The sequence below is a fragment of the Canis lupus genome, chromosome 31 (assembly GCF_048164855.1).
Source record: "Canis lupus baileyi chromosome 31, mCanLup2.hap1, whole genome shotgun sequence".
Classification (NCBI taxonomy): domain Eukaryota; kingdom Metazoa; phylum Chordata; class Mammalia; order Carnivora; family Canidae; genus Canis; species Canis lupus.
The window spans coordinates 14353581-14480604 of NC_132868.1; the positions used below are offsets into that span (position 1 = coordinate 14353581).

At 38.2% G+C, this 127024-nt stretch overlaps 2 protein-coding genes and 1 long non-coding RNA gene across 5 annotated transcripts; 2 read left to right on the top strand and 1 right to left on the bottom strand.

Moving 5' to 3' along the window:
* The first annotated feature begins 1043 nt into the window (after window positions 1–1043).
* MFN1 (mitofusin 1) lies at window positions 1044–33070 on the top strand. 3 transcript variants are annotated; one of them, XM_072807472.1, is made up of 19 exons: window positions 1101–1183; window positions 1890–2151; window positions 2649–2765; window positions 3742–3877; window positions 5244–5406; window positions 7800–7924; window positions 9286–9394; window positions 10889–10996; window positions 13243–13396; window positions 13503–13570; window positions 20552–20673; window positions 22023–22149; window positions 22412–22516; window positions 22998–23100; window positions 23235–23464; window positions 25437–25589; window positions 26445–26641; window positions 28891–29025; window positions 31032–33070. In XM_072807472.1, exons 3-19 carry the CDS (start codon window positions 2654–2656, stop codon window positions 31111–31113), a joined length of 2229 nt encoding a protein of 742 aa, XP_072663573.1. In that variant the 5' UTR covers window positions 1101–1183; window positions 1890–2151; window positions 2649–2653; the 3' UTR covers window positions 31114–33070. The 3 variants fall into 3 exon arrangements, with proteins under 3 accessions (XP_072663571.1, XP_072663573.1, XP_072663574.1); XM_072807470.1 differs by lacking the exon at window positions 1890–2151 and having other exon boundaries at window positions 1044–1183; XM_072807473.1 differs by lacking the exons at window positions 1101–1183; window positions 1890–2151 and adding an exon at window positions 1482–1500.
* Window positions 33071–36084: 3014 nt separating this feature from the next.
* Window positions 36085–92254, bottom strand: GNB4 (G protein subunit beta 4). Its single transcript, XM_072807474.1, has 10 exons — window positions 92117–92254; window positions 64735–64832; window positions 57470–57508; window positions 56713–56819; window positions 55497–55560; window positions 53408–53570; window positions 52192–52258; window positions 51887–52088; window positions 39519–39735; window positions 36085–37536 (listed from the first exon to the last, which is right to left on the bottom strand). The coding sequence occupies exons 2-10, from the start codon at window positions 64789–64791 to the stop codon at window positions 37430–37432; spliced, it is 1023 nt and encodes a 340-aa protein (XP_072663575.1). The 5' UTR covers window positions 64792–64832; window positions 92117–92254; the 3' UTR covers window positions 36085–37429.
* Window positions 92255–92444: 190 nt separating this feature from the next.
* On the top strand, window positions 92445–95631 carry LOC140622404 (uncharacterized). The gene is made up of 2 exons (XR_012022175.1): window positions 92445–92598; window positions 92714–95631. It is a non-coding gene; the product is annotated as an uncharacterized lncRNA (long non-coding RNA).
* The last annotated feature ends 31393 nt before the right edge of the window (window positions 95632–127024 follow it).

Here is a 127024-nt window from a genome sequence, read left to right on the forward strand (position 1 = left end):
TTCCTGTTCCGTCTGTGTTGGGCATTCTTCCTCCACATAGTCCAAGGATTGGCTTCCTGAGAAAAATCAAAGAAATATCTCCCCAGAAAAGATCACCCTATGTGGTTCAGTTCTCATTTTTCTTCAGATAGTCTGTCCCCATTGTCATTTTTTCCTTTTTAGAGTACAAAGCACATGCGAAACGATCTCTTATTTCTTTTGTTTTCTTGATATTCATCGATTCTAATAGAAAGAACATCAGTATTTCTTTAATGTAGCTCTAACTGTATACCCAACAGTGTTATAAGCACTTCACACGCTATTGACCCATTTAATTTTCACAACAACCCATAACGTAGGTATCATTAGAATGCCAGTTTGATAGATGAAGGGCCTGAGGGTCAGAAAGATGAAGTGACTTCTCTTGCTAAACTGTATCGCACTTATGAGCTCTGGAATGAAATCTCCAGACTCTCTATTAATTAAGCCACGTACAGAACAGCAGCAGCAGCAGCTCTTCAAGGATGCTAGAAATGCACGCTCTCAGGCCTCATCTCCGACCCAAAGAATCAGAATGCGCAGGTTAGCAAGATTCACAGGTCCTAGAAGTATAAAGTTCGAAGAACACTCAACAATGTATCATTTTCCTAAATCTCGCTCTAAAGTAATTCAACGAGCGCACACGCGCGCACACACAGGGCTGTACTCCAATCCCAGGAAGCCAATCGCACAACAGAAGATAGTGGAGCGGCCAAAAGGTTCTCCTTTACTGGGGATCGTGGGGCAAACAGAAATCCCTTTTGTCTGGCAGCCCTAACCCCACCTCATCCCACTTCACCCCACCTCCTTTTAAGATCTCTCTCACTAAAGTGGGAGCTAACTATGCCTAAACCAGGCAAACGTCTGGAGACTGTGATGGGCGAAGAGACTGCAGGCAGACGTAAGCGATGGACGCAACCGCATCCCAGTAGCTTTCCCGAGAGTCAACCGGCCTCCTGCCCTTAAGAAAAATGGAGGTCGGCGTAGACGCACTTCCGGCCACGGAGCCAAACAAGCTCGGGGCGGAGAAGAAACCGGAAGTGACCGCCCCCTTGGCGCTCCTCCCACCTCCTCCCTGCTTCCCAGCGTCTCCCGGGAGGATGAGGAGGCCAGAAGGCTGAGGCTGGCCTGCGGTTGCCGGGTGACGGGTCGGAGCCGGGACAGTGTGAGTGCTCGCTGCGTCGGCCGCGGGCCGGTTCGCTTCGCTCGGGGTGACCTTCGTGCGGCCGGGGGCGGGGGCGGGGGGGCAGTCGTGCGCAGGAGTTCTGTGACGAGGCGCCGCCGCGGCGCTCCGGGAAAGGAGCTCCGAGCGGGTGTGCGAGCCCGGCCGGCGGCGGGGTCGAGCCCGCGGAGCCCGCGAGGCCGGAGCCCCGAGGCTGAGGAGCCTGTGCGGCGGGGCTGGCGCAGCCGGGGCGGCGGTGGGTCGGGTCCCTGGCTCTGCGGGGGGGCTCCGGCGCCGGGCGGCGGAGGCCTGTCCCCAAGGTGGGTAGGTGCCCACACGCGGTCCAGCCGGGCCCTTGCCCTCACCCTGCTCTTCCCACCCGGCTCGTTCACCGAGTCCTTTCCTGACACTCCGAAAGGCTCGGCCTTTTTTAATGACCGCTCCGCTCCATGCCACATGCGTACGCACCGGGTGTAGACTGGCGTGTAATCGTTTTTTTTTTTTTGGGGGGGGGGGTGTCTTTTCCATGAGAAGTTGCCAGAAAATAATTTTTTCCCCCTAAACTTAACATTCTTTAAAGTTCTTGGCACTTTGGCTGGAAGCGTTAATTCTCGCCTCAAGCCTTGTCTGCTTATTTGTTCGGATGAGAACTACTTTCCTTTTTAAACTTCGGTATTAACATGATGATCCTGGAACTTTATTTCCTCAGTCTCTGTATGCACCTCCACCCACTAGAGCTCCAGGTTGAGAAACTTCTTGGCGAACTTGCTTCTGCTCGCTGACCCAGTTCTTAAGCGTCCTGTGCTGTCGCAGTTTGCCACGATGAGTTTCATCTTCACCAAAGGAAGATAAAGTAGAAATTGCAAACAGGATTTTGTCCAATAGAGTTGACTTATTTTAATGGAGTACCACCGGAAAAGTTGTCTTTAATTGCCCGTCTAAAACACTTCTCAAAAAACAATTATCTGAAAGTATGTTGGCCGTTTAAGTTTATTTCACTGGGGAGTTAATTTGGCAGGCAGCTGTCATTAATTTGCATGTCTTTATCATACAGTCTAACTTGTGCTTTTCTTTTTTCAACTTTTTTTTTTTTTAATTTTAAGGGCAGGGAGAGGAAGAATCTTTTTTTTTTTTTTTCTTTTTAAGATTTTATTTATTCATGGGAGACACAGAGACACAGGCAGAAGAAGCAGGCTCCATGCAGGGAGCCCGACGTGGGACTCCACCCTGGGTCTCCAGGATCACGCCCTGGGCGGAAGGCGGCGCTAAACCGCTCAGCCACCTGGGCTGCCCCCAAGAGGAAGAATCTTAAGCAGATTTCCCCCTGAGCATGGAGCCTGACTCCGGGCTGGATTTCAGGACCCTGAAATCAGAACCTGAGTGGGAACCAAGAGTCAGATGCCCAACCATCTGTGCCACCCAGGCACCCCTAATTCGTGCTTTTCTAACTTTAATTTTCTTCCCCCAGTAACAATGGCAGAATCTGCTTCTCCACTGAAGCACTTTGTGCTGGCTAAGAGGGCAATTACTGCAATCTTTGACCAGTTACTGGAGTTTGTTACTGAAGGATCCCATTTTGTTGAAGGTTAGTTTCTCCAAGTCTTAAAAATAATAAGGTTGAAAATATATGCAGGGGCTTTATCCTTTCACCCGTAGTTACTGAACTTATGCATTCAGTGTAACGCGTTCAGTATATAAGGCATTGCAGTATATTCCAGGAGAGATGCCCTAACAAATAAAACCCATTTCTGCCTTCCGACGGAGGAAGACTAAATGGTATTAATAACCTAAGAAATAAATGGTTGTATGAACGATAGCACTAAGCACTTCGTTAATTATGCATGTAATCCTCATATCCACGCTGGGACAGATTTTAATTGCAGTTATTTTAAAGGTGAAACCAAGGCACAGAAAATTTAAGCATCATGCTTGTGATCAGTTAATGCCCGGACTAAAAAATCAGGCAGCCCACATTTAAGCCATTATACATTATCTCCTCCCCGAGTCAGCAGTCAGCTTAGATCGCAGACCTATCTTATCTTCTCAAATGAGGCTGGAATGTGGTGGGGAAAGGGCAAAAGGGAGTGTAACTGCTCAGACTGTGTTGGTGAGGAATATCTTACTGGGGAAATACTACTTTGGAGGCAACTTGAAATCTTTTCTGGTTCTTAATATCACATGACTATTAATGGTACAGTGAAAAGGGAGGGATTCTGTAAACTTCTAAAGTGACAGTGGGGAAACATTCGGTAGGTTAGTAGAGTCAAACATTTTTTCTTGTCCTTCCTAACCGTACCTCACCAGATTTTTAGCTTGAGGATAGCCCCTGTAATTTTTTAATAATTTTGAAATTTTGGGGGCAGGATTCTTACGACCCCCTTATGGAACAAGGCATTCACCTTTTACCAAATATTCAGATAACTGTGGCATTTTTACTTTTCAAATGGCCATGTGAATATAGAGCAAAGCCAAAATACGTGCATAGTCTTAGATATTCTATTGTATAATCAATTTAATACTCATTTTTTATCACTTTTTCTAACACCATTTTAATTTTGTAGCAACATACAGGAATCCAGAACTTGATCAAATAGCTACTGAAGATGATTTGATAGAAATACAGGGTTATAAAAACAAGCTTTCCATCATTGGTGAGGTGCTGTCTCGGAGACATATGAAAGTGGCATTTTTTGGCAGGTAATCCTTTTTTATTTCTCTTAAGGGTAGTTTCCAGTAATCAGCTTTCCTGTCATATCCCCCAACTTTTGTTTCTGATTTTTCAGCAAGTGATGGTCCTCCCCCTCTGCCCCAAGAGTTTCTCCCTTTCTTAAATGCTAAAGCTATTAGCATGAAAAGCATTTGTTCATTTTAGCTCTAGGTATAAAATGAAGGTTTCTAAAGGTCACCCATATTTATACTTTTGAAAGATGCTCATCTCTAAGAATTGGTTTCTTAGCCAGTTCTAAGACTTGAAATATAGATAAATGATATGCATAATTTGTGATTTTTTCAGTTTCTCTTAATTATCAGGTGTCCCTTCCAAAAGGATTCTCAGCCCTGTGATTTCTAGAGGGAGAATAGGAAGTGCCATTTGTTAACATAACTGTCTGGAGTGGTAGAGTGATCTCTGCTACAGCTCATATATTCATTTAAGAATCAATTGTTAACTTCCTGTGTACTCTACACTCTGGTGGGCCCTAGGGATGCAAAGACAGATGACTAGGTCCATGCCTGTTTGCTCAAATATCATGTGCTGTGTATCAACGGAAGCATTTACTTACTAAACTAACGTTATAGGCCTTTTAAGCCCTTCTTATGGGTTTTTTTTTTTTTAGCACTTGCAATTTCCTATATTTAGAATTTCCTTTATCTTGTTTTATCTATGTCTGGTTCTTTTTCACTCTTCAGATCTCATTCTAAATGTTAACAATCTCATTAACCTTCCCTGACTGCTTTGTCTAAAGTATTCTTTCTCAGTTACTTTATTCTAAAGTGCCCTGTTTATACCCTTAATTTTTTCCACAAAGCTGGGTGTCATAGGGGTTTTTTTTGGTCTACTTCTCCTGCTTGACCTTACAGGGCCTTACAGAGTCTAGTATGAGGTAGGTGCATAAATAGGCCCTAATAAGATTAGGGTGGAGTGGGAATGAGAAGGAAGAGGCCTCCTGGTGAGATGATGACTCAGTTGTCCTATTTGATAAGGAGAAATAGGTAATTGCTTTGAATGTGAAAAAGATGGAATTCAGATTTAAGGACATGAGGACAGTAGACCACATCTCATCATGGGAAAAATCTGCGGCTGTGATTTCAAATTGCCACAAGAAGCAAGAAAGATAAAAAAGGCAAGAATAGCTTTATGGGGAGGTAGGATTTGTTTTCCTCTATTTTTCAGAAATGTGTACATTCCTGATATTTGTGTAAACCAAGTTGGCAACTTTTGTAAAAAGTGCAATCTGATGAAATGTAAACAAAGTTTGAATTCTAAGAAAGTTGTCCTTAGACCCAGTGAAAGAACAAGGTTTTTACTGTTTTGTCTTTATGATTTTATATATTCATTCTTTAGGACAAGCAGTGGGAAGAGCTCTGTTATCAATGCAATGTTGTGGGATAAAGTTCTTCCTAGTGGGATTGGCCATACAACCAATTGCTTCCTGAGTGTTGAAGGAACTGATGGAGATAAAGCCTATCTTATGACAGAAGGATCAGATGAAAAAAAGAGTGTGAAGGTATAATCTTTGTTAGCCTCATAATGTTCTTGAAATAATGTCCTTGTTCCTTTTAAAAAAGAATTCTGTCAGATGTTTGTATTGCTAGAAGTAGAAGAACCATTAATGTTTCTATTTGTAGCTTTAAAGCCATCACTAATATTTTGAATACTCTAAATTTTTTTTGCTTCAGAGCTAAATTATTAGGATATACTTTAAAGCATACCTTCTTAGAAGGATAAAACTTGTCCTTAGAGTTAAAAGTTTATTACATTTATTTTTATTTTTTTAAAGTTTTTTTTATTTATTCATAGAGATACACAGAGAGAGAGACAGAGGCAGAGGGAGAAGCGGGGTCCATGTAGGGAGCCCGACATGGAACTCAATCCCAGGTCTCCAGGATCACTCCCTGGGCTGCAGGCGGCGCTAAACCGCTGTGCCACTGGGGCTGCCCAGTTTATTACATTTAAAAAATAATGTCCCCAGTGAAAATAACATTGAAGTGCTATTAAACATTGAGTGTTTAATCTCAAATCTAATTTCATTTTTTGAAAGAAAACTTCGCTTAAAAAATTGGGCCCTGGAATGTTTTTGACTTACGTCTGTGCCTTTAGAAACTATTTTATTTTTGGAATATTTAGTGAGGACGTTTTATGAATAAATGAAATAGTTTTATCAGATAAAGGCCAATGACAATTCCCTACCTTTCAAAAATTTCTTTTTTCCTTTCAAAAATTTCTTAAATTTAGTGCCACTAGGTTCCTTTAGCCAAAAGAGGGAAAAAAGGTGTTTCTCAATATCTTCACTTTCTCTTGTCTTTTTTCCCCCACTTTCTCTTAAAATCTCTCCCACAAATGGAAAAATTCGGTGTTTAAATATCCATGCCATTTTAGTTTTTGCAAAACAGTTGAATCCACGAGTCTAATTCCTGTTCTCTGAGTTTGCTGTTTGATTTAGCTCAGGTAACTCAATCTGTAGTAATATCCTTCAGATTAGTTATGAGGAACTAATAAAGGAGATGATGTTTCAAACTACCTGTGGCTTTAGATCCTCAAAGTAAAATGTACTATGATATTTTAAAGTATTCTCTCCTTTTTCTTGGTCGGTGATCTCTACTTCCAGTCCTCTTCCTTCGTGCCTTTTCACTCCTCTCCCCTACTCCAAAATTTAAATTGTTGACCTCAAGTAGTAGTCTGCTTTAAGGTACGGACTTTGAGTCTCGTGCTACACTAGTTTACTTAGTAAAAGAACTGCAACATTAACAGCTAATATTTCATTGTACGCTTTCTAAGTACCAGGCAGTATTCTAAGTGCCTGTAGTAACTCAAACCTCACCACAACTCTGTCAGATAGGTGCTTTTATTACCTTAATGTTATAGACCAGACATCAAGATTTTAGTACAAATTTATAATTCTATCAAAAAGTTTATGAAAGCAAGCAAAAATAAAATCTAGCTAACAGTGTCACTATGGAGATTCACTTCAACCTTAATCAGGACTATCATGCCCATTTGAAAATGGATGTTGCCCTTTAAAAATTGATACCTCTACAGTTCATTTGTATGTGTACTGGTGTCCTTTCCTTGAATATTACTTTTATATTAAGCACTTTGTATTTACTGTATATATAACACATATGTGAAGGTATTAAAGTAATATGTTAATAAATTAGCATATGTCAGAAATTATCTGGAGAAATAGAAATATTTTAGTGAATTCAAATAGAAAGAGAAGGCATAGTCCTTGATGTCTGACAGGCTTATGTGAGTAACTACCTACTGAGAAAAATCTTATTAAAAGAATACGCATTGAGCTCTTCTTGTATTGTTTTCATCTTATTAGTCTGGTATTTTAAAACCTATTTTAGTAAGTGTTTCTTCTGTTTTCACCCCTTACTAAGCGGTAGATTTTAGAAGGAACAGAAAATACAAATGGGCAAAAAGAAACTCCAAATTCACATGCTTCCTAAAACTAGTGGAAACCCTTGTGGTATAGAGTTAAATGTATGTTTCTCTGTATTTTGTAAACAAAATGGCTTCACACGTGCAATTTGATTACCTTCTTTCTCCTAATATAAATTTGTTCTCATACGTACAATATCAATTTCAGGTGTTACTTTGGATTCCATTGCCAGAGTTTATTGGGCATTTAGAATGTTACCAGCTCTGATTATTTTTGCAGAATGGATGAGTAAACTGTTTTAAGGTCCGCCCCCCCCCCCCCCCCCACACACACACTTGGTTTCTAAAACTCAGCTTTTCAAGATTGCTGAGATGGTTTTATTTCAAATTATTTAAAGTTCTGTTTTTTTGTACATGTTTTGCAAAAATAAATGTATTAAATCATAGATTTTTTAATTTTTTACTGAGTTTTAATACAAGCAGAGTTTGTTTTTTCTTTCCCTTCCACTTTAGACAGTCAATCAGCTGGCCCATGCCCTTCATATGGACAAAGACTTGAAAGCTGGCTGCCTTGTACATGTATTTTGGCCAAAGGCAAAATGTGCCCTCTTGAGAGATGACCTGGTTTTAGTAGACAGGTAAAATTACATATGAATTGTATTTTCTCCTCATAAAGGTTTATTTGATAGAATAATACTGCGTGCTTTAGCATATAATACGTAACAGTTGCTGCTTTGTTCTCATTTGCTAGATTAAGGAACAAAAAAGTGTAGGTTTTTGTTTTTTACACTATTACATAAAGTACCAGTTTCTTAGTCTAATTATATTAGAAAAGAACTTTTTTTCCCTCCTCTAGATTGACTGTAGTTTAGATAAATAGGTGTGCCTTGGAGATTGTCTAATTCTAGATAACTAGATAGGTAACACTGATTAGGTAAATTTTTTTAACTAGTGATAAATTTTTTTTTTTTTAAGATTTTATTTGCTAGTGCACAAGTGCACAGGGAGAGGGAGAAAATCTCAAGCCAACTTGGCATTGAATATGGAGTCTGATGGAGGGTTTAAGATCACAACCTGAGCTGAGTCCAACCGAGTCCAACGCTTAATTGACTGAGCCTCCCAGGCTCCCTACTAATAAATTTATGTTTGAGACCAAATTTCCCAAAGTAACTTTACTGGGCAATTTACATAGCCTTTCATTGTTCAAGAATTAATTGGATATTTATTATTACATGTTTTTTTACTACATCAGTGCTAAGTAAAATGATAATGCTAAGCAATGTCCTTAACTAAAAAAGGTAGTTAAATGATTTTTCAAAATTTTGGTATGCTCTTTTGTTTTCTTCAGTTAAAATTTCAGTGTTTTGTGGAAACCATTTTGGTTTTGGTGATGGGCTTTTAATTTTGCTTTATTTCATGGCCAGACTATGTCCTTGACCCTTGCCTCTCATCTTGCCACGTTATCATGGGGTACATTAAGCCAGTGTGTAGACAGCTGCACTATAATTTTATAGTAAGATGGTATATTAAACCTAGGTCTTAGCATAGGGTATTTTATTATTTATGCTCATGAGTACTTAAATATTTTGAGTTGTACTGGACATAGCTGCTTGCACTTTTGATTTTGGTTATATATTTTCACCCTTCCAAAGCATAAAGATTTAAAAGATCAAATATTGACCATTTCCTTATCAAACATCACAAGATTATTTGTTTTTAGTAAATAAACTTTTTTAGCATTTGTTTTCAAATGGATAGGCTCTGGGAGTTCTTTGTCAGCAGAATAAATATAGAAGTATGTAAAACAGACTCAGCTTGACACAAGTACTCTTATAGGTGAGAAGATAAATCTCATAGGCTTTGTGCTGAAAACCAGTAGAAATCCTGTCCTTTAGACTTCAGTTCATAAAAGTTACACATTTTTTCTACAATGAAAATTTTAAAAAACTATTATAAAATACATTTTAAAAAAAATATAATTTTATCTTATTTCCATTAGTCCAGGTACAGATGTCACTACAGAGCTGGATAGCTGGATTGACAAGTTTTGCTTAGATGCTGATGTCTTCGTTTTGGTTGCAAACTCTGAATCAACACTAATGAACACGGTAGGATTTAATCATATTGTTATGTTTGGTAGGAAATGAGATAGTGTCTGTTAACTCTGAAAAGTGAGGAAAGTCCAAATCATGGATTAGAAAGAACCTCTAATATCAAGGGTGAACAAAGGAGTTTGTGTTTCAGTCGGACCAGAAGAGCTGATTCTGGTGTCTTAAGTATCATTGGGAATCTAGGGTTTGATGGCTCTAGCTTCTAGTGAATCTTTAACTTCAGGGTGTGATACGTGTGTGTTGTTGACATTGATTGTGGTTATTTGCCAGTTTCAGAAGGAATGGGCACCAGAATTGTTAGGATGATGATTTAAGTCTTTTGAATAAAGTTTAACACTCCCCCCCTCCTACCCTTCCCCTACCCCTCACATCTGGCAGACAAAGCTTTTCATACTTCTAGTTTTGTCAACCTTTCCCAGCTTTACTTTTGTACATTCTAGGTTCCACCTTACTTGTGTGCATTCTAAGCTGCTGTCAAACTTAATAGATTAGATTTATGTGTCTAGAGCCAGACTCATCCTAAATAAACTCCAGAATTTATAGATCTCCAATATGCAAAACTATGGTATGATTTTTTAAAGTTGTTATCCCTCATAAACATATAAATGGCTAAACACCATTATAACCTAGGTGTTACCAGCAAGAGCTCTGTTTTGTCACTGTGTTACTAGTTTTTGTACAGTAAGATCTATATCACATGGACCAGGCTGCTGCAACAACAGACAGTTGTTTATGTCAGATTATACAAGAAACATAAATGTTTAAAATCTTAAGAAAAAAAAATCTTTGTTAGAATAATGCCCATTATTTTGATAATGATAAACAAGCTTTGATGTACATTCTGATTTCTGAGTCTTTGTTGATGCTATTCTTTGCCCACAATTCTTCCCTCACTCCCAACTTCTCATCTTTCAGAAGGCCATTACCAGTACTTTTAAGCATATCTTTATCACCACTTCTTTCTTTTTTTTTTTTTTTTTTTTAAATCACCACTTCTTTCTTTATGGAGCTTTTCCTAATTCCAAATAGATACAGTGTCTCTTTCCTTTGAATAAGCACAGCATGTATCTATAGCATTTAGGGCACATAGCTTTCTCTGTTATTATGATATATATAGGTCTTACATTGTTATTAATTTACTTAGTCTAAATCTTAAAGATTTGAGGTAGCTTTTTGAAAATATGGACTACTGTCATATCCAGTAGTATCTATTGTGTTCTGCCAAAAGTAGAGACATAAATATTTGTTAAACTGAATTTCAGAAAAAACTCATGGCAGGATCAGGAAAATCTTCAGTTTTGCCTTCTTGTAATTTAATTTTCACATCTTTGAGAAGCCAAATGTTCAGAGTGCTTTGGGATTCTTTATCAATGGGGATTAATCACTATTGTCTAAATGGTTCAGACTTTTAGGTTAGATCTTCAATTATAAATGTAAATATAAAATAGCTGTTTAAAGTGAACATACTCTTGGGTATTTGATGTTTTTTAGGAAAAGCAGTTTTTTCACAAGGTAAATGAGCGACTTTCCAAGCCTAATATTTTCATTTTGAATAATCGTTGGGATGCCTCTGCATCAGAGCCAGAATATATGGAAGACGTAAGTTATTATTTTTTTTCTTTTAAGTTGTGAAAGAGTCATGTACATTGTTATCTGAGAAAACAGTGTATCTTATGGAACGTCACAAGTAGCTGTTCTTTTACTTTGGAAAAGACTAATTAAAACCTGAAGTGGGGGATCCCTGGGTGGCGCAGCGGTTTAGCGCCTGCCTTTGGCCCAGGGCGTGATCCTGGAGACCGGGGATCGAATCCCACGTCGGGCTCCCGGTGCATGGAGCCTGCTTCTCCCTCTGCCTGTGTCTCTGCCTCTCTCACTCTCTCTCTCTCTGACTATCATAAAAAAACAAACAAACAAACAAAAAAAAACCTGAAGTGGATATGTGATAGAGACTAGAATATTAAGCTGCTTCGGAAAATGGTTACAGATGTGCTATCTAATCATTTATTTATTTAATCATTTAGATCTTGAAACTGTTGTAATTTTTTATTGAAGTATAACAGGAAGTGTGCAAATCATAAGTGTGAGTTTTACAAACTGAACGAACCTCTGTTAAGATCCAGTCAAGAAGCAGAACATTCCCAGCTCCCCGTTCCAGTCTGTCCTCCCTCACGGGGATGAGCGCTTACCATGACTTCTAACACCCTTGATTAATTTTTTGGTTGTTCAACTTTATGTAATGGAATCCTGTAGTATCTACTTTTATGTCAGATTTCTTTTGCTCAACGTTACATTTGTGATATGCATCCATACCCTTGTGCATTGTTGAAGTGCGTTGTCATTACTGTGTAGTATTTTAGCTTATATGAGTAAGTATATTTCACTTATTCATTCTGCCAGTGTTGGGCATTTGGGTAAACTTCCTATATTTAGCTGTTATTCAGGTGCTGCTGTACATATTCTTACATATGTCTCTTTGGTGCACATGGGTATGTATTTCTGTTGGGTGTGGTGTATATCAGTGGTTTTTCAACATGAGGGATTGGGCAGATTTGATCCCCAGGAGTATTTGGCAATGTCTGAAGATACTTTTAGTCATCACAACTCTTAAGAGTATGCCGCTGGCATCTGTTGGGTAGAGGCTAGGGGTGCTATTAAAAGTCCCATAACACAGAACATCCCTCCCAACCAAAGATTTATCTGACTCAAAATGTCAGTACTGCAGAGATCAGTAATCTGTGAGTATATATCTAGCAGTAGAATTGCTGGATTATAGGTAAAGAATATGTTGTTTTAGTAAACACAGCCAAAGAGTTTCTAAAGTGCTTGTACCAGTTTATACTCCCAAACAGATTGAGATTATCCTCTTTCAAATTGAAGTCTCATTTAATCATCAGAATTAGGAAATATCATCCACAGATTGTTTTATTTTCCATTCCTGCTTAGCTTAAATATTTTTTTTTTTTTTTTTTTTAGTTTTTTATTTATTCATGAGAGACACACACAAGCAGAGGGAGAAGCAGGCTCCCTGCAGTAAGCCTGATGCGGGACTTGATCCTAGGTCCCCGGGATAACACCCTGAACTGAAGGCACTCAGTCACTGAGCCACTAAGGTGTCCCCAGCTTAATTTTTTATTAAGTCTTAAGATAAAGATCTCACCACAGCCACAATGCTAAAGTCTAGTACTAAACCCTAACTAGTTTCTAATGCTTAGTCCTAATTTTCTTTTTAATTTTTATTTTTTTTAAAGTTTTATTTAATCTCTATACCCACGTGGGGCTTGGACTCACAACCCTGAGATTAAGAGTCACATACCCCCCTGAGCCAGCCAGGCTCCCCTCTTTTTTTTTTTAATTATTTTTTTAGGCTCCCCTCTTAGTCCTAACATTAATACCAAAGTGCTGATCTTAAACCTAACGTTGCAACTCTAATCCCAAATCAGGATTAAGCCCTAATCAGGGCATGATCCTGGGGTCCCGAGATTGAGTCTCACATCAGGTTTCCTGCATGGAGCCTGCTTCTCCCTCTGCCTATGTCTTTGCCTCTCTCTCTGTGTCTCTCATGAATGAATGAATGAATAAATGAATAAATAAATAATTTGGTAAATAAGCATAAGGAAATGCCACCCAGTCTGATTGTTACTTGCATGCTACCTTTTTGGTCAAATAGTCATGTAAGTCAGTATCCTGTCAACAAGTATCAGACTTCATTTATTAGAATTTTTGGACTTAAGTATATGGAAACTACTACTTATGATATCACTATAAATGGCGTTTAGTATAAGTCTGTAGCTATCAGTTATAATTGTTTAATTACTAGAATTATTTCAGTACACTGTTTTCTCTAGGTACGCAGACAGCACATGGAGAGATGTCTGCATTTCTTGGTGGAGGAACTTAAAGTTGTGGATCCGTTAGAGGCACAGAATCGTATTTTCTTTGTTTCAGCAAAGGAAGTTCTTAGTGCTAGAAAGCAGAAAGCACAGGGGATGCCAGAAGGTGGTATGTATTATTATAGATTGGATTGTCTTTTGAAATACAAGTACAATTGTAGAAATAATGTGCTAGAAATCTTATCTTGTATAAACTCTTGACCTAAATATTACAGGTGGGGCACTTGCCGAAGGATTCCAGGCAAGATTACAGGAGTTTCAGAATTTTGAACAAATCTTTGAGGTAGGAATTTTGTGAATGCATTGAGTAATATAAAACCCTAGCATTGGTTGGAGAATGATGATAATCTTCTGTTTCCATTATTTCTTTTGTCAAATAACCTTTGCTTGCTGTTATTTAGTGTAGTTACTGCCACAGCAAGTGAAACAAGTTTGAAGAAAGGAAGTCCCTGCAAAATGGATGATCTGTAAGAATTGAGAATTAAAGATTGTAATTTCTTATTTTTTCTTACGTAGTTGTATTTAAATGAGAAACTATTTTCTAATATTGCATGTGTTGTGCAATGAGTGGAATTCTCTTCAGTAATATGAGGTAAGATTAAATAAATGTAATTGCTATTAGAATGGGTAATAAATTGCTTCTCTGCCTTTTGGCTAAGATCAAGTGTAGATTTGGGTAATAGAGCAAAGTGAAGATGATTGTCTTTTTCTTTTGTACCATACTATTTATAGATATGGAATGTAGTTAATGTCATTTGACAGAAGTTTATTACATTTTAAACTGTATTGTCACCTGTTTATTCTCTACATTTTATGTCAAATATCCTAAACAAATGAATACAAAAGTAATTAGGATATAGGGTATCCTGTGCTTTAGGAATCCCGTAGGTACTGTTAGGGCACATAAATAGCTCATGTATTTGCAGCATTGGGAAGGAAGCATACTTCCTTATATTTTGGTGTAGGTATTTCATTCAGAGACATTAAAACTCATCCTATGTTTGAAGAGTTCTTTATATGTTAATTTACAAACTCTTATTTAGCCCAGTTTAATCTAGCTCTGCTTATATTGCATATTCCCTCTTCACCCATGAATGAACACGAAGACTTCAAAACTGAAAACATTTCTTTCTGTAATTATTCTTCCTTAGAAGTCAGAATAGCTTTAGTAATAAGGACATAAATGTTGAATGTACTTGGCAGAATTTTTTAAATTAAACATTTGCTCACTATCCCCTATCTTTAATTTGGAGAGTTGGAGATAGACTATTAAGTAGGTGATGACAAAGTATTTAAAGAAGGGAAGCCCGTTAGAGGCTATCTTGGTAAGATCACTCTAAAGTCAGAGGCCCCTGGGATATTAGCATATGCTGTCCCAAGCTAAACCATAGATTACGTGAAGTGCCAGTCAGACTATTGTTTATATTCTTTCCCTTTTGCCTATACAAAGAGATGCAGTGCCCTCCTCATTCTTTATCAATTATTTCATCCATGGAGAAAATATTGGGAGAGGATCTATTGTTCTGTCTCCCTTTGTCTTATTTATTGACCTTTTCTTTCTTTCGTTCTTTCTATGTGTGTGTTTAGATATTTGTCATTGATTTCTCCTACCAAATCATACTGTTCTGTTACACATTTATAACCTGTTTCATATTGGTTCCTGCTACCCAGACAGAATATCTCCTTGAAGAAGTGGGAATGAGAAGAAATAGAAGCTGTGCTATAGAGCACTGGCTCCTAAACCTTGGCTGATCATGAGAATCACATGAGGTGCTTTAGAGAACTGCAGACTACTGAATTATCCCAGAGACTGATCCAATGGGGCTAGATTGAACCTAGCAATCCGTATATACGTGTATATATACAAAGCTCCCCATGTGATTGCACTAATCAGATCTAGGAATTACTGTTTTTAATGTTTTTAGAAGAAACTTGGCAGTTTTTTATTGTAATAGTTCTTTGGGAGTCTAAAAATTATGTATGGAAAAAACTGTGCAAGAGCTTTTACATAAAGTTATGGAGAATGTCAGACTTTATATAGAGTTTGAAATTTTGAATTAAAAGTATGATAGATTTAATAAGAGAATCAGCTAGAAATTAATTTGAACTTACCTAAAGATGTAATCAGATAGGCAAAAAAAAAAGCCTTGTCTTGGTTGCCAAAGCATTTTTTGATGATTACATTGACAACTCTATTCAGCTTTTTTCCAGAGCTGAAATTTGTTACTTCTTAAATCAATTTCGATAATTTATGACTTCCTGTAATTTTGTTGGATAAAACTGTTCATTTTTATTTTATGTATTTTTTTTAAAGATTTTCATTTATTTATTCATCAGACAGAGAGAAGCAGAGACATAGGCAGAAGGAAAAGCAGGCTCCATGCAGGGAGCCCGATGTGGGACTCGATCCCGGGACTCTAGGATCATACCCTGAGCCAAAGGCATACGCTTATCTCCTGAGCCACCCAGGCATCCCCAAACTGTTCATTTTTTAAAGTTCTATATTCTTTTTCACTTCTATATAAACATACACTCTTATATATATATACACATTTAATTTCTGTTCTTATTTGGATTTGCCAGTGATTTAACTGCTCTGCTTTATCCTCCAAACATGTAGCTCTAGCCCTTGGTTACTTTTTCCATTCATAAATAGCATTTTTTAGTTTTTAATTTTTTTTATTTATTTTTATTTTATTTTATTTATGATAGGCACACAGTGAGAGAGAGAGGCAGAGACACAGGCAGAGGGAGAAGCAGGCTCCATGCACCGGGAGCCCGACGTGGGATTTGATCCCGGGTCTCCAGGATCGCGCCCTGGGCCAAAGGCAGGCGCTAAACCGCTGCGCCACCCAGGGATCCCCAATTTTTTAGTTTTTATTCACTAAAATCTATGTTAATCTTTAAACATAGTTTCTTTTGCTTTTTGTATTCCTTTTTTTTTTTTTTTTTTTTTAAGTGGAATTGTGTTTTGCTTTTTATTCTTTTGGAAAAAAATTAGGGCTGTGAATTTGTGATGTAACTTTGGACATATTCCAGGGTTCCGGTATCCAGTTTGGTTTTTATTGTTTAATAGTTTTTAATTATAGTTGTTGGCATATCCTATTCAATATAGGAGTTGTTAAGAATCAGGTGTTTTGATTCTCTTCATCTAACTTTTGGTTATTTCTTGGTTTCTTTGTATTGTGATCAGAGAATGTGCCCTTTATAAACATTTTGTCTTTGTTATTAGAATTCATCTTTTTTTGAGTCTTAGAAAATGATTTTTGTGAAAAGTTGTACCAAGGTTAGCATTTTAGTAGTCTACTCTTTGCCATAAACTTTGAGATTCATTTGGTTCCAAAGGAACAAAACACTGTGAGAACATTTGGAGTACCAAGTTAAATAAGGCTTCAAAATTAAATCTTAAAATCAATCAAGAAAATCAGCGTTAATCCTGTCAATATGTTTCTTAATGTTTTAAATCTGTATTTGAACAAGTGTATAATGTAAAGATAATTTAGAAATCTAAATTTCTTTGCTCAAATATTTGGCCATTAGCTATTCTTAATCGTTTTGGTTATAAGATGAAAAAAGAGGTAAAATAATTCTCTAAAATGTCAGTGAATTTGTTGTAAAGGACATTCTGGGACAACTGGTAAAATTTGAAAATGGATTGTATGTTACATTAATAGTATTGCTCCAGTGAATGCAGTAATTTTTTTTTTATTGGATAGGAAAATGACCCCATTTCTAGGGACCCACATTAATATATTTATTAGTACAGTTGTGATGGTGGCAAAGAATGTCAAATTGTTCAGGAAAAAAATATGTATAAAAATATATGTACATTTCTAAATATAGACATACGTGTATGGCAAGGGAGAAGGAAAGGTAAACAAATGGGGAAGTTCTATTGTACGTTAATGGGTTTTTTTGCACTTGTCCTGTCAGTTTAAAATCTATCAAAATAATAAGTTAGGAATGATGAATATCATGTTATTGGGTGTTTGAGGTCTGTTAAGAGGATTTGACAAAGCCATTTTATGTCTTAATTACACATAAATGCTAGTATCTATAAATCTATAACTATAATTAACTACCAGCAGGCTTCTTTAGATATTATTAGTAAGTTAGAAAACTATCTTAACTGAGATGTGATTATTGCTTTGGTTCTACATCCTTAATAAGTTTTAAGATAGTTTATAGGATATTCTGGCAAGATGACATTTAAATTGATTTGGCATAGTACTTTAACCTCCTTGGAAAATTAGAGGGTTGTTTTTTTTTTTTTTTTTTTCTATTTTTTCCCCAAAGATTGTATTTATTCATGAAATATTCATGAAAGAGAGAGAGGCAGACACACAAGCAGAGAGAGAAGCAAGAAGCAGGCTCCATGCAGGGAGCCTGATGTGGGACTCCATCCCAGGACCACGGAATCATGCTCAGGCCAAAGGCAGGCACTTAAATAAAAACAAATGAAAAGAGACGCCTGGTGGCTCAGTGGTTAAGTGCCTGCATAATACTTTTTTTATAATTTGCCAGCATATAACACCCAGTGCTCGTCCTATCAAGTGCCTTCCTCAGTGCCCATCACCCAACCCCCACTCCTACCTCCCCTTCCACAACCCTTTGTTGTTTCCCAGAGTTAGGAGTCTCACGGTTTGTCTCCCTAAGGAAAATTAGAGTTCTGATAAAGTAAGTCTGGAAACTGCTGCTCACTATTTTGTTCATAAACATTAATATTAGTGTAGTAAGGGTTCTGAGAAATAATTCAGTTTTAAAAACCTGTATTTAAATTAAAGTTTCCCACGCTTCAGAATTGAGTATTTCTTTTATAGGTTGACTTGATATTTTTTGACCAGTGGGAACATCAGTGTGGGATACTTCTTGACTAGAAGATTGCTTATTTTCTTTATATTTATTCATGATAGTATATTTTTAAATCAAGGAATAACTCCTACATTGCCTAATAACTTGTGAAAATATTTTCTTTCTGGTCTAGCTCTAATACTGTGCTATTATCTACAAATTTTGGGTCTTCATTGCTGATACCTAGATCTGCTTCATCGAGGAACATAGAATTTCTTTTACCTCTTTTCTTTTAAAAATATTTTTATGCTTTTATTATTGTTTTTATGGAGATTAATTTGTCAGTTTATGAGATAAAGTTATTTAAAGAAAATCAGAGCTTGCTTTTGGTTAAAAATAAGCAGTTTATACTTTAATATTGTGTAGTTATTGGTGGTTTTTTTGTAGGCAAATACAGAACAGGGAATTACTGTATTTTTCTACAACTGATCTTTTCAGGATTATTGATGTTGAGTGATGTATAAATAAGTTTAACCATGAAAAAAAGTTAAGCTACACAGTGAAAGAAAATAATGGGCTAAAGTTAAGGCTTTATGAACTGTTGACTAAATGAATTACTCTCATAATGTCCTATAGCTAAAGAAGCAAACCTGCTTTATTTTTTATACCTCAAAGTACTGCAGAGGACAGCTAAAATGGCAAAAGAAATTTTAAAAGTTTTTTTCTAACTTAACTAAATTGAACAGATAATCATTTTAGAGTTGTGAAGGCTAAGCATAGGTTATATATAAGTAGTGTATTGAATATGTAACATACTAACGATTTCAAGATAATAAATACTATAGTATTAAATGAATACCTTTTAAAGTTTGAAAGCCATTTATTGTGACAAAGGATAGTTACCACAGTTTATACTGGTTACAGTGAAAAGAGGTTCAAGAAGATAAATTCATGGAAATCATGGAAAGTTGGGATACATCCCTAATTTTTTTTTTTAATTTTTATTTATTTATTTATGATAGGCACACAGTGCGAGAGAGAGAGGCAGAGACATAGGCAGAGGGAGAAGCAGGCTCCATGCACCGGGAGCCCAATGTGGGATTCGATCCTGGGTCTCCAGGATCGCGCCCTGGGCCAAAGGCAGGAGCTAAACCGCTGCGCCACCCAGGGATCCCTACCATCCCTAATTTTTAAAAATTCATCACAGGGAATAAATGTGGCTTCCTACAAAACACCTCTTATAGTTATTGCTGCTGTGGCCCAGAGAAGCATTTTTTGATTGTTCAAAGACCAGATAGCCCTTCCTGTTTATGAACACTTGTACTTGTTTTTAGATGTCATATCAGTGCAGAATTTAACTTAATACAAAGAGGGAAAGGACAGTTTTATTTATTTATTTATTTTTGAAAGGACAGTTTTAATGTAATAATTCTGTGAACTTTCAGCTATGAATTCACAGTCTATTTTATTTTATTTTTTTAACTTTTATTTATTTATGATAGTCATACAGAGAGAGAGAGAGGCAGAGACAGAGGCAGAGGGAGAAGCAGGCTCCATGCACTGGGAGCCCGACGTGGGACTCGATCCCGGGTCTCCAGGATCGTGCCCTGGGCCAAAGGCAGGCGCTAAACCGCTGTGCCACCCAGGGATCCCCACAGTCAATATTTTAAATAAGTTGTATGGACATGTATTGAAACAAATAATTTATAAATATCCATTACTATATGTGATGCATTATAATGTATTCTTTTGTATTAAAAACACTGGTTATGAAACTGATTTGTACAGCTGTGAATGGTTTATGAGCTACAATTAGCTTGAAGGTGAAACAAATGAGATAGGGCATCATTCAGACCTGTATGCAGACTGTAGACCAAGGACCAATAACAGGATTATCTTTTAAATAGCTGTAGATATTTTTCTAAACTAAAATATTATTTAGGTTGTTCATTGCTAAAGAGTGTTTTTCAAGTTCAAGTTTTAACTTGTACAAGTCTTTAACCTTATGTGAATCCTATCATTCAGCTAATTTCTTAAAACTGGGATTCTAATGTATAACTCAGTCAAGAACTTCATTAGGTTATCTGTTTTGTAAGCATGAGAAAAATCAAGACAGACCAGAAGTAACTTAAAGGCAGTCCAGATAAAATTAGTAATTTTAGCAGAGAAACCTTTAACATGAAAACAGTACCCTCTGTATCTATTTGTTTTTAAAAATAATAGTCAAACAACCATTGCACATTACTGTGTAAAATTACACAAAAGATACGAACTTGCTGTTAAGGCCCTTTTTACTTTTGATTTCTTGTAGTTTTTTTTGTTGACCTTTATTTTAAGTTGTGTTTATCATGCATTTATTTTCTGTCCTTATTTATGTTTTGGTTATCATTACAAACAGCAAGTTTTTGTGTTTAAATTCCTGAAAATGTTGGATGGAATTACAGTAATGTGTTATGGCTTGGGCCCCTCGCAGGAGTGTATCTCGCAGTCAGCAGTGAAAACAAAGTTTGAACAGCACACTATCAGAGCTAAACAGATACTAGATACTGTGAAAAGCATAATGGATTCAATAAACGTGGCAGCAGCAGAGAAAAGGTATGAATTCATTTTATTGCAAAATAAAAATGTCAGTTTGTGTCAGTATAAATTCCTTAGACTAAGGTTTTAAATTGTTATTTTTAAAATACTTTCACACTAAAGTCAACAACCTTGCGTGTTTTTAAGTGACTATTTGAAATTATAAATCTTTATTCTACAACCTTAAATACATCATTTACATTCCTTGGATCTCAGTATTCTGAGCTGTGATTTTAATATGTTTTGTAGTTTTAAAATATCTTTAAAGCAGTGGAAGGACCATTTCTTCAAGTGGAATTTTTTTGAAGAGGTCTGAAAAAGAGGTGACCCTCTTTTTTGTTCAATTTAACCTATGACCCATTTTTCATATATTTATACATTGATACCTTAAAATCTCTCTTTGATGCCAGTTGTATTTGTTTTTTGTCAACTGGTAAACAAACAAGGTGGTATTACCTGCAAGTTAGAAAGTCAGTTTGGTAAGCACTATCCCATGTGTCATTGTCCTGCACTCTTATTCCATTTATTGCCTTATAAAGATGAAAATAAATACATGAATTTGCTAACGTTGAAGAAAAGGGTAGTTTTCACAGATTTGGTACACTTAAAGATGAGAATGTTACTAGATATGACACATGTAATGATGTTAAGCCTTAATTGAACTGTTAGTGGGCTTAAGCCAATCAAGGGAAAGATATAAAGCATCAGAGATTGAGCTTAAGAGGACATTAAATTGGAAATTTTAAATGCATTAAAATCTTACTGGGAACAAATACCTAAATCTGTGGGCAACAAAATTAGGCAATTTTGATACTTTTGCTGGAATGCATCATATACAAAATGAGAACATTTCCAATATATGAAACACAAGAGTGATAACTCAGTCTGATCTCAGGCCCAATCCACTATTTCTGTATGAGATTGTGTTGTCATTTATACCTCCTCCAGTTCAGTTGCTTTATTATAGTAGCCAAAGTGAGTTTTTGGTCCACCCATTGACCTTAATATTACTGAATTTAAAAATACGGGACATTGGAACTAAACACAGCACAAAGAAGATGTGATAAATGAAGCCAATATTTTTATTGTGACAATTCATATCTGTGTTTGGAGAATCCTTTTAATTCTTTGGGGGATTCAGAGTCACATGGGCAGAGAGACAAAGTAGTTTATATCTGATCATCTATGAAATATTTTATAAAAGAAATATTATTTGAATACTTTTAGATGTTGAAATACAAGATTCATTTTTTTCTTTTCCCTGTATCATGCTAACAGATGATTCAATACATAAGTGAGTGCCCTAGCTTAATTGCTTTGGGACTTTAATATATCCTGAGAATTAATTCCTCTGCATACTACAATAGGGTTTATTCATTGGAAGAGAGGGAAGATCAAATTGATAGACTGGACTTTATCCGAAACCAGATGAACCTTTTAACACTGGATGTTAAGAAAAAAATCAGGGCGGTTACAGAAGAGGTGGCAAACAAGGTGGGTTGGTGACCGTATGATTAAAATTTCTGGGAATTGAGGGGCTGGCTCGGTCAGAGCATGCCACTCCTGATCTTGGGTTGTGAATTGAGCCCCACATTGGGTGTAGAATTACTGAAAAATAAAATCTTTAAATAAATTTCTGAGAATGAAAATATTTTTCATAATCCTAAAAATGTCATCCCTGTTACCCACATTTTGTTAAGTTTTTTACAATTTGGTTGAGTAGTAATCTTAATTTTTTTTGACTTCATATTTTCAGGTTTCATGTGCAATGACAGATGAAATTTGTCGACTGTCTGTTTTGGTTGATGAATTTTGTTCTGAGTTTCATCCCACTCCAAGCGTATTGAAAGTATATAAAAATGTAAGTTAAATTGTCATTAAAAGTGACTCAGATAGTTTCCTCACTTTTTCTACATTTTTATTTAGTGATTTAGCCATTTTAGTGTCTTCATGGCAACCAGTACATGATTGAACTGTTAAATCTCCTATGCACTCTTGTGATAAATGTAAATTATCTTGTATGTAAAGTACACAGAAAAGTGATCCTCTTAGAATAAGGTTTTATTTTTTATTTTTTTTTAAGATTTTATTTATTCATGAGAGACAGGCAGAGACAGAGACACAGGCAGAGGGAGAAGCAGGCTGCCTGCAGGGAGCTCAATGCAGGACTTGATCCCAGAACCCCGGGATCACACCTTGAGCCACAGGCAGATGCTCAACCACTTGAGCCACCCAGGCATCCCAGAATAAGATCGTTTAGTGTTTACTACATTTTTAAAGTTTTCATAAAATTTGTACATGTTCTAGAGAAAAAGTAATGGATACATGTACCATGTTAACAGGAATTAAATAAGCATATAGAAGATGGTATGGGAAGAAATTTGGCTGATCGGTGCACCAATGAAGTCAACGCTTCAATGCTTCAATCCCAGCAAGAAATCATTGGTAATGTTTATGCCTACCAGTTCATGTGTAGTTTCTTATTTATTTCCTTGGGAAATGATTTATTTTCCTTTAGGTGTTTTATAAAATGTAAAATATTTACTGTTTCTTAACTATCATAATTTCGTTTTGTTTAGAAAATTTGAAGCCATTACTTCCAACTGGTATACAAAATAAGCTACATACACTGATTCCTTGCAAGAAATTTGATCTCAGCTATGACCTAAATTGTCACAAGTTATGTTCAGATTTTCAAGAGGATATTGTATTTCGCTTTTCCTTGGGCTGGTCTTCCCTTGTTCATCGTTTCTTAGGCCCAACGAATGCTCAGAGGGTGCTGCTAGGATTATCAGAGCCTATCTTCCAGGTATTTTTTTTTTTTTTTTTTTTGGAATAAGCTTTTTATTTTGATACTAGTATTGCTCTACTGCTCAGTTATGCATCTTTGATTCTACCAGTTGAGATTCTTTTTATCTTGCTTATTAGGTGATTTCTCTAATAGAACTAGTTGTGTCCAATTTGCATATATATGAGCTAAAACCTATTGAGGAGAGCCATTTCTGAATTAGGTATAAATGCAAAGGGAAAGGTAATCCCAGTGTTTTCATTTAGTACTGTCTCTGTAGGTGGTTCTACATTCAGTTTTGAACCTTTTTTTTTTTCTTAAAAGTTTTTTTTTTTTAATATTTTACTTATTCATGAGAGAGAGAGGCAGAGACCTAGGCAGAGGGAGAAGCAGGTTCCCTGCAGGGAGCCTGAAGTGTAGGACTCAATCCCAGGACCCTGGGATCATACCCTGAGCCAAAGGCAGACACTCAACCACTGAGCCACCCAGGTGTTCCATTTCCTTAAAAGCTTTTGTTTTCAAATAAAATTGAAGTTTTGACTCTAGAGGAAATGTAAGCATTTAGAAAAAACTTGAATTTCTCAAATCAGCAATTTTTCAGAAAATCTATGGAGTTATAAAGCCATCACCACAATCCAGTTAGAACCTGTCACCCCAAAATGGTACCCTTGTGGCCATTTGCAGTCAATCATCATTCTACCTCCAGCCCTCTGCTGGTCAGCTTTCTGTAACTGCCATATTTTGCCCTTTTTGGACTTTTCCTATAAAAGGAATAGTAAAAATATGTGGCCTTTTGTGACTGGCGTCTTTCACTTAGCATAGTATGTTCAAGGTTCATCATCATGGTACATGAATGTTGTAATATATATCAATACTCCCATTTTTGATAGGTGAATAATATTCCATTATAGATATCATACATTTTATTCATCAGTTGATGGACACTGGAGTTATTTTTACTCTTTGGCTATTATGAATAATGCTGCTATTTTCTTTTCTTTTTAAAGATTTTATTTATTCATAGAGACACGAGAAAGAGAGAGGCAGAGACACAGGCAGAGGGAGAAGCAGGCACCATGCAGAGAGCCTGATGTGGGACTCGATTCAGGGTCTCCAGGAGCACGCCCAGGCAGTGCTAAACTGCTGCGCCACCGGGGCTGCCCTGCTATGAACTCATGTACTATTTTTATGTGGACGTCTGTTTTAATTTCTCTTGAGTATATGCCTAGGAATGAAATTGCTGGCCCACACTATAACTACATGTTAACTTTCTGAGGAACTGCCAAACTGTTTTCCAAAGCAGCTACCTCATTTTACATTCCCACCAGCAGTATATTAAGGTTCTGTTTCTCAACATTCTCATCAAGACTTGTTTTTGTCCTTTTTATTTAGTGGACGTGATGAGCTACCTCATATAGTTTCAATTTGTGTTTCCCTAATGACTAATGATTTTGAACATCTTTACATGTGCTTGTATTGGCCATTTATGTATTTTATGAAATGTCTTCAGATCATTTGCCCATTTTTTAATTGGGTATTTGGCTTCTTATTGTAGGAGTTCTTTATGTATTCTCTAGATACAAATCCTTTGTCAGATACATGATTTCCAGATATGTTTTCTAGTTTATGGCTTGTCTCAATTTTCTTATAGTGTATTTAGAAGTGTAGATTTTAATTTTTAATTTAAAAAAATTTTGTAAGGATGTGTCTGAGATTTTTAAGATACAGTTTCAATTGCTCTTGAGAGTTGAGGGCCTACAGTTATAGGTGGAATCATATAGTATGAAAATTCATTATTCATCATATCACTGGTCTAGTATTGTAGAAAATAATTTTCAGACCGTTTTTTTTTTCATATATTTATGGTAAACTCATTGGAGTCATTCTTATGGATTTACTACTGTAATTATAGAAGAAATACAATAGAACTTTATAAATGTAACTATTCCATTTGTAGTTTAATTGTAATAATATTTTCCCCCAACCTTATCAGCTCCCCAGATCTTTAGCCTCTACTCCCACTGCTCCGACCAATCCAGCAACACCAGACAGTGCCTCACAGGAAGAACTCATGGTTACCTTAATAACAGGATTGGCTTCTCTCACATCTAGAACTTCTATGGGCATCATTGTTGTTGGAGGAGTGGTAAGAAGTCCTTCTTAGTATAATTAAAATTGGAATTTTTGCAAAGCTGTCTGCTAGATCATGAAAAGAAAGGTGTATTTTACTTTTATATCCAGGATAGTCTGTAAAATGACATGAAAAGTTGTTGGTTAAAATTAGTGAATAAAGATGAGTTGCACCGGTCTAATCTTAAGCTTTTAAAAATATAAATTTATTTTAAAATTGAAATATAATTGACATAACGTTGTATTAGTTCCAGGCATGCAAGATAATGATTTGATATACGTATATTGCAAAGTGATTGCCATAGTATAAATTTTTAACGAATGCTTTAGAAAAAAAAAATACCACCAATTAGCTACACCTTAAAACAATGTTCCCTTCTTTCACTTCACAGCCTATAAAGAAATGATATTTGTACTTTGGAGTAACAAGGATGATTCAAGTCCCTTATCTAGCCTTCTCTGAATACAAAGGGATCTGCCTTAAAACATTAAAGATTATTTTTTAGTAGTAGTTCTTTTTAACTGCTAATTTTTTTTGTTTTCACCTCATTAACAACGTAGGGTTATCTAGTTTGGTTTTTAAAATCTCTGACCTAAAAAAAAAATTCACATCTCTTTTTGAGATATATCAACTTAGCAAATGTCTGGCAGGTTATGAAAGTTCCTGCCTGATATTTATGTACTCCTTTTTCATCTTGGTTGATTTCTAGTAACTTCACATTTTCTCATGGAGAAAGAATATCTTTTTTAAAAAAAAAATGGATTTGACTCAGATCTGTAGGGAGCTGATAAGTTTGTTAAAATGCCTTAACATACAATCTCCCTAGTGGTGTTATTCTTTCTTGAAGTAACCTGTGAATTTATCTTACAGATCTGGAAAACTGTAGGGTGGAAACTCATATCTGTTTCATTAAGTATGTATGGAGCTCTGTATCTTTATGAGAGGCTGACCTGGACCACACGTGCTAAAGAGAGAGCCTTTAAACAGCAGTTTGTGAACTATGCAACTGAGAAACTGCAGATGATTGTTAGCTTCACAAGTGCAAATTGTAGCCATCAAGTACAACAGTAAGTTGAAAGATGTGTCTTTGTTGATTTTTTTTAAGCATTATTGAAGTATGACATATATGTAAAAAAATGCACAAATGAGCATAGCTCAAAAGAATTATCACAATATTCTTGTGATATGAACACATTTTGTGATCACCACCAAGGTGAAAAAAGAGTAAAACCAAACAAGGCTCAAAAATGCATCATGGCAAGTGTAGTTTATTTTTACTGTCACAGCCCAGATTTACAAGCCTAAGGCTTTTTTTGTTTTTGAGAGCGAGAGCAGTAGCAGAGAGGCCTAGAGGTAGAGGGTGAAACAGACTCCTTCCTGAGCAGGGAGCCTGATGCAGGGCTAAATCCTAGGACCCTGGGATCATGACCTGAGCTGAATGCAGATGCTTAACCAACTGAGCCACCCAGGTGCTCCCACCACATTTACAAGTTTAAAGGCATAATTATTTTAGAACTTAAGAGGATTTTATTATAATGAATACTGGAGTACACTAGTTTCTTTAATGTATCTTAAAATTTGTTTCATTAATAAAAATATTAGATTTCAGTTAAGGCAATGCATAATAATCTATATTTGGTTGCTGCTGAGAGCTGAATTTAAAAAGTTTCCTGAGCTGAAGATGATTGTTGTGATTTAATGGAAGAGATAACATGTACATAATTACAATAAAAGGTGAAGAGTGGATGCGCCTGGGTGGCTCAATGGTTGAGCATCCTGCCTTTGTCTCAGGTCATGATCCTGGGGTCCTGGGATTGAGTCCCACATCGGGCTCTCTATGTCTCTGCCTCTCTCTCTCTCTCTCATGAATAAATCTTAAGTGAAAAGAAGTAATATAAGTGGTAAGTAAGCCTCATAACATGAAGCTCTAGAATCTTAAATCATGAAAGATAGTGGGTCAAAAAAAAGATTTCTTCCAAGGAAGAGTAGCCGAATGGGTTTTGAGTGTGCAGAATTTGAAGATGTAGGCAGAGAAAACACACCAAAAGAAGGGAAGTAGGGGGGAAAAGAAATGTGTTCAGAAATAGAGAATTTCAGTGTGGCAGATTTGTATATTGGGTGTGGGGGGGTAAATTAAAATATAAACCTAAAACTAAGACAGGACCTTGGATGATGGGGAGTCCTGCTCTAGAACAAATAACTGCAGTGGTGTAGTGTATAGGATGGTTTAGGCTAAGGAGACAAGAATTGCAGGGAGATTCAGCTTTCAGTCACAAGATCAACATGGTTAGAGTTGTAGGGAATGGAAACAATGAGGGCACAGATTGGAGAATATTTGCCAAATACTTATTAAGCTCCTGCCTTAAATAGTTTTCATTTATTTATGTTAAGAAAGATGTTTTCTCTAATGGAGGTACCTAGACATCCCAAAGAAATCAGCTGAGGTCACATAGGTAAAACAAGGTTAATGAAGCTTTGCATTCATTTGATTATTTGTTAACTGTCTACCATTTGCCAATAACTATGCTAGAGATGATTGTAGGAAACTAAAAATAGATAATGAGATCTCTTTCTTAGAGGACTTTACATCCTAATGGCAGCAGCCTAAATTATTGCTCAGTTAAAATAATAGCTAAATATTGATTTAATGAAATACGAAAATAATAAAAGATGCTTAATTTGTGTAATACTGATATTTGGTGGAATGGGTTGAGCGTGGAAAGAAAAAGAGACCATGGGAAAGATGAGTATGCACAGGAGAATAGTTACAAAAAAAATTTCAGTTAATCATAAATATTCCAGAGGTAAACATCTATATCAGGCATGCTCCCAGTTGCAAAAATAAAATGTTGACCAAAGCAAATATATTAACTGGCACACAAATTGGTTTGGTTGTAGAAACATGGTTCAGTATTACTATGATTTAAAGTATTTTTTGTCTGAGTCACATAAGCTCATGAAGTTTTCTCACCTGTTCTCAGTAATTGTTATTTCTATAGGCAAGGGACACGTAAGGCTTACTGTGCTTCTGAAGAAATATTCCCAACTTCTGCCTTTTTATAGCTTAGTCATATTCACAACCATATTCTAGAGGTTGATACTGCCTGTTGAGCATTTGTCTTAAGGCCAGATGAAATTAAGCCCAAAGTGATGTTAAGCCTACAAGTGCCGTACCCTCCTTAATAGTAATATTCTTTGATATCTTGTTTTAGGTATACTTTAAACTTGCAGTCTTTCTATATAAGCTTTAAATTAAAGCTTCATTTATTTTAAAAGACATTCATGACTGCTGAAAAAAATAATTTTTTATTTTAAGGGAAATGGCAACCACTTTCGCTCGCCTGTGCCAACAAGTTGATATTACACAAAGACATCTGGAAGAAGAAATTGCTAGATTATCCAAAGAAATAGATCAACTGGAGAAAATACAAAACAATTCAAAGTTCTTAAGGTATTTGAACCTTTTTTCTCAATAATATGAATATTTATTGGTCTCATTACCTGAATATAATTATGTAACATTACTTGTGAATTTGTATTAAAACTTTCTGCATCAGCTTAATTATTTTTCGTATTTAATTCTGAATGTTTTTCATTTTCAATGAAAGCTAATTTCAACAAATAAAAGCAAATCTAAAAGAGTAAAAGGAATCTTTCAGATCTTTATCTAAAACTCTATTAAGCCATATTAGTTCCTTTTCAGAGCAGAAGTTTTTAATTAAAAGTGTGAGGTTTTTTTTTTTGTTTTTTTTTTTTGTTTTTTTTTTAGATTTATTTTAGAGGGCATGCGTTTGCACACTTATGTGAGTTGAGGAAAGGGCAGAGAGCAAGAATCTTCAAGCAGAGTCCACCGAGCACAGAGCCTGATGTGGGGCTCAGTCCCAGGACCCAGGAGGTCACCTGAGTCAAAACCAAGAGTCAGACACTCAACCAACTGAGCCACTTTTGGGGGCAAAAGTGCAAGTTTTTAGTCCCCTGAATTCAAGACCCTTAACTTCCATTTTCACTGAGGGACTGTTGGGTATGCTTATATTTAAAGCAATGCAAGTAAAACAAGATATCCTAATACATGCAGTTCTGGTATAGTAGAATTTATCATGGATTCTGTGGGGTCTAAGTAAAGTTTGCCTTTGGGGACCTGACCAGAAGTGTCACCATGACGTGACTACTTCGGTAGGTCCTAACTCAGCTTTTGCCCCATTAGCTGGCTCACCTACCAGTACCATTAAGCATCATTTAATTCCTGCTGCTACTTACCCCAGGGTATGTGCTACATGCAGTTGCCCATGTGAGAGCAGCTTGCAGTGTCTTCAAATTGTAGAGGCTATCCTTGTGAGCTGAATTTGGGGACATCTAAAACAACTGAAGTGGTGTCTACCATGGTATCTTAATCTGATCTGCAGTGACATTGTCATCACTCCTCAATTTCATAATGTCTGGAAAAGACGACTGCCTGTTGTTTAGACCCCGACTTCCTTATCCATACAAACACACCCAAGTAAATTTCACTTATTCTATCATGTTTTAAGTTAAATCATCTCAAATACAGCCTTTCAAATATATTGAAATTATACCTAGTAGAATTATTTACTTAGATTGTTTTTAGTAGTGTTTTGTCTTGTTGGAGTAAAATGTAAATGATATTATTGGCACTTTAGCCTTTTGATTTTGGCAGGACTGACTTGAGTATGAATAGTTTTGAGCTGCTAATCCTTTGTCTAACAGGAATAATAAATACCATAATTTTTAGAAACTCCATTGTTAACTAGATTAGGCTCAGCAATTCAGGTAAAACACTTACTTAATCCTTCAGGAGAGTTGCCTGAAGAAGCATACAGAGGAGTCTGTATGTACATTAACTTATATGACCCCTGCCATGTGTACCCAGCAACAGTACAAGACCAAGAGAAAAGAGAGAAGCTCATTCAAGTATGTGTGTGTACCCTGGCATGGTAGGAGAATGGGAGACATGATCTTTGTTCCTGTTTTCCTCTTGTTAGGGTATTTGGCTTTGTCAAGTATTCTGGTGTTAAAAAACTCTTGGAATACCATGGTCCTTTGACATCTGACAGCTGCTTTATATATACACAAAACCAGTTGTTCTATACTTTATGCTTAAACTTAAAAGGGAATTCAAGGACAATTATGACTGTGTGTGACATAGGATATAACTCCCAAGAAGGTAATAGGATTCCATTGTCTGTTACGATTTTCATTTTTAAGGTTTTGGTTTTATCCCCATGTACCTTTTTAAAGTTCTGGACATTGGGTTCTGTGTTTACAGCAGAGTATAATAGCATATATACATATTCTTAGAAGGTTGATAATAGCTTAATCTCATTTCAAATAAATGCAGCACCAGCTGACTAATGATTTTAAGATTGGATGGAATGCATTTTTTTTCTGATTGGCCTTTATGATAATCAGATTGGTATTTTATTCATTTTTTTAAATTAGAAATAAAGCCGTTCAACTTGAAAATGAGCTGGAGAATTTTACTAAGCAGTTTCTACATTCAAGCAATGAAGAAAAATCTTAACAGAGATTGCTTTGGTGATCATCATAGGAGAAAATGGAACTTGGAAGACTGGGACAGTTTTTGTCTTTTTTTTTTTTTTCATGAAATGACTTTAAATGTGAATTATACTAACTGTATCTAAATAGCAAATCCTTGTATAGATTCTGGTAATGATCTATCTCAGGGTGTTTGCATTTCTGAAGAGTGTTATGATATCTTCTTAGTTTTAAATTTGGGCAAAGGCTAAATTGTGTTAAAAATGATGAATTAGTTAAAAGCAACAGAACCAACTATGTGACCCCTGAGGGGTGGGGCCTCGTTCTTAATTAGGGCTCTCTTTGTTTTTGATTCTGAAAAACTCTGCTTCCTGGCATCCAGGAGTTAGAGAATGCTTTCATCTTTTTCTCAAAACTAATTTTTGATGCCTACCTTAATGGGTATAGTCATTTGTTTTTGTTTCATAAACTTCATTTGCTCTATCGAGGAGTGTGGTGGAATGTTCTTGAGCGTATTGTTTATGCAAGTTGCAATCACTTTTGCCATCCTGGCTGGTAAGTAAACCACTAATTAATATACTGTTTTTACTCCCTCTTTTTTCCCATTAAAACTGATGTAAAAGTAGTGTAAGGATTTGTTATTATAAAGTCTCTTATAAAAAAGTATCTGGGTCTGAATAAATAGTTGCTTGATCTGTTTCTAAAGAAACATTTTCTGCTTCAGCAATGATTACAGCAAGGAAACCTTTCTAGCTCAGTTTTAGGAATAAAGTTTGAACTGACAAAAATAGCCAAAGATATGGGTGCTCTGAATTGTTGGTGGTTATGGTCTTGTACAAATGCTATTCTTCAGAAGATATTCGCCAAGGATACTGCTGGATTGTCCCCCCAGGTGGCTTTTACTTTTATGTAATTGTATGAATTTGCCAGGGCACTGTTAATATTGTATTTCTTAACTTAATGAAATGTTCATGAGTTCAAGTACTGTGTCTGTTTCTGTGTAAAAACTAATTGAAATATATATGGAAACACCAAAAAATGGCATTCTAGAGCTTTGCTACACAAAATGTAGTCTTGAGGATCACCAGAGTAACAGCATCTAGGTGGTTGTTAGATGCATGACAACAGTGCATTTGGCCAAGCATAGTGTCTGCTTTTCCATAGAGGGATAATACGTTAGGCTCTTTTATCCTTAATACTGTTTCCTTTTTTTGTGCCTTAATTTAAGGCTACTGGATGCTACTCAGTCTTTTCACAGCAGGTGCAGCACTTTTTTCAGGATATTTTGAGAAAACATTTAAGTCACAGAAGCCTTTCAAAAATATATTTTTATGCAGATCAGATACTAGGATGCAGTATCAAAATCCATCTACTAGTTTGTAGCTTTTGTTGCTTTATAACCAAAATATAGTGCAAGCTGCCAACAACCGGGATTAGGTAGCAACTGCCACGTGAAACTAATGTCTGAGACTGGGTACTGCTAACTTAGAAGTTCAAGACCTTAATCTTTACATGAAAGCACTTGAACTTTTGAAATAGTGGTTTGGTATCACCTCATTAGTAATAGTACAGTGGCTGTCAAAGTCTGGTCCCTGGATTAACTGTACATCACTTGTGAACTTCTGACAAGTGCATATTGCAGGTTCTTACCAAGACCCACTGCATCCAGGAGTGTCTGGGAACCAACCATCTGAATTTAACAAGCCCTCCAGGTGATCCTCATGCTTGCTAAAGTGTGGACTGCTGGAATAGTGGTTCCTAGTAAATCTCTAGGAAGTTTTTTCCATCACCAGTTGAATGCAGTTCCACCACCTTGATCAAGTTTGAAAATGCATGAATGTTGAACACTAAAATAAGGACACCCAGCCTTGATGCCTGGAGATTAAGTTTGCAGGACTATAACTTTGTATAACCTTTTTACAAAACTACGTTTTTATAAGTATGCAAGGTGAAAATAAAATGTTTGCCTGATAGTTGATAAATGTAGCATTTATACTGACAGTGAGTTTTAATATTTGTGGTAGGTATCTTGGGTAGACTGGCTGACACATCTGGCCAAGAGAAGTTTCCTCATTCTCCAAGGATGTGGTGATGAAACGAAAGCAGTAAATAATGTTGTAGCCTTTTAACAGTAGATAGCATTCACAGGGGTAAAGAATATGTTTACTTCTGAGGCTTAATTTTTAATGTGATTTTAAAAATTAAAGCCTGCTACATGAAATCTGGTTAAAAGCACTTTATTGATTACAATATCAATTCACAGCAACATTTCACAGAGCTACTGTACAAATAGAGGAATGAATCATTGTGCAAGAAAGAACCAATACTATTAAGTCACGGTACAAGTCCATAGTTTGCTTTAAAGCTTTTATAAGAGCTTTAATCTATGTTCACCTTTCCCATAGTCACACTACTGACATTCAGAGTCAATTGGCTACAAGTTTATAGAAACCACTGTAGGTGAAGAAAAACATTTTAATCAGCTTTAAAAACCCACTTCTGTGAATGCTTTTGGATAAGAATATGCAAATCTAAGTGTTCAGATGCTTCTTCGAAAACAACAGAATAGAGCACCATTGTATAAAAGACAAAAGGCTTGAAATATCTACCAAGTATCACTGAAGTTCCATTAATTAAAAAATAAATATGTAAGATTTTGTTGAACACTTAACACCAGTTGAAACACGAAACCAATTTTTTCATGATGCTGCATTATTAACTTTTATAGGATCAGTAATTGGATTTAAGAAAAAAGACTCAGGAAATTTTATCATCATGCAAACAAATCTGCTAAATACAAGGTGTACCATCAATCTGTGACCAAAATGTTTTAAAAGTACACTGCTAGCTTAGACATTTAGCTACAAACCATTTTAAGGAGTGCCTATTATAACCAATATTTTTAGAATATACCACAAAATTTAAGGCAACCCTAACAGGAAGAAAAACTAGTAAATTTGAAACAATTCACCTACTTAATCTAATTTAAAATGCCAGTTTTCTTCACTGTGCTACTCTTTCTCACGAGAAAGATGGTCTAACCTTGAGGGTGTTTAAAAACTTTAACAGGTAAGAGTTTAAAATTTTGCTTTTCATAAGGGCAAAAGGGAAATTTGAAGCTGAATATAGTACTTGATTTAAAAGCAACTATTTTTAAGCATGACTTCTACCCTAAAGATTCTAGAGAATATTGTGAAAATGATAGGCCCATTTAGAAGATTGCTTAATCAGTTTCCTTAAGTTTAAACATCAACTGCCTTGTAATTTAAAATGTGAAACATTCAACAGTAATCAAAGCATAAAATTTCCCTGAATGTTTTCACTTTAAAAAGGTTAAAGTTATTAAATCTAAGACCGCAACAGTGTTGGAGAAAGTCAGTTATAATATTGGCACAGTATGTTGTAGCAATAAAAATTCCATTGTCACCTGGAGAAGTCAAGATCCATTTCTCTTAACAGATTAATTAACACATTCCAGAAGCACCTACATCTATATGTCTAGACTAGTTTACTATCCCTCGTGCAGTATCCGTTTAGCTGAGTCTACATTAAAATAAGGAAAATGGCCTATTAGACTCTTGAAATAGTAAACCCAAATTTTTGCCTCTGTGAAGATGGAACTCAATGTGGTGCTAGGAACCATGGCATCACAACTAGAAAAATCTGAGTAGGTAGGGAGGGACCTTCGATATTCAGTCTAACCCTTAATACAGCTGCCAAAAATGAGGCCTGCCTCAAGGTGGAGAGGTCCTTGCTATCAGCTTTTGGGATGAAGAGCTGAACCACATGGCAGTCACTACCACTTTTTAGAGAAGAATATGTTCTCTTATTCTTGCCAGATCTGGGAAAAGGAAAAACCACCCCACTCTTTATGAAGTGACTGATGAATCTATAAACAAACATGCTGAGGCATATAGTATGTTTAAATGTTTCTTATAAGGTAAAAGCAAATAGGCACCAGATAAATGCAACAATCTTGATACACATTCTTTAAAACTAGTACTACTACATTACTCTTACTGGTTACAAGTCTTATGCACAATACTTAAGACTATCAGCTGAACTCAAACAGCAATAAATATATTTAGCAATTGGAGCCTGTTATTACTAGAGAGCAAAGGTTTAGCTAGTAAGTTAATGTGGTAATGAGGTCACCATTTGGTCATAATGTGTCAACAGCCACCATAGTGGTTGGTTCATAGTTGTCCAGTCCATACTGAATTACAGGAACTGCTCTGAAACTTCTCTATAAAGACTTTTAACATTAACTCATTCTATCAACATGCTGAAGACCAGAGAATTCCTGTAGTCCCAGCCTCTCAAAAGTATCTTGTGATTAGGTAACTTTCAAAGCAGAGGAGATATTCTCATACAGTGTGTGTGTGTGTGTGTGTACACACACACACACATATATATATGGCTGTTTTGCACATGGCAGAGGTGCTGCTTCAACAGGACTGTGGAACTGTGGAAGGAACTACTGAACTATACGGCAAACCCTCACCTTTTTGGGAAATGAATACTTTGAATTTAATGAATATTAAAGTTTCTTTAAAATAGTCTTGCCTTACCTCAAAGAGCTCTTCTTTATGACAGTCCACAAACATTAATTGCAAAAAAAAGTTCATAGAAATCTTATGTGTTTATAAATATACATTCATGCCTGCCATCTATAATAGTCTTTTTTTTTTTTTTTGGTCCTTTATCTTAGTATTCGTTTATTATCAGCTGATCTTAAAAACGGGTACAGAGTTCATTATAGTTGATGCACTTACTAGCACATTCACAATATAAAAATGAAAATTCACAAGTAAAATCTGGGGAGTATTTAGAGTTATATGTGATCAAAAGTTGAGACCTATCTCAACAGTAACAGACACAGTTCACTAAATTACAAAAACAATGCACTTCTATATATGAGAGTAACCAATGACTTCATCATCAAGCAAGACTAACAATCTTCTATTGTCAATCATTTAGCTTTAGTTAACAGGAGAAAATCCAACAGGAAAAGTATCTTTATTTGGGGGGAGGGGCATTCTAGTAATAGATACATTATTATCACTGACAAACAGGAATTGCTTAGTATTTTCCTCTGACTCCTTCGAGGACTGCTCCTGGAATTTTTCTTTTGGCTTTAAAGAGGAATCACTTGGATCTAAGCATTCTTTGAGGCAAAATCACTTAGAAATCATATTATGCCAAGGGAAGAAACATTACAGAAAAACACAAAGTCTGAATGCTTCCTTTTTAAAATTTAAGTTGCAGATAATACAAAATGTGAACTGATGTAAACTATGAACAAATTCATAAAGCTACCTTGCTACACAATTATAACTAGTCAAGTCTAGTGACTGGTTAGATTTTACCCTTCTTTCAACAGCATAATGGCATCACCATTATATTTCCTATCTACATGTATATCGAGAACACTGGAGAAAATTCTTCAGATGCAAGGATAATCCAAATGTTAATGTGAAATAATGAGTGGACCCTGTGAACTCATGTCTAGAACATGAAATCACTAGGAAAGCTTATCATTTACAGAGAGCTACTCAAAGCGTCACTTGATCATAACCACATTTTCTGAATGTCAACCATTTTTATGCAATTACTGCTAACAATACAAGAGTTTCTTATCTAGGTCTAAAATTTCAGAATGAAATCTCGATTCCCTAGCCTTCAGATTAGCTCTTCCTCCAAGGACTGAAAACGAGCACTTATTTAAATTCATAGGATGGCAAAGGATACACCAGAAACTAAGGATACTCAACAGGGGACTCCCCTCAGAGGTACTGAGGCCTGCTAGCATTCTTAAACATTGACCAGCCAGAAGCTCTTTTAGATTTTTAAAAGGAAGATCAGAAATCAAGGAGACTTTCTTCAAACGGAAGTACACACACATAAAGGATCACTTCCATCTATTACTGTGCTTACTTCCTCCATTACAAAACTGAAAAATGTTATTTCTTATGTATAGAAAGTTAAAAATGTAGTTCTTAAAAAATGCAAACACAATCAAACATGATAACCGGCTATAATGTGTACATTCTGTCCTATACAAAGAAAATAAAGAATTTGAGTACAAGCAAGAATTTATCAAGGTTAAATTAGCTCAATTCCTCAAATTAATGCACTGGTCCTTTTGATGTCAGCAAGCACCCCTTGCTGCCACGCCCCCCTCCCCAATTTTGTAGTTTACTGAAATCTTTTTGTATATAATAATCTCAATAGAAAAATCTTCACCTGCAAATATAAGGTAGAATTTTCTTCTCACAGCAATAGGCTGTAGCACTGATTTCTCCAGATAGCAATGGAGAACAGAAAACCTGCATGTACTATTAATTCCAGATTCTAAGAAAACTGTCCCAAGAGCCTGTTGCCACAGCCATGCCATCATCTGTTACACCTAAACAGCTGACACGGTTGTCATGACCAGCAAGAACACCTGAAAAACAAAAGTTTAGGAAAAAGAAAAAGTTAACAGCAGGCAACTTTCAGAATTGAATAGTTATAGGCATAAAAGATCTAGAAGAGTATTTAAAACCTAAAAAGGGAAACTGGGTTCCAGGGGTAAGCTGGATGTGTGCACAAATACAATTATTTGCATTACATGAATCACTGACATGGACATCAGCTCATGCTTATCACTTGAAATATTTTATAGTCATCTTATATCTAGGAAAACAGATGCATGTATACTTTATATAAGTTCATGATCCACCAGATGTTGCCATTGTGCTCTATGCTGTTTTCAAAACAAAATTTCGAGTGATAAGTAGCCTTTCATCACAACAATAAGAATGTAGGAATGAAGTTGCCTGATATCACTACTTGCCTTGCAGAAATACCAACATAACTTACGTGCTTTGTTAAACTGCAAATACTAAATGTTTTGGATTTAACTTATGAAACCATCCAACTCATCTAGTTTTAGTTTTGTATATTAAATTCGTTTGATATTCAGATCACTACACGGGATAAAAACGAGCATTCCCAAATAATTGCAAGGAAAATGAGAAATGTAAAGATGTACAAGAAAAATATATCAAATTCAAGAATTTTTTCTTTAATAAACTGTGTCTGAGTTTTCAGTAGCTGTACATAATGAAGCAAAATCATTTTCACCCAACCTCAGAAATAAAAGTTCATCGTGTCTAAAACTATTAATATTCTCTGTAGTGTCTCCAGCACAGCAATGTTTGGCAATAGGCAAATGTACAATTACGGGTTGAAATAAAAAATGAGCACTGTGACTAAATACTCTAAGTCACACTGGAAAGGAAAGTGAATTAGCAATTCACAAAGTCGTCATTCAATTTTACTGTGAAACTATCAAGTTGAGCCAACTTGAAACCAAGCAGCTGTAGGGAGAGCAAAACTAACTCAAGCACATGCTAAAATATGGAAAACAAACACATTTTGTTATGGATGCTAAGTGATTCAATCCAGGCAAAACACCTAATACTGATTTTAAAAAGTCTTAATTATGTAAACACTGACTGAGTTCTAAATAAAATCCGCTCCACATGGGAGACATTAAAAGATAGGAAGGATGTGGCTGTGGTGGGAAGACAGATGTTAAAGCTGAGCCCTCAAAAGAGAACGCCAAGAAGTAAAAAATAATAATAAAATTTTAAAAAATGACTCATTCGAATTGTTTTAAAACTAGGCATTCTCTGTTGAGGGTTCAGCTTTAACACCACTCCTCCCAGAGCACCCCAGTGTGAATACTAAAAACCGTGTTGGAGTGTGCATACGTGCATGTATGTGTGCGTGCATACACACACACACACACACACACACACACAAATCAAGCAACAGCAACACAGGGTATTATTTAAAGATACGGAATAAATACTTAGGAGCTACCTTTGGGCACAGAAAACATGAGCTGGGGCCAGAGGACTGCTGTTTTGGTACAAGCCATGTACCTGTTTGATTCTCATATGTATAATATTGATTCTAACAATACTTAAAATGACTGTATGTAAGTTGCTATTGATGGCAGTAACCAGTGTGACTTGATGCATTCACTAACATTCTGGAAGCTACACGGGAGAACTGAGCTTGGCTCTGAGGCGACCGTGGGTCTACAGACCGTCCAGGCAAGATCTCCAGAAGGAAGAGGATTCACAGCAATTACAGTGTTTCTGGTCAGGTTAGAAGAAACTGTAACTTGGAAAAGACCACGCTGAATTTGATTCACTGTTCGTCTTTAGAGCAAAACTTACCAAACACGAGGACACGACAGAGCTTGAGGTTACTGTTTGCAAAGTGGGGAAGTCCACAGGGAGCATGAAGGAGCCCGGCCAGGGTGCTGGGCCCACAGCGCTAAGGCCCCGGAGGCCACACGCTGCCAGAACCTCCTCCTGCTTGCCCCCCAGCGCACCCCCACGCAGTGCACCCACGGCCGACTTCCTCACCGACCTGCACGATCTCCCTTCAGCGTGTCCCACACGTTACAGTTGAAGTCGTCGTAGCCAGCCAGGAGCAGGCGGCCGCTTTTGGAGAAAGCTACGGACGTGATCCCGCAGATGATGTTGTCGTGGGAGTAGAGCAGCAGCTCCTGGTCGGCGCGGAGGTCGAAGAGGCGGCACGTGGCATCGTCGGAGCCGGTGGCGAAGGCATATCCGTTGGGGAAAAACTGGAAAGCAAAGGCGCGGGCCGTGACCACCGGGGCGCACGGGCCGTGGGCGGGCGCGAGGACAGGGCAGGCTCGGGCAGGGCAGGGCAGGGCAGGGCAGGGCAGGGCAGGGCAGGGCAGGGCGCCAGCGAGCGGGTGGGACCCGGCCGGGCCCGGGCTCAGGCGCTGCTTAGGAGGGACGCGCAGCTGCAGGCTCCACGGCTCGGCCCGCTCCCCCACACGGTTCATCAGCGGGTTTAAATCAAACATTACCCTTTACAGAATTTCTAGATGTGCGGTCTTAAACCCCCCAGAACCCCATCATGAGAAATAAAGATTCTACAAAAGAGCATGAGCCACCCCAGGCAGGCTCGTGGTAAAGCACGCCGCAGTGGTGGGCAGTCGCCTTCTCTCAGAATCTGCCACTACTACTCAACGGGGATTTTTTAAAACACTTTTTGTCCCCCTTGTACCTACTGGCCATCTGTATTTTGTGAAGTTATTCTTCGTGACCTTTATTGATTTTTTACTATGCTGTTAGTACTTGATTTGTAGAAATAAGAGGACTATAAAAATTTTTTTTTCAAATTTTACTGTTTTTGTTTCCTTTTTAAAAAATATAAAGCAGTATGTCATTTTATGTAATCAAATTTATCTTTCATTTGAGATTTCTTCCATTGTTTTTATGAATAAAGTCCTTTCTCAAGCTTATTGACTGATGCTCAATATCTTTTTCTAATTTCATTTTTTATGTCTTAATTTTTATCTATCTGGGATATATTTGATATACAGCATTCAGTATAAAGATCTAACTTAATTTTCTTAGTAGTCAACAGCTGTCCCAGCTGTTGATCAAATAATCATTTTACAGATTTTGTCGTTAAATCTTTAATTCACTAAACTCTTGTATGCACAAAAATGTTTTGTCTATCCTTTCTTGTACCTGTACCACACTTTTTAAAAATCACAACCTGATAGTAAATTTTTTCTATCTCACATGGCAAAACACTCATGGTACGCGGATTCAGATCAATCTGTTTTCTCCTCCCCCACTCAGACCCCCGCTTGAATTTCACAGACATCTGATCAAGTTTCTTCATATTCTTGTCTCAAAAAAAAAACAAAAAACAAAAAAAACACAAAAATTTAAATAATCCACTTTTTTTTTTGAGGGAGAGAATCCCAGCAGATTCTCTGCAGATGCACGGTTCCATCTCACGACTCTGAGATCACAACCTGAGCCAAAACCAAGAGTTGGGGACGCTGAATGGACTATGCCACCCAGCTACCCATCCATTTGGGTTTTGATTAAAATTTGTATTAATCCTAAAAATTAGGGACGCCTGGGTGGCTCAGTGGTTGAACATCGGCCTTCAGCTCAGGTCGTGATCCCAAGGTCCTGGGATCAAGTTCCACATTGGGCTTCCCGCAGGGAGCCTGCTTCTCCCTCTGCCTGTGTCTCTGCCTCTCTCTGTGTCTCTCATGAATAAATAAACAAAACCTTTTTTTCTATTTGTTTTCATTTAAGTTTGATTTGACAATTAAATAAAACCATTAAAAAAAAGCCTAAAAATTCACCTGAGGATAAATGTATTGGCTTATAATATGCAGTCTTCTCATTCAGCACTGTAGTATTTTTTTAAAGATTTTATTTATTTTTTAATTTAGAGAAAGAGAGTGCAAGAGTTGGGGGGTAGAAGGAAGAGAATCTATGCCCAACAAGGAGCCGAGGTGGGGGGCTCCATTTCATGACCCATGCTGAAATCAAGAGTTGACACTTATCTGACTAAACCACCCAGGTATCCCAAGATTATCTTTAAGTCATCTCTACACCCAACATAGGGCTTGAACTCACAATCCCGAAACCAAGAAGTGTCATGCTCCACTGACTGAGCCAGCCAGGTGCCTCAGGTATACGGAATTTAAAAAATGTTTCAACAAAAATTTTTTTAATTTATTTATTCATGAGACACAGAGGGGTGGGGAGCACAGAGACACAGGCAGAGGGAGAAGCAGGCTCCACGCAGGGAGCCCAATGCGGGACTTGATCCAGGGTCTCCAGGATCAGGCTCTGGGCCAAAGGCGGTGCTACAGTGCTGAGACACCTGGGCTGCCCTCGAAACAATTTTTTATAAAGAGTCTGTGTGTTTCTTGCTAAATGTATTCCTTGTCTCTTTCCTAATTTCTGTTGCTATTTCCAAGAGGATTTTCTTCCTGTTTTCTACCTGGTTATTATTGGTGTATATAAGAGAGTTATTGATTTTAAAGTAATTTCTGTAACCCAGAAAATACACCAAACTCTTTATGGTATCTAGATAGCCAGATTATATCACCTGCAAGTAATATTTTTTCTACTTTCTAATTCAGCTTTTATTTCAGTTTTGGGTCCAACTATACCAGCTGAAGTTTCACAACAATTTAAACAATGGTAATGGTATTATCATCTCGTTACCTAAATAATGAGAATGCCTCCAGTGTTTTCACTGTTAAGAAGTGCCCCTACACTCAGGATGATAGTGGAGGGAGGCAGTGATAACAGGCTAACAGGTTCTCAGAGATACAGGTACTTTAATGCTTTTAGGGATGGTTCAAGCCCAGTGGAGATGCTTTTTCCGCATCAAAAACAAGGAACTGCTTTTCCTTTTCAAATTCCCAAAGGAAATAGGGAACTTCTATCCATAATTTCCTTTATCTACCAAGCATCCAATCATTGGTCATCCCAGGCTACAGTAAAGTTTGTAAAGGTGGCCCTTCTCTTAAGCAAGTGAGAGGCTTCACCAAACCCTCACTGACTACTTAGAGACTACTGATTCTGACCAAGATCCTCCATTCTAACAGCCAGCAAGATACTCCGCTGTTTATTTGCAGGAAGTCCAGCAATACCGTTTACATACTCTATCAGCATGTGTGGGTTAAACCTGTTCTCTAACATGGACCGAAACAGAACTGTGCAGTAAAGGACTCCCAGCTCAGAACACCCAATCATCAAGAGCACCCCTTTTGCTCACTCTACGGGGCATGGCATGCCAACAGTCTATGTTCAAGAGACAGGAAGACCAGACCTCCCATTTTGCATAGGATCCTCCCCGTTTATGCCCTTCTCCTTGGCAAAATTAGTAACAGCATTCTTTCACTCTCAAAGTTTCACATTTCCTAGTTTGTATGATATATGCTCAGTTTATCCATATGATGAACCAGTTTTAATTGCCTGGGAGCTTAAGATGGCCCCCAGAACTAGAGGAAATATTTAAATGCATCTGGCAGATTTAACATACAAAGGAAAGTGTGTGTGATGTTGGCAGTTGATTTAAGTTGCATTTCTTTTTAATAACAGAGAAGAGCTTTCTAGTACCAAAAATTTTTCATTTTTTAAAAATGGTTGTTTGCTTTTTATCAGATATCTTTTAGTATCCAAAATACTGACAAAATGATTTGGTAAAATTTATTAATAGATTTCCTAATATTAAATCATTCTTCCATTCCTAGAATTTTTACTTGATTTTTTTTTACTTTGATACGTTGTTGATTTGATTTGTAATTAGTCCAAAGATGTTTTTAAAAGATTTTTTAAAAATTTTTATTTATTTTAAAAGATTTTATTTATTCATGAGACACACAGAAAGAAAGGCAGAGACACAGGCAGAGGGAGAAGCAGGCTCCCTGCAAGGAGCCCGATGCAGGACTTGATCCCAGGACCACAACCTGAGCCAAAGGTAGACACTCAACCACTGAACCAACCAGGGGCCCTATAAGATGCTTTTATCTAGTTTGGAGAGAGACCCTTTCTTGTTTTTTGGTGTAACGGTTAATGCTAGTTTGAGACACTAAACTGGGCAACTCTTAATCTTTTCCTTTGTTCAGGAACAGTTTTAATAGTGCTGAAATTTCTGTTCCTTCAAAGTAGTAGTTATTTGCCAATAAACTATATAATTCTGAAATTTTAATTAAAAAATAGTTTTAAAAAAACTATCAAGCTATTCAAGTTTTCACTTACTGAATCAGTTTTGGAAAACTGAGAATTGCCATAAGTTACATATTTCTTATGATTTTTTAAATCTTTAATAAAAATCTTTTGTAAGTAATATAACCCCTACTCTTAATTTTGTGTATCTACAACATTTATCCTTCTTAAGTTTACCGGAGATTTAATCAAGTCTCAGAAAATTTAAAAATTCAAGTACTCTAATAGTTCTCTATTATAAAATCTATATTTGTTCACTAAACAAATATTCATTAAGCACCTACTGTATCTATCATGCACAGTTCTAAATGCTGGTCTGGTTATACAACAGAAGTCAACAAAACTGACAAAAATTCTTGTCTCCATGGAGCTTATATTCTTGTGAAGCAGACCATAAACATGAAAAGCAAAGAAAAAATAAGCATGTTAGATCATGGTAAGTACTAAGGAGAGGAAAAAAAAATAAGTCTGGTAAAAGGGCAAAGGGAGCATGGGTAAAAGCTCAGGGTGTCCAGGGAAGGCTTCACAGACAAGTAGTTACTAAAGAACACTCCCCCACACCCCTTCCCTGCCACCCTGGAAGTGAAGCAATGGGCTTCTGGGGGGTGGGGAGGGGCAGTAAGGGTGATAGCTTCCTTGGTAGAAAACGTGCCATTGGGGGGGTGGCCAAGGAGGCCAATGTGACTGAGGTGGAGTGAGGACTGGGGAGATCAGAGAAAGAGGCAGCGTGGATCATGGGTGACCACAGGTCCACAGTCCCCAAGAGGCCAATATGAACCCTTCAGAATTGTGGTTTTTCAGAACTTACAGTCATTCAGATTTTAGAAAAGGAATATGCTGTGTGTTAACTACAACTCCACTGGGCCTGGAGCGGCATGCTGTGATAAACACAGCAGTGCAAGGTCAGTGACAGTCATACCAAGTGGGCTAAGTAAGGACTACAAACAGCTCCCTGCCACAGAGTATGTCTATGCTATTCTTAGGGGAGAAGACGTTTTTCACAACTTACTGGATGTCAGAACTGCAGCTCAAGAGCTGGACAGACTACAGGTAAGGGGCAGAAGGTAGATGGTAGAGGACCTGCTGGTTCAGGTAAAGGCTCTCACTTCAATCCATATTTCTGCTTTGCTCCTTACCAGCTCCCTCCTCTCTCTCCCAGTGTGAACTGTTCTTTCCTCCAAAGTCCTGAGCTATTCACTTCAGATTAATGATTTCTTTTTTTTTTTTTTTTTAGATTAATGATTTCTTTAGTGGCCTGCTGTGCAATTGGTTTTTATGTTTCAGAACATTTGTACAGTGCAGAATGCAATGTTTATTCCATCAACATCATTAAACTACATTTTTCAAATCCTTAATCTTTTTTCTTGCCTACTTAGGATATCAATACCTCAAAGGTGTATATGAAAGTCTCCTCCTTGATGGCTTTTGGTACTTCGTCTCATAGAAATATAGTAATATTACTATAGATTTCTTTTAGTTTATCGTTTGCCCATTCTTTCATTTTTACTGTTAGCTTTCCTGGGCCATTTAGTTTGAGATGAAGCTCTTGTAAACAACATACAGTTTGACTAATGGTGTAACTTTTAATAGTGGCGACCATTTACATTTATTGTCTTGAGTTATTATATGTGGTCTTAATCTCTTATCCTATGTTATACTTACTGGAATTTTCCCTCCCCATCAAAAAATATGACCTCTGATAATTAAAATTCTTGGGTCACAGTATTTCTCCCTCAACACTAAGTGGGTATTGTTCAGAAGCTTTCCAGCCCTGTCTATTATGCAAAAGTGTGAGGCTAGCCTTTTTTTTTTAATCTTTTGTATCTAGGTAACCTACTTTTCATTTTGAATATTTCTAGAATTGTTTTTCCTTATGTTTTGATATCTTAAATTCAAAAGGATGTCTGTTGGTCTTCTTAAATTACTTTTAAATACTGGGGAAGCAAAAAAAAAAAAATACTGGGGAAGCCCTTTTGTTTTCACTCTTCAGTTCTTTTTAAAAAAATTATTTCTTTGATATCCTTCTGCTTTCAGCCAAAAGGGAGTAAACAGTGATTACATTTACCCCATGCTGATAAATTAATTAATTAGATAAAATATCTGAAACATGGTTCTAAAGACACCGGATATCAATCAAAGGAGACTGGTCCCTGAGAGACAAGGCACAAATGAGGTAAACCGCGTAACTGCCACCACCTTCCTGCCTGGACCTTTACAGGTCACGGTGCTGGGAAGGGCAACCCAGATGGAATCCATTGGTATCTCAGAGTTGAGGAGACAGCTAAGAATCCAGGGAGTCCAAGGCAGCTAGAGTTCACCAGAGAGCACCAGAGAGGACAACACTTAGTAGACAGAAAAGTCAGGAGATGATAAGGGGCCAGTCAAGTATTCAGATGAGTACTGATCACAGGTGTTTAAGGAAACTATTCAAGCAGAATAATTTCCCATTAAAGATAACAGGAAACAAACCTGATGTTCACCCAGGGCCAGGAATAATGCCTGTGCCTTGTGGCAAGGAGGAGAACCTCACAATTCACTGGGAAGAGAGATCATAAGGTTTTCCCTCACTGGTGGGACAAATTTAAGCATACACAAAGTGCTGCTCTGGTCCCACCTAACAAAATTGAAATGTGGGCAGCCCGAGTGGCTCAGTGGTTTAGCGCCACCTTCAGTCCAGGGCATGATCCTGGAGACCGGGGATCAAGTCCCACATCAGACTCCCTGCCTGGAGCCTGCTTCTCCCTCTGCCTGTATCTCTCTCTCACGCTCTCACTCTCACTCTGTGTCTCTCATGAATAAATAAATAAAACCTTAAAAAAAAAAACTGAAATGTAAGACCTGATAGGATCAAATTATTTCCAAATAACTATGCCCTAGAACAAAGCTAAATAGTATTTATCTAAATACAAAATTATCCAGCACCCAACAAGGTAAAATTTACAATGTCTGGCATCACATCTAATGAAAATCAGACATGCAAAAGCAAGAAAATATGACCCATAATTAGGTGGGAAAAAAAAAATCACTCACCTGACACAAACCCCAGCAATGTCACAGATAACAGAATTAACAGAAGAAAAACAGCAATGTCTGAGATTAAAAAGTACACTCTATGGGTTTAATGGTAGATCAGACATTGCAGAAGAAGTGTAGTGAGCTGGAAGACATATCAACAGAAACTACCTAGAGTGAAATACAGTGAGAAAACAAAACTGGAAAATAAAATGAACACAGCATGAGTGAACTGTGGGAACACTTCAAGCATCTTAATATACATGCATTTGGAATACCCACAAGAGAACAGACACAAATATACTTTACTGATAATGGCTGAAAATTTTCCAAATGGGATGAAAGCTATAATCCACAGATCCAGACACAAGAAATATGAAGAAAATTATACAAAGATATCATAATCAAGTTGCTTAAAAACAAAGAGAGCACCTGGGTGGCTCAGTCAGTTCAGCTGCCCCTCTCAATTTCAGCTCAGATCATTGTCTTGGGGTTGTGGGATCGAGCCCCACATCAGGCTCTGCACCCAGCCCAGAGTCTGCTTGAGATTCTCTCCCTCCCTCTCTGCTCCTCTCCCATCCCCCTGGGTCAACCTGTATTCTCTCTGAAATAAATGAATAAGATCTTTAAGAAAAAAAAAAGGAGGAGGAGGAAATCTGAGCATTCCTTTTAAAAACAAACAACAAAAAAAAAACAGAAAATATTTAAAGTAGCCAGAGGAAAACAAAGGGCCTACTGTATAGAGAACAAATATAAGCATGACAGCACATTTCCCATCAGTACCAACATAAAGCAGAAGACATTGGAATAACATCTTTAAAGTATCAACAGAAGAAAAAGAAGTGAACATTTTTTTCAAAACTGAAGGCAAAATTTTCAAAATTTTGCATACAGAAAAGCTGAAGGACCTTAACAGATTTGCACTCTAAGAAACACTAAAGGAAGCCCTTCAAGAAGAAAAATGGATGAAAATCTGAATCTATAAACAAAAGAATGAGAAGCACAGAAAATGGTAACTATGTTAGTAAACAAAAAGACTTTATTTTTTAAATCTCCCTAAAAGGCATCAGCTCCTTTTTAAAAAAATTTTGAGAGAGAGAAAGAATGAACCAGCAGGAGGGGTGGAGAAAGAATACTTCCTACTGAGCAGGGAGCAACCCATGGAGCTTGATCCCAGGACCTTGGGATCATGACCTGAGCCAGAGGCAGATGCTTAACTGACTAAGCCAGCCAGGCATCCCAGAGCATCCGCTCTTGAAAGCAAAAATAATACCAATGTGTTGTAGGGTTTAAGACATATAAAAGTAAAACGTATGACAATAATTGCCTAAAGGCTGGGACAGGAGAAATGGGAGAATCCAGGTAAAAGGTCTTATATATACGTAAAACTGGTATAAGATCACTTAAAAGTAGACTGCCATAAACTATAGATGTATACTACAAATTCTCTGCAACCACAAACAAAACAAACCCCCAAAACCAACAAAAATCGTGCTAAAAACTAAGAAGGAAATTAAAAAATTCTTTTTATTTTTATTTTTTTTAAAGATTTTATTTATTTATTCATGAGAAACACAGAGAGATAGAGAGAGGCAGAGACACAGACAGAGGGAGAAGCAGGCTCCACACAGGGAGCCTGATGTGGGACTCGATCCCAGGATGCTGGGATCACACCCTGAGCCAAAGGCAGATGCTCAACCACTGAGCCACTCAGGCATCCCCCTTTTTATTTATTTTTTTTAAACTCAAAAGAAGGCATAAAAAGAAAAACAAAGAACAGGACAAAAGGCAAAGAGCGAGATGGTAGATTTAAACCTAATCATGTCAATACAATAATCACATAAAATGTAAATGATCTAAACAAAAAGCAGAAATAGGATTCTATTTATTTAAGATTTATTTGTTTGAGAGAGTGAGTGAGGGGCAGCCTGGGTGGCTCAGCAGTTTAGTGCTGCCTTCAGCCCAGGGCATGATCCTGGAGACCCAGGATCGAGTCCCACATAGGGCTCTCTGCATGGAGCCTGCTTCTCCCTCGGCCTGTATCTCTGCCTCTATCTCTTATGAATAAATAAATAAAATCTTTAAAAAAAAGAGAGTGAGCAAGCAAGCACATGCCAGAGGGGTGGGGGCAGAGGGTGAAACAGACTCTGCAGAGCAGGGAGCCTGACCTGAGCCCAACACAGATGCTTAACTGACCAAGCCACAGAAGTGCCCTGAAATAGGATTCTTTAGACCCAACTACTGCTCTATAAGAAAATCACTTTGAATATAAAAATATAAATAGCAAGTAAAAGCAAGGAAAAAGAGAACACCCATGCTTAGACTAATGAAAGAAAACTGGGGTAGTTCTATCAATATCAGACAAAAATTTCAGAGCAAATACCAGCGATAAAGAGGGACATTTTGTAATGATAATGAAATCAACTGACCATGAGAACAGAACAATCCTAAAGGTTTATGCTTTCAAATACTCACTGAGGCAAAAACTAATAAATTGCAAGGAAAACTGCACTACACAATTAGAGATTTCAAAAGCCCTTTCTCAAGAACAGAACTGACAAGTATCAGTAAGGATCCAGAAGAGCTGAATAATACTATTAACCAACCTGAGATAACTGTTATCTGTGGAACTCTCCATCCAGTAACAGCAGAATAGATTCTTTTCAAGTGCAGAAAATGACCAGGTCAGACTGTATTATGGACCATAAAACAAGTCTCAAGAACTTTAGAATCCTATAAATCATACAAAGTATATCCTTGGACCATAATAAAATGAAATTAAAAACTAATAAAAATAAAAATATCTAGAAAATCTCCAAATATCTGAGAACTATATAACACCCTTCTAAAAAAAACACAAGGGCAGCCTGGGTGGCTCAGCGGTCTGGCACCGCCTTCAGCCCAGGGTGTGATCCTGGAGACCCAGGATCGAGTCCCGCGTCGGACTCCCCGCATGGAGCCCGCTTCTCCCTCTGCCTGTGTCTCTGCCTCTCTCTCTGTGTCTCTCATGAATAAATTAAGAAAATCTTTAAAAAATAAATAAATAATAATAATAATAATAAAATAAACTCAAGGGTCAAAGAGATAAAAAAATATTATTTTTTAAAAGATTTTATTTATTCATGAGAAATAGAGAAAGAGAGAGAGAGGCAGAGACACAGGCAGAGGGAGAAGCAGGCTCCACGCGGGGAGCCCAACGTGGGACTCGATTCTGGGTCTCCAGGATCACACCCTGGGCTGAAGGCGGTGCCAAACCGCTGAGCAACCCAGGCTGCCCAAGATCAAAAATATTTTTAAAGAATTTTTAACTAAATGAAAATGAAAACACAGTGCATTCAAATCTGTGGAATGCACCAAAAGCAATGTTTAGAAATGAATCACTTTAAGCTTCAATATTAAAAAAGAAAAAAATTGTTTTCAAATCAGTGGGATCAACTTCTGCCTTCCATACCTAGAAAAAGAAAATGAGGGGATCCCTGGGTGGCTCAGCGGTTTGGCACCTGCCTTTAGCACAGGGTGCGATCCTGGAGTCCCAGGATCGAGTTCCACGTCGGGCTCCTGGCATGGAGCCTGCTTCTCCCTCTGCCTGTGTCTCTGCCTCTCTCTCTCTCTGTCTATCATGAATGAATAAATAAATAAATCTTTTAAAAAAATAAAAAAAACAACTGAAGTTATTTGTTCATCATGAGAAGATGAACAACTATTAAAAAAAAAAGAAAAAAAAGAAAATGAAACCAAACTACACAGCAAAGAAATAATCGCAGTAAAAAATCAACTAAATAAAACAGAAAAATAGAGCAAATTGTCCCAACCAAAAGATGGTTGAGAAGATAAACAGATAAACCTCTACCAAATGTAAATGCCATCTATCTAACAAAGCACCACAAACTGGATGGTTTACACAGCAGAGATTTAAGGTCACACAATTCTGGAGGCTGGAAGCTTGAAGTCAAGGTGTCTAAGAGCTGTATATATCAGTCTTCTCCCTGTGACTCTTCACACTGCTTACCTCCTCTGCCTGTTGGTTTGTAGATATCCCCCTTTTCTAAGGATACTAGTCATATGACGGATCTCCAATCTGGGTATGACACAGCTGATGACATCTCCAACGATCCTATTTTCAAATAAGGTCACATGCTGACATAGTGGGGGGTTAGGACTCAATGGATAATCTAAACAGGCCTATATCTAAATAAGACATTAAATCTGTAGATAAATCTCTTCTCACAAAGAAAACTCCTTGGCTAAAGAGCTTTCACAGAGAAGTCCAACCAAACATTTAAGGAAGAAATAATACCAATCCTACACAAACTGTCCCAGAAAACAGAAGAGGAGGGATGCTCCCCAACTTTGCCTACAAGGCCAGCATTGGTCTAAATAACAAACCAGAAAAATCATTTCAAGAAAGGAAAAATAAAAAAAATAAAAAAAATAAAAAAAATAAAAAAAGAAAGGAAAAATATAACAACTTTTATGAACACGGTTGCAAAACTTTTATAAATCAAATGAACTAATATTTACAAACAATTATGCAAGATGACCAAGTGTGGTTTGTCCCAGAAATACAGGGTTGGGGTAATATTTGGGGAAAAAGAAATCAATGTGAATTCACCATTTAACAGACTAAAAAAACAAATCACATGATCATCTCAATAGATGAAGAGAAAAAAGCATTTAACTCCACTCATCCCTGACAAAATGTAAGCAAATTAGGAAAAGAGAATACCACCAACCTGATAAAGGTGATAAAATGAGAGATGGAAAAGACAAGGTTAACCTGCTTTAAATCTCTATTCTTCTAACCAGGCTGGTCTGATAATAGGCGGGGGCAGGCGGTAACAGTATTTACTTTCTCAGATGTTCAACAAAATTATAAAAAATGGCTTTCAATATGTGAATAAAGAGTAACCAATTTTTTCCTCAAACACACTTCTCACAAAATTAGGAGTGTCTGATACACATAAGCACTTGCATTCACAGTACTTTTGGAAATCCTAGTTGTTCCTGTACAGTTTAGCACTTGATCTACATGGGACAATTATACTTCATACAACCAGTTCATTCTCATATACGCTGAGTACTTACTTGGCTTAATCTATTTGCGGTTACCTGTTTGGAGTTTTTGGGGTTAAAATCAGGTTATAGATCTCAACAGTTTGTATGCATAATAAATTTTCCTTAGAAATGCGATTTACTTACACTGACAGCATTAATATCTGACACGTGTCCAGTGAAAGACTGTCTGCACATTCCATCTCGAATATCCCATAATTTTGAAGAGGCATCACAAGCACCAGAAACAAATGTCCTCATGTCAGGACTCAGAGAGAGACTCATCACATCTCCAGAATGCCCAGTGAATGTGGTGGTCTGCTGGGCAGTTTCGATGTCCCATAAAGCACTATAATTAAACATATATTAAAATGATGACTGTATCGTCTTTTATGTTAGTTCCTACTACCACCCTCAATCCCCAAATCAGTGTTCCTGTGGGCCACACTTACCAAGTTGTGTCTCCTGAACTGGTAACAATTTGGCTGTCATCTAAAAAACGACAGCAGGACAAGTAGCCTGCAGCACAGAGCAACACATTTTAGGTTATCACTGACTGAGTACCTCCATTACCATGTGAAATAGTAATATGCATTTTTAACAGCACAATACGTGGCAACAAAGTTTTGTTACTATAACGTCTAGCTCTACTTCTAATTACTTCAAGTTCTATGCTGTCTGCAACTAAATTTTATCAACTCTCAGGTATTTACTGTCAACGGTGTCGTGTTGGACACCCTGAAAATGACAAACTTAAGACACAGTCCCTTCTACCTGCTACAGGTAGCAGGACCTGAAACAGATTCCATTACACAAATCTCTATCATCTATGGCAGACTGGGCTCAGTACACTGGGAATCCTTTAATAATACTGTGAGAAATTACAACCACCTTGGTGAAGGCTTCATAGAAAAGGTGTTCCCTGAAAGCTCAGAATTCACCAGTGTCTCAAAATACGGAAATGGCAGGACAAGGACATTAGAGATTTTTGTAAAAAAGCATGATCAAATAGTACTACCAAGAATTCAGAGAGTTAGAAACTTGATGAGTGGCAATAAATTCCTTACTAACACTGCCAACCAAATACTATACTATTGTGTACACACTATGGTGGCATACTGGCAAATCAAGCAATGCACTACCACATTTATGAAGTGTTTCCTACTATGAACCTAATACATACTTTCAATTACTAAGTACAGATGCCAAAATCCCATATTGTTATACGGTTACAGAGAAAACAGAAAATTCTATTTGCTTTCTTTTTAAAGTAGGCTTCATGCTGGGCATGGAGCCCAACATGGGGCCTGAACTCATGATCCCAAGATAGAGACCTGAACTGAAATCAAGAGTCAGACACTTAACTGACTGAGCCACCCAGGTGCTTCTGTATTTGCTTTTTAAAATTATTATTATTGTTTGAATATTTTGTAATCAATCTGTCATTTTTTTTTACAAAACAGTGCTATTTTTTAAATAAAAATAAAGTTACAGTCATCATTTGTAGAACTACAAAGTTGGTGCATCCCAGATTCATAGCCATTTCTACTCACTTGATTAATATTCAAGCTTTAACAGTTGAGCACAGTTCATCCCTTGCTCTCATTGGTTGGCTCACTCAGGAGTCCTCATATTTAGTTAGAAAGGACAGTATTTTGTGGAGCTCACCTGTGTGACCTGGTAACTCCCGACTCACTCTCACGTTTCCCTCTCTGGTTTTTAAGTTATATATAGAGCAGATGTTGTCCAGCCCTCCACATGCCACGTAATTACCGGAGGGAGCATAGGCACAGGTCATTACCCAGGAAGACCTCAAAGGAATAGCATGCATCTGTACAACAAATAACATGCAAAAACTATTACTAATATTGTAAAAAACAGTCCATTTTTCAAATCTTTTTTTTCATTTTTCAAATCGATTTACAATGAAGCAAGCATTACTAAAAATTAAATGCATCTAACTAAAAATAAGCTAAATTAAAAATGCAACGGTTTGGGATCCCTGGGTGGCGCAGCGGTTTAGCGCCTGCCTTTGGCCCAGGGCGCAATCCTGGAGACCCGGGATCGAATCCCACGTCAGGCTCCCGGTGCATGGAGCCTGCTTCTCCCTCTGCCTCTCTCTCTCTCTGTGACTATCATAAATAAATAAAAATTTAAAAAAAATTTAAAAAAAAATGCAACGGTTTAAGTGAACAATGAAAAATAAAATACTTATAATTACACAGAAAAAATAATAGGCATGTTAGCATGTGTCACCAATTCATTTGGATTTAAGTTTTCCTTTTCAGAAATTATTTTAGGAGAAGGATGTAGGATGTTTCAATGCTAATATATCCATTCAAAATATTAAGTGCAAAATGTTTAAGAATTTAATAAAATCCTTTGTTTTGGTAATAGCACTCAAAGGAGGAATTTCCTCTAATACCAAACAAGGCAAGTGTCAGAGCCAATTAAAATGGTTCTTCCATAAAAATAAAAAAATAAAATGGTTCTTCCATGAAGAGATGGCACTGTGTCCCTCTAATAGGATATATACTCTGCACTCAAATTTTAAAAATGGTCATAGTTTGTGCTGATCTGCCCACACCACTCTGTGCCTTACTCAATACCAATCAATACCAATCATTTGCTAGTAGGTAGAAAAGTCAAGGCTGAATGGTCCAGAGAATCAACATATACGTTGTTACTATTATGCTCTCACTTAAACCTAAAATATATTTTTTGAAGATTTTATTTATTTATTCATGAGAGACACAGAGAGAGAGGCAGAGACATAGGCAGAGAGAGAAGCAGGCTCCATGCAGGGAGCCCGATGTGGGACTCGATCCCCGGACTGGGATCACACCCTGAGCCAAAGGTGGAGGATCAACTGCTGAGCCACTCAAGTGTCCCTAAACCTAAAATATTTTTAAAACTATTTTTGTTCTAGGAAAATATGTTTGAAAACCAATTAATATAAAAACTGTTATAAATAAATCTCAACCAGGTTGAAGTTATTGTTTAATTCACAAAACAGTACTTTTAAATCTTTAATAAAAAGTGATATAAGTACACACAGAACCTAAAAGGTATTTGATGTGTGTAAGTTTTCTTGAAGCTTTTCTGCTACCACTCAACACCTTTACATCAAGGATTCTTTGCAGTAGACACATTAGGAGAACCCAATGGGTTTCTCCAAGAGATGGGGAAAAAGCTGGAATTTGCCTCCAATCTACTGCATCTCCTAAGCAATCCAGAAACCCAAATCAATGCCTAGAGTGGACCAGAGAAAAGCCTTAGAGAAGCTTTCAGGCTTAGTTACAACAGAAATAAAAATCTCAGGGTTGCTGCCACATTAGCACATGGGAAATTTAAGAAAAGTCATTTATAGGGGCGCCTTGCTGACTCAGTCAGAAGAGCATGTGACTCATGATCTCAAGATCATGAGTTGGAGCCCCACATTGAGTGTAGAAATTAAATAAAACTTTAAAAAATAATAAATCATGAGTATGTAAAACTGGTGCACTTTTCTAATATTAGAATACAATATATAAGACAACTAAAACACACTGAATAATAGTCCTACATCTGTTCTTGAGAACATAAAAGGGGTTAATATTAAAAGCAAACACTAAGCCCTAAGAGACAATCTAGATTAAAATAAATGGAATCAGTTTATCTGTGAAGGAAATTAAAGTTTGAAATAATAGAATAAAGGAAAGAACTGTTGGACCCTAGACCAAATAAAAGGTTAAGGAGAAAAATTAAGAAATCCTACCTTATTTGTTGTATAGCTATCCCAAATAATTAATTTTCCATCTTGGGAAGCACTGACTAGTAGCCTAGAAGAACAAACACAAAAATAATTTGACAGAGGAAAAAAGTAGCTTCAATTAGTCATGCACTGCATTAATGTAGAACAGTTCCAAAAATATAATTTTCCTAATTAAAAACTTAACACCAGAAAATATCCTCCCAATTTAATAAAATTTATTCTGCATGCCAAAGTTTCCAATAGGACACAGAGTTTAGCAAAATTCCAACATTTTACTAAAAATGCTTCTGGTTATGATTCAACTTTTTAAAGGATTCAACTTTTTTATGGTGACAACATTCTTATTCAAGATTCTGATAGATTATTATTTATTGACTTGTCCAACAATCATATTTCACTCCATCTAAATCGAGAGCCTGTGAATGCAAGGCCGTGTGATGGGTATGACGCAGGACACGCCTCCTGCCTCTGAGGCCTCTACCATCAGGCAGAGAGAAGGTATTCACACGTTTACAAGATGTTAGATAAGTGAAAACTGTCAGGAGGGGGGGTATAAAATCAATGTCACAGGAAAGTAATAGGGGAAAGATACCTGTTTGTTGAGTGAATCAGTCTTCCCAAAAAGAATGCATATTGAAAAATGGAATTCTGTAAGCTAAAGGTAAAGAGAAGTCTATTCTGTGAGGAAGGTATGTTCATTGACAAGGGGAGGAAAAACACAGTGAGTGTATCAGGAACTGTGAATTTTCCAGTTGCATCAAGTGTGTGAGAAATGGGCATAATGGCTGAGTAAACCGGACTGGGCTTGAACAGCAGAAAGCTTGGTTTGCTGGCTAAATGGGAACTCCTAACTAAACAACTATTAGTTACTGAACTTTGTTTCGCTTTGGACATTTTCACTATCGTATGAAATTCGAAAGATACAAAAAAAGCTACCTGGGGGGAAAAGTCACCTTCCTGTCCCTGTCACCAAGCTGCGCAGATCCCTTCCCTGCAGGTAAATGACATTAGCAGGGATTCAGGTAGCAGTTGTCCCCAACTTTTTATGAAAGGAAAAGTTAACAGTAAGGTATGTGGCAGAACCTGAATTTCTTTTTTTTTTTTTAAGTAGACTCCACACCTGCTTGAACTCACAACCCTGAGATCAAAGTCAGATGCTTAACTGACTGAGCCACCCAGGGGCCTCTGAAATAAATTCTTTAAATAGGCAGGTACAAACCTTGAATCGTATCCCCAATGCATAGCGTAGATCTTAGCTAGATGACCCCTCAGCGTCCGTCTCGTTCTCATTTGTATTCGGCCCACGGAATCCATATTTGATGTGATCTTCAGAAAGCACCAAGAATGTTATTCTTTACCTTAGACATAGCTCAGACAATAAAGTAGAAACAACAGGCATAAAACAGAAGACAAATTTACAGCAACTGAAGGTAGTTTAAATAATTCCAGAGCCATTATAGGATCAGTAAGTTGAAGAAAAGGTATGATTTAAAATGATCCTATTTGCACTTTCCATTGAGAATATCTATTACAGATTAACTTTTAAGAGACATATCTCCCAACTTTAGTTTTCAAAAAGCTACAAGTAAAAATCAAAAAGTAGATGATCAAAGAGTAAAAGCTTTCATTCAGCGCATAAAATTTTCCTTAATAAAAATTATCAATATTAAACTAATGCAATCTAAGAGTTTAAGGAAAAAAAGCATAATTGGCACATATCAAAAAGAATCAGAAGTTACTTAAAAATACATATGAATCTACATATTTTTACAGTATTTGCTTTTCCACAGGCTTCTATTTTAACAAGTATGCTTTAAAAAGCACATGTACAGCATCTGGCAAAGTGTTTTTAAATACAGATCTCACTTTCAATTAAATACTAATAAAAACCATCTGAATGTCATTTGCATCCGTGTCAAGCTCTTTCATGTGACTTACTAAAATGGATTAAAAAAAAAAAAACAAAACCACTTTACCTGAATAAGGGTTGCATCGTTACACGCTTTCCTAGCATCCTGAAGTAAAGAAAGATGATTATAATACATTTAAACATGGAAATCTCTGTATAGGACCTAAAATACTATTTTTGTTGAAAATGTGGACTTACAAATATATCTTTCACTGGGCCACACAATCTATTTAAAATTTTAGTGGTTAGTACATTTACAACACTGTACAACTACCACCACCAATTTCAGAACATTTATCATTAAGAAAAAAAAGAAGAAGAAGAAACAAAAACAAACAAAAAATAATCCCCATGCCTCCCAACTTCCTCATTCCTTGGTAATCACTAGGTTATTTTCTATCTCTATGGGTTTACCCATTCTGGACATTTCATATAAATAGAATCTTATAATACAACCTTTTGTCTCTGGCTTCTTTCACTTAATGTAGGTTTTCAGGGACCATCCATGTTATAGCATGTGTCAGTACTCTTATTTCTTTTTATGGCTGAGTAATATTCCACTATATGGATAGATCAGACTGTTTACCTATTAACTGATGGACATTAAGTTGTTTCCAATTTTTGTTTTTCTGTGAATAATGAGGCTGTGAACCTCATGTGTAAGTTGTGTATACATTTCTTCAATTCTCCTGGGTATATACCTAGGAGTGGTGGGTGATGTGGTAACTGATTAATTTTTTTTAATTAAGTGTCAAATTGTTTTCTTCATAGCAGCTGTACCATTTTACATTCCCATCAGCAATGTATTATGAACTTTCCAACTTCTTTGCATCCTCACTCATACTGTTGTCCTTTTTAAAATTATTACTATAGCCACTTTAATGGTTATGAAGTAGTATCTCATTATAGTTTTCATTTGCATTTCCCTAACGATTAGCGATGGTGAGCATCTTTTTCATGTGGAGTATCTGTACATGTGCTTATTGGCCATCTGTACCTCTTCTTTGGAGATAGGTCTATTCAAATCTTTTGCCCATTTTAAATTGCATTATTGTTGAATTGTGGGGGCTCTTTATATATTCTGGCCACTAGATCCTTACCAGTTGTATGACTTGCAAATATTTTCTCCCATTTTGTAGACTGTCTCTTCATTTTCTTGACCAGTGTCCTTACACAAGTTTTTAATTTTAATGTAGTCTGATTTATCTATTCTGTTGTTTGGGCTTTCAGTGTCATATTGAACTGCCACCTAATCCAAGGTCACAAAGATTAACAGCTTATGTTTAGTTCTAAAATTTTTACACTTTTAGCATTTATATTTAGGTACCACTTTCAGTTAATTTTTATAAATGGTATGAGCTGGGAGTACAAATTCATTCTTTTGCGTGTGGATATCCAGTTGTCCTAGCAGCATCTGTTGAAAAAAATCTTTCTTTCCCTCTTAAATGGTCTTGTTATCCTTGATGAAAAATCAATCGGCCCTAGATATATGGGTTCATTTAGGGACTCTCAATTCTATTCCATTGTGTAAATATATTTCTGGTTTATGATTAAAAAATTTTTAATTGCATCCTCATGAGTAAAAATGAACTAGGTTGATTTAATAAGACCATGGTATTCAGAGTTATATTTGTTACTAAGCTTCAGCAAAAATGTTCAGAGTTCCCTTTTGGTTTGTTCTGGTATACAGAAGTTGAGATGATAGGAAGGATATTTATAGCATACTCAGGTCATTTCAGAAAACTTTTAAAAATACATAGCACTGGGATTCCTGGGTGGCTCAGTGGTTCAGCATCTGCCTTCAGCTCAGGTTGTGATCCCAGTGTCCTGGGATCGAGTCCCGCATCAGGCTCCCTATAGGGACCCTGCTTCTCCCTCTGCCTGTGTCTCTGCCTCTGTGTCTCTCATGAGTAAATAAATGAAATCTTTAAAAAACAAAACAACAAAACAAAACAAAACAAAAAAGGTCAGGGTAGTATCCTCTTCAACTTATTCCCTACTGTTTTTAACATACTCCTGTGCAAAGAGGAAGCACACAGTATTTGTTGAATAAATGCCCCAAATGGACAACTTGTCCCAGTCAGCCAAGGGAAAAATGCCTGCCTCTGCTCGTAGCAGAGACTAGATGGAACACACAACCTTTTTAGCTGCGCTTTCCACCTATTTATAACACTTAGAATATTTCTATGTAAGGATGTTCATAAGTAGTTACACAAACATATGATTTGATTCTTTAATTCTCAGTCAAATTGTGGGTTGAGAAACCTCATTTGGCAAGGAATAATTTAAGTCCACCTTTCCTACAATGAAAAGAATTTCCAGAAAGGATAGTGATAGCCTGAGCCAGGTTCCAAAAATGGTAGAGTTAAAGACTAAATTCTAAAAACAGGGTTTTCTGGTTTTAAACTTTATGAATATGAACTATCATTGTTTAGGTCATCTTATTTATTTATTTATTTTTTTTTTTTTTTTTTAGGTCATCTTATTTAATTCAATCACTCAATTAAAAAAAAATCTGTTGAACACTGTGTCAGGTACTAATCTGGGCACCACAGTTTAACAGCAGACAAACCAGAAATCCCAGCCCTCATAGAGGGCTTGTAATATTAACAGTGTAATTAAACTGTAAGTGAAAATTACTATTGCAAATAGGTAAAAATTTAAAACACTGGAATATAAGCATTCTACTAATAGCAGTTACTTGTAAGTCATGCAAAGATTCTACTCACATTCAGAAGAATTTACCCTTATGAACACTCATCCATTATAAAACTGAATAAAAAATTATTTCCAATTAAAGGTTCAACTCCACATTGTCCACCATAATACAAGACATCTTTGTGCAAGAGAAAAGTGACATATTTTTCACTCCAAGAAACAATTACAAAAGATAAATACGGTTTTCTCTATTGCTGTTTTTTTAATTTAAAATAAATCATATTGGGATGACTGGGTAGCTCATCAATTGAGCATCTGACTTTCACTGAGGGCGTGGTCCCGGGGTCCCAGGTCCTGGGATCAAGTCCCAGATCCGGCTCTCTGCAGGGAGCCTGCTTCTCCGTCTGCTTGTGCCTCTGCCTCTCTGTCTCTACCTTTAAAAAAATAAATCATATTGCATACATTTCTATTATGTCATGTGTTTATACCAGTGACATATACAGTTAGGTTAAATTCTAGGGGACAGCCCTGGTGGCTCAGCGGTTTAGCACAGCCTTCAGACCAGGGTGGGATCCTGGAGACCTGGGATTGAGTCCCACATCGGGCTCCCTGCATGGAGCCTGCTTCTCCCTCTGCCTGTGCCTGTTCCTCTCTCTCTCTCTCTCTCTCTCTGTCTCTCATGAATAAATAAATAAGATCTTAAAAAAAAAAAAGAGCAAATTCAAGAAGTGAGGGGGAAAGAGAGGGTCTTTAAATATAGCATGACATGATTAAACTGAGAAGTACATGGCACCTTACATACAGATGCAAGCTCTATCAAAATTCAAATGGCATGGGCAACCCGGGTGACTCAGCGGTTTAGCACTGCCGTCAGCCCAGGGTGGGATCCTGGAGACCTGGGATTGAGTCCCACATCGGGCTCCCTCTAGGGAGCCTGCTTCTCCCTCTGCCTGTCTCTCTCTCTCTCTCATGAATACATTAAAAAAAAAACAACAACAAATGGCATTTTTCACAAAAAAACAAGTAATCCTAAAATCTGTATGAAACCACCAAAGATCCTGCATAGCCAAAGAAGTTGAGACTAAAGAACAAAACAGGAGGCATCATGTTCTCTGATTTCAAACTACATTACAAAGTCATAGTAATCAACCAGTATGGTATTAGCATAAAAATGGGACATATGGATCAATGGAACAGAGAAGCCAGAATGTTCCTATGCATATATGGTCAATTAATTTATGACAATAAGGGAAAAACAGTCTCTTCAACAAATGGTGTTGGGAAAACTGGAGAGCCACAAGCAAAAGAATGAAACTGGGCCACTATCTTACACCATACACAAAAATAAACGCAAGATGGATTAATGCCTTGAATCTAACACCTGAAACCATAATACTCCTAGAAGAAAACATAAGTGGTAAATCCCGACATCTGTCTTGGTGATTATTTTCTGGATTTGACACCAAAAGACAATGAAAGAATAAGCAAGAATAACCAACTAAAAAGCTTCTGCACAGCAAAGGAAATAAACCATCAAGAAGATGAAAAAGCAACTATTTAATGGGAGAGAATATTTGTAAACTGTATCTGATAGGGAGAATATCCAAAATAAAGAACTCAGACAACTCAAAAGCAAAACAATTTAAAAAAACAGAAAATATGCCATGCCCATGGATTGAAAGAATACTATTAAAATGTACCCCCTTACCCAAAGCAATCTACAGATTCATTGCAATCTCTATCAAAACACCAAGTATTTGACACAGAATCAGAATAATCCTAAAACTTGCATGGAACCAAAAAAGACGCTGAATAGCCAAATCAATCTGAGAAAGAAGAACACAGCTGGAGGTATCAAAATTCCAGATTTCAAGATATACTGCAAAGCCATAATAATCAAAACAGTATGGAACTGACACAAAGACAGACACATAGATCAATGGAACAGTATAGAGCCCAGAAATAAATTCATGTATAAACCTGACCAATTAATCAAAAGATGCAATGGTGGGGGAAAAAAGACAGTCCTTCAATAAATGGTATTGGGAAAACTGGACATCTAACATTCTAAAGAATGACACTGGACCATTTTCTTATACCACACAAAAACTCAAAACAGAGTAAAGACCTAAATGTGAAGACCTTAAACCATAAAACTCCGACAAAAAACATAGGCAATAACCTCTTGGATGTCAGCCTTAGCAACATATTTATGGATAGGTCTCCTCAGGCGAGGGAAACAAAAGCAAAATACTACTGAGACTACACCAAAATAAAAAGCTTTTGCAAAGAAACCAACGAAACAGGAACACAACCTACTAACAAAGAGAAGATATTTGCAAAAGATTTATCCCTTAAGGGGTTAATGTTCAATATATATAAAAAATTCAAATAACTCAACAACACCTGAAAAACAATCTGATCAAAAAATTTCAGTCAAAGGATGTGAACAGACATTTTTCCAGAGAAGACATACGGAGGGCCAACAGACACATGAAAAGACACTCAACATCACTCAGTATCAGGGAAGCAAATCAAAACCCCGATGAGAGGGAAGCCTGGGTGGCTGAGTTGGTTCAGCATCTGCCTTCAGCTCTGGTCATGATCCCGGAGTCCTGGGATTGAGCCCCAAACCAGGCTCCCTGCTCAGTGGAGAACCTACTTCTCCCTCTCTTTCTTCTGCTTGTATTCTTTTGTGTGCATGTGTGCGCGCTCTCGCTCTCTCAAATAAAGTCTTTAAAAAAATAATAAAATAAAACAACCCCAATGAGATATCACCTCACACCTGGTAGAATGGCTATAACCAAGAAGACAAGAAATTACAAGTGTTAGCGAGGATGTGGAGAAAAAGGAGCCCTCCTACACTGCTGGTAGGAATGTAAACTGGTGCAGCCACTGCAGAAATCAATACGGAGGTTCCTCAAAAAATTATGAAATTACTATGTCATCCAGCAATTCCATTTCTCAATATTTATTAGAAGAAAACAAAAATACTCACTCAAAAAGATATATGCACACTTACTGTCATTGCAGCACTATTTAAATGGCTAAGCTATGGAAGCAACCTAAGTGTCCACCAATAGATGAATGAAGACAATGTGGTATGTACACATGCACAGGATTATTATTCAGCCATTAAAAAAAAACCCAAGATCTTGCTATTAAAGACAACATGGATGGACCTTGTGGGCATTAAAAGAAGTCAAAAACAAATACTGTATGATCTCATTTCTGTATAATTTAAAAAAAAAAAAAGCCAAGCTCATAGTTACAAAGACCAATTCTTTTCTTTTCTTTTCTTTTTTTTTTTTAAGACCAATTCTTTTTCAATGACACCACCACGTGGCCATGTGCTTGGCCAATCAGCCTGTCCTGTTTAGCTTCTGGAGCAAGTGACACAACATGGAGATCACAGAGAATCCAACCTGGTGTTGGTGAAGCATCTACTTCGGAGATTGTTTTAGGAAGCCTTCTTCATCCCAGGCAAAACATATCCCTCCTTCATTCTGACAGCTTGGTTCAGACACCTAAACTATCCAACCCAGAGCTCCTATGCACATCTACATCATTCACTTCCTTGAATTCCTGGTAGTGAGATTTGGTTAGGGTTTCAATCCAATCAGAATCAACAGTTCCTTGGTGTTCTTCAGCCGTCCCTGTTCTCGCTCCTCTCCTCTCTGCCTGTAGTAATGCCCTCGTATAGATCCTGTGCCTCATCCTTTCTTCTTCTTCTTCACTTACCGCATCAGAGGGGTTCCGAAACAGCTACTGCAGGAGGGGGAGGGGGAAGGGAGGGACAGGCAGTGTTGCAAGCTACTAGGGCTCCTCCTGGCTTTCTGCTGAAGTTCTCCAATTGTATCTCTTACTAGTTCAGCCCTTGCTGTCCCTGCAGTAAGCAGCCAGAGCCAGGCTACAGCTCAGTCTCTTTCCTCTACCCTGTGCACCAAAGAGGCTCCCTAAGCATAAAGGTTTACAGACGTGCCATCTTTCATCTCTACCTTCCTTGATATTCCTCCATCCAGGGAAACTTCTGTTTCCACCGTTTCAGAGGATTACTGGTATTTTTGCGGAGGGAATGCTACCCACTTTGCAGAAACCCTCCCTCTGAGCCTTTCCATACCCTGATGCATCACTCTGATTCTGGGTGTGAAGTTCTAAATGTCTTTTAATTTTGTTGCCAGATGGAACTTGTATTTACTTCTTAAGATCTTTGCTGTTTTGAGTTGATTTCCAAGAGCAAAAGATGACAGACATGTCTTTATTATGCCATTAATAATTTTTAATGCTTTTCTGCAATCTAATATTTTAGAGATTCATATTTTTTTCTAGTGTTTTACAATGTGATAATATCTGCCTCATTACATTGCACCAAACACCTACAATTCCAGGTGTCTGGGTGACTAAGAGAATTATGTTTGTCTTTCAGCAGGAATTACATCTAGAATATTAACTTCTTAGGGACACAGAGCCTATAAGCACACACACAGATTTCTTAGGAATGATTTTTAGAGAGGACCCTAGAGGTACGATAAAAACAAACTGACCATTTCAAGACTTATAAATTTAATATATGTAAACTGGTCCAAAAATGAACACGTTTTATTCATTGGTGGTACTAAAAAAAAAAAAAAGAAAAAAAGTGTTAAATTTAAAAACGAGAAACTTTGCTCTTACCTGGATCTGATTCCGCAGCTGTTCGGCTTCCTGCCTCAACTGCTCCAGTTCACTCATCTTTTAACTTGTTTGCCTTCGAAATTAGCAAGTGAAAGCAACTGTCAAAACAAAAATAAAAACAAAACAAGCTGGTTTCAGTTCTCCATTTATGTATTAATCTATGTTTTAAACTACTGACAGAACTTTTTGATCCTTCTGAAACTCAAGTGAGCTAGCAATTCCAAGTTGTAGATCTAGATTACTCACCAAAGAGTCTAATAGAGAACATAACTGGAGGATGGAAGAGAAATCTTGAGTTGTAGTATTCAAGACTCAATTATAGACTGTTAGTACTAGAACACAGTCCACAGTGAGAAATACTTTACCATACTTTAGAGAGCACCCATAATACCTATTTATCTCCACTTAGATGTCTAATAGGCACCTGAGAGTTCATACTTCAAAGGTGAACCCCCCCCCCCATTCTTGTCTGGGTATATGGAAATTCAGTCCTGTCAACCCTTTAAGCCAGGATACCTGGGAGTCATCCTTGTTTCTTTGCACCCTACATGTACTCCCATCAGCAAAACATGCCAGTTCTTCCTTCAGAAAAAATACCTAGGATCTGATCAATTCTGATCACTTTGCCACTTTGCCTACCTTGGTCTAAGCCACCACCTTCTCTCACCTGTCTCCTTTCTAATGCCCTGAACCACAGCCCCATCTATCCTAAATTTAGCAATGGAGTCATCCTTTTAAAACCCCAGTCTTTCTTCTGCTTTAAATCCTACAAGGTTTTCCACTCAGAGGAAAACATAACCCTTTATCTTGACCTATAGAGCCTACCCAATCTCTTACACACACCCTTCTCTGACCTTATCAATCACGCTGTCCCTCACTCTGCTCCAGCCATTTCTTGAAGTCCTTTGAACACACTAAGTAGGATCTAGCCCCAGTGTCTTTATACTTGCTCTTTCCTCAGCCTGAAATGCTTTTACTCCTGATATTTTCATTGCTTGCTGACTTTTGCTCAAATGTTACATCCTCAGCAGGACCTTTGCTGATAGCACACAGGCATCGGCCTTATCCTGTAAGGCCACTAGACATTTCAACACCATCTGGCATATTTTTGTTTATTTGTTGTCAGTTTCCTCCTGGAAGAATGTAAGCTCCTTGAGGGAGGGGCTCTGTTCAATTTACTTTTGTTACATCCCTAGCACTGAAGACACTTCAGTAAATAATCTGAAATAGCTTAATAAATAAAGGAAATTTTTTCCCTGAGGATTTAGGATGAATCACAGAACCAAAAGGCAGGAATATTACTACTTCAGGAAGAAACTAGAGGCTGAAAACTGGTAGTATTCTTTCTCTACCTGTCCCATTTTTCTCTTCCTATTTATTTTTCTTCTACAAAATAACTTTCTCTTTCTCTAAGCAGAAGACTCGGTTTGTATTTCCTCAGGTCAAAATTAGAGACCCGAATGCTTACCACAACTAAGAATCCCCATGAAACACTTTGATTCCCTGAAGAATTTGTTTCTGGTGTCTACCCTTCATTCACTTCAACTGCAGTACAAGTATCTTTTTATTCTTTCAGTTAACTTTGAATTTATTTTGTCAAATTAACACATCAATCTATTGGGGTTGCTTGCAATGGCATTAAGCTATAAAATAAGAACTGACATCATTCTAATATTCCATGTCCCAAAAAAAACAACATTCCATGTCCAACTTACTGTTATAATACAGCTCTCCACTTATCTGAATTTTCAGCAATTTTTGATAATTTTCTTTAAAAGGCTTAACCATTTCTTGATGAAGTTCTATTTAACAAATTATGTTCCTCAGAGAGTACCAGGCTGGTTAGATTACAGCCAATCTGGAATAACACTCCACCTAACTGAAGATAGTAGCATTTAGGTTCTGTATTTTTATTTATTCTTTTTTTTTTTTTTTTTTAGATTTATTTATTCATAAGAGACACACAGAGAGAGACGCAGAGACATAGGCAAAGGGAGAAGCAGGCTCCTCACAGAGAGCCTGATGCGGGACTCAATCCCCAGACCCAGGATCACACCCTGAGCCACAGACAGACACTCAACCACTGAGCCACCAAGGTGTCCCTATTTTAATTTTTTGTAAAGATTTTATTTATTCATGAGACACACAGAGAGAGGCAGAGACACAGACAGAGGGAGAAGCAGGTTCACCGCAGAGAGCCTGATGCAGGACTCAATCCCAAGACCCCGGGATCACGACCTGAGCCAAAGGCAGACACTCAACCACTGACCTACCCGGGTGCCCCAGATTCAATTCAGGTCCTTTATATTCACAACCTTAATTACCCTTGCTGGACTGTACTGAAGACATCACTGTTCCCACATCCTAAGAACTCTGGTTCTGATGCTTCCTTTTCTGAGTTCCAAAAAAATCCTAAGTAAAACTGGTATAAACCTCTGAGTTGCTAATGTACTAAAAAGGAGTATCAAGGGGCCCTAACAGACCTTATTAGTTTCAGGGTGTTCAAAACCACCATTTACCTACCCACTACTGCCTTTCCACCCTATGAACCACCCACGTAACAACTGACTCTCTAAAGTGGAGCTGATCTGCAGCTGTAAGCAGAAAGAATAAGGGGTCCCCCCAAAAGACCAACAGACATAGCTTTCTTAAAAAGTTGTTTTAGGTCCCCAGACATCTTGTGAAAGAATGTGAGAACAAACAGCCACTATCAGGCCAGCTGACTGACCAGACCCACACTCTTGAGTTATCTTTGCAGGATCTAAATCCCTTTGAGCGCTCAGATACCAGTCCAACTAGAGCCAGAGAACTGATGATGCTGACCTCTGCTTTTGCCAATCCTCGCTCCTTGTGACTTTGACCTGGACTCCATCACCTCAAGAGGACTTTTGCCTCAACTCCATGCTGCATTCCACACTGCCCAAGCCCTTTCGTCAACATGTACCCTTAGCTTAGAAAGTTCCCAATTTTATCCTTCTGGGAGCCAATGCTCTGGGGAAGGAAAAAACAAAAAAACAGTATTCTCCTTTACTTGCTGGAAGTAAAACCTTTCCATTTTCCTTTTCTTTGGCTTGGTCGTTGTCTTTTGGCTCAACACTCACCAAGAGGCAAATCCAGTTTCAGGCAACACGGCTACTCAGGATATATACTATGATCTGTACCAAATGGAGGAGATTTTCCAGCCTGGCTGCCCAAAAGGATTGAGTACCATGAATAGAAATGGCAAACAAAAAGCAGTTCCTTCATCACCACCACTCTATGAATCAGTTACTTTTGGGAGAGGCCATGGGCCCTGAATATCACTATATTTTTCCTGGGCGTGTCAAAATAGAAGGCCCTAATCACTTTCACTTTTCACTCAGGGGTGCATGTGGAGCAAGCAACCCTGAGGGATGAGACAATGTCTCCCCTCTAAGACGGAGCAGGCTTGCTCCCACTTACTATAAAAGTGGTAAATTCCCCAAGCTCAGTGTTTCTGGGTTGTGACACAAATTTAATGTGCGTGTGGTATCTATCTAGGCCCACCTGTGTTCACCCCATAGGAATTGAGGAACATGAGGGAATTAACACAAACCAACATCAGGAGAGGTTACTCGCTGTGCTGTAAGGAATAAACTCCTTGTTCTCTGACCAGGGAGTCTCAGGTCAATTTTGAGCATCCGTGAGCCAGTAACAGGCTGACTTACCTGGCTGGTAAGTAGTTAAAATCCCAGACATTTTGAAGTCCTTGAGGGAGAAGGTTCATAAGAGATATGAGGAGTTCAACGTGAAATGTAGTGAGTTTGTGGTACCTTTCTTCTTTCTTTTTATGGAGATATAACTGACATAGAACATTGGGTAAATTATTGTATAAGTTTTAGTTACAGAATGTGATTTGACATTTATGTTGCAATATGATTACCAAAGAGTTAACTATCCTATCACATAATTACTGTTCTTTGTAGAGACAACATTTAAGCTCTAGTCTTTTTTGCAACTTTGAAGTATATAATACAGTGTGGTTGACTACAGTCACTGTGCTGTACATTAGATCTCCAGAACTCCATCCTTCCTCTGCTTGCAAGCTGCACTTCCCTTCTTAAACAGATTACATTCCAGGCCCAGTACTTCATCCACAATTTTGCCAGCATCCTACTTGCCTTACCTTTTAATGTTGTCATACTCAATAGATAAAAAATCACAATCTTGTATGAACCCAACTACCTACTTTTTCTTTGGCCAGAACTCAAGTGACCATTGATCAAAAATCAAACTAAAGGGTGTATTATTTATACTACAAATTCATTTCATCCATCTCAAGACCCTCAAAACCATCTCTCAACCCTATGCAGCATTTTGTTCATCACTTCTACTCTATCAACTATTTCAGTTCCTTTGAACTCTTTAAGCTTCTGACCTTTCACACTCCCTCCTACAAATGACCTTGCTTTCTGCATCACAGAAAAAGCAGAAGCCATCAGACATGAACGCTTTTCTATTTTTTTCTATTACTTGATATATAAAACTATACAAACTTAAATGACTCACCACATTCTCTTATCAGAAGAGAGGAAGAGACTTTTCTTTCATTTGGTCCAATTCCTCCACCTATGATTTAAATCCTATCTCTTATCTTTTCAGTAATCTTATACTTCTGATTGTCTCTTCTAGAACATTCAAGCTCTCATTTTTCCTCCATTGCTTTAGTCTTTTAGGAAAAATTCCAAACACAGAGAAAGGTGGAGAAATCAGTATAACGAACCCCCATAATATCCACCATGTGATTTACAAATTGTTAATGTTATATTTACTTCTTGTTTTTCATAAAGTATTTTGAAAGTTTTATTTGAGAAAGAGAAAACATGGGTTAGCACAAGCAGGGGGGAGGGGTGGAAGGGAGAGGAAGAAACATACTCCATGCTGAGCAGGGAGCCTGAAAAGGGGCTCCATCCCAGGACTCTGAGATCATGACCTGAGCCCAAGGCAGACACTGAGCCACCCAAGCACCCCATTTGCTCAAGTATTTTAAAGTCAGTCACGGACATCAAGACATTCCACTCTGAAATATGTCAGCATACATCTCCAAAAATATCAGGACATTTTTCTATTAAATCGTAATGGTAATTAATAGATCTACCAAAATTAACAGTAATTATTCAGGAGCTAATATACCTAGTCTATTTTCTTTTTTTTTTTTTAAGATTTTATTTATTTATTCATAGAGACACAGAGAGAGAAGGAGAGGCAGAGACACAGGCAGAGGGAGAAGCAGGCTCCACACAGGGAGCCCACGTGGGACTCGATCCAGGGTCTCCAAGATCATGCCCCGGGGCTGCAGGCAGCACCAAACCGCTGCGCCACCAGGGCTGCCCTATATCTAGTCTATTTTCAAATTTCCCCAATTATTCCACCAATGTCTTTTTACATCTGATTTATTCAAATGAAGATCCAATTAAAGACTACATAATATATTTGGTTAGATCTCCTAAGTCTGTCCATCTAGAAGTTATCCACTGCCTGCTTTGTTACCCCTAGAATACTGACTGGATAGAATGAGCTACTTGTCCTAGAGGATGCCCTACATTCTGTTCACTTCCTTAGGGTATTAACTTGTTTATCCTCTAGATTGCCAATAAATAAGTTAGATCTACAGGCTAGATGATATGCAATGTGTCTGGCAGGAATACTTTCAGGTAACAGGGCAGACTTCGTATTATAATAAATCAGAACAAACTTAAGGTTTGTTTAGGCACTATTTGTAAAGCTGAAAGTGGTCAGTGTATTCAGGTGTTAACAGTTTAGTCCATTCTAAGGTTGTAATTCCTCACTTCTCATCTAGCAAACCACCACCTGTGGGTAACCTTTCACTTTGAATTGGATCCTTTCTATCAGGGTTAAACATGCCCAAGTTTGAAAGAAAAGAAAGAAGGGAGGAAGGGAAGAAAAAGAAAGAAAAGAAAAGAAGAGAACAGAACAGAAAAGCAAAGAGAACGAACAAACAGAAGCCCCTGATTTTACTATCACGGACCCTCCTTTTTCAATCCTTCATTATGAACTCTCAGAGCTGCCTGTACATGACCCCATTTCTTCACATGGATTTCTGAATTCTCAGGCCCTACTCATGTCCAGCCGACTTCAGCTAAGTTGAATCAGGCACCAAGGAAAAGGAGGGGGCAGTCAGAAGGCAGGGCTGTCTGAGAAAAGTTTCTAAGCAGCAAAATTAGAACCCTTGAGATGCTTGGAGCAAATGAAAGGTGAATCTGCCACCCCAAACATGGCCTTAGGAGGCGGCAAAGGATCATTCAGAGACAAAGCAGACGCGGGAGACGCTGAAAACAAGAGAAGTCCCTCCTCCAACGTGGAAATTTACATTTATAAAGAAAACCTCCATTTGTAAGGGTGTCTGTCTCCCTCTCCATACTAGGAAGTGAAGGACACTAAATCACCAGAGAATCTTAACCGACGGAGAAGGCACCGATTGAAATCACCACAACAAACCTTACCCCGGTGACCCTTGCCTTTTCCGATAACCTCGGGACGGCCCCGCCCGCCCCCCCGCAGAGGCACACTTTCTTCCGTCTTTGGCTGAAGACCGCATTTTGGCTGGTGCCTTGGGCAACCTTAGGGAGCAACGCACTCTTCCCCGCTGGGAATCGCCCAAGTATACCCGAGCAATACATACACGTTCATAAACTTGTTTTTCCCAATTATCTTTTATTGCAGGGGGTCTCAGCCAAGAACTCAGAAGGGTAAAAGGGAAAATCATTTTCCTCCCTACAGAGACTATTGCAAACTTTCTCCAGATGCCTGAAAAGAAATGTTGAAACTGCCTTCCCCCACCTTCCATTACCTGCAGCTAAAGGGAGGAACTAGTTTTTCACTTTTTAAGGAACTTATTGGTTCTGTCACTAAGGAAAAGAAAAACATATATTTTAAAAGATTTTATTTATTCATGAGAGACACAGAGGCAGAGACACAGGCAGAGGCAGAAGCAGGCCCCACGCAGGGAGCCCAACGTGGGACTTGATCTGGGGTCTCCAGAATCAGGCCCTGGGCTGAAGGTGGTGCTAAACCGCTGAGCCACCCGGGCTGCCCAGAAAAAGAATATTTTGATGACACAAACTGTTGACCTCTTCTACCCGCCTGACAATTGCTACATTCCTGAGACTATTAATGAGGAACACATCTAGCACAGACTAGATTATAAACTACTTCTGTATGAGCCTAGAGGCTGATTAGGCTAAAATGAGGCTATAAGATACCCCCAGGTGAAACCTAGTAAAATAAATTCTAATTATGTTTTAAGGTCCAAAAAGTGGCCAATCTGTGTACTGACATGGTCTGTGTATGCAATATAGCTATAAAAGTTCTGAATTCTTGAAAATGAGACTGTTGCATGACGTACAGTTTAGTAAGTTTCTCCCTCAAACCATGTATCTAACACATACTCAAATTTAGCGAAGTGAGATCCTCCAGGGGCATGTATTTGACTAGAGCAAAGTCATTCAACTACTAAGCCTTCCTGCAGTTCCTTTACATCCAGTTAAGAATGAAAACCAGGGAAATGGCAAAATAGTTTATAGAAGCAGCCCGGGTGGCTCAGCGGTTTAGCGCCACCTTCAGCCCAGGGCCTGATTCTGGAGACCCCAGATCAAGTCCCACGTCGGGCTCCCTGCCTGGAGCCTGCTTCTCCCTCTGCCTGTGTCTCTGCCTCTCTGTGTATTCTCATGAATAAATAAATAAAATCTTTAAAAAAAACACAACAACTTTGCGAATTCAGTGTGGAGGGGAAACATGAAAAGTAATGTCAGGAGAAAGAAAGCCAGCAAGATAAATGGTCACCCACCACTAAAAGTCTCTATTGGGTATAGCCAGGCGAACTGCCACATAAAGTAACTCCAAATCTTCCTTAAAGTTTAAAATAATCAAGAACCCGACCTGAGAAGGGAGTAAACCAAAACATATTCTCTTACTGATCAGACTTTACCTGAATTAATGTCCAAAAAGGGAAACAATTCTATACAGAAATTAAGGTTTCCGTGTACACTGGTCATACATCTAACAGAAAATGGAGTAGGATTCCTGAAAATTCAGACAGAGTGAGCAGCCCCAAAGCTGAAGGCAGAGAGGCATCAATTACACTACCCCCCCCCCTTTTTTTAAGAGCTTCCAATATATGGGAGCAGAATTAACCTCAATGCCAACTAAATAGCCTAATGGGGGAAACCCTGGTGGCTCAGCGGTTTAGCACCTGCCTTCAGTCCAGGGCCTGATCCTGGAGTCCCAGGAATCGAGTCCCACGTCGGGCTCCCTGCATGGAGCCTGCTTCTCCCTCTGCCTGTGTCTCTGCCTCTATCTGTGTGTGTTTCTCATGAATAAATAAAATCTTTAAAAAAAAAATAGCCCAATGGACTGCTGTACAACCCCCCACCCCCAACAACAACTGTTGACAATGATTCTTACAATTATCCCTCTATACCAGAAGGCTGAGAAAAGGTCCGCTAGAAGAGCTAGCTAGCATCTTCGGTTGTGTAAAGACAGTGTATTAACGAAGAGAGTTTCTTTTCTATGGGGGAGGAGGGATAGGGGAACCAAGACACAGATAGGGAAAAGACAGTTGCAAGCTAAAGTTAAGATAAAGGATCAGCATCCAGAGTTGTGTGACTTTTTTTTTAAGAAATTTTCATTTTTTTAAAATTTTATTTATTCATGAGAGAGAGAGAGAGGCAGAGACACATGCAGAGGGAGAAGGAGGCTCTCTCGGGACTCAACTCAGGACCCTGGGATTGGGGCCTGAGCTGAAGGCAGACGTTCAACCACTGAGTCACCCAGGCGTCCCAGCATCCAGTGTTTAAAAGCGATTACTCCAAACTAATAAAAAAGACCAATGATCGAATTGAAAAATGTGCAAAGATATGAATCAGCAAATCACAGCAGGAAAAATTGTGGAAGCCAATATACAAATGAAAAGATACTCAACCTCAGTAATCAAGGCAATGAAAATTAAAAAAACAATTTCATACCTATCAGATTGATAAAATTATATCTCAACCAAGAATTAGCAAGGTTGGGGCAGTCAGTAGAGTGTGGGACTCTTGATCTCCAGTCACGAGTTCAAGTCCCACATTGGGCATAGAGATTGATTAAATAAATTAAAAAGGAAAAAAAAAAAAAGAATTGGCAAGGTCAGGGGTGAAATGGTATAACTCATTCTGGTAGCAAAACTCTTGGAAAGCAACGTGGCTAATATCTAACAATGGGATGGTATCTCTTTCAATATGACAATTCCATTTCTGGGGGTGCCTGGCTGGCTCAGGTGGTAAAATATACCACTCTTGATCTTGCAGTCATGAGTTCCAGTCCCATGTGGGATGGACTTGACTTAAATAAAACTTTAAAAGTTTATTTAAAAAAAAAAAAGATTTAACTCTATTTCTGGGTATATAAGCCCTAAAAGAAACTCAAGTACATGTGCTAAAGAGTTGGATTCATATAGTACTACTTGTAAGAGCAATAAACTAAAAATGCTAATGCCCATCAACAGAATAGATAATTGTAATGTTTTCATGTTGAATTATTATATTGCAAGGAAAACAAATGAACTACAAGTACATACAATGTAGATTAATTTGAACAATAATATGGGGGAGGTGGAGCAAGTTCCAGACTCCTCTAGAACATACTAGCATAATACTCTTTTTATAAAACTCAAAAAACAAAACTGTTTAGGAATGCACACATATGTAATATAATGCTTTTGAAGGGAACAATAAAACAGTACAAGGAAGAAGAACACAAGTACAATAGTTGCAAGTAATTGTTAATTTTAAAATTCCTGTTAATTTTCAAATTTTCAAACTCCTTGAAAGAGTTCAAATTGAACTCTTTTATTGGAGTTCAATTTGCCAACATACAGCATAACATCCAGTGCTCATCCCATCAAGTGCCCCCTCCCAGTGCCCTTTACCCAGTCACCCCCACGCCCCACCACCTCCCTTTCCACTACCCCTTGTTCGTTTCTCAGACTTAGGAGTCTCTCATGTTCTGTCTCCCTTTCTGATATTTCTGATTTAGGTATTTACTTCAGTGTTTATGTTACCAATAGGCAAGCAAATATAAGCATATAAAAGTGAGTCCTACATGGATCCACAATAAATAGTTAATCTGCGTCTTGCACTAAATTAAACAAGAAGACCATTAGACTAAGGTGGTTCTAATACCTTAGCAAACTGTGTAAGCAAAACCAAACCTAAGTCTGTAAAACCCAAGGACAACCAACCACAGCCAAGTAGGCTTTCCAAATAAGGCAACCACACAGCTATAGCTAATCACATAATTTCCCTGCTTTGCTTCCTTCTTTATAAAAATCTTTGTTATATATATTTTTATTAAAGTTCAATTTGGCAATATATAGTATAACACCCAGTCCTCATCCCATCACGTGCCTTCCTCAGTGCCCGTCACCCAGTCACCCCATAAAAATCTTGCCCCTACCTATGCCAAATCCAAATGGACTTTTGCTTAAAAAAAAAAAAAAAGACAAAAAACAAACAAAAAACTTAAACTGTTTAATATACTTCATTTTATCTCTTAACACACCTGAAGTCCACTGGGAACCATGAAATAAGTAGAATGAGATAAAAATAAAGATAAAAAGAAACAGAAGCTCAGATTAAATAACTTGCCTAAGATTAGAAGCACAGTTGGGAAGTGAATCCAAGTGTGTGTGACTCTGGAACCCAGAATCTCAACTACCCTGCCACACTGCCTCTTTTCAAAGAGCAGCTCATCGGGGTGCCTGGGTGGCTCAGTCGGTGGGGCATCTGCCTTCCCCTGGGGTCAAGATCTGAGAGTCCTGGGATGGAGCCCTGCATTGGGCTCCTGGCTCAGGGGGCAGTCTGCTTCTCCTTCTGTTCCTCCCCCTGCTCAAATGAATAAATACAATCTTTCAAAAAAGGGGGAGGGGCAGCTCTGACTTCTCTGCTGAATCTGACAATACTGCCTTCCTTATTCACTTTATTACAGTGGCTTTCATGACCTCAACTTCTTATTCTCCTTGTACTTCATGGACTATTGTTTCACTGTATTTCTGCAGTCTCCTCCCACCCCCATTCACTTATTAAACACCTATATTTCTCAGGGTCTATCTTCAGCCAGCTACTTAAGCAACTTTCCTACTGGGAGGAGGGAAAGGTAGAGGAATAGGAGATATATATGAGCCATCTCCATTCCTTTACAAGAAAAGAAAAGAAGAAAAGGGAAAGGAAAGAAAGGGAAAGGGAAAGGGATCCAACCACAGGGGTGCCTGGCTGGCTTAGGTAGTGGCACAGGTGACTCTTGGATCTCAGGGTCATGAGTTCAAGCCCCATGTTGCGTGTAGAGATTACTTAAAAATAGGGATCCCTGGGTGGTGCAGCGGTTTGGCGCCTGCCTTTGGCCCAGGGCACGATCCTGGAGACCCGGGATTGAATCCCACGTCGGGCTCCCGGTGCATGGAGCCTGCTTCTCCCTCTGCCTGTGTCTCTGCCTCTCTCTCTCTCTCTATCACAAATAAATAAAAATTTAAAAAAAAGAATTCTTGAGATTACTTAAAAATAAAATCTTAAAATTTTTTAAAAATCATATACATGAAAAACCACAACCAAGAACAAAACACACAAAAAACTTCATAAGGGTACAGTATAGTTAAGAAGTTTCACAAAAAAAAAAAAAAGAAGAAGAAGAATAAGTTTCACCAATGGTGATTTTTACTCTAGGTCAAATTGGAGCTGTTCATCATAATCTCTGAAGTGATATTGAAACTGCAGACTAAAGAAATTTAAACTAATAATTTAACAGAAATTAGCTTAATATAAACACAGTGGCTTTCAGTCACCATAACTTCTTGACTAAGTTTTCTTTCCAACATGAATTGATTCATTTAACACAATTGAAATTATTATATAGTGAAACCATTGTAAGTTGAGAAGAAAGCAGCATATTAGTTATCTTTTAAAAAGTTCAGCTGTGCCAGTTATACATATCAAAAAATATCAATGAACCACTGTATTCATACCAATTAAAAAAATACAGTTGCATAATTCAAACAGCCTTCTCTCTCCACTTCTTAAAATGTCTACAGAATTTTTACTAAGCAACGCATTATGTGGCCTGTACAATTATACTGCTGTGTTAGTGAACAGCCATTTTCATCTATATGCAACAAGGAAATATGAATATTTCTTAGCTAATAATTTTCATACTGATCATGAAAGTTTGCAAGCCATGAAAGAATATTTTAAGGGGCGCCTGGGTGGCTTGGTAGTTGAGGGTGTCTTCGGCACAGGTCGTGATCCTGGGGTCCTGGGATCAAGTCCCACATCGGGCTCCCTACAGGGAGCCTGCTTCTCCTTCTGCCTGTGTCTCTGCCTGTCTGTGTGTGTGTCATGAATAAATAAAATATTTTTTAAAGAAAGAATATTTTAAGTTGTAAATTTAAAAACAAAAATAGACTTTTCCTTTAAGTCTATTCATCAGAAAAATTCAAGTTATTATAATCTCTAATGTCTTGCTTTTCTGTAATCTTTGTCAATTCCTGTACTTTGTAAAAAATTTTTAAAAACCCAACTTCAAACTCATAATGAGTTATTTAAAGCTTTCGCGATCATTCTTAGCATGGAATTTAAAAGCACACTTGCCTATCCACCCCAAGTATTCCATATACAGACATCCCCATGTGGCTTTCATAAGAAGTTAGCGAAAAGCCTGGGGCTACATGGGGCGTGTGGACAGGACAGAAAAATGGACGCTAGAGCTGCTGAAACTGTAGCATAGATTTAAGTTTTTATTTTTCATCACACTGAGCACTTAAATGCCCCCAAAGTAAAAAAAATTCCACTTCTTGTGAACTGCAAGCAGTCTGTTTTGTCTGTGTTCCAGAAAAATAAATAAGGCGCTGCTCTTTAGTCTGGTTCCCTTCACCTAACTGGTATGTCGTGGCACGGTTTGTTCTTTCACCAAACATTTACTGAATGCCTATCATGTCACAGACCTGAGGCTACACACGACTAGGACAGGCCCAGCTCCCCTGGAGTTCACAGTTTAAGCAAGAAAACAGACATTTAAGTGTATTCTCACATAGGTATTTGAAGCCCTCAGACCACGTGTATTTCAGATTTGGGAAGTTTCCAGACTTTAAAAAGGAGTGGACCCTGGAGCAGCACCCCATATAATCAAGGAGTATTTCTGCCACAGAGCATAAGCCATATATACACAACTAGGTGGGAAAAAATAGGCTAGCAAGTTTCATGTCAGGCCAGGTTGTGGCATGAAAGGAGTCCAAATCACATACAGTTCTGCCACTAAGTGATGTGTGAAAAAAACTGCAGTTTTCATAGCATTCTAGATCTTCAAATTCTGGGAGACCATTGACCTGTAATAGCTAAGAGGAAGATTATGTGGCATAAAGTCAGGATGACCCCAGAACTGAGAAGTTAGTAGGAGTTAGCCAACCAAGAGATGGCATTTATTGAGCACTTATTATGTGTCAAAACTCTTCACAGTAACTCATTTAACAACCTCAAATCGACCTCAGAAGATAGGGGCTAATATCATCCTCATCCCATAGGTGAGGAAACTAAATGTTATGGAGGTGACCACGCTTACCTGAGCTCATACAACCTAATAGCTCGCTGACTCACTCGCAGTATACTTACTGCGTGATCCTAGAAACGGTTTACTTGCTCTGCATCTCAATTTCCTCATCAATAGAGTGGAAATATCCTATGGGATTGTTTGGGGAACTGAACATACACATTCACAAAATGTCCTTGGCACTTAAGTGAGGGCTAATTTGGCCCAGCAAGGGATATACAAAAGCACTCTAACCAGAAACACTACTCAGACTGGTATCTTGGTCTGGGTCAAAGATATAATATAAAATACTTTAAACAAAAAAGAAGGGATCCCTGGGTGGTGCAGCGGTTTGGCGCCTGCCTTTGGCCCCAGGGCGCGATCCTGGAGACCCGGGATCGAATCCCACGTCGGGCTCCCGGTGCATGGAGCCTGCTTCTCCCTATGTCTCTGCCTCTCTCTCTCTCTCCCTCTCTGTGACTATCATATATAAATTAAAAAAAAAAAATTAAAAAAAACAAAAACAAAAAAGAAAAATACAATTATTACCAGAATTTTTTTCATGGCCTCAGCATCCCAGTTATGCTGCAATGTAGCCCCTCTGCTCTCTCTGTAACCCCTTGAGGAGCGCTGAAGCTCCCTTCCTGGGAACTCTGGAGACCATCTTCTTCTGTCTGCCAGGAGAGGACCTTATGCCAATTCCCTATGATATAGACCAGGACTCTCTAATTAATGACTGGGGAGGAGAGAAGAGAGATTCAAAGGGGCAAAGAGCGTAGGAGAGAAAACATCCAATCATGTGAAGGCCTTTCTCAAGCTATACCCACCTCATGAAGATATCAGTACCTGGCCCACCCAGCATACTGCCCACCTCCACTCCAATGCCTTGACTCCTAGATTGAAGCAGTTACTGTTATATCTCCAGATGTGTAAGGGAAGAAGTATGTTTGATAATCACTGATCCAACTAAGTAGCCTCATCAGTGGTTCTCAAAGTGTGGGGACGAGCAGCAGCACTGAGGAACTTGCTAGAAATGCACATTTTTAGGCCCTTTTCCAGGCTTAAAGAACAAATGGGGTGAAACCCAGTGATCAGTGCTTAACGAGCACTCCAGGTGATTCTGGTGCCTCCCAGAGTTTAAGAACCACAGGTCTAAACTCTCGTTTACATAGGAAACAAAACTAAAACCATCTGATTGAAGGAAGGCTCAAGAATCTGTGTTCATTTAGGAATACCTGGGTGGCTCAGTCAAACCTCTGCCTTCGGCTCAGGTCATGGTCCCAGGGTCCTGGGATCGTGCCCCACAACGGGCTCCCTGCTCAGTGAAGAGCCTGCTTCTCCCTCTGCCCCTCCCCACCCTCCTCTCTCAAATAAATAAAACCTTAAAAAAAAAAAAAAAAAAAGAATGTGTGTTCATGGGGTATCTGGATGGCTCAGGCGGTAGAGCATGCAACTGATGATCCTGAGGTTCTGAGCTCAAGGGCCACATAGAGTGTAGTGATTACTTAAAAAAAAAAAAAAAAAAAAGGTGTGTATTCACATATTAAGAAGTTCCTAAAAAAAACTGGGGCACCTGGGTGACTTGGTTAAGTGTCCAACTCATGATTTCGGCTCAGGTCATGATCTTGGGGTTGTGGGACTGAGCACTGAATGGGGCTCTGCACTCAATATGGTGTCTGCTTGAGATTCTCTCCCTCTTCCTCTGCTCCCCTTCCCCCATGTTCTTTCTCTCTAAATAAATCCTAGAAAAAAAAGTTCCTAAAAAAAAAAAAATACTAAATGGCATTTATATTATCTTCCTGGTGAAACATAACATCTAAATACTTTTTAAAAAATAAAGATATTAGTTGGAATACATAGTTAGAAAAAAATTATTCCCATTCTTATCAGTTTTTAAATAGGGCAGAATTATTTCCCATATCTGAATTGTGAAAATTTTTTGAATTTTTTCCTGAGGAATGCCTGTAGAATGGGAAGAGAGAAAAGAGAAAGACTCTCCCCATATAAATTTCCTACTTCTCAAACATTCACAACTTAAAAAATGTTTTTACAAAGAAATCATTAACAATTCCTTGACATATATCAGGTGTTATTTTCCCTTTCCTCAAGGGAAACAACGCATCTGGCAAAAACTTGAATTTTTTTTGGCAGCCATTACCTTCTTTAAAATAATCTACTTGTAGATTGCTTGCTTTTACTCTTAAATGTAAGAATGAAATAAACTCAAGAATTGAAGGGAGAGCTTAGGAAACACAGCTATCTTCTATCAGGATATACCCATGACACCCGAAAAGAGAGATACTCAAAAAAAGTTTTTAAGGCTTAAATGCATTAATCTTTTTTAAAGTAGCAAAGTGTGTGAGAAAATTCCCAATAGTGTTTCAGGTTAACTAAAAAAAGGAACTTAGATTCTCAACTGCCAAAAGTAGCTCTTATTACATTGTTTTTTGTTTTTTTGTTTTTGTTTTTTTTTTAAAGAACTTGTGATTAAGTTTTGTTAACAAGTCACAACATGATCCATCCACACACTCATAAATCAACCAAGAAAACAAACTCTTAAAAAAAAAAAAAAAAAAAAAAAGAAAACAAACTCTTTATCCAGGTATCATAAACTGATCCATTGGGAGTAAACACTTTGGATAAGAATTAGGAGATCTCTTATTGAACAGGATTTGTCATCTTGGCAGAAATCTAAACCAAGGTGGTAAATTCCACAACCTAATAAAACATCATGCATAGGGCAGCCTGGGTGGCTCAGCGGTTTAGTGCCGCCTTCAGCCCAGGGCCTGATCCTGGAGACCCAGAATCGAGTCCCACCTTGGGCTCCCTGCATGGAGTCTGCTTCTCCCTCTGCCTGTGTCTCTGCCTCTCTCTGTGTGTCTGTCATGAATAAACAAATAAAATCTTTAAAAAAATAAAATAAAATGTCATGCATAAAAATAAATAAAAAAAGAAATTAAAAGCAAATGGTTTTTGTTGCTTCATTCCTACACATTTTTACATTTGTGTGTTATAAATAAAACATTTATAAAAAAAAAATTTGTGACAACTGCAGTGTTTTAGGCTATTTGCCAGTTATAAAAGCTGAGTGTCAATCATAAATTCCTTAGGTTTGATTTTTATTTTATTTTTATTTTTAGGTTTGATTTTTAAATTGCAAATTATAAAAGTATCCTTTAAATCAAGGATAAGAAGGGAGGAACTCTTGGAGGCAAAAGTAGTAACAAAACCTAAAATTATAGTAATATCAGATACTACATGAAAACCTCATGCAGTGATTCTTTTAAATACAGAGTGCATGTGTTTCCATTCTTTTAGTGTATACTACATACAGAATTGGAGAGAAAACGGAAGCTTTAAGTGAAGAGGGTTAGCTTTTTTTCTAGTCAACATTTAGGAAAGCTTTCAAAAAGATTTTTCTTCCTGTACTATTCCTAGCTGTAGTCCTAAACTATATAAGAAATGAACACTATCCCAACCTACTGGCAATCCAAATCATCACGTGATTCATCCTTCCACTCAACAAACACGTGTTTAGCGCTTACCCTGCCCTAGGCACCCACACAGATCCACCCCAATCAGAAAAGTTCATCTTCTCAGGAGAAACTGATAATAAAATTCTATCAGGATGTAAGGGCCGCAATAGAGCCCATATTTAAAATGCTGTCAGCAAAACCAAATATTTCCTGAGAATATGGCTGAACTTTCCATATTTAGGATTTCCCTTAAACTGAAACCGTTTCTAGTATGCTTATATTTTTAGCTGCACCTCTTAAAGCAACAAGTTCTATGAATTCACTGACAGCTCTGTAAAATGGCAGAGAATTTCTTTTTCCTTAGCCCTAAAACTACCTTCTCTAAGTTGAAAAGCCTCTAGCTTCAGTATTTCTAAGACGCTGTGACCCAGACGTTAGGAAGATTATGATTATGTAAATTACAAATCATAACTTTCTCAGACTCTTTTTTTCTCAGGTGATTTCACTCAAGTATTATTACCTCTTGGATTTTTTTATAGAACCATGTATGGTTCATCTTTGTATTACTAAGTCACACATTCTTAGATCACTTTAAAGTCACATAATTTAGGGGTTTTTTTTTTAGCCAAAAATAACCCTTTAAATTTGCCAGAATTGGTTACATATTACTCTTGATTATATCTAAAAAATGCTTAAATGAACACCACCACTAAAGGATGAGAATATGACAACTGTAGCTATCAGAATTTCATTCAACAAAGGTCTATAAATGCCCAACAGGGGCAGCCCGGGTGGCTCAGCGGTTTAGCGCCGCCTTCAGCCCAGGGTGTGATCCTGGAGGCCTGGGATCCAGTCCTGCGTTGGGCTCCCTGCATGGAGCCTGCTTCTCCCTCTGCCTGTGTCTCTGCCACTCTCTCTGTGTCTCTCATGAATAAATGAATAAAATCTTTAAAATAAATAAATAAATGCCCAACAGGCATCATGATCTAGCTTATTTGCTAATTTGGCTTTGCAGGACAAAATGTGACATGCAATTAACATATTCATGGAGAGGTAGCTACAATTTTGTGTTCACAGCTTTAATGAAAGCAAACTGTCTTTAAAAAAAAAAAAAAAAGGAAAATTATCTTAAAGTTACCAATAATAAGTAGAAATAGAGTGCAGCACCCAGTGTCTTTCCCCCAGTACAGATCTCCTTCTCCCTAACATAAAGTCATAATACTGAAGCAGAAGGTAAAACTTCGGAGATTTTACTAATTAGAAGGCAAACTCACCTCTGCAGTATTGGTCTGAGAGGAACAGATCTTCACCAATGCTACTTTAGGATCACACTTGATTTACCAAAATATCATATAATTGTTTTCTTGGGTTCAGACTAACAGCTAATAACCCACACTAGCTATCTGTGATTCCACTCCATCCTCAACTCCTTCCTCCACCACTAATGTTCTCAAAATCCATCAATCCAAAGGGTCTTTTCTCTCCCAGGTGGCTTAAACAGGGTTTCAGCAACACTCACTATCCCATACACCAATATCACTCTTCAGCACTGCTGAGGAAACACACATTACTCCTGATGCTTCACTCCCTTTTCCACGTGTCCCACCATCACCTCTAAAAACTGTACAAAGATGTTTCCTCACTGAAAATTAGCACATAACCACAGGTGAAATTTAGATAGCAACATTTCTCCCCTTCTTTATATCCTAAATCATGCAGGAGTATTTCTGGGTGTGTTTTTAAATATTTTTCTGCCAAAATCTTCCCTAGTAGCGTATTAATAATTAAATAATGAAATCCCATGGTAAATTTTAGTTCCCATAAAGGTAAACATATAACCATGAAAACTAAAATCTATGTTTAAAAATTTTTAGACATCAACTGCTTTTGCTTTTTATATCATATGACAAGAAAATCACATTTTTCTTTTTTTTCAATGTTAATTTATTTAAGTAATCTCTATACCCAACGTGGAGCTGAAACTCATGACCTCAAAATCAGGAGTCACATGTTCTTCTGACTAAGCCAGACAGGTGCCCTAAGGACACATTTTTCAAAAAGTTTATTCCTTCTTCCACTACAGCTTCTCCAGAGACCTATTTCACGAGTAATGCACATAATGAAGATCCCTTGTTGACCAATTTCAGTTTCCTTAATTAGCTGTCCATTTTTCTACTAAGTACATAATTTAATTTACAGAAGTCAAAAAAAAATTTTTTTTAAGTTTAAATTACTTCTTTTTTTTTTTTTTTAATTTTTTTTTATTTATTTATGATAGTCACAGAGAGAGAGAGAGGCGCAGAGACACAGGCAGAGGGAGAAGCAGGCTCCATGCACCGGGAGCCCGATGTGGGATTCGATCCCGGGTCTCCAGGATCACGCCCTGGGCCAAAGGCAGGCGCCAAACCGCTGCGCCACCCAGGGATCCCAAGTTTAAATTACTTCTTTATTAGAACCTGGTCACTATAAGCCTTGTTAACTAACTTTTTAAAAATATTTTATTTATTTATTTATTTTTATTTATGATAGTCACACACAGAGAGAGGCAGAGACACAGGCAGAGGGAGAAGCAGGCTCCATGCACCCGGAGCCCGACGTGGGATTCGATCCTGGGAGCCCGATGTGGAATTCGATCCCGGGTCTCCAGGATCGTGCCCTGGGCCAAAGGCAGGCGCCAAACCGCTGCGCCACCTAGGGATCCCCCTTCTTAACTATCTTAAATACAATGTATAATCTATGTTGCACACCAGTTAAACAAAGTCTCATTTCAGCTTAAGGTGTATTACTGAGTTTTTAATTTCACATTACCAAATAGTTAAAGCCCAATTTTCACTCTTTAAACAATTTCAGGGTAATGGTGTGTAGGTGGGGAACTCATAAAAATTGAAGGAAAAAAAATGAGTCAAGTGATTGCTAAATGTTACCATAACAAATATATCAAACATCCTTACATACAAGCCCAGGGACTAATAGCTCTTTGAACACAGGGACCACTGTCCTCATCTTTGTCTATTCCAAAGTAGTATTCTCTCTCTACTGTATTAATTCTATCCATTTCTCGGTAGCTAAAAATGTATTACAAGTTACATGATGAAGAAGAAACAGTAAGACTTCTGAAAACAGTATTTTTTAATAAGAATGAATGTTTAAGGATAGTCACTATTCAATTGTTTATGTAACAAAAAATTAGAAACATAAATCAACAGGAGAGAAGATACGGTACATCCATACAACAAAATATTATGTAGCTGTAAAGATGACAACCGCAGAGCTCTAAATACCTGCAAAGATGCCAGCACTAATGACACCCCTACAAATGCTCCCTTTGGGGTTCCAACTATAAAATACGCATTTTGGTGGAAGTATGACCTTACCCAGCAAGGTATATACTAAGTTTCCTTGGTAATAACCAAACAGCACAGGAAACAACCCTGTTAAGGCCAAAACTAGATGGGAGAAGGGGCTAATTTAAGCTGTATACTGCTAATTTAAGCTTTAAATATTAAAGGTGGGCATTAAGAGAAACTTTAAGTTTATATCATTTTACCAAGTCAGTAGCACATGAGTGTTAAAACCATTTAATGTGATGGCTACTTCAAAACAATTTAAATGAGACATAATGTTCAGTAATTCTAGAAGGCTCTCTATATTGCATACTGGAAAAATGGTATTGAGGAACATGTATCTGAAATTTATCAAGCATTTTTTGTTCATCATTATGGCACCAAAGGAAATTCTCTGGTACCTCTACCATCCCTAGGACAGTAGCAAGGCTGTAGTGTAGCATAATAATTAAGAGTGCTGCCTCTACTACCCAATGCTGGGGTTTGGATACTGGCTTCTACACTGGCATATGTTAACTGACATATTGAAAAGTCAAAAGATTAAATGAAATTAATATTACAGTTGAGAAAAAAGTGTCTATAAACTAAAAATGGAAAAATATTAAAATATTTTAAGAGAAAGAAGTATACTTAAGCAGGAATTATTTTAAATAATCAAAACATTTTGGAGCGAAGTAGGGTTTTTTCCATCCTAAACCAGATCTCTTTAAATCTAAATATTGTCCTTTTTCTTGTCATTCTTTCCAATATTAATATGGTTAATTTAGAAGCTTACCAAAAATTAAAATTTTTAATCTTTGTAATTTTAAAATTAATTTTCCAGTTTGTGATCAATGTTCTTTTTGTTTCTTCCTAGTGACCTACTGTATTCATCTGCTGCTCGGTAGTATTACCTCCACCAGAGGGCAGACAAAAGGAAGACGAAGCTGGGAAACAAAATTAACAACTTTGTTAGCTTCCAGAGAAGCATTAGCAATATCACCAAGAAACTTTAAACAGGACTATCATTAAAGGATTCTCTGAGACAGTCTTCTCCATTGGAAATAGTATTAGATAAAATACAGCAAAAAAGCTGGCAACCATTAATTCATGCACTTATTCATTCCTTCAACAAATACCTAAGTTACGACCACATGCCATGCACATTCCAGGCTCTAGGGATTTAGCAGTAAACAAAACAAACAAAAGGCCCTGTTGTCATGGAGCTTTACTCTATATATCTGTCTAGGAGACAGATAATAAAGCACATAAATAAACAACAGTTTCAAGTACAGATAAGTACTATGCAGGAGAAAAAACCTGCAAGAAGTCAGCAGCAAGGAAGACTTTTTTTTTTTTTTTTACTCTTTATTTATTTATTCATGAGAGACACACAGAGAGAGAGAGGCAGAGACACAGGCAGAGGGAGAAGCAGGCTCCATGCAGGGAGCCCGACATGGGACTCGATCCCAGGCCTCCAGGATCACACCCTGGGCTGAAGGCGGCGCTAAACCGCTGAGCCACCGGGGCTGCCCCAGGAAGACTATTTTTAAATAAATTAATCTGTAAAGCCTGAATGAAATGATCGAATGATCCATGCCTTAAATGGGAAAAGAGCATTCCAGGAAGAATAAACAGTAATGCAAAAGTCCTGAGGCAGAAACTCTAACCTGGCATGATGAATCAACAGCAGAGAGGATAGTGAGGCTAGAGGGGAATGAGCAAAACAGAAGAGATTAGAGGGGGTAGGAAGGAGCCCAACCACATAATCAAGAGGGCCTCCTGACCACAGTAAAAACTTCAGATTTTATCTAACAGTAATGAGTTCTATTGCCTGAGACTGGAAGCTGAAAGACCAGTTAGGAGCTACTGCTGTAGTCCAGGCCCAGGAAGATGGTGGTTTGATGCAGGGGTAGTGTCAATAGAAATAAAAAATAGCCAAATTTGGAAAAATAATGTTAGAACCCATTACAGTTGCCAATGGGGGAATGGATGTAGGGTGAGTGAAACAGAATTAAAGATAACTCTCAGGATTTTTAGCTTGAGCAACCGGATGGATGATAACACCGTCTACTGAGGAGAAGCAGCAGCTATAGCCAGTGAAGTAGGATGAAAATCAGAGTCCCAGAAACCAAGGAAAAATGTTTCAATACAAAGGAGTTATCTATCACCTGTGTGAAATGTGGCTAAGAGAAATCTAATGTGACAAGACTGATGTCACTGGCGATCTTGAGAACAGTTTTTTTCATACCACAGGAAGAATAAAGTCTCTCTGGAGTGGGTTCAGAAGAGGGGAGATTGGGAGTTGAGAAGTAGATGTAGCCTACACAGACTCTTGCAAGGATTTTTGCTGTTGTTTATGGACACAAAGTAGCTTTATTATTTTTTGAAGTTTTAACATTTCATTTTTTAAAAATTCAAACTTAAAGTTGAAAAAAGTAGAACAGTGAATAAATACTCTCAGATTCACTAATTGTTAATATTTGCCAGGTTTGCTCTATCAGTCTCTCTTCATATGTCATAATTATTATTGTTTGCCCATTTGAGGGCAAGTTGAAGATATTTTGACCATTTACTCCTAAATAATTCACTGTGTATATTCTAACAAGGGTATTGTCTTAAATAACCATAGTACAGTGATCAATTTCAGGAAACCTAACACTGATGCAATATTATTATTCAATATTTTCAGTGCATATTCATATTTTGCTAGTGTCCGGATAAATGTCTTAGGTCAGTAAGATTTTCCAATCAGGATCTGTGTTGCATTTTGTCAGGTATTTTAAACTCCCTTTAATGTAAAACACTTCCTTTGCCTTTGTCTTTCACGATGTTAACGTACTGGAAAAGAACAAACCAATTACTTTGTAGAACAATCCTCAGTTAAGGTCCCTCAATTGTTTCCTCTATGTAGATTTTGTTTATGCATTTTAGAAAAACCACAGAAAAGCAATGATGTGCCCAGTTCAAGCACATCAAGAGGAACCTGTTTATCCTGCTATTGCTGATGTTAACTTTGATCACTTGGTTGAGATGGTGTCTGCTAGATTTCTGCACTGTGAAGTTATTCCTTTTCCCTGTGGTCAGTAATCTCTGGAAAGACCATTGGAACCTATATTAGTACTCTGTTCCCCACCAAAGTTTCTCCATTAGCAACACTTGCATCGATCAACATGACCATAATGGTGGCAAGCTAGTCACTTTTCTAATTCTACTGATCCTTCTACATTTTTATTGGCAATCTACTAGAGAATTCATTCTCCTTTTTCATTATGAACTTGTGGATTCTTATTTTATTCAATGGGTTATAATCCATTACTATCATTATTCATTCGAGGCTCAAATTTTCCCAGATTTGGCTGTTCAGGTTAGTTCCTACATCTTTTGGATGTGCTATCACTATTTTGGATAACACTTACCTTGCGTTCTAGGCTAATCTACTTTCCTTGCCCTCCAGACATTTAGATCTGGGCATTACCTGTGCTCACTGCCCCGAGGGGTGTCATCGCTTCTAGAATTTTCCATCAGACAAAGCTAGGAAATATATAACTCTCATTCTAATCCAACACCAGAGAGTGCCTTCTTCCATTTCATATCTTTATTTCCCTTCTCCACAGTGAAAACCTTATCTCAAAAAATATCAATGAATTTACTCATGCTCATTCCTATGATACATACAAAACGGTTCAAGAATTGCTTTATCTCTAGGACTATAAAAAACCAGTTTACTACAAGGGTTCAAGGTTTTTTTTTGGGGGGGGTGGATTTGCAGTCCTTTCTATCTTTAGATTAAAGGTAGATAGCCAAAGTACTGTGTTAAAAACTTACTTGGATATTTCTTTTCTTCAGAGAGTTCATGTTATTCACTGAAATACAGTTGGCTCATTTGCTGCTGTTTGCATTCAGTTTTGCAGGGTTTTTCTTTCAACCTTGTTAGTTTTATTTTTGAACATATAAAACAAACAAGTTTTCAAAACTCAAAACTATAAAAAAGATATAATCACAGCAGTGCCGTTTCCTCCACTATGCCTTCCCTGTAGGTAACTAATGAGTTTCTGGTTATCCTCTCTTGTATTTATTTTTTATTCTATCAAAAAAGTATGTTTTCTCAAAAAAAGTCTTAATGTGGAGAGAAGTGGCGCAGGATACTAGATCAAGAAAATAATTTTAAGATGGGAGACATAATAGAATGTATAATAATGTAGATGATTCTGTAGAAACTGAATTGAAATTATAGTAGAGACAGGATAATCTATCCTTAGAGTAGGGAAAATATCAAAATATCTTCTACTTTTTTTTTTTTTTAATTTATGATAGTCACTCAGAGAGAGAGAGAGAGAGAGAGGCAGAGACACAGGCAGAGGGAGAAGCAGGCTCCATACACTGGGAGCCCGACGTGGGATTCGATCCCGGGTCTCCAGGATCGCGCCCTGGGCCAAAGGCAGGTGTCAAACCGCTGCGCCACCCAGGGATCCCTCAAAATATCTTCTGATTTAATTTGAGGAATATCAGAGGGTTCCCATATTCCAAAATAAGACTGCCATTCCAAAATAGTTGTATCTATATGGTTCCAGAAAACCCACATTAAAATGGGGTTATTATTTTGGAAGGATAATCATACTTTCACTACCTATTAATGTCAACAGAAGAAAATCTGCCCTCCTAAGAGGGCGATCTTAAACTTGGGGCCAGACATTGAACCAGGAACAGAGAGGTAAGACGAGAGTGGCAATAACATAGATGGACAGTAACGATCATGCTGGAAAAATAAATCCACATCTCTGGCACGTGTTGGAAAATTTACAAGAAATAGAGGGTCATTCCTCAGGTCCTGGCCCAAAGTCAATGCCGCACAGAGGAGAGAAAGTGGACTTCAGATTCAGAGAGGTCTGGCCTTGAATCCCCGCTGAATGACTGAACAGCTACATGATCATAGGCAAGTTATTTAAGATCTCAGGGGCATAGTTTCCTTACCTATAGAACTGGATAATGTCTCCTTTGCCAAGGATATAAATAGAATAACATATAGCATCACCCTTGGCCCAGAACAAATGTCTAATAATTAGTTCCTATAACAGATTCAGGGTAAACCAGTCAGCAAGGTAAAGAACTAGTAACAAAGTGTACTTTAGTAACACGCCTGAAAAAAAATCAGAGAAATCACACCATCTCAGGCAGTACTTGGTAAGGGCAGAAAAATGTCCGATACTTTGTTCCAATTCTCAATTTTCAAAATGTCCCAGAATCTATTTTTAAAGTGTAAAAATATGTGCTGACATACTAAAGCACCAATGACTTAAAAGAAACAATTCTGGGGAGATGCTGATCAAATGGTGCAAACTTCTGGTTATAAGAGAGTAAGTAAGCTCCAGGGATGTCAAGTACAGCACGGTTACTACGATTAGTATCCTACACTTGAAAGTTGCTAAATACACGCACACACATGCCCGCACATGCACAGGTAATTATGTGAGGTGATGAATGTGTTAACCAACCTTACCACGGTCATCATTCTGCAATATATGTGAATATCAAGTCATCACGTTGTTGTATACTTTACATTTCTATCATGTTATTTTGTCAATTACATCTCAATAAAGCAGTGATGCTACAGGTTAACGCAAAAGACCAATGACTCAGAACAACCTCCTAACCGGTGCCGATGGCTCAGAGATTACCTTGAATGTATTAAAAGCCTGCAAGCCACATTAACTAATTTTATAAACATGTATACACAAGAACAGTTAACCTCGTTCAATAAAACGATATTTTAAAAGTTTCTATTTCAGTTTCAAATTCATCTACAAACCAAAATGCAACATGGAAAATCCTAAAATGATCTCTGGCCAAATACCTGAAATGCACAATAAACTTTCGGAGCCTCAGATCAGTAATAACCGAAAAGCCCCACACCTTAGAGTCTTAAAACGTACAATGGCAAAGAGACTCCAAGCATACAATTTTAGGTCTCCAAACCGTTCTTTTCCTGCAGGACTAGAAAAGACCTCCCTTTCATCTTAAATAAGCAGTGTGTGCCCTGTGTTCTAGAAGATGTACTCAAAGGTCACAATCTCAGTTTGCAACACTAAGAAGGAATGATCATAAAGCGTCCTGATCAACCATTAAATCTCCAACGTCTCAAGAAAACTTCCCCGCAGGGAGCTAATCCGCTCGCCGAGCCTATTCCGCCGGCGGCCGAAAGAGAGAAAGATGCATCCACGTCCCCTACCAGGAAAGAAAGGGGAGGAGGGCGAGAAAAGGGAAGGGACACACACACACACAGGGAGAGATGCAAAGTAACAAAGCACCGCTTCTATAAACAAACGAGGGTCTGGTTCGTGAAGTTTTGGAGATTCAGTCCTCCCTTACCGTAGAGCGACAAGTATCAAAACAGAAGGAAATCATTTGCTTTGAAGCAGAAAAAGGAGGCGGGGAGACGTGGAAAACATTTTACCACGTACCGAATTTACAAGAATTCGTAATCCATTACCACCCCCCACCCCCAACAGTGGGCATATCGTTTCCAAAGCAAATTTCACACGAAACCACTAGTCTGGTTTTTAGCGCTCAGCGGAAAACTTTTACGAGGCTTCCCAGAGCTCCCCTCCCAGGAACCCCGCTGGGCGGCCCCGCAGGACCGCGCTTTTCGGGGCAACCGCGAGCGCCAGCCCCGAGTGCCCCCGCGAGGCCTCGGGGCGCAGGCACCGGCCGGGGGCCCGCAGGCCGCCCCCGCGCCCCCCGGGGCCAGCGCTCCGAGCCGCCCAGGGAGCGCCCAGCCGCGCCCGCCCCGCGCCCGCCCCGCGCCCGCCCCGTCCACCGAGCCTCCGGGCAGGCTCCGCAGCCCAGGGCGCCCGGCCCGGCCGTCCCCACGCCGCCGCCGGGCGGGTTCCGGCGGGGCGGCCCCGAGGCGCCCCCCACGCCCCCCACGCCCCGCAGCGGGGAGCCCCGGCGCCCCCCACGCCCCGCGGGGCGCCCCGACGAGCCGCCGCCCACCTGGAGGAGCCGGGCCCGCGTCGACCGGCCGCGGCGCGAGTCTGCGGAGAGCTCAGCAGCCCCCGGAGCGCAGCGCCCCGCCGAGACCAGCGCCGCCGACAGCCGCCGGCCACACCCAGGCCCGCGCCGCCCAGCAGCCGACTCCGCGGCGCGCCGGGCCCGGGGCGGGGACGTGGCTCGAGGCGCGAGGCGCGAGGCACGAGGCGCGCGGGCCCGGCCGGGGACGCGCCGCGGACACGCGCGCAGCCTGGAGCGCGCGCCGCCAGGGCGCGGGGCGGGGGGCGCGGGGCGCGGGGCGGGGGGCGCGCGCCGCTTCTGCTTCCTATTTTCTCTCTCGTTTCCTGCTAGAAGGAGAAGAAAAACACGAATTCCCAGGCAGTTTCGTTTTCTTGTCGTTGCGGCGCCTGGACGCCGGAGCACACACTTCTGAGTTGCGCCCCAGTGGTGTGGCCGGTTTCCTTCCTGGCCCCGCGGAAGCCTCGGTTTGCTCGCGGGCAAGGAGGAGGGGTGGGGTGGGGTGGGGTGGGGGAGGGGAGGCTGGTGGGGGAGACCCCGGGGTCCCGCGTAGGTTGAACAGTCCGGAATTCTACGTGTCAGAAAGTAAACCGGAGGCAGCCCAGAGTCCCGCGGAATCGCCTTGCAATCCCAGCTCTGCTAGCGTCGCTTGCTTGGGTGACCGCGTACGTCTCAGGGACTGCGCTTGGTCACGGGCAAAACAGGGACGACGACACCTGCCTCCCAGAGGTGCTAAAGTGTGAGCCGAGACGCCGTTTGCACAGAGCCTGCCTGCCTGGGAAGAAATGACCTCCACTTGGAAGTCCTTGTTACTGTCGTCGCCTCTCAGATAACCCTGGCAAGTCGCTCATCTCTGCAGGAGTTAAAACATCATACACGTCTCAACAGACTTTTTTTTTTTTTCTTCTCCTTTCTCCACATTTCTCAGGGTGTTTTATGTTTTTAAATGTCATAAAATGAATGCAACTACCCAATTTGCTTCCTCTGAAGTCGGTGCCGCCCGGGAGCAGTTTTCCTTCCTCTCCCCACCCCCATCTTTCTTCTGAGTTAATTCCAGTTTGACAGACTGTTGCTATAGCATTCCTCCTCTGACGTCAAACAATTTAAAGAAACCGCCCTGGGTAATGAACGCTGCAGAGGAGTTCTTTGTGGAGTTCTGTGCTGGAGAAAGGTTTGAACAATGTAAGAGAACTTTAACACCTCCGCAGCGCTGCATTCCTTCCTCTTCGGCAGCTTCCCACTATCACCTGGAATAAATTTCCTAGTCCCTTAAAAGAGATGATGCCATGCGAAGCACGGTCTGATTGCGACTGTGCAGGAAATGTGGCCGTTTTGTGTAAAAGCCAGACTGTGACAAAAATGGAAACTATCCTAGCGCTAGGAGGGTAAAATTATAGGCGTTCTACCCCCCCCCCCCAAAAAAAAATTTTTTTTTTTCATTTTCCCTTATGTGGGGTGCTTTTTCCATTAGGAAGAAAGAGAAGAAATGTCAAATGTTCGACATCCCAAAAGTGTCAGAAAAGTTGACTGAGACTTGACTGGTTTGCGTCTGTCCCTGTGTGTTTTAATGATTAAATCCTGAACGTTTGCACTGTCATTTTTTAAAAGGAATCAAAGGGAAATGATTATTTAAGGAACTCCTGTTAGACACCAGGCTTTCTGCTTTCTTGTATTGTCCTCAGTTCTCATAATGACCTTGCGATGTGCGCTTTACCCCCATTTTACAGATAAGAAAACTGAAGTTCCGTGAGATTAAGGAATTTGCCTCAAGTCACACAGGGAATAGCAGAGCCTGCATGGAACCCAGATTAGATGGACTTCAAAACCCACTCTCTTTAGATATTTTCTTTGTTCTTGTGCACTGGATCTTAATAGATATTATAGGCCTTTAAGAAGTCATCGGGTTAAGTTTATTAGTTGAAAAACAAGATGCTGGTATTTATGAAAACCTGGTGGAGAGTACTGAGATATTCTATTCCAGAAAAGAATGGAGGAATATAAATCAACAGTTCCTTACTACAAAAATCTGAAAAGCTATAACAAGACTTTTACTGACCTTTGCTTGGAGATTTGAGAATAAGTTACACAAAAGGATGACTTCGACCTTTCTGAAAATGTGATGTGGACAGAGAAATTACCGGAAGAATAAAGTCCAAATATGAAAGTTTAATTGTTATCCAATCTAGCCCACTTCCAAGAATATTATATTTCTGTTTTGCCACATCTGCTGCATGTTTTTCTGAAAAGAACACTTACTTGTTAAGGACAAGCCTGTGTTGCAAATCTGAAAGTGGAACTGATGAAAAGAATTTCATTACCAGGAATAATTTCCTAAGAACACAGTAATGCATCTAAGTGATCCAGCAATTAGTAATATTGCAAATGATAATGTAATCCATGTTGAAAGAGACAGAAAGGGAAAGAGAGGAAGGAAAGAAAGAAAAAGAAAAGAAAGACAGAAAGAAAGAAACAAAGAAAAAAAGGGTTAATATTTTTGAAGCCTGCTAATTTGTATAGACAATTGTAGTGATGTATCCCGCTTCTAAGCTTAAACCCAGTTTTCTTATGTTTGGGTGCTACTGGCTGATGCTTAGATTTCTAATTCATTAGGCTCATGTTCTCAAATCTTACTCTATTAAAAGAGGAGGATGGGGTCCCGGCTAGAAAACCTTTGAAGATAAAGCCCGTTTCATCCTTGTATTCCAAGTAGTGTTTAACAGAATACCTTGCACGTAGTAGGTACTCAGTGAACAAATGAATTAATGAAGGAACTTGGCCATTTTGGTTTACTCAAATAATCTCCGTACCTAACCCCACCCCCATGCCCTACTCAGAATCACAGAAAGGGAGAGAGTGATCATTATTTTTCTGGGAGTTTGGTTGCAGTTGCTTCTGCAGGGTGTTTTGTTTTCTTATGATCCAGTTCAGCGAAGCTCTGCTCTTGGTCCTATGTTGAATGAATCTGAGAATCTGGTCCTCAGTGAGCTATCCTAAAATTCTCAGTACCCTGTCTTTATAACCTCTGCTTTTAGATTGTACCCTAGAAATCATATATTTTTTTCTGAGCCTGCTTTGTTCTCAATGACAAGTGCATTATGAAGAACAGAATCATCAATGTGTACAATACACTCATACTGCTCTGTTGAATGTGTTGTATGCACTCCAGTTCTATTGTATTCAGATGAGGCCAGATTTTATATATACAATATACTTGATAGAATAAAGTAACAGGTTTTCTTCCAACAACAAATTAAGTATTTTTTTTAAGATTTATTTATTTTAGAGTGGGGGTGCAGGAGGAGAGGGAGAGAATCCCAAGCAGACTCCCCACTGAGCATGGAGCCTGACTCAGGGCTGGGTCCCATTACCTTGAGATCATGACCTGAGCTGAAATCAAGAGTCAGACACTCAACCAACTGAGCCACCCAGACACCCTACAAAATAAGTTTTAAAATATTAAATGAAAATTGTCTAATAAAATCTACCACAGTTTCCTCAAGGATGGATGTAGGAAGTGATTCCTTAGTCAAATCTGTAAGAAGCTTATGTGTCATTTCAAACATCCTTGATCCCAAGTGGTTATGTCTAAATACTTTTCTTTTTCTCATTCATGATGCATTTCCATATCAGATCATTTTACAGCTTAAATTTTGTGATTGCATTTACTGTATTCTTCTGACACTCTTGATACAAATCAGTTATAACTCCTGCATCTTTGTACTCAGGTTCTCTAATGGCAATTTGAGTCTATAATCTCCACACTCATCAGTGACCTTAGGAGAGCGCTGTACTTAACTAACAGGCATGAAAAGGGTAAGGAGAAGCACCTGGCATATATTATTGCCCTAGATCCTGTGGTTCAGGCCTCTGGAATCTGTTATTGGGAAGGGACAGGGAGAATGAAAAGAACACTAAACTGCATGTCAGAAGACTTGATTCAGAGTTTTGGCTCTGGTACAAAATGTCTGTGTGATTTTGAGCAGATCACAACTGACCTGCACTCTGTCTTTAATTTCAAATATAAAATGAGAGTGCTGGATCTGACAGGACAGGCACATAGCACTGGTGCCAGCATCAGTACTGTGCCCAATGTACAACCTCACTGATCAGTCATGTATTTTCTCCTCTAAGCTCACCTATCCCAGGAATGCCAGGAAGGTGTCATCTATTGGTGTTGATGGTAAAAATATTCTATTAGCTATCTACTGCTGTGTAAAAAGCTGTCCCAAAATATGGTGGATTAGAACAACAACAATCATTTACTTTGCTCATGAGTAGCCAATTTAGGCAGGACTTGGCTCTGCTTTAGGCAGTTCACCTAGTTTAACTTTCAAGATGGCTTTCATATGGCTGGCAGTTGGTGCTGGCTTTAGGTTGGAAGATGAGCCAGGGCTGTGGACAAATATCTCCGTTTCTCTTCACGTAAGTCTTTCCGTGGTTCTCCTTGGAACTCCTCACAATACACTGGCTGGGTTCTAAGAGCAGGTGTTCTAAGGGAACAAGGAGGAAGTGCGTGGCATTTTTATGACTTAGCCTTAGGAAGCACATACGGCAGCTTTCACCATACTCTCTTGGTGTATGCAATCTCAAATCAAATGATAGGAACACAGACTTCTTGATGGAGGAATAGCAAGGTAGCCTGACACATAATGTTACAGGCTTTTTTTGAAATACAGACTTCCACAAACAAGCGTATTTGCTAACCCTGGATCAATCTATGAGTCTCACAATCTAAGAATCTATTTCTCCATTCCTTCCTCCCATTTAGCATTGACTTTGCTTACTTATGCTAATGTGCTCTACCCAATAGATATTTCAAACAAAGGAAAATAGCTTGCTTTCCTTGCTAATTTGTTTGGCTTTGCTTTCTTTTCTTAATTTTTGAAATTAACATAATGCAAAATTGACCTCATTCTCTTGGTATATGGTTCTATGATTTTTTTATGGTTCTATGATTTTAAACACCACTGCAGATTCATGTAACCACCTCTACAATCAGTATACAAAATAGTTTCATCACCCCCAAAAAACCTCCTCATGTTATCCCGTTATTATTATTGTCGTTATTGTTATTACTAGCTCACCTCCCTCCTCTAACCCCAGGCAATCGTTGATCTGTCCTCCATCCCTATAGTTTTGTTTTCTCAAGAATATTATGTGAATGGAGTCATGCTGTATGAAAACTTTCAAGACTGACTTTTTTTTAAGATTTTATTCATTCATGACAGACACAGAGAGAGAAAGAGACAGAGAGAGAGAGGCAGAGACACAGGCAGAGGGAGAAGCAGACTCCATGCAGGGAGCCCATGGCGGAACTGGATCCCAGGTCTCCAGGATCACACCCTGGGCTGAAGGCGGCAGCTAAACCGCTGGTCCACCGGGGCTGCCTGACTGACTTCTTTCATTCACTATAATGCCTTGTTCCTTCTTGTTGCCAAGTTCATTCCATGGTATGAAGCTATGACAGTTTATTTATTCATTCACCTACTCAAGAATATTCAGGACATTTTCCATCTTGAGGGATTCGTAATGCTTATTTCATAATTATGAATAGTTTCTTTAAACACTCATGTACAGGTTTTTATATTAACACATGTTTTCATTTCTCTAGGGTAGATAACCATGAGTGGGATTATTGGGTATATGGTTAGTATATGTTTAACCTTATGAGAAATTGCAAAATCATTTTCCCAAGTGGATGGTTCATTCTTCATTCTTACCAGCCATGTATGGGAGTTCCAGATGCTCTTGAGTCCTTGCTAGCACTTGATATTATCAGTTTATATTTTTTAAAATTTTGCCACTCAAATAACTATGTAGCAATATCTCATAGCAGTGCTTTATTTTTGTATCTTCTTCAGCATCACATATGCATGTTATTTCCTGCCTTTTCCTGCCCAGCTCCATTCCATGCATTTCTGTCAAATTAATTTTCCTGAATCAGAGCACTGATTAGATCCCTTTGGCTCAAAGAACGTGCAATGGTTTCCAATTATTTACTGAACTGAATATACCTTCCTTGCCCTGGCATGCAAGGTCTTACTTATTTGGCTCCAAACTACCTCTCCAAGCCCATATTTTTACTACTCTGCTCGATTGTTCAGTCCACTCCGCAGTTTTACTCTTCAGAGAATAGGTTCTTTGCTTTTTGATCTTGCTCAGTGCTATTCCCCAAACTGGCTTTTCCATTCTTCCTTCTGTTATCTTTCAAGAACCAAGAATGTAAGAAAACTGTCCTGCCCTTTCTGTGCCTGGAATACCACTATGCAATGCCATGCGGTCTCTCTCCACAGTCTGCCCAGGCTCTTAGAGGACCCTCTTGGGCAAATGAGCAAATCCAGGACTGGGCAGGCATCCAGCTAGGGAATGGGGCTCCTTTGCTTATAGAGACCAATAACTTTCCAAGTGATTCTATTGGGCACCTCTCCCGTGGAGAGGGGAGAAAAAACAAGGTTGGTGGTTAATCTCTCTTCCTGATGCTGTATTCACCTTAAGACATTTCCTTCCCCAAACCCATTCTCCCCTTTTACCTATGTCTGAACATTAGAAGGCAAAGAGTGAATATATAGTAATGATATGATGTCTGTCTTAGAAGTTCTCGGAGAGATTTTTGAAATATTTTTGAGATTTGAGTTTAATGATATGGTAATTTTTCAAGTGACTTTCCAATAAAGTATGAAGAGTTCTGATAGCTGTCAACAATTATGTCACTTCCCTTTGCACTGGAAGCTGAGAAAGAATAACTTAATAACATTAATAATTTTCTACTGGAAACAGTTGCTTTGGTCTGATACCAAGTCACTTTGCCTGGACTTCAGACTTTGCTTAGGAGGTTAAAAAAAAATGAGAAGGAGATATGTGGGGGTACCCGAGTAGCTCAGTTGGTTAAGCATCTGCCTTTGGTATAGGTCATGATCCTAGGGTCCCGGGATCACGCCCTGCATTGGGCTGCTTGCTCAGCAGGTAGTCTGCTTCTCCCTCTGCTGAGCTCTCTCTGTCTCTGACAAGTAAATAAATAAAATATTTTAAAAAGGAGATATATAAATCAAGTTTTGCTCTGAACATTTTTATTTCATGGTACAAACATCATTTTCAGTATCTGTAACAACAATCATTAATGAACCTGTTCTTTAGAACAAATCTCTAAGATTGAGGGAATGACTCTGAACTTGCTCTGCTTAAAATGGAGTTATTAATTCCAGCTTCCTTAACTATCCTAAGGGGACCAGAGTATCCAAATCATGTTTCGACCAGCCTATATAAATTCTAAGGAAATCAAGTGAAATTGTTAATGATAGGAAATTCAGTTCAGGTCAAGTGTATGATGTGTTCAAGTTACATTTACATAGCTTCCTCCTTGTATAATTATTATGCCCATAATTACACCAACTGGAGCATAATATATTCTTTTGTATGATCTAGAGGTTTGCAATTGCATGACTATTTTATGCCAAAATCTTGTTCCTGGAGGATTCCTATCTTTTTTTTTTTTTTTTTTTAAGATCTTATTTATTCATGAGAGACACACCCAGAGAGAGAGGCAGAGACATAGGCAGAGGGAGAAGCAGGCTCCATGCAGGGAGTCTGATGTGGGACTTGATCCCAGAACCCCGAGATCACACCCTTAACTGAAGGCAGATGCTCAACCTCTGAGCCACCCAGGCATCCCTGGAGGATTCCTATCTTACCATGATATCCCTAGTCTTAGCATAGCATCTGCACATCTCCTTGATCAATGAATGAAGGAATGAATCAAAGTGCTAAGGAGAGGTCACTGGAAAGGTCATTCACTCATTTGTAAGTATTCAATGATGAATACTTTCATTCAGATGAAAAGATATCTTCATAGCTCTTAAGGGATTAATAGAATCAGGCTAACAAAAAGCTTGATTTGACATTAATGCTTCTAGGAGCTGGAGTCTTCTCCTGACAGGTGAGGTGGTCAAGTTGGGGTGGAAGTAAGAAACAAGTTCTAGGGCTTGGAACCGTTTACACTTTTCCTTCACTCTGAGGTCACATATGAGCATGAAGCTACCTTCACAGCTTACATGTCTTTTTGGTGTCATTATAGCTCATAACGTGATGTAGGGAGGGGCAGGAGGGCTGCTCTAATACTTTGCCATCCTAATGACAGTAGCTAATAAGGGTTTCTGGAGCAATTCACTCTCCTCAGGGACCAAGCATGGGAGAAAACTACTGGACAGAAGCCAGCTTCTGTTCTCATGGCCTGTGCTGAGTGCACTAATGGGTGTGATATCATCACCTGATTTTAAGTGCTGTGTGGGAAAGCCAAGCCCTTTGATTTAAGCCAAAATATTAGCAGGGTATTGATGGTTCAAACAAAATTGCTTTTCTCTTCTTTAAAGTACCTTGCAGGGGCAAATCAACAACTGGAGCAGAATATTGAAAATAAATGTCTAAAATGCTCTAGGAACAAGGCAGGGTGAAGACTTTTCCTAATAGAAACAATGGTCTTTGGAACAGATATCATAATCCATCATTTCTCCTTTGATATCTTTTAGGTTTATACACATTTAGTGAGTATTCAGGAGGCAACACGTCACATTATTTACCTCATTGACTAATGACGACTGATTTGTGAGGAAATACTGTTATTCTCATTCTGCAAAGGAGGCTCAGAGAGGGTGGACTCTTGCGGAAGGTCCTGAAGGCTTGGGCATGCTTCTTCTCCCTCCCTCAACCCCATCTCCAATAGCCCTTAAAGCTACCCCAGTAACTGTGCAATCTAAAACAAAAGGTTTATGCAGATATTATACAAATATAGCTTCTAAACATGTCCCTCCTGCAAAACCCCAGCCTCTGAGACCCTCCTATATATCAATCAAACATCCAATTAATGGCAGCACTGACATATGGAGTCAGAATTTTCTGACTTAATTCTTAGGCATGTTCCTGTCCATGCTTTTAGGAGCCTACCCTCAAGCAGTAATGCAACTGCTTTCATTTTGAATATTCTATTTCCTTCTAAATAAATCAGGGCAAAACTTCTGCTAATGAATGCTTCAGAAGTTTTTCTTCTTTTCAATTGTAGCACATAAACAAAAACCTGGCAGGTGGAGAATTTAACCACTCCACCCTCATCCAACTTGTTCCAACACTTACCCAAATCTCAGAGACTTCACAGATTCTTTTGATTTGGGAACATCAACTTCTTTGCTACTCCTTTTTGGCCCTCCCTTATCAGGATTAGCTACTTATTGCTCTTCCTGTTTTGCTTTAACTGAAATAAACTTGAGCTCTTATCCCTTCTGTCAGATAGATTTCCTAGCTTAAAAGCTTTGAATAAGAATGACATTAATCCTACCTTTGCTGCAAAGTGACATTATTGCTCATTACGGATATTTATACTGCTCCATCTTACTTTCTGAGAATTTCATGGACTTTCTCATTGCAAATGAGTCACTGTTTTGGAATTTGCATCTTCTCAAGTAACAAGATTGATTGCCTCATTTTTTAAAATCTCATTTTTTTTCAAAGAAAATTCTAGTCTAACTTATCAATTTTTTAGAAAATCTAATTTAGTTACAATCAAACCCAGAATTCAATTAACTAGTATTTACATTATTAGCATTACTTGAAAATAAGTATATTTTCTGTAGAGAATGACCATGGGGCAGCCGCACAAGTCTCTGCAAGAAGGTTCCTCTTCTTTGGGGACAATGAGTCAGATTTGTATTAGCTCAGAAATGAATTTAAGGAGAAAAAAAGAACTTTGTCATCTAATGAGTAACTGTTTAATCTTGGTTTAGTTGATAAAGCAGTAGCTCTAAAATAAAACTTTCTGTAAATTTGTTCTTTTTTCTTTTATGTTAAAAACCAAACTCTTAACTTTGTCTTTTTGCATACCTAATTAATATATAATTTTTATTTTTATTTTTTTTAATTTTTATTTATTTATGATAGTCATAGAGAGAGAGAGAGGCAGAGACACAGGCAGAGGGAGAAGCAGGCTCCATGCACCGGGAGCCCGACGTGGGATTCGATCCCGGGTCTCCAGGATCGCGCCCTGGGCCAAAGGCAGGCGCCAAACCGCTGCGCCACCCAGGGATCCCAATATATAATTTTTAAAAAGGACTTTGAGTATTAATATTTGGAAGTAATTGCTTGGTTTGGGGATGGTGTGCTAATTGGTTGGGTCCACATGTGAGCTGAAATATAAATTTCAAGGAAGTTAAATGTCCTCAATTGAAATGTTTTCCATGAAATCTGAGTAGTTTTTTTTTAATCCTTACTGACAATGATTGTCTAAAAATCCAAGACCAACTAAAAATATAATAGCTTCCCAGATCTTCTTTTCCTCAACCTACAATTACCATGGCATTTTGTATATTTCAATACCATTATTAAATTCTGCCTCTTATTGAAATTTGTGTAATTCTGTAAAAAGTGATTGTGTAAGAAGAGTTGTAAGGATAATAAACCAAGTCTGAACCATCTTTGTATCCTTCATGGCACCAAAAAGAGTTTTCTGACTTTTACTGCCCCAATCTATCCAATATACTACTATCAAATTTATTTTCCTAAAGTCTAGCTCTGCTTAAGTAACTTCTTGGATAAAAATCTATAACAATTTCAAGTTATTTACTGAACTATACACTCCTGCATCACTGGTATGTGTAACCTTATCTCCTTGGTATTTTCCATTGAAACTTGGCTCTTCCTACTTCTAAGAAAAGGTCCTGGGATTTCCCATTTTTCTTGTGCTTTCTCACCAACTGAAGTACCTCACCTCACACAGAGGCCCATCCACAAAGCCACACCTTATCTTACCAATTGAAAAAAAACAAAAAAAACAAAAAAAAAAACTTCCCTTATTTCTGATCTTTGCAGGACCTGGTTTATACCATTTTTTAAAAAGATTTTATTTAATTATTTAATTATTTGACAGAGAGAAAGCACACAAGCAGGGGGGAGAGACAGGCAGAAAAAGAGGAAGAAGCAGGCTCCCCGCTGAGCAGGAAGCCTGACATAGGGCTAGATCTCAGGATTCTGGGATCATGACCTGAGCTGAGGGGAGATGCCCAACTAAAACTGACTGAGCCACCCAGGTGTTCCAGTTTATACCATTCTTTTTTTTTTTTTCTTTTAAAGATTTTATTTATTTATTCATGAGAGGCAGAGAAAGAGAGAGGCAGAGACACAGCCAGAGGGAGAAGCAGGCTCCACGCAGGGAGTCCGATGTGGGACTCGATCCCGGGACTCCAGGATCACACCCTGAGCTGAAAGCAGGTTCTAAACTGCTGAGCCAGCCAGGCGTCCCAGTTTATACCACTCTTGTGTACTTATATCACTACTACTCACTTTGGCTTAAATTATAATAATCTGTGTGTGTTTCTTTTATCTTTCTGATGTGAGATTTAGCATGGCATGCTTGAAAGAACATGAGTTTAAGTATGAGGTTGGAAAACTAAATTCAGATAGTGCCTCTCACTTATGAGCTGTGTGAGTTTCGTACCTTTCTGAGTTTTTTTTTTCTCCCAAATCTATGTAAAAGAAATTGATTCACTTCCTCTCTCTTGTACATTGAACTATTGTAAATAAAAAGAAGACTCCTACCAAACCCAATCCCACTTGTAAATACTGAAAAAAAAAAGATCAAGATGGAATTAAACAGGGATCCCTGGGTGGCGCAGCGGTTTGGCGCCTGCCTTTGGCCCAGGGCGCGATCCTGGAGACCCGGGATCGAATCCCACATTGGGCTCCGGGTGCATGGAGCCTGCTTCTCCCTCTGCCTGTGTCTCTGCCTCTGTCTCTCTCTCTGTGACTATCATAAATAAATAAAAATTAAAAAAAAAGATGGAATTAAACAGAGACCAATGAATGAAAAGAGACAGAAAGCTTGTACTGAAATTCTAAGGTTTGCAGAAAAATGACGAGTTAATGGTATTTAACTGAATGGAAGAACAGATCTTTTTTTTTTTTTTTAATTTCTTGAAGGAGTTTTATTAGTGGATAGTACATTCACAGAGTCAGGGAGCAATGCCTGTAGTCATTCAAAACAATGACATCCCTGGAAATCAAATAGAAGCCAAGCTCACTTCTTTCTGAATCTGTCCATCCTGTGCTGTCTTTTGGAAATAAGACAGTGAAAAGAAACAATGCCATCCAGCATATGGTGGGATATTACTCTTCTAAACAGAGGAAATTTTTCATATTTTTCAAGGACAATTTCCTAAAATAAATTTGCCATTGCTTCTGCAGGAGAGGGAAAGAATTAATGTGCCCATTAGTAATAACAATGAAAATAACCGTAGCCATTTGTCACGTGGTTACTATAAACTTAAATAATTGATACCCAAACATATGATCTTTTTTTGTTTTAAGATTTTATTTATTTAAGAGAGAGAGAGTGTGAGGGGGCAGGGCAGGAGCAGGGCAGAAAGTGAAGAAGGGGGAAAGAATCTCAAGCAGACTCCATGCTGAATGCCAAGCCTAATGTGGGACTGGATCCCAGGCCCCTAAGATCATAACCTGAGCCAAAACCAAGAGTCAGTCGCTTAACTGACTGAGCCACCCAGGTGCCCCAAATATTTAATAGCCAAATAACTTTGTACTCAGAGTGGTCCATGGAGTTTGTTACACATTCAGGGTTGTAGTCCTTGTCCCCTAAACCTACAATATAGGATCTACATTTTAGAAAGATACCTAGAAGGGGTATCTGACTGGCTCAGTCAGAACCAAAAGGCAGAAATACTACTACCTCAGGAAGAAACCAGAAGCTGAAAATTGGTAGTATTCTTTCTCTATCTGTCTGGTTTTTCTCTTTCTATTTGTTTTTCTTCCTTCTACAAAATAGTTTTTTATGCTTCTCCAAGCACAAGACCAAGTTTGTATTTCCTCAGGTCAAAATTAGAGACCCAAATGACTATCCCAACTCTTGATCTCAGGGTCATGAGTTTGAACCCCACACTGGGTGTAGAGATTACCTAAAAATAAAATCTTTTTTAAAAAAGAAAATATTACAAAAAAATTGTTTAAAGATACCTAGGAAATCATCCACAAAATGAAAAGGTAACTTACTGAATAGGATAAAATATTTGCAAATCATATATCTGATAAGGATTAGTATACAAAATACATAAAGAAATCATATAACACAATAGGAAAAATACTCCAAACTATCTGATTGAAACATGGGCAGCAGATCGAAATATACACTTTTCCACAGAAGATGTCCAAATGGCCAATAGGTATATGAAAATGTGCTCCACATCACTAATCATCGGGGAAATGCAAATCAAAACCACAAGAAATCACCTTGCATCTGTTAGAATGACTACTATCAAAAAGACAAGAAATAATAAATGTTGGCAAAGATATGAAAGAAAAGGAAACACTTGTGTGCTGTCAGTAAGAATGTAAATTGGTACAGCCACAATGGAAAACACTAAGTAAGTTTCTCAAAAAATTAAAAATAGAAATACCAGCAATTCCATTTCTCAGTATTTATTGGAAGAAAATGAAAACACTAACTCAAAAAGATACATGCACTGCCATGTTTACTGCAGCATTATTTACAGTAGCCAAGATACGGAAACAACCTAAGTGTCCATCAGTAGATGAACAGATAAAGAAGATATGGTGCATATATATACATTGCAATATTATTTAGCCATAAAAAAGAGTGAGATCTCACATCTCACCATTTGCAACAACATGAATGGAACTTGAGGACCTTATGCTAAATGAAAGAAGTCAGATAGAGAAAGACAAATACTTTATAATCTCACTTATATGTAGAACCTTCAAAGACAAGCAAACAAACCAAGCCCGTAAATAGAGCAAATTGGCAGAAACAGGGAAGAGGGGGCTGGCGAAATGGGTGAGATAATACAAACTTCCAGTTATAAAATAAATAAATCATGCAGATGCAATGTACAGTATGGCAACTATAGCCAATAATACTATGTTGCATATTTGAAGGTTGCTAAGAGACTAGATCTTAAAAGTTCTCATCACAAGAAAAAATTTCTGTGTATGGTGATGGATGGTAACTAAACTTATTGTGGTGATCATTTCACAATATATACAAATATTGAATCACTATGTTATACATCTAATTTAATGTATGTCACCTAGGGAACCCTGGGTGGCGCAGTGGTTTGGCGCCTGCCTTTGGCCCGGGGTGCGATCCTGGAGACCCGGGATCAAATCCCACGTCGGGCTCCCTGCATGGAGCCTGCTTCTCCCTCTGCCTGTGTCTCTGCCTCTCTGTCTCTCTCTGTGTGACTATCATGAATAAATAAGTAAAATCTTAAAAAAATATATATGTCACCTATACCTCAGTTAAGAAAATGATCCCAGGTATTTCACAAGTACGTTAAAATTTGAGAAGCATTGATCAATAAAGTCCTTTCCCTGAGGATTCTAAGATCCTTAACATTAGGAAATCATTTTTCCTTCTCTCTTTCCACCTCAGTCTTCATCATTTGAGATTCTTTAGTGTCCAGTAATAATTTGGACTAACATGGGGTTTGAAAAATGCAAAAACATACTAATGTGATATGGTTGTAAGAAGGTTCTGGAAATGATGGCATATTTCCCACTTGCACTGTACTGAGGATGAGGAATGTCAGCCTATAATTAAAAGTTCTTTCCTGGTCACTATAGCTGACTTTTATTTAGGGTGAATTGGTATTAGTCCCATATGAAAAAGCTGTGGATTGGACAGGTAAAATAAACTTTGAGGAGGTCAAAGGGAGAGGCCATTGCTAGCAGAATTTCAAGTTCATGTAGGTATTTGTTACTATAGCCTTTCTGTAGGAGAATTTGGCAATATGTTTAAGAATACTAAACTCTTTGACCTGTTGATACCAATTCTAAGAATTTATGTAAAATGCACAAAGATGCACAGAAAGATTGATGAGTAAAAAATTTTATATGCTATTTATATTAGTGAGAAATTATAAATAAATATTCAATATAATAAATGATAAACTAGATTATGATTTAGCCACATAGTAGCATAATATGCAGCCAATAAAAATACTTATTTTTGGGGATCCCTGGGTGGCGCAGCGGTTTAGCGCCTGCCTTTGGCCCAGGGCGCGATCCTGGAGACCCGGGATCGAATCCCACATCAGGCTCCCGGTGCATGGAGCCTGCTTCTCCCTCTGCCTGTGTCTCTGCCTCTCTCTCTCTCTCTCTCTCTCTGTGTGTGTGACTATCATAAATTAAAAAAAAAAAAAAAAAAAAAAAATTAAAAAAAAAAAATACTTATTTTTGATTCGGGAAAAGTTCATAATATGCCAAATGTAAAGGTAAACTCACCAAATAAAAATGGAGAATGACCCAAATTTTATACAGAACTATTTACATGAAAAAAAAATCAAAATATCAGTAGTAATTACTGTCCATTTTTAAGTTGTGGGAAATTTTAATCAATTTATTTATGACTTTCAATATTTGCCATATTTTTGTAATGAACATGTATTATTTCTATCATTAGGGGAAATTTTTAAATAAAAACAAAATATATAGTTGGTACTCCTTGAAATCTGCTTCTGATTTCAAGCTTTGAGTTGGAAAAGGAAGGAGTATTTTTTTGATGGAATATTCTATTGCTTTTTTCTATGTGCTGCCTCTCATTTGAAGAAGGGACCCTCCATGGACAGACACAAATATACTTACTGAAAATGACAAAGGTCTGAATGCAGACATCCCTCTCCTTATTCTTCTGCTAAATTCAACAATGTAACAGCAATTTTCCAAGGTTAAAAGTCCATTTCCCATACTGAAGGAACTTTTAAAAATTTATTTTGGAGTAATTATAGATTTATAGGAAGTTGCAAAGATAATACAGAGAGATCCGTTGTGCCCTTCACCCAATTTCTTCTTGATGCAACTTTTAAACATGAATTATCTGGGGGATTTAATTTCTTTATTCTAACAGTATGAGTGAGATTCATGCTGAGCAGCAGTGTTGTAAGTTGTAAAGGCAAATCCAGTCCCTTTGGTTTCTGTATTTTGAAAACAGGGCAATAATTTTTTTTCCTAATTACCCACCATTGCCAGTGAGTCAGATGCTTGAAAGGAAATCTCAGCCTGTTATATTGTATGCTTTGTTTTACCATATGAAAGCGTAATGTAACCACTTAGTTGCAGTTTCAGTTCAAGAGTGCATCTTGCAAGGAGTGTCTGCCTTTGTACAGAATGACCAGGTACTGGTACATCCTCTGCTCAGCATAGCTGATGAAAGGGTGAGGAGAAAGAGGGCGGAAAAGAGCCTCTTGATTGATATAAATTTCTCTGTTGTTTTTAATGTGCTGAGGTTTCAACATAAACTTAAAACATTGAGAATTGAAAAAATAATACTCTTCAATGATATCTGCTTGATTATGAGATTAAAACAAAACAAAAAGACAAAACCTGACTGTTTCTCTTGCCAAATTGCTGATGGTAAAAGCACCACAGTACAGAGGTGTCACTCTGGAGTCACATTGCCTAGATTTAAATCGTGGTTGTGCCACTTATGAGCTGTGTGGCTCTGGGCAACATTTTTTTTAAAGATTTTATTTATTTATTCATGAGAGACACACAGAAAGAGAGACACAGGCAGAAGAAGAAGCAGGCTTCCAGTGGGGAGCCTGATGCAGGACTTGATCCCAGGACTCTGGGATCATGAGCTGAGCCAAAGGCAGATGCTCAAGCACTGAATCATCCAGGGTAGCCACCCAGGCATCCTTCTGGACAACTTCCCATTCCTCAATTTATCTGCCTGGTCCTTAGCAGGCACTCAAGAGGTATTGTTTCTGTTGCAGAAATCATAAGCAGCTAACTTACATTCTTTGAGATTCCTAACCATCTTACTCACATAATTCAGGATACAATTTTTTTTTAAAGAGTTTGAGAAGGATTGTATTAATTCTTTAAATGTTTGGTAAAATTCACCAGTGAAGCCCCATGATCCTGGACGTTTTTGGGGGGAGGTGTTTGATTATTGATTCAATCTACTTATTAGTAATCAATCTGTTCAAAATTTCTATTTCTTCATGATTTGGTCTTGGTAGTTTGTATGTTTCTAGGAATAAAGAAATCTTTAAAACTATTATAAAGTTGGATATGTACCATGATACTGTCAATTTATGAGACATCAAGATACACTTCAATTTTATATTTTATTTTTTAAGATTTTATTTATTTATTCATGAGAGACACACACACACACACACACACAGAGAAAGGTAGAGACACAGGCAGAGGGAGAAGCAGGCTCCATGCAGGGAGCCCGACACGGGACTTGATCCCGGACTCCAGAATCATGCTCTGGGCCAAAGGCAGGCGCTAAATTGCTGAGCCACCCGGGGATCCCCAACACTTCAGTTTTAGATTCTAGCAAATGATTCTATACAATCTCTGGTGTCAACTTGTTTTTAGATGGCTGGAGTTCTCTCAACACACATGTCCAAGTGCCTAGCTGGCCCGATTTCTGGTCTAAGACTTGTGTTTGTGTCACATAACTACTCAGACTTTTTAATCTTTTTATGTTCACTTCATGTAGATGCTGAGAAGTTACTTGGGAGAAAATCAAATGAGATTATTGACTATAGGGCCACAGCTTTCCAGGTCAAGAGCCCGAAACAGAGATAATTTAGCTTTGGCTATCTGATGGAAGGAGTGCCTATGTTGCAAAAAAATTCCTGTCATTTTTGCCAAGCTAATGGAGGAGCATTTTCCTAATCCACATAAAGGCATCTTGTGAGTTAATCAGTTCAATTAAAAGTAGAAGAAACAGTTAAATGCCAAATGTATGAGTACACACTAGAAAAAAAACCCAGTTACAATCTCTTCTTAAATAGAAAGTATCAAGATTATTATAGTTTTCAAATGTTCTGACGTGCTCTAGCATCCCTTAGAAATACTGCATATTCTTAGGTCATAGAATTACAGAATTTGGCACAATAAGAAATCCTAAGGATTATGTAGCCCAACTCTTCATTTCACAAAAGAATAATAGGGGTCCCCTATGGAAATGACTCACTTAAAGGTACTGGATACATCTGGTAGCTGAACCCAGATATCCTGTTATCCTGTAATAACAGCAATAACGATTTTCGGGTCCATAGCTCTGAGCACCTTTTCACATGCTGTCTCTCTTTCACTCTCACTGTCTTTATTTTTCTTTCTTTCCATCATAGACCAGTCATTCTCAAGGTCTCCACTTCCTCTAGGAGGAGCCTGGGAAACAATTTGCCTCCTGCATAGCTCTTATTTCATAGCATGCACATCCCCACTCACTACTTGAACTGTCATCAACTACAGAAGCGTTTGTGTTTATTATCCATGGCCAAACAGATAAGATACTGTATAAAGAAGCAAAATCTATTATTACATGAAAATATTCGCTAATGAAATGACTGCTCGAACTCTCACATAGTTAATGCTATGGCCTTGCCTTGTCCATGGCCTCTACAACTTGGTCTGTCATTTCTACCTGATTTTTAGATATAAGAACCATCTGCTAAAATAATGGGAATACAATGCAAACTGTTTAAAAACTGAAGTTGTAAATCATGGTAGAAATGCCTGAATTCCATGAGGCCTGTTTTTGTGAAACTAGTCCTGAGAAATAAAGATTATTACTTTCCCCTCTAATTTTTCAAACATAACCAATGTTAATGATAATGAGGATCTGACAACGTTTAAGAAGAGTAAGTTTGTTAAAGAAAAGAAACGAGGGGATCCCTGGGTGACGCAGCGGTTTGGCGCCTGCCTTTGGCCCAGGGCGCGATCCTGGAGACCCAGGATCGAATCCCACATCAGGCTCCCGGTGCATGGAGCCTGCTTCTCCCTCTGCCTATGTCTCTGCCTCTCTCTCTCTTTCTCTCTCTCTCTCTCTCTGTAACTATCATAAATAAATAAAAATTTAAAAAAAAAAAAAAAAAGAAAAGAAATGAGAATCATAACACAATGGACATTTTAAAAAGAATGCTTTAAATTGAACACCAATAAAAAATAAATAAATAATAAAAAATAAAATAAAAAGAATGCTTTAATTAATGAATTAATGAGTCATCTTGTTAATCATGCTACAAGTATTGAGAATATTTTGTTTCATTGATTACTCCAAAACCAAGTTAAGGCTCAGTTCATTCTAAGACTTCATGCACAGTTTCAATCACAACATAAGTTTTGTTCAAAATAAGATAAAGTGAACTTACTTTCATAAGCTGTTTCTTTAAAGGATCAAGTTTCAGCCAAACATCTATTTATCATTTACTGTAAAATTATGGTTCCCTCTTTAAATGATCTTTTTGTAAAGCCATAGATCCTCAGAGAGGGATTATGTATATAAATAAACACAGATCAGAAGACTAGAAGGACAGAGAGTAAAATGTTAGTATAGGTTCTCTTGACTGGTACTGTGACCAGTAATCATTTTTTCTCTTCTGTGTACTTTTCTAAACTTTTCAAAATCTTCTTTTTTTAAATATTTTATTTATTTATTGGGAGACAGTGCACAAGTGGAAGGGAAAGGCAGAGAGTCAGAGGGAGAAGATTTCCTGATGAGCAGGGAGCCCAATGTGGGATTTGATCCCAGGACCCCTGATTACGACCTGAGCCAAAGGCAGATGCTCAACTGACTGAGCTACCAGGTGCCCCGCAAAAATTTCTAAAAATAAGTATATATCACTTTTGAAATATGAAAATATTTTTAAAAGACATAATTCTCTTTCTATTTCATCTCTTCATAATCCCTACTCCCACCAAAGAACCCAGCCTGAGACATTCAGGCTGCGGTTTCTCTCTCTACTAAGACATTAATTATTCCTATTGTTTGATACTTATTAATAATTTTGGCCTTGTTCTGACTCTTTTCAGGACCCTTATTTTTGAGGGAAGGGGGTTGGTGTGGATAACACCCAACAGGTAGAAAGCATAGGCTGGAATTTGACTTTCCTGGCCTCAGTGTATGAAGTCAGTCCTGAGAAATAGAGCATCTTACCTTCCTCCCCCTAAAAAATGGTGAGCCTTTTTATGATTCCTATTCTTTATCATGTCAAGTATAAGAAATTATTGGTGTGAAGCTCTTTTTCTAGAGATAATCAGCTAGTGAACCTGTGATTTCTTTTTTCTTTTTTTCGAGAGAGAGTGAGAGTGTGAGTGAGGGTACAAGGAAGGAGCGGGGGAAGCAGGCTCCACATTCAGCATGGAGCCCAATGCCGGGCTGGATCTCACCACCCCGAGATCATGACCTGAGCTGAAATCAAGAGTTGACGTTTAACCAACTCAGCCACCAGGCCTCCCATGAGCCAGTTATCTATTAAGGCCGCCTCTGGTTCATGATAACAAAACCATGATGCCGACATATAGAAGAAGTTATAGATATCCGCCTGCAGGAAAACAATGGCTCCTTTTCTTTCTCTCCAAAAGACAATTTAACATCTTCCTTTATTTATTTATTTATTTATTTTTCTGTGTACATTCTGCCTCCTTCCACAAAAAAGATGTTTTCCCTTCTAATTTCAGAATTACATGGCTAACAACAAAACACATGCAAAATGAAAGAGCAAAATAGAAATAGGAGTTAAAAAGTCAGGATTGAGAAAATTATAAATAAATAGTAGTAATTTTATAATTAATAAATGTTATGCTACATTGCAAATACATTTATGTTAGTCGATTTTTAAGAGAGTTATATAAATTTTCAGTAAGATTAGGAAGAGGAAAAGGCTCAAAAAGGTAGAGGTCTTGAAGACTATATAGTTGTTAGAGTTGAGCTTCAAATTTCACTCTAAGCTGCTAGTAATTAAAGCTAAAAGAAACAATCAACGTCATTTCACTTTCCTTCATTAATTCAGTGGAGAACTATATAGTAGATTTATATGATGAAGTAATCATTAAAATCACAAATGGCAGAAAACCTATGACAAGCAGACTATTGTTTCACATGCTACCAAATATAACCTCTATTATGAAGATTGAAAAAGTGTTACCTTTTACCAGACAATGGTTTAACTTACCTTTTCCTACTCTCTGTAGATTAGATGGCTTATTTCCATTTTGATTTGAAGAGAATTATTTTCTTTTCTGAGGGTGTCCTCCTCAAGATTGGGGTTAGAGGGCAGCCCGGGTGGCTCAGCGGTTTAGCATCGCCTTCAGCCCAAGGTGTGATCCTGGAGACCCAGGACTGAGTCCCACGTCAGGCTCCCTGCATGGAGCCTGCTTTTCCCTCTGCGTCTCTCTCTCTGTGTGTCTCTCATGAATAAATAAATAAATAATCTTAAAAAAAAAAAAAAAGATTGGGGTTAGAAAATGTTGACTAAAGTGAAAATATTTAACAAATCTTATTGCAATCAATATGGTTTAAATAGGTTTTTATTTTTAAAAATATTTTATTTATTTATTCACAAAAGACACACACGGGGGGCGGAGAGAGAGAGAGAGGCAGACACATAGGCAGAGGGAGAAGCAGGCTCCATGCAGGAAGCCCAATGTGGGACTTGATCCCAGGACTCCAGGATAAGGCCCCAAGCCAAAGACAGATCTGAGCCACACAGGTGTCCCTGGTTTAAGTAGTTCTGAATTATTCCTCACCTGTTCCTTCTCAAAGCTGTTTAGTCCCTTAAAATTGCAGCATTTAGACCTGAAAGTAAGGACCTTAGAACTCTTATAGTTCAATCTCCTCGTTTAGTAGTTAAGAGCATATTTTCTCAATGTCTTAGTTTCTGAAAATTGGTATAGTACAATTTCCAAATTGTAAAAAAAAAAAAAAAAAAAAAGACTCAGATAAAGAAGAAAATGAACCCATGTCAAAAATTTTTATTTAACTTCATTTTTAAAAGATTTATTTATTTGAGAGAGAGAGAGAGAGAGAGAGAGAATGTACGGGTAGTGGGAGGGGCAGAGGAAGAGAATCATCAAGCAGATTCCCCACTGAGCTCAGAGCCCTGTGCGGGGCTGTATCTCAGGACCCATAGGATCATGACCTGAGCCCAAACCAAGAGTGGGTTGCTAAACAGACTAAGCCGCCCAGGTGCCCCTATTTAACTTGTTAACTAGTTAGGGAACCGGTAGGTTACTAAATCCAGTTCGAAAGCAATTGAGAAACTAGATTTATATTGGCAATTGACCTGATTTTTGCCTTAAGTATAAAATTGACTCCCGCGGGTCCGCATACCATAATCTATAGGGTTCTGTTCTATTGGATAGAAATTATTCTCCTCTCTACAAGACAAAAAGTCAATCTTCATTATTTGCAGATTCCATATCTGCAAATTCGCCTACTCATTAAAATTTATTTGGATTTCCAAAATCAATACTCACAATGCTTTCATGGTCATTCAAGGACATGCACAGAGCAGCAAAAAAATGTGAGTTGTCTGACATGCACATTCTCAGCTGAGGTCAAGCAAAGTGACAGACACTCTGCTTTCTTGTTTCAGCTCTCACATTGTGAATAAGTGTCCTTTTGTGGCCTATTTAGTGCCATTTTTTTCATTTTTGTGGGTTTTTTTGTTGGTGACTTTTCTGTTTACAATGGTCTTCAAGCATAGTGCTGAAGTGCTGTTGAGTGCTTCTCATGCAAGAAAGCTATGATATGCCTTATGTATGTGTTAGGTAAGTTTGATTCAGACGTGAGTTATGGTGATGTTGGCCAAGAGTTTAATGCTAATAAATTAACTATATTATATATAGTTAATGGCAACTTTACAGAATATCACTACTGGGAATAATAAGATTTGATCGTATCCATAATCGATCTACAAGTTAATTTCTGCCCCTGCAAAGTTATAAGATAAACCTGTAAAGAGAAAGTCAAGCCTAGCTCCACACTGCAAGAACACCTGGCATTTCTTCTGTGTATTTCCAAATTTCAGGTATTTCTAGTAATATTTAGTTAGCTTTGTAAAATACCTTGACCCCACTAAAGTTCTCTGCTTTTTCCTAACGTTGTGAAACATAAAGCAGGATATATTTCTCTGCTCGCATTTTGACCAATATTATGTAGAGTGCATTCTTCCCTCATCCTAACTCCAGAATTACATTCCAACATATATAACTCAGTTTCCTGTGCTTTTAAACATCATCACTTTAAATACATATGAAGCTGTTACTTTGAAATCTCTTCCTCTTATCTCTACTCTGAAAAACTTATATTTCAGTTACATAGTTATGATACCATTATTTTGCTCCTAACCCAGATATAAACTGGTGATTCAAACTATGATAATCCCCTTAGATTAGTTTGTTTTTAGAAGTTTCTAGGACCTTATTATGAAGCACTATTAATGAGAAGGGCCATTTGGCTAATTTCAAAGACTTGCTGTAGAAGCAGCAGAAGATGTTTCATGGAGTCCTGTCACTGTAGTAGTTGTGTGATCCTGGGTAAATCATTGGATTGCTCTGGGCCTCAGTGTCCTCTTCTCGCTCAAATGAGGTTAATAAATAGCCTGCCTACCTCCCACCATTGTTTTACTGGCCAACTAGAAATGCCTAAAGCAAACAACATCCAATCTAGTCACAGGGGTCACGAGGTAATGTTTAAGCTGAGACTTGAAGAAGAGGAGAGAAAGAGTAGCTGGTGAGAAGGTTCTTCTGGAAGGCAATCTGTCAGGTCTGGGGAACTGCATGCAAACCCAGTGTGACTGGATGGCCCACGAGACCAATGGTGATGCTGGATTGAGGTGTGAGTTCTGTAACCCCCTTATTTCTACTAACTGTGATTATTCTTCAGTCTATTCTTCTGTTGAACAATTTAAAACAATCACATGTTTATTTACTTAGTAAATCCCCCTATTGTGTGAACTGTCCCTGCTTCTTTTGCATTGTTTTCCATCTTAAAATTGTGATATTAATTTGAGGAATGTTTAATTTAGCTTTTCTAATTCCCAGCTATAGTCACCCATCTTTGCCTAAAGTTGAAGAGTATTTGTATTTTTCAGCCAAACAAGAGTAAGAAAACATAAAAAGAAAACAAGTAGATCCCTGACATCTGCAATAAATCAATGAGCTGTCATAGGATCCTAACTGAATTTCAAGAATTCTCTGTGGCATAGGAAAGGTTTTGATCCTATTTTACTTGATGTGGCAAATTACAAGCACATTTAAGTCCAAAAGAGATCTGAGCAGGTTGAAGCTGGCCAACCTATCCATCCATTCATCCATTCACTTACTCATTTATTTCTTTTGTACATCTTAACTTCCTTCACCTCTTTCACTCACCCACCACAACGCTCCCCTCTCACAATCACCAGTTTGTTTTCTGTATTTATGAATCTGTTTTGTTTTGTTTGTTTTGTTTAAATGGCCAACTCATTTTATTTTTTAAATATTTTATTTATTTATTCATGAGAGACACAGAGAGAGAGACAGAGACATAGGCAGAGGGAGCAGGTTCCCTGTGGGGAGCCTAATGTGGGACTGGATCCCAGGACCCGGGGATCACGACCTGAGCCAAAGGCAGACACTCAACCACTGAGCCAGCCAGGTGCACCCCATGACCAACTCATTTTAAAAGGCAAAGTTTTGTCTCAAATTCAGTAAGGTAGATGTATAAGCATACTGCTGCACTGCCATGAACTGAATTACTAGGGAAATTCTAAGCATGCAGAAAGAGCCCTTGATCAGTAATTAGGAAGTTGTATTGCCTTGTGAAAGGTGAGCGTACAAATTAAAAACAAGACTGTTTAAACATCTGGCCTCACAACATAATCATACAACTCTTTTAAGAACATATTGGCATAGATCAAGCTGGAGACACTGGGCCTGAAATTAGAAAACACTGTTTAAAAATGGTTCCTTCTAAGGAAAATCTGAAAGAAAAAAGAAAAAGCTTTCATTAGAAGCATGAGATACTCCACTGTTTCAGAATCTAACCAAACCCATTTTAAATGAGAGTCATTTATTACAACATGTGCTTACTGTGAATGTCTTTAGATGATAAACCAATTCCTACAGTGTTTAACAAAGAAAGGCATACTGTTAACTGTGATGAATATGCTAATGACATTTGAAAGAAGATTATTCAACTGCATCTTATCACATTATCTTATTTGGTTAGAAAAGTACCCTTCACATGTTATCAGTATCTTATATGAAATGTTTTAAAAATGGGTCATATATAGGAACAATGCCAGTTTTGAGATCTAAAACAATAGGTCTAATGGTAAGACATGAATTTCGGTTACAAGATGTGATTATTCTGTGACGAAGTGTTCATGACTCTAAAATATATTTTATTTATTTATTTTTTTAAATTTTTATTTATTATTTATGATAGTCACAGAGAGAGAGAGAGGCAGAGACATAGGCAGAGGGAGAAGCAGGCTCCATGCACTGGGAGCCCGACGTGGGATTCGATCCTGGGTCTCCAGGATCGCACCCTGGGCCAAAGGCAGGCGCCAAACCGCTGCGCCACCCAGGGATCCCTCTAAAATATATTTTAATTCAAAGTGATTTATTTTATAAGGAAACAACTGCAAACTTTCAATTAAGGGATATAAAACATTTCGTCATACATGTAAGTTAAAAGGCAAGGAACAGGGCAGTCCCAGTGGCCCAGGGGTTTAGCGCCTGCCTTTGGCGCAGGGTGTGGTCCTGGAGACTCGGGATCGAGTCCCACGTTGGGTTCCCAGCATAGAACCTGCTTCTCCCTCTGCCTGTGTCTCTGCCTCTGTGTCTGTCATGAATAAATAAATAAGATATTAAAAAAAAAAAAAGGGCAAGGAACAGTATACACCAGCTTTTTTTTTTTTTTTTTTTAAGATTTTATTTATTTATTTATGACAGACACAGAGAGAGAAAGAGGCAGAGACATAGGCAGAGGGAGAAGCAGGCTCCACACTGGGAGCCCAATGTGGGACTTGATACCAGGACTCTAGGATCACGCCCTGGGCCAAAGGCAGGCGCTAAAGCGCTGCGCCACCCAGGCGTCCCACACTAGCTTTTTTATGGCTATGTTTTATCTACATCCAAAAAGCTTAAAATATTTTACCATAAAAGTCACATATATAACTTGGCTATTGCAATAAAAAATGAAAAATAAAATGCCATGTTATTGTACATTGAATATACTAACCCACAAATGAACATACTGATTGCTTATTACACTTAGCTCTGAGTCTCCTATCAGCTAAAGAATAAAGGAAAAGGCCAGTTATATAATTCTTACCACATGACCAAAATTTCTTTAGGCAATCTTTTCTTGATACTAAATTCCAAAAGGAAGTAGAATTAGTGTTTATTATTTTATTTTATCTATGCAGGGGAATTTACATACATGATATGACTTAATCACCTCAGTGAGCATTATATTAATCTATTTTTCATTTTATGAGATATAGATTCAGATATAGGACTGCTTAATTTCATGGTTTATGCTTTTTCCACATTTCCCAGCCACTTTGTACAGAGCACTTAATTAATTCAGTATGTACATATGTATATATGTATGTATTGTACAGAGCATCTAAAACCCTATAAACCCTATTAAGGGTCAGGATACATCTTAGGGACTTTACTGGAAACTCAGAACTGTTCTCAGAAACATTCTTATTATAACTTCTTGTATTTAACCTCTGTAGAAATCGAGGACACATATTTTTTTAAGTGACTTAGTAAGGTTCTGTCCTGGGTAAGATAGTAAACACAATTCCCTTCGTTTCACCCACTGAATATAACTATAAAATCTAGATAGAACGCAACAGGTATTTTAGCACTTTGAAAAAGCAAGGAGTAGAAGATCTATTAGAAAGAAATTCAGATTTTGAAGTACGACTGAACTGGCAGGGACTTTCCAATTTTACCCTCCAATATTCCCTTGTCTGAACTGAAGGTAGCCTCAAACCCAGAAATGTGGTCAAAATTTGTAGCCTGAACCTGACCAGGTCAATTACCTGCTAAAACAAAAATATCAATGTCTTCCCTAAGATTTCAATAAGATACCAGGCTTTATAATATTCAAAGTGCCCAGGACACAATCTAAAGTTACTCAGCATTGAAAGAACCAGTAAAGTCTCAACTCAGGTGGGAAAATATTGTCATTAGATGCCAATACCAAAATGACATATAATTAGAATCTGATGATAGAGTATTTAAAACAGCTATTATAAAAATGCTGTAAGAAGTAAGGGTAAACACTCTTGAAACAAATCTACAGATGGAAATTCTCAGCAAAGAAATAGAAAATATAAAGAAGAATCAAATGGAAATTTTACAAAGATGGATAAGAAGAGGTCCCTGCATTTAAAGTCTATGAAATCTAATTGGAAGGATAAGATAATTTAAAATTACAATAATACATAAGAGAATAAAGATCCAAATCAACAGATTGAAATCCATTTATAGATTTCAATAAACATAGATCATCTACTAAAACACCTAAATCATAATAAGAGTATTATGGAAAGTGCTGTGACAGCGGCATGAACAAAGCAGCAGGGCCAGAAAGAGGGAGTGGTCAACCTGGTGGGTGAAGGGATAGAGAAGGATTAGGGTAGGAATATTGTTTAGGATTAGGTTAGCCCAAAAGTGAAAGAGATTCAAAAAAATCATTAATTTTTGCTCTTATAAAAGGTCTGGATGGAAGCGTTGCAGAGTTGGGTGTAGAGGTTCTACTATCACTGGATCCTCGACTGACTGCCACCTTCTGTTCTGCCATTCCTAAATATGGCCCTTTTTGTCTCTGTCCAGAATGGAATTGTAGCCATCCTGCACAGAGGCCAAGCAACAGGAAGGAAGGGACAGGGAAGGGCAAAGATTTTGCTCAGTTGGTCTGTTTTTTGTCTGTTTAATGAGGAAGTTTCCCTGAAGCAGCCACGTGTCTGTGACATATCATTGGCCAGAACTTAATCACATCATCACACCTAGCTTTAAGGGCAATGCTGAAATTTTATTTTGGACAGCCCTGTGCCCATCTGAAAGCTGGGAGTTGCAAAATGGAGAAAGAAGAACAGATATTGAGGGACACCCAGAGATCTCTGATACAGTCAGCTTCATAGAAAAATCAATTGAATTTTCCTGGCTTCTAAGCTACTACTTTTTCTTGGTTATTCTCCTGCTTCAAAAGCCTCTCTTATCTGGCCTCTCTTTGTTTTTCTGTTCTAGGTTTAGTTTTCTGGAGGCAGATACTGAGTTTAGTGTGTTAAGATGTATCATTGAGATCAATATCTATGAAAGGAAGGAAGAGAAAGCAGAAATGGGCACAGAGAGTTGAACTTCAATGCAGGCCCAACAAAGCTGTGGTCTACCCAGTGGGGTGCCTAGAATAAATATTACTAGTTGGAGTTGTCCTACAATTGGACAAAAATGGTTGAGCTTTCATGGATTTAGGCTGCCTGAGAAAGCATGAGACTTGGGCTGAAGTGGCTCTCTCTGCTGAGGAACCTCCTGAAGGAGCTAACAGCTGAGGTTTCCTGCTGACTACCCTCCCTACAGTGGGGTCAGGTCACAAGTCTTTCACTGAAGGGAAATCTGGGCAATAGCTGTCTTTGTCTCCCAAGCTCTTGGTACTCAGACCCCCCCTCTTCTTCCTTGACAGTCACTCCCTAGGTGATCTTATCTCATATTTACAACTCTAGGCTGGACATGGGCTTCACTCCTGAACTCCAGACCTAAATATCCATTGCCTACTTCATGTTTCCTCTTGGATGTATAATGGACATCTAAAACTTAGCATCAAAAACTGAAAATTAAACTTCTGATTCCCTCCTTCTCTAATATTTGCTAAGATGGCTTCCTCATTTCCAAAAATAACTCACACAAAAAACTAGGCATTCCCCTTTAGTTCCTTCCTTCCTTCCTTCCTTCTATGAGATATAGATTCAGATATAGGACTGCTTAATTTCATGGTTTATGCTTTTTCCACATTTTCCAGCCACTTGGAATCTTCCTCTTTCCTCCTTCCTTCCTCCTCTTCCTTCCTCTTTCCCTCTCTCTCTCCCTTTCTCTATCTTTCCCTCTCTTTCTTTATACCTGGGAGTTTGTATCTTTTTAAAAAATATTTTATTTATTTATTCATGAGAGATACAAGAGGCAGAGACATAGGCAGAGGGAGAAGCAGGCTTCCTGTGGGGAGCCTGAGCGGGACTCGATCTCAGGACCCTGGGGTAATAACCTGAGCTGAAAGCAGATGCTCAACCACTGAGCCACCCAGGCGTCCTAGTTTGTACCTTTTTTTTTAAAAAAAAGATTTCCTTATTTATTTTAGGGAGAAAGAGTTCACAGTGGGGAGGAACAGAGGGAGAGAGAGGGAGAATCCCAAGCAGACTCCGTGCTTAGCATGGAAGTCCACACAGGGCTCTGTCTCACAACCATGAAATCAGGATCTGAGCCAAAATCAAGAGTTGGACACTTAAACGGCTGAGCCACCCAGGTGCCTTTGAAGTTTGTATCTTTTAATCCCCCTCACTGAGTTTTTTCTTTTTCTCATGCTGTATATTCATCATCAAATTCTGTTTTCTCTACCTTTAAAATGTCCAGAATCTGACCACTTCTTACCACTTCTATTTTTTTAAAGATATTATTTATTTATTCATGAGAGACACTGAGAGAGGCAGAGACACAAGCAGAGGGAGAAGCAGGCTCCATGTAGGGAGCCCAGTGTGACACTCGATCCTGGAACTCTGTGATCACTCACGCTCTGGGCCAAAGGCAGGCGCTCAACCACTGAGCCACCCAGGGGTCCCTTACCATTTCTATTATTACCTTTTCATTTCAAGCATCATCATCTTCTGCTGTCAGTATAGCACATGCGGCTAATAGGATTAGGTACCCTCTTAATCCTTCATTTTAAACTATTCAGTCATAAATTTCTTCTTCTTCTTTTTTTTTTTTTTTTTTTTTTTAGCATTTGTTAAGTGTTTATGATGGGCCAGGCAGTATTCTGAGTACTTTACATTGATTATTTTATCCAGTCTTGTGTGTGTGTGTGTGTGTGTGTGTGTGTGTTTTCAATGGTTTTGTTTTGTTTTTCTTTTATATTTGTTTTTATTGAAATTCAATTGGCCAGCATATAGTATAACACCCAGCGCTCATCCCATCAAGTGCCCTCCTCAGGCCATCACCCAGTTACCCCTTCTCCCCACCCACCTCCCCTTCCACTACCCCTTGTTTGTCTCTCAGAGTTAGGAGCCTCTCATGGTTTGTCTCCCTCTCTAATTTTTCACACTCACTTCCTCTCCTTTCCCTTATAATCCCTTTCACTATTTCTTATATTCCATGTATGACTGAAACCATATGATGATTGTCCTTCTCTGATTGACTTATTTCTCTCAGCATAATACCCTCTAGTTCCATCCACGACAAGGCAAATGGTGGCTATTCATCCTTTCTGATGGCTGAGTACTATTCCATTGTATATATAAACCACATCTTCTTTATGCATTCATCTGTCAAAGGACATCGAGGCTCCTTCCACAGTTTGGCTATTGTGGACATTGCTGCTAGAAACATTGGGGTGGGGATCCCTGGGTGGCGCAGCGGTTTGGCGCCTGCCTTTGAACCGGGGCGCGATCCTGGAAAACCGGGATCGAATCCCACGTCGGGCTCCCGGTGCATGGAGCCTGCTTCTCCCTCTGCCTGTGTCTCTGCCTCTCTCTCTCTCTCTCTCTCTCTCTCTCTCTGTGTGTGTGACTATCATAAATAAGTAAATAATAAAAAATGTTTAAAAAAAAAAAGAAACATTGGGGTGTAGGTATCCCAGCATTTCACTGCAACTGTATCTTTGGGGTAAATCCCCAGCAGTGCAATTGCTGGGTCGTAGGGCAGGTCTATTTTTAACTCTTTGAGGAACCTCCACACAGTTTTCCAGAGTGACTGCACCGGTTCACATTCCCACCAACAGTGCAAGAGGGTTCCCCATTTTCCACATCCTCTCCAACATTTGTGGTTTCCTGCCTTGTTAATTTTCCCCATTCTCACTGGTGTGAGGTGGTATCTCATTGTGGTTTTGATTTGTATTTCCCTGATGGCAAGTGATGCGGAGCATTTTCTCATATGCATGTTGGCCATGTGTATGTCTTCTTTGGAGGAATTTCTGTTCATGTCTTCTGCGCATTTCATAACTGGATTGTTTGTTTCTTGGGTGTTGAGTTCGATAAGTTCTTTATAGATCTTGGATACTAGCCCTTTATCTGATATGTCATTTGCAAATATCCTTTCCCATTCTGTAGGTTGTCTTTTAGTTTTGTTGACTGTTTATTTTGCTGTGCAGAAGCTTTTTCTTCTTTTTTTATCCTGATTAAGCCCCAATAGTTCATTTTTGCTGTTGTTTCCTTTGCCTTCAGAGATGTATCTTGCAAGAAGTTGCTGTGGCCAAGTTCAAAAAGGGTGTTGCCTGTGTTCTCCTCTAGGATTTTGATGGATTCTTGTCTCACATTTAGATCTTTCATCCATTTTGAGTGTATCTTTGTGTGTCTGGTGTAAGAGAATGGTCTAGTTTCATTCTTCTGCCCGTGGCTGTCCAATTTTCCCAGCACCATTTATTGAAGAGACTGTCCTTTGTCCAGTGGATATTCTTTCCTGCTTTGTCAAATATAGAGTTGAGGACCCATTTCTGGGTTCTCTATTCTGTCCCATTGATCTATGTGTCTGTTTTTGTGCCAGTACCACACTGTCTTGATGATCACAACTTTCTAATACAGCTTGAAATCAAATCCAGCATTGTGATACCCCTGGCTTTGGTTTTCTTTTTCAATATTCCCCTGGCTATTCAGGGACTTTTCTGATTCCACACAAATCTTAAGATTATTTGTTCCAATTCTGTGAAGAAAGTCCATGGTATTTTGATAGGTATTGCATTGAATGTGTAAATTGCACTGGGTAGCATAGACATTTTCACAATATTTATTCTTCCAATCCAGGAGCATGGAATGTTTTTCCATCTGTGTCTTCCTCAATTTCTTTCAGAAGCGTTCTATAGTTTTTAGGGTATAGATCGTTAACCTCTTTGGTTAGGTTTATCATCTTATGGTTTTGGGTGCAATTGTAAATGGGATGGATTCCTTAATTTCTCTTTCTTCAGTCTCATTGTTTGTGTATAGAAATGCCACTGACTTCTGGGCATTGATTTTGTATCCTGCCACACTGCCGAATTGTTTTATGAGTTCCAGCCATCTTGGAGTGGAGTCTTTTGGGTTTTCTATGAACAGTATCATGTCATCTGTGAAGAAGGAGAGTTTGACTTCTTCTTTGCCAATTTGAATGCCTTTTGTTTCTTTTTGTTGTCTGATTGCTGAGGCTAGGACTTCTAGTACTATGCTGACTAACAGTGGTGAGAGTGGACATCCCTGTTGTGTTCCTGATCTAAGGGGAAAGGCTCTCAGTTTTTCCCCATTGAGAATGATATTTGCTGTGGGCTTTTCATAAATGGCTTTTAAGATACTGAGGAATGTTCCCTCTATCCCTACACTCTGAAGATTTTTGATCAGGAATGGATGCTGTATTTTATCAAATGCTTTCTCTGCATCTATTGAGAGGATCATATGGTTCTTGTTTTTTCTCTTGATGTGATCTGTCATGATGATCACCCTTGATGAGTATTGAACCACTCTTGCATCCTGGAGATAAATCCCACTTGGTCATGGTTAATAATCTTCTTAATGTATTGTTGGATCCTATTGACTAGTATCTTTTGTTTTGTTTTGTTTTGTTTTTTTGTGATAGGCACACAGTGAGAGAGAGAGAGAGGCAGAGACACAGGCAGAGGGAGAAGCAGGCTCCATGCACTGGGAGCCCGACGTGGGATTCAATCCCGGGTATCCAGGATCGGGCCCTGGGCCAAAGGCAGGCGCTAAACCGCTGTGCCACCCAGGGATCCCCTATTGACTACTATCTTGTTGAGACTTTTGCATCCATGTTCATCAGGGATATTGGTCTATAATTCTCCTTTTTGGTGGGGTCTTTGGTTTTGGAATCAAGGTAATGCTGGCCTCATAAAATGAGTTTGGAAGTATTCCATCCCTTTCTATCCTTCAAAACAGCTTTAGTAGAATAGGTACTATTTCTTCTTTAAACATTTGATAGAATTCCCCTGGGAAGCCATCTGGCCCTGGACTTTTGTGTCTTGGGAGGTGTTTGATGACTGCTTTAATTTCCTTCCTGGTTATTGGCCTGTTCAGGTTTTCTATTTCTTCCTGTTCCACTTTTGGTAATTTGTGGTTTTCCAGAAATGCATCCATTTCTTCTAGATTGCCTAATTTGCTGGCATATAGCTGCTCATAATACGTTTTTAAAATGGTTTGTATTTCCTTGTTATTGGTTGTGATCTCTCCTCTTTCATTCATGATTTTATTAATTTGAGTCTTTTTAAAATAAGGCTGTCTAAGGGTTTATCTATCTTATTAATTCTTTCAAAGAACCAGCTCCTGGTTTTGTTGATCTATTTTACAGTTCTTCTGGTCTCTATTTCATTGAGTTCTGCTAGAATTTTTATTATCTCTCATCTTCTGCTTGGTGTAGGCTTTACTTGCTGTTCTTTCTCCAATTCCTTTTAGGTGTGAGTTTAGCTTGTGTATTTGAGTTTTTTTCCAGTTTTTTGAAGGAGGCTTGTATTGTGATGTATTTCCCTCTCAGGACCGCTTTTGCTGTATCACAAGGATTTGTTTTTAATATTTTATTTATTTATTCATAGAGATGCAGAGAGAGAGAGAAGTAGCAGAGACACAGGCAGAGGGAGAAGCAGGCTCCAACGCAGAGAGCCCAACGTGGGACCTGATCCAGGGTCTCCAGGATCACGCCCTGGGCTGCAGGCGGTGCTAAATCGCTGCACCAGTGGGGCTGCCCATCATAAGGATTTTGAATAATTTTATCTTCATTTTCATTAGTTTCCATGAATCTTTTTAATTCTTCTCTGATTTCCTGGTTGACCCACTCATCTTTTAGTAGGATGCCTTTAACCTCCACATGTTTGAGTTTCTTCCAAATGTCTTCGTGCGCTTGAGTTCTAGTTTCAAAGCATTGTAGTCTGAAAATACACTGGGGACAATCCCAATCTTTTGGGATTGGTTGAGACCCAATTTGTGACCCTGTATGTGGTCTATTCTGGAGAAAGTTCCACATGCACTTGAGAAGAATGTGTATTCAGTTGTCTTCAGATGGGAAGTTGTGTATATATATCTGTGAAATCTATTTGGCCCAGTGAATCATTTAAGGCCCTTGTGTCTTTGGTGATGTTCTGCTTAGAATATCTGTCATTTGCTGAAGGTGCCATGTTGAAGTCTCCTACTATTAAGGTATTATTATTTAAATATATCTTTACTTTGGTTATTAATTGATTGATATACTTGGAGACTCCACATTAGGGGCATCAATATTCATTACTGTTAGGTCTTCTTGTTGGATAGACCCTTTAAGTATGATATAGTGTCCTTCTTCATCTCTTACCAGATTCTTTGGTATAAAATTTAATTTATCTTATATGAGGATTGCTACCCCAGCTTTCTATGGAGGACCATTTGAATGGTAAATCGTTCTCCACCCCTTAATTTTCAGGCTGGGTGTCCTTAGGTCTGAAATGAGTCTCTTGTAGACAGCATATAGATGGGTCTTGCTTTTTTATCCAGTCCGATACCCTGCATCTTTTGATGGGATCATTTAGCCCATTCACGTTCAGAGAAACTATTGAAAGATATTAATTTAGTGTCATTGTATTACTTGTTCAGTCCCTGTTTTTTTGTGAATTGTTTCTCTGGGCTCTCCCTTTCTTTTACAGGGTCCTCCTTAATATTTCTTGCAGAGTTGGTTTGATGGTCACATATTCTTTTCGTTTCTGCCTATCTGGAAGCTCTTTATCCTTCCTTCTATTCTGAATGACAGCCTTGCTGGATAAAGTATTCTTGGCTGCATGTTCTTCTCATTTAGGACCCTGAATATATCATGCCAGCTCTTTCTGGCCTGCCAGGTCTCTGTGGAGAGGTCTGCTGTTAATCTGAG

Coding starts and splice junctions, on each gene's coding strand:
- MFN1 (XM_072807470.1), top strand. CDS start 2,654: ATGGCAGAATCTGCTTCTCCACTGAAGCACTTTGTGCTGGCTAAGAGG. Junction 10,997..13,242: donor AGCCAGAATATATGGAAGAC/GTAAGTTATTAT, acceptor TGTTTTCTCTAG/GTACGCAGACAGCACATGGA. Junction 25,590..26,444: donor TCATTGTTGTTGGAGGAGTG/GTAAGAAGTCCT, acceptor TTTATCTTACAG/ATCTGGAAAACTGTAGGGTG.
- GNB4 (XM_072807474.1), bottom strand. CDS start 64,791: ATGAGTGAACTGGAGCAGTTGAGGCAGGAAGCCGAACAGCTGCGGAAT. Junction 39,736..51,886: donor CAGATATTAATGCTGTCAGT/GTAAGTAAATCG, acceptor TTTGCTTTCCAG/TTTTTCCCCAACGGATATGC. Junction 37,537..39,518: donor GCTGAAGGGAGATCGTGCAG/GTCGGTGAGGAA, acceptor TTTGTTTTTCAG/GTGTTCTTGCTGGTCATGAC.